Below are 144,179 nucleotides of genomic sequence, written 5' to 3' on the forward strand. Positions count from 1 at the left end.
AGATTAAACAGATTATTAAAGGAACGCATAGCCAAGTTAAACATTATTTTGAAAAAGGGATGGCTACATTGCCTGACCCTTTCATTGTATGTCTTGAGAAATTAGCCTGGTTCAGATCACCATCTAACTCCCCATGAGATGGTGACTGGACGCTGCATGAGAACTCCCCTTTAGCCTCCGGTTAAATCTGATGCCCACAGTGTAGCAAGGGTACTAGTAGACAAGATGCATGATTACCTAACAACAATGACAGCAAGTGTTTCTTTCATGTCTCAACAGCTAAAAAAATGAAGAGAGGGGTCAAAGAGAAGTGACAAAGACAATCAATCCATTGAAGTAGAAGATTTGTTGAAACAACCCAGCATATACCCAGGGGACCAGGTAATGGTACGAAAAATGTGTACGCACTTGAAGCACACCCCACTTTAAAGGTCTGTACGGGGAAGAAGAAGTCCTCAAAACAGCTGCCATATTAAAAGGAAGGCAAGCTTAGCTACATTTGCACGACATCAAGCCATGTAAAGGAGAAACTCTGACCCCTCCTGAAGATACTGAAGGTGAAGCAAGAGAAGAAGTTCTGCATATACAGACTCGATCGATGGCCAGGGGCAAATACAAGGAAAATGAAGAGCATGACAGCATTTGATAAGGAGTAAAAAGACTTGCAGTTATCCTAGAACTTTCTTTTTTGACAGGCCCATGGAACATTACATTGAACTATCAATAGTGATTACGGGAATATGTACAAGGATGTGCTCTAGCACCTTGAAGCATCTCTTGTGCTAGATGGAATTACCAATTAAGATCTCAGACCAAATAACTGGACAGAATCAAAGAATATGGCAAAGTACTGCTTTAGTCTCAATTTAATAAAATAGGTTATACTGATAAACATCGGACTGATGCTTGCCCACACACATACACAAACTTGATTACACAGAGGTCTTATACCCAATATACGTCATCTATGACATCATCCGACGTGGCAATCTGTAAAATCTATTGGCCAGAGGGATTGGTTAAGGGAACATATCTACTTAAAGAAAGTACACAGGTTTGTTCTTCATTGGCGGTCCCTTATCTGTAAGACACACTTTTAACTACCCCTAAATATGTATAATACTGATTATAGCAGACTAAATCGCAGTGTATTGGTCTATGCAACATTGTAAAGCAGGTTGCCCCACAGACCCACTGATTGGTTGGCATCCCACCCAACCTTGGACTTTTGGCTCGGCCTGCAGCACGTAAGGAAATCGAAACCCAGGTGCTTGAGTCACACCAGATTACTCCCCACTTTTCCAATTAGTCCGTCATCTCTCATCAGCTTGACCATAAGCCAAAGTTTCACATCTGTAGTTGACCTTGCTGTTGCTATCTGTTCTAGGACGTTCATGGAAGTATAAGCACATCATTTATTTTCAACCGCAGCTTAATGAATAGCCCTTGCTTTCAAATTCTGCATCACATGTGAGGAGACTGCAAATTTTACCATTTTGACCTACTATTTACTGCTATTTGATTAATTGTGATGGGTGTTATTGCTCCTTTGGTCTCTAGAGACTTGCTCACTCCATCTTGTATGAGTCTTATTCACTTGTTAATTTGCCAATACTTGGCTCTTGCACACGTTTTCTTCTCTGTAAATTGGAGAACAATGTGTCTCACGATCATGGCTTTAGACTGTCTGCCTCCCTTTGTGCTTTGCAGTTATTTCTTGAAATAGCATGCTTGATCAGAGGCCAACATAGACTCCTCTTCATTTACATACAAAGCTGGTTTCCAGCATCTCCTAACTCTTCACACTGGTCTGTTTCTGAGGTAGTTAGAAGGACTCTTTGCAGGAGCCGAAGTCCATTTTACTATTATGGCCTTCTTAGCCACATTATATATTCCTCTATACCAAGCTTCTATACGTCTCATTTACCTTGCATTGCTGCATATTTACACTTATTGATCCACAAGTTACGTTATCTTCTTTTTGAATACATGATTACTTTATTATTTTGTACATGTTTCTCTTGTCGCTTTAGTTACATCGTCATTCTTAGGTATTTTCATATTGTTTCAGTATGTCCTCGTATATCTTCTTTATGACATCACTCTGCCATCATCAGATGGCACTCATCCTGCCATGATGTTTAATGGTGCATGCAGACATCCATCCACTCTCTCAACGTGATGGTATATTTGGTATGGTTTTCTGAGTGCATAGCGTCTCAAGTATACTTGATGCGTTATAGTTACAACACAGGGGGTCCCACGTGCACCTCTTCTCCTGCTGTTCCAGTATGACATTAGTGAGGGGGGAGTTAAGGTACATGCATCTACCTGCTCCTCTACATTCCCCCCTTTCGGTCGAGTCCTCGACTACATCCTCCTCTTCAATCTCCATCCTCTTCTCTTCATACTGTTGTTTCTTTGTGATCCATATCTTTGTCACCCCCCTCAGGTGACCTCAATTTTTTACATCTTCATCCACACTCCAGGCATTTAGCAGCAATCCCCTGATGGTGGACAAAATATCCAGTGTCCTACCTATTTCTTATGATCCTTAGGGTAGAATAACTTCGTTCCTGGAGGTCCAAGGGTACTTTTCTTTATATTCTCATAGGTGCTTTCTTCATTCTGCATCTGTTCACCCATTCCAGCATCTATGTCAATCATGATCTTCATCCCAATAGGTTCCTTGGCTGTCTTCTAACATTGTCCCAAGATGATCATTATGAGACAAAATCCTAGCAGTACACTAGCACTGCTCCAAATAATTTGAAGGCATCTGCCAGCCAAGTTGGAATCCATGAAAACATAGACGAATACCAGCCATCATCCTCGGGCTCATCAACTTCATCCTTCATCTTCGTGTGCAGGGTTGACAACATTGGCCCTCATTCCGAGATTGGTGGTAGTCATGGCGCTATTTGTGCCATGACTGCCACCAATAATGGGTCCGGCACCTGTGTAGTTCAATGGGGATTTACCGGTGTAGTCCGACCTTTGCAGGAACAGTAAGTCCCCATTGAAAATGCCATTTCCCATTCCCATTTGAGCCCCCATAGGGTTCAATGGGAATGGGGAGGGCGCAAATAACGGGCTCGCGAATGGCAAGCCCGTTATTTGCGCCCTGGTCCCCTAACGGGACCCGTAAGGTATGTTTGGTCCAACCAAACCTACCTTACGGGTCCCGTTAAGGGACCTCGGAATCGGGCGGTAGGGGATTACCAGCAGCGGTCTCCTTACCGGTGCCTGGTATCCCCTACGGCCCGACTCGGAATGAGGCCCATTGTTATTACTTCTGTCAGAGTTCCATTGTCTTCATCATGGGCAGGTATAAATGTGCAGCAAGAAGGCCCGATATTTACCCACAATCCTCCTTCTATTGCTGTAATTACATCCAGGACATACCTGTTCTGGAGGGCCATGAGCCTAATTGCCCTCAATTCTTCTCTGATCACATTAAATCCTTTTATTGTTATTTCGATCATTTGCAGCAGCTCCCATCTGGTTATCTGTAACCATTTAGCATTCACTGCAGTCTGGATTCCTGGCAGGAATATTGAGGTAAATATCACTGCTGTTCTGCTGAACAACTTGTGCTCATCTGGAATGAATATCTAATAGGCTTCTATTGATTTTGATGAGAGGTAGTTATCTCTCGTCTGTCTGCTTTCCTGAAAGGATCATTTCTTCCTCAGGTGTGTGTCCATTTTTGGAAAGTCTGTAATCTGTAGGTCACTTTGCGGTAGCACCAAGGCTGGTATGCTTATCAGCACTAATGAACAAACTCCACCCCATTTTGGTGGCAACTTTATGTATGCTCCTGATCCACGTGCCCGATAATGATCCATTAGGACTGCTGTTCCTCCCCTCATGCCTGGTACATTAAAAACTGAGCCACACTAGTGATTCTCTCCAACTTTCTCTGTACCATTATTTCCGAAGCATAAGGACACATTCTTCAAGGGTAGTATCTGCAATGGTCCTCCCTCATCGTCAACCCATGTCAACAATCTTGCAATTTTAGGCTGTTGATCTTTTCATTCTTATTCTGCATTTGCCACAACTACTTCCCATTGTCTGGTTAATGCTGCTGCTTTAAAGACAACCAGTCCATCAGCCCATCCTTCAGGAGTAAGCACTGTTCCTTTGATTTGTAGTTAACCTCTTTCCCAACATTCTTGTATTTCCTTGCCATTTTGTATCCTTGCATTGTAACATCTTGCTTTCTTCAATCTTGATTCCTGCTCTGTTTCTGGCTTCTATTTAAATCCTGTACAGAATTGTCTTCGCTTTGAGATACCGCTTTATTCATCCACACTATGGATGGAGTTCTGCCTTGAAACTGTCCTCCTGTCCTCTTGTCAGGCAAAGTGCAAGATGTTTCAGGCAATGTGCCTCTTTCACTGATAATTGTGTTGCTATGAATATTTTAGAGGTTCCCAAAGCATAATATATATGGGAAAACACATAGCAGCTTTCATCTGACGTTCGTCTTCCCACATTTTTCATGTCTTGATACCATAGGTTATTTTTTTTAATGAGCCAAATTATCAAGATATGCATTAATAGCTTCATGATTTTCCCCAACATCCCGTTTAAATCGAACTATATGTCTAGTAAGTTTAGAAAAAATATTGTTTGTGATTCTAGCCGAAATAATAGTAACTGTCTCATTGTTCCCCATAATGTCTTCATTATTTTTCATAACTTTTCTGAATAACATAATCAGGAGGAAAACACATATCACAATATAAAATTATATCACAATTAGTATTCCATGAAAACCAATCAATTTTCTTGATGGAAATGAATATCTTATATTTTGAAACCTCCTCCTTTTGTTTTAATTCTAAATATGTAACTCTGTAATTCTTTATGAAGCACACTTTTTAGATCAAGAACTGCAAGATGATTGCAACAATTATTCTGAAAATAATGTAATTGTTCTTAGGATTCCTAAAGAAATCTTACTATATTCATGTATCTTCTCACTAAAGCTGGATAAAACTGCAATATGTAGGTAAAAACAGCAAGCAGAAATGGGTGTAATGTTATTGCAATCGGTAATATAAAGATGAAGTGTGCTTTTCCTCTTTTAACTTTCATATTTCTTTCTTCTGCTTGCTGACAGACCATTTCTTCTGCACATAGAGGAAAACAGGTTCAGTATTTCTCTGTACATTCTGGGGCTTACACTGTGGGCTTTGCAGCGCTCGCCTTACAAGCTGCCTTTGCTGGAGCACTTGCGGCCATCCCTTCCCCCTCGGAGCTGATTTCCTCTAGGTGTAGGAGAAACAGCCTGTCAGCAAGCAGTACAAAGACTTCAACCAGATCCAGATTCAGCTATGAATGGCCAACTTGTGAAAAGTACACATCACACTTTTCGCGATTTTGGTTACTGATCATCCTACTTCTAAGGTGACCATGGACATTGATTCCAGGAATGGTATGTAGGATATGATACATAATTCACCATGTTTGATACAGAACTTGGGACTTTGGTCATCCACATGAACTTGGTGATATAGAAACTCAGATTTCACGCTTTCAGTGATCTGCTGGCCCGAGAGGAATGTCTTGCATTGTATGCAGGAATCGGACAGAAACATATAGGGCAATGTGATTACAGGAATATGTACATAACTGTACTGAACCAGGAACGGAGTGATGCTTGTGTCTTGGGTATCATATTCAGCATGAACTAAGCCATGTATAACATATATCTAAGACATCCTAATACATTTTAATGTATGTCTCTTCTTATATATGTATATATTCATTTTTGAATTTTAAATTTGATTTTTGAATACAATTATTTCTATTTTTATAAATGAGAAAAAGTCCATTTTTTCAGGACATCTAATTTTCTTCACAAGAGAGGAAAAGCTGTTAGTGTGTAACTAGAGTGTGTATCTTTCCTTCATTGTATTAATATACTTGAATCTCTAAGCATCAGAGACTGTTAACCCCAAATCCCAGTATCCCCACTAGGTTAAAAGAAACTGGTTATACAAAGCAATCGTGTTATAAAAATGGTTATTACATTGCATGCTAGATCTTTGCTACTCTCACGCAAACTGCACGTTAGACCACACTACAAGCAAACATCCTTCTCTCCAACACAGTCCACCCTGAAGATAAATCAGAGGAGCACTAAATATCTTTCCGAAAAACTCACTCTCTATTAATGTTTGTAAACACGCATTGACAATCCAACAATTCTGGCTTTTGTGAATGCATGGAGCATGCATTTTCCAGGCTCGGCCATAATGATACTACCTAGTCATATGATGGCAACAGATGGAAAATGTTGTGATTACCTGGATATATGTTAGCAGTGCCTCACAGGTACATCTCTAATAGCTATACACAAGCCAAAACTGTTGGATTTGCCATTGCTTGTTTGTAGCAGGATCTCAGTGCAAGGAACAGATATGAATCAAGTGGCTTAACGCACACTTGGTTAAGACATTTTATTACATCATTATAAAATTTACAGCTGCAACAAAGCACTACATTTCAGCAGACCGCATAGAAATAACACTGGCAGTCCATGTTATTATTATTATTATTATTATTATTATTATTATTATTATTATTAATATGTTTTGAGGTTACCTATTGAAAGAGCTAGATCAAAGAGATTGTAGGAGGTTGTGATGTGGGCAGGGAGAAGCAGTTAGTGAGGTAGGAGTGGTTATAGGAGTTAAAATGGCAAAAATATTACATAATGACAGTACCATGCGGTTCTTCAACATTTAATTCACTCTTCAATGCTAAAACGCATGGTCTTCTGAATAGCTGAGCATCTCATTTCTTTAAAATGCCAAAATGAATTGTATTGTTCATAGCTACCACACAGCATTGTATTCAAAGGTCAAATTGCACTGCACTTTGCCTTTAAGGGAGAACACTTTCTCTAGATGCAGCATTTCTTCTTCCACTTAAACAAACGCAATTACTTCTTACCACCAAATATAATATTGTGTACATTTTACTTGTTTGCATACTATTCTAAACAATACTGCAGCGGCTTTTGCACATACTCATACATTTGCACTATAAATCGCAAACCTTTAAATTATCTCTTAATAAATGCCTTTGCATAATCATCATAGATTGCAGTTGTCCAACTCCAATCTGGAACACTTAAGAGAATGTGTTATCCATTAAGATGTCATGTGTTTAACCACTGGGGCTTGCACAGGAGGCTTAAGAGGTCATCTCGGCCATCAAACACCAACATCTCCATCGTTTTGGGGGTTAAACATGAGCCAGGTAGCTTTGGTGCTGATGACTCTTAACTGTGTTCTAGGTACAATCTAATATGAGTGTCATTGTCGTAGACGTGAAATGCGAAACCAGAGGTGGAGACTAACAATGCCAGTGAAAAATGGGTGGCATACAGGACCGCCAAAGACCCCACCATAGAGAGGGGTAGGATAGGAAAAGAAGAGAGTGAAACAAAGGAGCCCAACCAGTCCATGAGAGTAATCCCGAACCTACATGAAGGGAAAGCCACTGGTTGTTGGTGTTTTATTTATTTATTTATTTTACATTTTTAAAGCGCTCACACAGCCCACAGGCATCGAGGCGGTGTTACAGGAATTGTTTGTTTTTTGGATGCGTAATTGTTTTTTTTTGTCCTAGTTGCGTATTTATAACGCGCTTAAACACCCAGAGGTTTCTAAGCGCGGACCCGGGATCGAACCTGTGTAGGTTCGTGTCATCTCGCTTCCAAAGTGCACACGTTGCCGCTGAGCTATCCTCCCGGGACATCTCCTACCGGGTGTCAATTGCAACTGACATCCGTAACACCAAAGGGTGGCGCCCACCAGGATCTGCCACCTGACCTGGGACAGGTCACCACTCTAATGTGGCCTAGACTGATTGAAGCCACCTGGCTAGACTGAACCCAACATGAAAGGGCATTTATGTGCTCTACTCTAGCACATTCAATGTGGTGTTTGGTCTCAAACGGGGGCGCTGATCGTTGTTAATAAGGGGGTCACCACTACATACTTAGGAGCAGCTGGAAAAATGCCAGACCTGACCTTAAACGTTATCAGAACTTGTTAAAGGGGTGTAGTAATGGCTGCATGCAACTTCAACAATGTAGGAGAGCACGGACCCCTAATCCGAACAACCACTCTTGCCCAGAGAGGTTAATGTTTGGGAAAGAGAAGGAAACATGGGTTCACGCCAAGCCATTACACTGACAGCAAAGCTACAATAGTAGAAGATAACGCTTAAAGGGCTACCCTTGATTTATTCGTCTTTTGGTTAAAATGATGTGCCATCTACTCATAGAGATCAACAGCTGCTGGTTGGAGTAGAAGGTCAACCAAATTGCAAGAACCAGCAGCTTGTGCTATAGACTATTCAGGGAAACCCACAGTTTGCATTGTAACCTCTTGCCAGTAACAATGAGTAGCAGGCAGGAGTTCGGCATTCACTTCTTCCGTGTACATCCCAAGAAGATTCATCAATTATTTGTGAGCGCCCTTGAAAACCAATGAAGGGTTACTGAGTGCTCAGGGCAGGCAGTAAGTAGGCTATGCAAAGCGTGAACGCTCTATGCACTGCTCGCCCTGTTGGGGACATCTGTCACAATGCAGTCTGCTTTGGGAAAGCGAAAATGAGTATGGAAGCCCGCTGACCCTTGCAGGTGTACCCGTGCATGTGTAATTGTACGCAATGCAGAGTACCTACATGTACCATGGGACCTATCTGTACATGACATGCAGGGCAGGGTTTTGCGAGGGAGCTGTTCACCTCTATGTATTCAAAGTGATGTGATAAGGTTCGGCAAATTTAACATCAGGCCTTCAGGTGAAACATGCTCGCTCTTAAGGCTACTATCACAGATGGTACAATGCAATGCCTGATTTGATATGATTTCCATTAATACAAACCCCCTCTGGTTGCACCAGTCACCTGTGGAGTGACACGAAGATCAATACTCTGCTCAATGATATCCAAACTCTATAGAACCACTGAGGTTGCTTCACAAAGACCCTAATATCCCACATCACCAAAATGTTGACACTGCTTAGTTATGCCTCAAAGTGAACTCAACCTCAGACATTTTACACCTCAGGAAATGCCTCCCCTCAATCCAAGCTTGGAGGACAAGCCTCTATCTGAAACTCAATCACACCCAAACTGAGTTTGTACTACTAGGCCATCCATCTGACAAGGAGGCCATCCAAGGGTGGCCGAATGACACGCAACTCGATGGGTTCACAACACAGTTGGTCCCATATGCCATATCATGCAGGTTCATTATTAACAGCAGTCTCTCCTTCATGCAATAAATACATCAACAGAAAAGCCCAAACCACCTGGTATCAAATTGCATACCTCAGGAAGCTAAAACCTTGCCTCCCACCTGTGGATTTCAGAACCAAGGTCCAGGTGCTGGTCATTTTTTTGATTGATTGATTGTTTATTTGTAAAGCGCCTATACACAATGTGTTTCAAAGCGCTTTCACACCTTGCTGGAGGGAACTCCCTCCTCACCGGCATCCCACCCACAGACTTGGCCCCCTTAAGGAAGTAGAACACGCTGTTGCACTCCTCGTAACAGAGACTTAGAAATGTGACCACATCTCCCCTCATCCTAAAGGAATTACCCTGATACCTCATCCCAGCGGGGATACACTGCATAAATGGCTGCATCCCAAATGCAGCAACTACTGCATGAACACCAGCCTAGCTAGCCACACAACCCACAGGCTCAGTTGGGATGCATTCTTCTTGGAGCCAAACTATGATGAGACTCAAGACTGAACTGGGATGCAAAGAGAAAACCAGGAAACAGGACATTTTCTGCTATGCCCCAGGCTACTGGAACACCATCCCAATGGTGATCAGAGGTGCTCCAGTGCTCCTGTCATTCAGGAGGAACCCAAGACCCTGCTCTTCAGATAATAGCAAAGAGTATCTTAGTACATGCTACTCATAGGTACAAACTGCTACTGTAGTATGGCATATCCCAGCTACTATAGAGTGAACCTCCCCTTGCACTGACATTTGTTAACCCCAAATGACTTGTAGCATTCCATTGCTCCCTAACTTAATCTGTGCTACATAACCCCAAATGCAAATACAAGGCCACATCCCCTTAATAGAGAGGACATTATCGTATCACTTACCTTGTCATCAGAGAGGCCATATCTCACCCCCACTTACCCACCCCAAAAAATATGAAACTAAATTACACCATATGCAGTTTGTATAATCTAAAATGAATGTCATTAATGTAAGTCATGCAAAACACATACTTTATTACATTATACAATTGTAACCTTTTCTGGTGTCTTTTTGGGAGATGTGGTTGGCCGTGAGATTGGGCCCAAACACCTCAGAATTAACACCGCATCTGGCGAGTTCACAGTCATGGCGGTGGATTCAGGATGTGGAACCATGCCTTAAGCGTAACTATCAAAAGATGGAGGCTCCACCGAAGCAGGGCTGAGTGGATGCTAAACGAATTAGAAGCCTTCTGCTCGATGTGTGAACTCAACATCTGTCGCTGCGGCCAGCATTGAAAAAAAACCCTTTGGTATTTTTACAAAACTACATTTCATGTTAACATGTCAAAAGCTTAAAAAACACTGGGAACAATTTGCAGACATATAGCTATTTATTGCAGGATGCAAACAATTTGTGCAACTAATATGTAGGCCATGCAAGTGCTTTGTTCTCTCTAGAGATCATGAGTCAAATTGCCCAGACATTATATAAACATCTTATGAAATCATTATGAATGTATAATGACAGGGACGCTTTTTTAATAAGGAACAATGGATTGCTTGGAAAAATGATAGGCTTTTGGAAATCCAATGAACAGGCAGAGCACTATTAGTCACAATGGAGAACATCCCACTGAATAATTCTAACCTGCTGAGCGCAAGAAGCTTGGGGTTACAGATGTATTCCCTCTACTCCCCTGTAAAATGTTTGTTTGTGTGGTTGTTGCATACTTAAGATGTGCTAGTCTTCAGGTGATGAATCCATGCATATTAAAGCACTGTCCTATAAAACAATGAAATGTATGTATTGAGCAAAAGAACATTATTTTAATGTAATGGCTGCTTCCCCATAGTGCTTTGCTCTGTGGCTTTAAACTGTAGGTGAAATTGAAGGGATGACTACCAAGTGGCGCTGTTGACATGTGAGCCTGATTAACTGTAATGGCAAATTCTACACAGGCCATGTATATGGCCCGCTCTGAATTCTGTTGGCAAGTTTGGTGAAGTTTCGTCAAGGGGGGCAAAGTTAGAGGCTCCAAAAATTATAATTTTTTCCATAGACTGAATGGATGGATTTTCACCAAATTTGCAGCAGGAGTGGCGGCTTGGCCCCGAAAGCGTGCTTTTGTAAATTTGGTGGAAATCCGCCGAGTAGTTTTTTTTTAATGACCAAAAAGTAGGTCAAAAAGAATTAGTGATATCTGGCTCCGCAGACCCATTTCCCTGTTCGGGCCGCGGGCAGGCATACAGTTGGCCTAGAGGGTGACGTGATGTCCATGGACATCGGACGCACCTCCTCATTGGATGGTGAAAAGCGTGAGTGTGTCAGATTTTTGTAAACGCACGCCATGTTGGATTCGCAGACATCAACATTGCACTTGTCAAACTTATCAAACAATCTCTGGGGAGGTGAGGGGTGATGAGGATGGGATGGGATATGGCTATAAGAAGCCAAACAATGGGCATTTTTCACCCCCAAAGGCCGTGAACAGTCCGGATGCTCAGGGACAGTCCTGTGATGTTCGCGAACACTTCAAATGTTCAGGGGAATCTGTGCCTATTTCTGCATTACAGGGTTGGTGAAAAGCAATTCTTGGATGGCTTATAACTTTGGCGCCACTCAATGAAACTGCATGAAATTTCGGAAATGTATTCTAGACTTGATTCTTAATGGTTTGGGAAAGTGTGGAGCTGTTTTGTCAAGATGGAACAAATTTAGAGGGTGGGTCCCAAATTATTGTAAAGGCTGATAAATGGGGTGCCATCTGACGAATGGGCACAAATGTTTGCAAAACAATTTTAAATCTAGATATACATGCTTTTGTTAAAGTTTGGTGGGATTTTGTCAAGAGGGGGCTAAATTAGAGGGGGGGCTCAAAATGTTTAGATGGCTTATAACTTAGTTGCCATTTGACAAATGTGGTCAAATGTTTTCAGAAAGATTATAGACCCAACCTTCGATGTTTGTGTAAAGTCTGAATGGGTGTTGTCAAAGTTATATGACTATTGTATGTACATGCATTTTGACACTTTTGAACAAAAAAAACATGGGCTGATTTCAAGCAAACTCGTGCAAGGAGCATTGGCAAGGACCTGAAAGCGTGGTTTTGCAAATGTGCCCGTGTTTTATTTTTTGACAAGTGTCATAATGTAGGTACAAAAATAAATGTGATATACCTTTGGTGACTGAGGTATAGTCTGTGGCCATGGGCAGTGGCCAGATTTTCCAGGTCATGCTATAAGGTCATGACCCAGACAATCTGGCTACTGGCCATGACCGCGAGGGATGAAAAAAGGCCATGTCCACCTTGGACCGGCTATTTGGTAAAGTCATTTGAAAGTGGGACAGGTTGAAAGGGAAAAAAATGTTGTGGTAATATGGTCATAGGGTTCTGTCTTTGCCTTCTGCAGGCTGCCATGGAAAGGGAAGAGGGGCTCTGTACGAAGCCCCGCCTTGCCTTTCCAAGAATGCAAGCAATTTTTTAGCACCCCGGGTTCCCGCCACGGTGGTGGCGCGAGTTATGGTTGCTTCGCTTACCAAAACTGGTAAGTTTTTTCATTGAGTATATATATATATTTTTTTGCCAGGTAGAAGGCTTTTTCTATTGCATTTTTTAAAGCCACCATAATGTTAATGGTGTTTGGTAAAATTAAAGACATAGAAGTGAAGTGTTTCCGAATAATTTGGTTGTATTCTGTTTGCCACCAAGGGGCTGAATAGACATAGCAAAGGAAAAAGGCTGAAGTGAATGGAATCACGAAAATTTGCCTAAAACCCGTGTTCTGGTCACCACCTTACTTGAAAATGGCACCTTTACTTTTGAGTTCCCTCGTACAGCCCCATTTTGATTTGTGTGGCGTGCTGGGAAAAGCATTCTTGCAGTGAAGCATGCCGGAACTGTGATCTACCTGAGGTTCCAATGCCTGCCCAGCATGCATGTGGGGATCCCACTGATAACTACAACATGTGTATGCGCACACGATGGAGCTCAACATTGGCCACCTCCACTCCAAAAAGAGCGGCCGCCGTTGCATCATTGGTTTCCATGGATTAGGACTGGTTTCCAATGGCATAGAAAACACGGAAACATTCCATGGCAACCAACCTATTCAGGGAGAATCTGAATGGTGATCCCCTGCAGTCTGTTGATTTCCCACACTGCAGTGGATCAAAGTAACACAGTGGATGAGAATGCGGTGGTGGGGGAGCAGAGTACATCAGTGGAAAGATGTAGTGTCCAGATTCGTTCTGCCTCATTCAGAATGAGGGTCTTAGTCTGAATTTTCCATGATAAGAAAACGATGATAGTTGTAGGATGCACGTTTCTTGTGTATCCAGGATTCTGATTCCATATTCAGACCACAGCACGTTGCTTAGTTCTGTACAAACCGCCTAACCTCCTTTGGGTACACCTTTTAAATATGTGTAATGAAAATATTTAAGAACGTTTATAAAAACCTGTACATTGGGCCTGCTGTGTGTGCTTGTCATTGGTACTTGCTGTACAGGCCTACACACAATTCAATCTTTGCCACAACTATTTGCTGCCTCCGACATATTTACAGGCCGATTCATGGAATAATTAGCGCGGCGCAAGTGGCCAAAAACGTGCGATTCGCAGTGGAATAGCGAAAATCGCAGTGCAAGTGCGAAAATCGCACGAAAAGCAGCGCACATCGATTCATGGAAGGCCGTGCGCGAGAAAACCATCGGATGTGCGCTAAAAAAGTGCGCGGCGCACGTTGGCGCACAGGCCATCTAACGGCGTGCGCCAGGTCACAGCGAAAATCGCACAGGCCACAGCGAAAATCGTACATAGCGCACACAACAAAAGTAGGCGTAACACGGGGCGTAACACTCGGAATGGGGAACAACTTGCCAAAATGTGGGCGTCACGGGGGAAGTACAGGGTGCAAGTGCGCGGAACGCCCACACGCTCGCCTACAACCCGTATTCATGGAATCGAATAGGGCAAAAAAGCGCACGGTCAAACCAGCGCACAGGCACAAACACTACCGCCACAAGAAAGCAGGCGGTAGCGTCTCTGCGCCTGTAATAAATGTGCGCCAAAAGGTGCGCCAACAAATAGCACCTATATACAGCCATGATGAATGTCCTATACTGTGGCCCTCCAGGACAAATGACGTGCAAAGGGGTAAATAACGTGTGCGTGTATTCCGGGGTGCGCGGGAAGTCCCACACGCGATTTGGCAGGGTACGTGGATTTCAGGGGTGCGCGGGAAGTTCCACAGGCGTTTTGGCCGGATACGTGCGTGGTAATTTCCACACGCGATTTGTCTGGGTACGTGGATCTCAGGGGTGCGCGGGAAGTCACACACGCGATTTGGCAGGGTACGTGGATTTCAGGGGTGCGCGGGAAGTTCCACACGCGATTTGGCCGGGTACGTGCGCGGGAATTTCCACACACGATTTGTCTGGGTACGTGGATCTCAGGGGTGCGCGGGAAGTCTCACACGCGATTTGGCAGGGTACGTGGATTTCAGGGGTGCGCGGGAAGTTTCACACGCGATTTGGCCGGGTACGTGCGCGGGAATTTCCACACGCGATTTGTCTGGGTACGTGGATCTCAGGGGTGCGCGGGAAGTCTCACACGCGATTTGGCAGGGTACGTGGATTTCAGGGGTGCGCGGGACGTACCACACGCGATTTGGCCGGGTACGTGCGCGGCAATTTCCACACGCGACTTGGCTGGGTACGTGGATCTCAGGGGTGCACGGGAAGTCCCACACGCGATTTGGCAGGGTACGTGTGCGTGAATTTCCACACGCGATTTGGCTGGGTACGTGTCTGACAGGGGTACGCGGGAAATTCTACACGCGATTTGGCTGTGTGCTCCCAGGTATTCCCTGAACACCCTCCACGGCCCCTGCAGGCAGCCGACACCACAGGGGACTACCCTGCACACCTGCTCATGTCACCCAGCACCCCCACCCCCCAGCAGTGCAGGGGCAGCCTCCACCAGGCCCCCACTCATGTCCCCCACCACCCCCACCCCCCAGCATCCAGGGGCAGCCTCCACCAGGCCCCCACTCATGTCTCCCACCACCCCCACCCCCCAGCATCCAGGCGCAGCCTCCAACAGGCCCCCACTCATGTCCCCCTGCACCCCCACCCCCCAGCAGTGCAGGGGCACCCTCCACCAGGCCCCCACTCATGTCTCCCACCACCCCCACCCCCCAGCCACCAGGGGCAGCCTCCACCAGGCCCCCACTCATGTCTCCCACCACCCCCACCCCCCAGCAGTGCAGGGGCAGCCTCCACCAGGCCCCCACTCATGTCCCCTTGCACCCCCACCCCCCAGCATCCAGGGGCACCCTCCACCAGGCCCCCACTCATGTCCCCCTGCACCCCCACCCCCCAGCAGTGCAGGGGCACCCTCCACCAGGCCCCCACTCATGTCCCCCTGCACCCCCACCCCCCAGCATCCAGGGGCACCCTCCACCAGGCCCCCACTCATGTCCCCCTGCACCCCCACCCCCCAGCAGTGCAGGGGCACCCTCCACCAGGCCCCCACTCATGTCTCCCACCACCCCCACCCCCCAGCCACCAGGGGCAGTCTCCACCAGGCCCCCACTCATGTCCCCTTGCACCCCCACCCTCCAGCAGTCATGGGGCAGCCTCCACCAGGCCCCCACTCATGTCCCCTTGCACCCCCACCCCCCAGCAGTCATGGGGCACCCTCCACCAGGCCCCCACTCATGTCTACCACCACCACCACCCCCCAGCCACCATGGGCAGCCCCCACCAGGCCCCCACTCATGTCCAACTCATGTCTCCCACCACCCCCACCCCCCAGCAGTGCAGGGGCACCCTCCACCAGGCCCCCACTCATGTCCCCCTGCACCCCCACCGCCCAGCAGTGCAGGGGCACCCTCCACCAGGCCCCCACTCATGTCTCCCACCACCCCCACCCCCCAGCCACCAGGGGCAGCCTCCACCAGGCCCCCACTCATGTCTCCCACCACCCCCACCCCCCAGCAGTGCAGGGGCAGCCTCCACCAGGCCCCCACTCATGTCTCCCACCACCCCCACCCCCCAGCATCCAGGGGCACCCTCCACCAGGCCCCACTCATGTCCCCCTGCACCCCCACCCCCACCCCCCGCAGTGCAGGGGCACCCTCCACCAGGCCCCCACTCATGTCTCCCACCACCCCCACCCCCCAGCATCCAGGGGCACCCTTCACCAGGCCCCCACTCATGTCTCCCACCACCCCCACCACCCAGCATCCAGGGGCACCCTCCACCAGGCCCCCACTCATGTCTCCCACCCACCCCCACCCCCAGCAGTGTGGGGCACCCTCCACCAGGCTCCCACCCATGTCTACCACCACCCCCAGCCACCATGGGCAGCCCCCACCAGGCCCCCACTTATGTCCAACTCATGTCTCCCACCACCCCCACCCCCCAGCAGTGCAGGGGCACCCTCCACCAGGCCCCCACTCATGTCCCCCTGCACCCCCACCCCCCAGCATCCAGGGGCACCCTCCACCATGCCCCCACTCATGTCTCCCACCACCCCCACCCCCCAGCATCCAGGGGCACCCTCCACCAGGCCCCCACTCATGTCCCCCTGCACCCCCACCCCCCAGCATCCAGGGGCACCCTCCACCAGGCCCCCACTCATGTCCCCCTGCACCCCCACCCCCCAGCAGTGCAGGGGCACCCTCCACCAGGCCCCCACTCATGTCTCCCACCACCCCCACCCCCCAGCATCCAGGGGCAGCCTCCACCAGGCCCCCACTCATGTCTCCCACCACCCCCACCCCCCAGCATCCAGGGGCAGCCTCCACCAGGCCCCCACTCATGTCGCCCTGCACCCCCACCCCCCAGCAGTGCAGGGGCACCCTCCACCAGGCCCCCACTCATGTCTCCCACCACCCCCACCCCCCAGCCACCAGGGGCAGCCTCCACCAGGCCCCCACTCATGTCTCCCACCACCCCCACCCCCCAGCAGTGCAGGGGCAGCCTCCACCAGGCCCCCACTCATGTCTCTTACCACCCTCACCCCCCAGCATCCAGGGGCACCCTCCACCAGGCCCCCACTCATGTCCCCCTGCACCCCCACCCCCCAGCAGTGCAGGGGCACCCTCCACCAGGCCCCCACTCATGTCTCCCACCACCCCCACCCCCCAGCCACCAGGGGCAGCCTCCACCAGGCCCCCACTCATGTCTCCCACTACCCCCACCCCCCAGCAGTGCAGGGGCAGCCTCCACCAGGCCCCCACTCATGTCTCCCACCACCCCCACCCCCCAGCATCCAGGGGCACCCTCCACCAGGCCCCCACTCATGTCCCCCTGCACCCCCACCCCGCAGCAGTGCAGGGGCACCCTCCACCAGGCCCCCACTCATGTCTCCCACCACCCCCACCCCCCCAGCCACCAGGGGCAGCCTCCACCAGGCCCCCACTCATGTCTCCCACCACCCCCACCCCCCAGCATCCAGGGTCACCCTCCACCAGGCCCCCACTCATGTCTCCCACCACCCCCACCCCCCAGCAGTGCAGGGGCGCCCTCCACCAGGCCCCCACTCATGTCTCCCACCACCCCCAACCCCCAGCATTCAAGGGCACTCTTCACCAGGCCCCCACCCATGTCTCCCACCACCCCCACCCCTCACCCACCATGGGCAGCCTCCGCCAGGCCCCCACTCATGTCTCCCACCCACCCCCACCCCCCCAGCAGTGTGGGGCACCCTCCACCAGGCCCCCACTCATGTCTCCCACCACCCCCACCCCCCAGCCACCAGGGGCAGCCTCCACCAGGCCCCCACTCATGTCTCCCACCACCCCCACCTCCCAGCAGTGCAGGAGCAGCCTCCACCAGGCCCCCACTCATGTCTCCCACCACCCCCACCCCCCAGCATCCAGGGGCACCCTCCACCAGGCCCCCACTCATGTCTCCCACCACCCCCACCCCCCAGCATCCAGGGGCACCCTCCACCAGGCCTCCACCCATGTCTCCCACCACCCCCACCCCCCACCCACCATGGGCAGCCTCCGCCAGGCCCCCACTCATGTCTCCCACCCACCCCCACCCCCCCAGCAGTGTGGAGCACCCTCCACCAGGCTCCCACCCAAGTCTACAACCACCCCCACCCCCCACCCACCATGGGCAGCCCCCACTAGGCCCCCACTCATGTCCAACTCATGTCTCCCACCACCCCCACCCCCCAGCAGTGCAGGGGCACCCTCCACCAGGCCCCCACTCATGTCCCCCTGCACCCCCACCCCCCAGCATCCAGGGGCACCCTCCACCAGGCCCCCACTCATGTCTCCCACCACCCCCACCCCCCAGCATCCAGGGGCACCCTCCACCAGGCACCCACTCATGTCCCCCTGCACCCCCACCCCCCAGCAGTGCAGGGGCACCCTCCACCAGGCCCCCACTCATGTCTCCCACCACCCCCACCCCCCAGCCACCAGGGGCAGCCTCCACCAGGCCCCCACTCATGTCCCCTTGCACCCCCACCCCCCAGCAGTCATGGGGCAGCCTCCACCAGGCCCCCACTCATGTCCCCTTGCACCCCCACCCCCCAGCAGTGCAGGGGCACCCTCCACCAGGCCCCCACTCATGTCTCCCACCACCCCCACCCCCCAGCAGTGCAGGGGCAGCCTCCACCAGGCCCCCACTCATGTCTCCCACCACCCCCACAACCCCCAGCAGTGCAGGGGCAGCCTCCACCAGGCCCCCACTCATGTCCCCCACCACCCCCACCCCCCACATCCAGGGGCACCCTCCACCAGGCCCCCACTCATGTCTCCCACCACCCCCACCCCCCAGCAGTGCAGGGGCAGCCTCCACCAGGCCCCCACTCATGTCCCCTTGCACCCCCACCCCCCAGCATCCAGGGGCACCCTCCACCAGGCCCCCACTCATGTCCCCCTGCACCCCCACCCCCCAGCAGTGCAGGGGCACCCTCCACCAGGCCCCCACTCATGTCCCCCTGCACCCCCACCCCCCAGCATCCAAGGGCACCCTCCACCAGGCCCCCACTCATGTCCCCCTGCACCCCCACCCCCCAGCAGTGCAGGGGCACCCTCCACCAGGCCCCCACTCATGTCGGCCACCACCCCCACCCCCCTGCAGTGCAGGGGCACCCTCCACCAGGCCCCCACTCATGTCCCCCTGCACCCAGGTCCTCACAATCCCCAATCATGTGCGTTATGGTCAGCCTCCACAGCCAAAAAGCCCTACCAAGTACCCATTCACCCACATGGAAATGGAAATTACATGTTACACCCCCAATGTTCATAAAGCAAATGAACCCATGTCCGTCACACACAATGGTTGCAAATGAATGGGAAAACACCCAACATGACATGCATGAAACCAATGAGATGATACCACACAGTGAAGTATGAAAACAAAATTGTATTAAAAAAAATTGAATGCAAATGAAATGAAACAAACTACAATGGCAATGAAAAAAAGATAAGCTGCATGTCCGTCCAAAAAAATCAAAACTACAAATCCAAATCCAAAAAAATGTTGTTCAAAGTCACATTAACAATAAAATCAATCCGAGAGATAAAAATAAATGCAAAGGCCATTGCTCCATGGAGAATAAATCAAAAATAAAAAAATAAAACAATCCAATGAAGAACTATGTACAAAACATCCAAGGGTCCATGAGCCCAACTGAACAAAGGAAACCTACAAAAAACCCTAACTAAAATGCAACAATATACAAAAAGTGGAGCAGTGTCCGTCGACTCCAAATCATAAGAAGAAACAAATGAAACCTAAAACTAAAGAACTATATACAAAGGCGGCGGTCAAGCCTAGCGGCTCACTCCGTGGTGTTCCGGGCCAGGGCATCATCAAACTCCTCGTCTATGTCCCGGAGGCGGTCCTGTTCCATGGCCCCGAGGGTCCGCAGGGACGACGCCATCTGCTCCTCCAACCCCCTGCGGATTGCCTCGAGGCACTCGGCCCACCTCAGGGCCCTCCGCATGGAGTTCTCCGCCCTGACCATCGTGAGCCGCGCCTCTTCCGCCCGCCGCCGCTCCGCACCTATCTGCTGGCCCAACCGCAGTCACACGGAAGACACTTCCTGTCCTGGGTCCTCCTGCCCTCTGGCCGATGCCTGCCCCTCCGATGTTGATGGCCCCGAGCCATGATGCCTCCCACGTTGACTCTGCTGCTGCCTCCGACGCAAATGCCTCTGCCAGCACGACGGCATCCAGGCTGATGGAATCCACCAACGCCGTCGTGCACGTGCCCTGCCTGATGATGCCAGCACATCCTCCATCTGCTGGGGTACAGTTGCTGTGGTGTCCACCCCTGCTGGACCTCCGACTCCCGACTGTGGCAGGGATGGGATCCCCACCGAGCTGGCTGCATTGGTCAGGGCAGGTCCACAGGGGGCCCTGGTGGCATCTGGGCCGGAAGACGGCAAGGAGAACGACCGGCGTATAGCCTCCACAGAGGAGGAGAGGGCCGCCAGATTGGCCGACACATGCAGGAAACCCCCGAACATGGAAGATCCCAATTGGGCCACGTCGGCACGGTGCTCTTCGTGATGATGTGCGTGCTCCTCCCGGGAAGCACGCACGTCATCACGAATTGCACCCGCGCGCATCGCGACCCCAATCAGGACCTTCTCCATACGGACACGGGTCCCCTCGTCCGCAGGTGGAGGGGAGTCAGGTGACATGGACATCCCCTCTACCTGCGGACGGGCCTGGGACGGGGCATCCCTGCTGGTGCATGGTGGTGCACTCACAGGGTCAGGGACAGCGACATGCACAGGCCCCTCCACGGTGACCTGTGCTGCCTCCTGCCCCTGCCCCTGGACTGCACCACTTGCACCAGCAGGGATGCCCCCACCAGGCCCCATGTGTGCCTCAGTGGCGGCCTCCTCTGTGGAAACCACCAACCTGGATGGCTCCTCACCGTCTTCCGCCGTAGCAGGCCCCTGTGGGGGTTCACCCACCCCTTCCGCTGCAGCCGTGGGGGCATCCCCGCCACCTTGCTCCACAGCGCCGTCTCCACCCTCTTCTTCACTAGCCGCTGCGTAGAGGGAGACATAGAACACAAGCATCAGGGTACTGTTCAATGGTCCCCTAGACAGGAAGCAATAGCAGATGAGTACCACTGTCAAAGTACACTTCCATCATGTCCCTCCACAACACATGGGTCAGTCCAGGCAAAACACACACAGTAACAGGCATGGTGCATGCCATGGACATTTCCATACATGTCCAATGGACTCTTGAAACAGACAATGATATGGAACTCACATGCATCATGGGTCATGCCTATCACATGCACACACTTCACCTCAGTCACATCCATCTGGCCTCATACACCCCAAACACAGCGGATACAAGGGTAACTAGGCTGCATCAGTGAATCTGTGCATTGTCACACACATGTGTCATGCATCCATGGCATTCACAAGTCACAGACACGCAGGTCAGGCACACAGACATGGCTACCATATATGTACCTGGCATCAGCACCCATCCCTCACCCCCACCCATGTCCAGGAACAGAGACTGGCATGCTCTCATGTGTAAAATCTGCATAGGGCTCCCCATGTGGCATTTAAACACATGCAACAACCATGTGGTTCACACATCACTGGTCGCACATGCATTACCATGATGTCCCTGCACACATACATGCATACATGGCCTATGTCACACATACAGGCAAGTATCAGACAACCAGCACACCGCAACATGCCCTGTCTCACACAGCAATGCTTGGACACTTACCGCTCAACTCCAGACGGGTCTCCCTCTCAAGGATCTGGGCGTGGAGCGCTGGGCGTACACGTTCCAGGACCCTCATCTGGATGGAACTCATGCGGCCCCGGCCCCCCTCCACGAGGCGCCGGGCCTTCACGAGGGTCCTGGACCTCAAGTCCTCCCAGCGATTCTTGATCTTCTGGACGTCGCGGGTTGCCACCCCCTCCGCGTTGATGGCAACCACACAGTCGGCCCAGATCCTCTCCCGTCCTTCCTTGCTGGTGCGGGACGATCCAAAGAGGGCATCATACTGCCCCAGGACATGCTCCACCAGGACACCAACTTCGGTGGCAGTGAAGCTGGTGCCCCTCTGCCCCTCTGGCCTGGGGTTGCCACTGGTGCCAGATGTGGAAGTGCCCGGCATGGCAACCCCAGAGGCAGGAGTGGGTGGGCAACTGGGTCCTGGGGCTGGGCTGTGGAGCGATGTTATCCCAGTCGGGAGTCTTCAGTTCCAGCAGGGGTGGACACAGCAACTGGACCCCTGCAGATGGCTGATGTGCAGGCACCAAATGGCAGGGCACGGTGGCAGCAGGCAGGCAGGCAGGCAGGCAGCAGCAGCAGATGGCCCGTGGGAGGCTGCTCGGGGCACTGGGGGGCAGTAATTCGGCCTTCTGGGCAGGAGCGTGGTCTTCCGTGTGTTTTCGCGTGGCCAGCTTGATACGGAGTGATTTGGCACGTGAAAATCCTGCACGTCAGCGTGAAATTCGAGCAAAGGCCCTTAGCGCGTAAGCGCGTCAGCACGCATACGTGATTCTATTGGACCAAAGGCCCTCAGCGTGTAAGCGCGTCTGTGACGTGACCCGTACGGGTGTTTCCCTCATAGCACGTGATGACGGAGCACACGTGGAAAGACTGCACGTCAGAGTGTCATCGCGTGTAATTGGACAAAAGTGCGCGTACACACGATTGGCCTATGTACGTGTATTTCAGGGGTGCACGGGCACTTACACACGCGAGTACATCAGCGCACGTGTATACCGGGGTGCGCGGGAATTTCCACACGCTATTGGCCTGGGTACTGGATTTCAGGGGTGCGCGGGAAGTTTCACACGCTCGCCTACAACACGCGCAAAGAAACACGTACGCCAGTAGGAAGCAGGCATACGTCGACCCGCGACGCATAAATTTGCGCGCAAACAAAATAACAAGCTCAGACGCCAGGATGAATATACTGTTCCTAGCAGCAGTGGCCGTGGGCTACCAAAGGAGGAGGAGGAGGATAGTCAGGGCCAGAATATTCACACCCAGAACCAGCCTTTTCGGGATGCCTGATGACCAGGTGTATGGGAGGTACAGGTTTCCACCACACATAATACTGGACCTGATGAGTGAGTGGGAGGATGACCTCACATCACCCACCCTGTGCTCCCAAGCACTCAGCCCCCTGGAGAAGGTCCTCAATGTACTGCACTTCTTAGCCACTGGATCATTTCAGCAGACAAGTGCCTTAGTGGGTGGGGTGTCACAGGCCACGCAGTCACGCTGCCTACACCAGGTCTTGAACATCATCACTGCACGCCCATCAGTCCGCAGGCACATATACCTGCCCAGAACACCTGCAGAAAGGCATGCTGCCGCCCTGGATTTTTACGGTGTGGCACGATTCCCCAAAGTGCTAGGTGCCATCGACTGCACCCATGTGGCTCTACGTCCCCCCACGGCATCTGAGCACATCTATAGGAACCGCAAGCACTGGTATTCCATCAACGTGCAGGTAGTATGTAACGCCAAGGGAATCATCACCTCAGTATATGCCAACTATCCCGGGTCCACCCACGACAGCTTCATTTACCGAATGTCCACCCTAAGCCGGGACCTAGAAGCTGGGCGGCATGGCGATACATGGCTGATTGGTGAGTATGAATGCCACTGCACATGCATGCATGTCGGATACTGAGCAAGGTCACAACCCCACCAATGATACCAATCACCACCTCCACAGGGGACAGTGCCTACCCTCTCAGCCCCCACATGATGACGCCAATTCGGAACCCCACCACGCCACCCGAGGTAAGATATAACACAGCCCACATTGCAACCCGGGGCATAGTGGAGCGCACATTCGGAGTGCTTAAGTCACGCTTTCGCTCCCTTGACCGTTCTGGCGGGCAGCTGTTATACGCTCCCCCAGTAGTGTGCAGGATCATAGTGGCAGCATGTGTCCTGCACAACGTTGCAACACGCCGGGGCCTGGCTGTGGACATGGTGGTGGCCCCACATCCCCAACCACATGCACGGCCGCTGCACATGGGAGGGGAAAGGGCACGAGGGGAGGCAGCCCGTACACAGCTAGTGGCTAATTACTTCACCTAGAAATCACACCCCGGTGGAGTGCACACTGCCCTGGCACATACCATCTGACAATCAATGATGACTCAACCTGACACTGATCCTGAATGTCTGGAGAATCAACCGTCAAAACCATATCAGCCTGAGATTGTTCACCTGGAAGTGTTACAATGTGTGCATCCCTACCTACACAGACACCACCAATGCAGTTTTGTGAAAAAACACATTCAAGCAGCTAAAATGAATACCCACTTGCAAAATGCAACATGAGGACAGTGCCATGTCACCCAACCCATCCCCAGCACCGCCACACGACACACCGTGCCATGTCATGCTATGTGCAGGTAAACAAAGTAATCCCCACAACATGACACAAGTGTCACAATGTACAGTGTCCCTAATTGAAACTCGTGACACCTGAAATGCTCACAGGAATGCAGGACCAACAACACACTTGAGCAGGTATTTAGCAATAACACTTATCAGCCACTGACCCTCTAAACTACCATTAACATGACATTACGAATGTAAGGAATTAGTAGTCTCACCACCTGGAAATGCCTGCACTCCCACCACTTCCAACTGTACAGTGTTGCCGCCAAGTAGAGTTGTAGGTGCACTGCTGCCAACATGGACCCCATCTCCAAAGTAGAGGGCCTTGTGTAGACATGAGGAAAGGACCTGCAAATTAGGAGGTAGACACGGATGATGAGTTACACATCAATGCAACATGCAGTGTACAACACAACAGCAATATGCACTAGGAATGTATACACAGTATTGACTAGACTACCCACACATGTAGTGGGAGTCCAATGTCACCATGTACGTCAATGTCACTTGGGCACACCCTTTGCAAGCCCATGGAAACGGGAAGCAGGAGGGGTGTGTGTGACAAAAACCCAAGCATCTGAACCAAATACATGACAAGCCTGCATGTGGCCAGCCACAATGCAGTGTATGCCCACAGGAGCCACGGAAGGCAACACATTGTCCCAAAAATAAATAAATAAATAAATAAATAAATTGCCATTAATGGGCCCGGGGGGTTGGGGAGGCCACCCAGGAGGTCCGAGGACAGGGTGCACACCAAAACCCACCTGTGTGGATCTTGGGAAAAAAAAACACCTCCATGGGCTCATGGCCCACACGGCTACCCTATTGTGGGAGTATCACTGCTGTCGCTATTATCACCCTGTGCAGCTGCATCCGGAGGTGGTTGCACTATGGGAGGCAGCCCACGCAAGGCCCTAGTCTGTTCCTCCATGGCTGCAAGCATGCGGGTGTGGTAGGTCTCATTCTGGAGGATGAGTGTGCGGAGGTCCCCATGCAACAACTCACGGGATGCCCGGACCTCTGCCCTAGTTGCCTGCATCTCAGCTGAGAGCGTACGGGTGAGACGCTCAAGCTGCTGTTCTGTCCTTCAGTTTGTTGAAGCCTCAAGCTCAACAAGAGTCGTCCTGAGGTGAAGGAGCTCCTGCCTCAGGGCTTCCCTGTGGCCCTGGGACTCTATGGAGATGGCTTCCTGCAGAGTCGCCAGTGCCGCCCGCCTGTCCCTGTTGGACGCCAACATGTCCTCCCTGTGTGACTGGCAGATGGAGTCGGTTGCCTGCTGTAGTCGCTCCATCAGCCTTTCGGGGGGACAATGGAAGTGGCCACCCTATCCATGGCCTGAGCCATCATCTCTGATGATGCTGCCTGTTGGGTTGCCATACCGTAAATGGATTGCTCCCATGCGGTATTGCCAGGTGGCGTACGGCCACCACGTCGGCGGGCACCACACCTGTCTGGGGCAAGGCGAACTGCGCCTTGCTGTGCCGGCACTGCCTGAGGCTGCAGGACTGCATTCCCCCTCTGATCTGCTGGCCCAGGAACAGGATCAGATGTCGCGGAGTGTGACCCTGCATCCGTAACCACCAAAGGCGTAGCTGGCAACACTGACATCCCCATTGAGGGTTCTGACCCTGGTGCTAGTGGGTGGGACAGAACAGAATCCCTCCCAGGAACACTCACCTGCGACGGCACGTAGGTCTCATCATCCGAATCAACACCTGAGTACAGCTCGGGGGAGGTGCAGCCAGAGACACCCCTTGAGAGCACGACCTGCAGCAGTTGTGGGTTCTCACCCACCACCACACCACGTCCCTCACTGGTGGTCGGTCGGCCCTCGGACCCCTCCTGGGTCTGCACCATCTCCACAACCCCAGCAGTATCAGGTGCGTCTTCCCCTGCAAAGACATAAAAGAAAACAAATGGAAACAGGCATTAGCACCATGGCACACAATGAGGGCTGAGAAGCAAGAGAACCAGTACTTGATTGACACATGTCCCACATGACTAAAACCCTCCCATGCATGCACCCTCACTGCGTATGAAGGGCAGGCAAATGGCACACACTGATGACACCAAGATGGAAGATGAACACATTTTCTGCATGCTGCCTGGCAGTGGCATCACACATTGGCCTGTGATTGCCAGGTGAAATACACATGCCATCACACAGATGGCATGTACCATTGCTATTGAGTGAAGATGGAGAGGAGGGCAGCACTTATTCATTCAGTCCAGTTCCCGCATGTAATAGCTTTTCTAATTCAAACAGGTCTGATTTTTCACCTGGAGCTGCCAGTCCAAAATGGTCCGATTGCACAGGGACATGTGTGAACAAATGATATCCAGGTAACAAAGTCACTCCACTTTACCATAGCCGTGTCAGACATGTGACTACAGGACTGAGAAATGCCTAGTAAAAGTGGTGGAATGCAAACAATCTGCCTGAATGAACAGAGAAAAATAAGCAACAATGTTGTGGCAAGGTGACACTACAAGGGCAACTGGCGTGCTGTTGGCCTAGATGTCTACTGTTGGCAGAAGGGATACTGCTATGGCCAAATGCTGCTGCGCAGAATATATTGCATGAAGCACATGGGTGACCCAAACGACTCAGGCGCACACACCCTCACCTGGCACACAAACAGAAGCCCTCACACACACACCATGCACATGGATGACACACACATGCATGTGCACTCAGCGGACAATGCCTCATAATCAGGCAGATCTCCCACGCCTTGGATCTGTTCCTCCGTGACGTAGGTCCCAGCAACTGACTCATGTGGAGTGAGTTCCATGTCTTCTACTGGAGACCCACCTCCAGTCACTAGAGTTGCGGCATGACTTGAGGCCAGCTTATTCTTTGCCCTGCGCTTTAGGTCATTCCAGCGCTTATAGCAATCATTGGCTGTGCGCCTCACGATTCCAAGGGCACTTACGATGTCCGCAACGGTCTGCCAGTGTGCCTGGCGTTGTGCAGGTGTGGGCTTGGATCCTGCAACAATGACCATCTCGTTATCATGTGCGGACACATACTCGACAAGTGCCTTCAGTTCGGCATCCGTGAAGCTGGGCTTCCTCGACGGGCCGGACTGTGTAGCCGTGTCTGGGGCATCAGCCTGTGCCGGACGAGCACTCTTCCTCTTCCGCTTGGAAGGTGGTGGTGATCCTGAGTGTCCTGCGCCGCTCTGGACACTAGGGGCAGGAGCCCTGGTGGACTCTGTATCAGGAGTGTGGGATTGCACACTCAGCATGGGAGTTGGTGCAGGCATTGGCTCAAGTGTAATGGTGTCAGGGGGAATGTCAGCAGGATGGACTAGGACCGACACTGTCCTGGCTGGGTGTGTGAGAGCTGGGGTGGATGGAGCCGCAGCTGCCCCTGCAGCCTCTCCACCCTGTCTACTTGGGGCAGCAGATGACCTTGCTGCCCCTGATCCACGTGGCCTGATGACATCAACGTGCACCAGCGCACGTGTCATAGGCCTGCTGACCTGGAAGTCAGCCATGGAGTCAGCCAGGTCTGGTGCCACAATGGGCTGGTCCAACAAGGGCTGAGCATGGATGGTGTCAGCCACATCAGCCTCAACCATGGGGGGGGGGGATTATGGGCGCCCTTGACCGGTCCTCCACACATGGGGGTACAGGGTCACCCTGCAAGTAACGACCACGTCCCCTACCGGATCCACCACGGCCACCACTTGTGGCTCGTCCACCTTTGCCACCCTTACGGAATCCTCGCCTCCCAACCATGGCACTGATGTTAATGTGCGTATGGGAGTGGCTGTAAACTATTGTCCTGGGCAATTGGGGGTCAAAGGGGTTGGGTACCAGATGGTAATTGTACCCTAGTGCTCTAGCAAGGCTGAATGTGACCCCTGGGGAAAGATGACGGGTCACGCAACGCACAGGAAGCCCAAAAAAGGGAGATGACGTGCACGCAACCCCTCCTAGACCACGTGTGCGGAAAAAAAAACCTGCACTACGCTGTGGCACCCAGTAACACAAGAATGAACGTATGCGTGTCACACGCAGCCTAGAATGACCTCTGAAGGGGTAGGCTACACACGGGGCAAGCACAGATGTTAGATACGTGCGTGACTCACCGTCTGCCAGGAAAAAGAGCGTGAAAAAGAAGCGCGTTTGGTTGGCAACACCCCCGCCAAAAGAAGATTTGTACGCTGTCTGAGGAGACAGGACAACAGTAGAAGGGAACACTGTTTGAGGGAACAGGCCCAGGAAAACCAGAAAAAGAGAAAAAAGAGAAAAAGCTGTCAGAGGTAACAGGGAGTACGAACTTGAAACGCTGTGAAGTAAATCGCGTGTGAAACGACAAGAAGTACAGAATTCACCCACTCGCTCTCCACGAAAAGCACGTACAAGGAAATGGTGTTCTACACGTACCTTTTATGCAGGCCCACACGTCCAGCGTCACTTACGCCGCGTGTACACGCTAGGGCCATTTCCACCAATTTCACGCTTTGTCACTTCTGCGTGAAGGGCCATTTCCACCAATTACACGCTTTGTCACTTCCGCGTGTACGCGCTAAGGCCATTTCCACCAATTACACGCTTTGTCACTTCTATGTGTAGGCCCATTTCCACCAATTACACACTTTGTCACTTCCGCGTGTACGTGCTAAGGCCATTTCCACCAATTACACGCTTTGTCACTTCTGCGTGTAGGGCCATTTCCACCAATTACACGCTTTGTCACTTCCGCGTGTATGCGCTAAGGCCATTTCCACCAATTACACGCTTTGACACTCGGACGTGTCTTTCATTTTTTTAACACGCAACATTTCCAACGTGTGCCCTATTCAACGTGCACGTGACTTCATAGACGCGCATACGCTGGTGGCCTTTGGGCCAATGAATGTACAGTGTGCTGACGCGTTTACGCGCTAAGGGCCTTTCCTCGAATTACACGCAGACGTGTTGGATTTTCACGTGCAAAATCACTCCGTATCAAGCTGGCCACGCGTTCACACACGGAAGACCACGCTACTGCCAAGAAGGCCGAATTACTGCCCCCCAGAGCCCTGAGCACGCTCCCACCTGCCATCTGCTGCTGCCTGACTGCCTGCTGCCCACGTGCCCTGCCATTTGCTGCCTGCACATCAGCCAGGGGTGCTGTTGCTGTGACCACCCCTGCTGGAACCGAAGACTCCCGACTGCTTTTCCATCGCCCCACAGCCCAGCCCCAGGACCCAGTTGCCCACCCACTCCTGCCTCTGGGGTTGCCATGTCGGGCACTGCAACATCTGGCACCAGTGGCAACCCCCGGCCAAGGAGGCAGAGGGGCACCAGCTTCAGTGCCACCGAAGTTGGTGTCCTGGTGGAGCATGTCCTGGGGCAGTATGATGCCCTCTTCGGAAGGTTGCGCGCCGACAAGGAAGGAAGGACTCGGATCTGGATGGACATCGTGACTGCCATCAACGCGGAGGAGGTGGCAGTCCGCGACTACGAACGTGTCAGGAAGCTCTGGGAGGACTTCAGGTCCAGGACCTTCAACAAGGCCCGGCGCCTCCTGAAGGCAGCGGATGCTAACGGGCACCGGGGCCACTTGTCGGAAGATCAGATGAGGGTCCTGGAACGCATATCCCCAGCGCTCCACATCCAGGTCCTTGAGAAGCAGACCCGTCTGGAATCGAGCGGTAAGTGTACATGCATACTGATTGTAAGCTGTGCGTGTGGTGGTGTGCCAGGAGTGTGCAGGTTGAACATGTATTTTTATGTGGCCAAGTAGGGGGGGTGTACAGGGCCGTGAGGGTGACACATGCGAGGGGTCTCATGTGTGACACATGGATGGTGCTTGTGTGTGTGGGCTTGCATGGCACAGGATGTGGAGGAATGATTGTCAGGTGTGACATGGATGTCGATCAAAACACTGCGACAGTTGGCGGAGGTGTACACATGCATGCAAGTTTGGTGTTGTGTGTGCATGTGTAGTGTACTCCCTATGTTGCATGTAATGTGTGGATGACCTTTGGCTGCTCATGCTGTTGTATGTGAATGGATGGTGCTGGCTGTTGCAATATGGCTGTGGTATGGCTCATGTGTGCAAGTTGAAATGACATGTGTGTTGGGGATTGTGATGCCATGCCTGAGGTTTACCAATGCCACTCATGTATAACTGTCATGTGTGTATGAGTCCATTTTACAGTGCCCTGATGCCTGTGTTTTCTTTCTCCCTGTCTGCAGCGTCAACTGATGAAGAGGGCGGAGAAGGTGCTGTGGAGCACAGCGGCAGGGGTCGCACCACCAGCCGGAGACGCAAGGCCCGGATCCCCTCCCAGGTTGTGATCTCGTCGGGGAGTGAGGAGTCCGGTGCCGCGTCCCAGGCCGGAGCTGCCGAGGGGAGGTCCAAGAGGCGGAGGTTGGAGTTGGACTCCTCGGCAGCAGAAGGGGCAGCTGGGACCCCACAGGGCCCAACGGAGGAAGATGGCACGGAGTCATCCAGGTTGGTGGGGGGTTTGGTGGAGGAGGAGGCCGTGCAAGCGACAGTGGCGTGGTCTGGAGGTGGGGATTCCACTGGTGCTAGTGGTGCAGTGCAGGATCAGGGACAGGAGGCAGCACAGGCCGCCGCGGAGGTGCCTGTGTGCAATCCTGTCCCTGCTCCTGTCACTGCATCATCTTGCACCAGCGGGGATGCCTACCTCCAGACCTGTTCTCAGGGAGAGGATTGGCTTACAACACCTGGCCTTCCTCTCCCTGCGGATGTGGCTATCCTGCACCAGGTTGAGCCTGTCCAGGGTGGGGTGGCGTTGCGTCAACGGGCCATGCGAGCTGACCTGCAGTCTTTTCATGATGAGTCTGCACGTCTTCTCGCATGGCTCGTTGACCGCGTTGACCCACTGGGACAGCTCACCAGGGCTGGATTCCTCCGTTTCCTGGACCTTGTTCCGACCCCCTTCTCCACAGAACCCCCTATGCCCCAGTCGTCCTCCATGCCATCTTCCCACCCATGTGTCACCTGGGTGCCCTGTGGAGCTGCCTCCGACCGTGCGGCCAGGCTGGTGGACAACAGATCCCTGCCACAGTCGGGAGTCGGACGTCCAGCAGGGGTGGCCACATCAACGACTGCACCCCAGCTGGAGGAGTATGTGCAGGCACCATCTGACAGGGCACATGGACAGCAGCAGCTGCAGCAGCAGGAGGTGGGATCCACGATAGCTCGGGGCCTTCAACATCGGAGGGGCAGGCATCGGCCGGAGGGCAGGAGGACCCTGGACGGGAAGTGTCTTCCGTGTGGCAGCGGTTGGGCCACGCCATAGATGCGGAGCGGCGGCGGTCGGAGGAGGCGCGGCTCACGATGGTCAGGGCAGAGAACTCCATGCGGAGGGCCCTGAGGCAGGCCGAGTGCCTCGAGGCAATCCGCAGGGAGTTGGAGGTGAACATGTCGGCGTCCCTGCGGACCCTCGGGGCCATGGAACAGGACCGCCTCCGGGACATAGACGAGGAGTTCGATGATGCCCTGGCCCGGAACACCACTAAGTGAGCCGCTGGACTGGCCCGCCGCCATTGTATATAGTTATTTAGTGATAGGTTTCCTTTATAGTTTATTTTTATTTGGAGTCGACGGACACTGCTCCACCTTTTGTATATAGTTCCATTTTAGATAGGTTTTTTTTGTAGGTTTCATTTCTTCTCTTGGGATGATGGACCCTGAATACTTTGTACATAGTTGGACTTTGGATTTTTTACTATGAATATTTTTTCCCATGGAGCAATGGTTTTCTATTTCTTTTTTCCCTTCATTTCCTTTTCATGGACTTGAACTTTGGAAGATATTTTTTTGGATATTCATTTATTGATTTTAATTTGAAAAGGGACAGCCAGCTTAATTTTGTAATTATTTTACTTGTGTATCTTGGTTAATTTTGATTGCCATTGCTGTTGTTTTTAATACATTATTTGGATTTTTTCATTCTTCAATGTGTGGTTTCATCTCATTGTTTTCATGCATGTCATGATATGGGTTTTCAGGTTCACTTGCAACCATTGTGTGTGTGTGAGACACATGTGTTGATTTACATTGTTTCCATTGGAGTAGTATCATGGGCACATGTAATACTTGGTTGTGTCTTTGGGCTGTGGTGGCTGGCCATGAGGCACATGCTTGAGGATTGTCAGGGCCTGTGGGCAGGGGGACATGAGTGGGGGCCTGGCGGAGGCTGCCCATGGTGGCTGGGGGGTGGGGGTGGTGGGAGACATGGGTGGGGGCCTGGTGGAGGGTGCCCCTGCACTGCTGGGGGGTGGGGGTGGTGGGAGACATGAGTGGGGGCCTGGTGGAGGGTGCCCCTGCACTGCTGGGGGGTGGGGGTGGGTGGGAGACATGAGTGGGGGCCTGGTGGAGGCTGCCCATGGTGGCTGGGGGGTGGGGGTGGTGGGCGAGATGGGTGGGGGCCTGGTGGAGGGTGCCCCACACTGCTGGGGGGGTGGGGGTGGTGGGGGTGGTGGGAGACATGAGTGGGGGCCTGGCAGGGGCTGCCCATGGTGGGTGGGGGGTGGGGGTGGTGGGAGACATGGGTGGGGGCCTGGTGGAGGGTGCCCCACACTGCTGGGGGGGTGGGGGTGGTGGGAGACATGAGTGGGGGCCTGGTGGGGGCTGCCCATGGTGGCTGGGGGGTGGGGGGGTAGACACGGGTGGGAGCCTGGTGGAGGGTGCCCCTGCACTGCTGGGGGTGGGGGTGGGTGGGAGACATGAGTGGGGGCCTGGTGGAGAGTGCCCCACACTGCTGGGGGGGGGGGTGGGGGTGGTGGGAGACATGAGTGGGGGCCTGGCGGGGGCTGCCCATGGTGGCTGGGGGGTGGGGGGGTGGTAGACATGGGTGGGAGCCTGGTGGGGGCTGCCCCTGTACTGCTGGGGGGTAGGGGTGGGTGGGAGACATGAGTGGGGGCCTGGTGGGGGCTGCCCATGGTGGCTGGGGGGTGGGGGTGGTGGGAGACATGGGTGGGGGCCTGGTGGAGGGTGCCCCACACTGCTGGGGGGGGGGACGTGGGAGACATGAGTGGGGGCCTGGTGGAGGGTGCCCCTGCACTGCTGGGGGGTGGGGTGGTGGGAGACATGAGTGGGGGCCTGGTGGAGGGTGCCCCTGCACTGCTGGGGGGGTGGGGGTGGTGGGAGACATGAGTGGGGGCCTGGCGGAGGGTGCTCCTGGATGCTGGGGGGTGGGGGTGGTGGGAGACATGAGTGGGGGCCTGGTGGAGGGTGCCCCTGCACTGCTGGGGGGGTGGGGGTGGTGGGAGACATGAGTGGGTGCCTGGCGGGGGCTGCCCATGGTGGCTGGGGGGTGGGGGGGTAGACACGGGTGGGAGCCTGGTGGAGGGTGCCCCTGCACTGCTGGGGGTGGGGGTGGGTGGGAGACATGAGTGGGGGCCTGGTGGAGGGTGCCCCACACTGCTGGGGGAGTGGGGGTGGTGGGAGACATGAGTGGGGGCCTGGCGGGGGCTGCCCATGGTGGCTGGGGCGTGGGGGGGTGGTAGACATGGGTGGGAGCCTGGTGGGGGCTGCCCCTGCACTGCTGGGGGGTGGGGGTGGGTGGGAGACATGAGTGGGGGCCTGGTGGGGGCTGCCCATGGTGGCTGGGGGGTGGGGGTGGTGGTAGACATGGGTGGGAGCCTGGTGGAGGGTGCCCTGCACTGCTGGGGGGCGGGGGTGGTGGGAGACATGAGTGGGGGCCTGGCAGAGGCTGCCCATGGTGGCTGGGGGGTGGGGGTGGTGGTAGACATGGGTGGGGGCCTGGTGGAGGGTGCCCCACACTGCTGGGGGGGTGGGGGTGGTGGGAGACATGACTGGGGGCCTGGTGGAGGGTGCCCCTGCACTGCTGGGGGGGTGGAGGTGGTGGGAGACATGAGTGGGGGCCTGGTGGAGGGTGCCCCTGCACTGCTGGGGGGTGGGGGTGGTGGGAGACATGAGTGGGGGCCTGGCGGAGGGTGCCCCTGGATGCTGGGGGGTGGGGGTGGTGGGAGACATGAGTGGGGGCCTAGTGGAGGGTGCCCCTGCACTGCTGGGGGGGTGGGGGTGGTGGGAGACATAAGTGGGTGCCTGGCGGGGGCTGCCCATGGTGGCTGGGGGCTGGGGGGGGTAGACACGGGTGGGAGCCTGGTGGAGGGTGCCCCTGCACTGCTGGGGGGTGGGGGTGGGTGGGAGACATGAGTGGGGGCCTGGTGGAGGGTGCCCCACACTGCTGGGGGGGTGGGGGTGGTGGGAGACATGAGTGGGGGCCTGGCGGGGGCTGCCCATGGTGGCTGGGGGGTGGGGGGGTTTCAGACATGGGTGGGAGCCTGGTGGGGGCTGCCCCTGCACTGCTGGGGGGTGGGGGTGGGTGGGAGACATGAGTGGGGGCCTGGTGGTGGCTGCCCATGGTGGCTGGGGGGTGGGGGTGGTGGTAGACATGGGTGGGAGCCTGGTGGAGGGTGCCCCTGCACTGCTGGGGGGCGGGGGTGGTGGGAGACATGAGTGGGGGCCTGGCAGAGGCTGCCCATGGTGGCTGGGGGGTGGGGGTGGTGGGAGACATGGGTGGGGGCCTGGTGGAGGGTGCCCCACACTGCTGGGGAGGGTGGGGGTGGTGGGAGACATGAGTGGGGGCCTGGTGGAGGCTGCCCCACAGTGCTGGGGGGTGGGGGTGGGTGGGAGACATGAGTGGGGGCCTGGCGGAGGCTGCCCATGGTGGGTGGGGGGTGGGGGTGGTGGTAGACATGGGTGGGAGCCTGGTGGAGGGTGCTCCACACTGCTGGGGGGGTGGGGGTGGGTGGGAGACATGAGTGGGGGCCTGGCGGAGGCTGCCCATGGTGGCTGGGGGGTGGGGGTGGTGGGAGACATGGGTGGGGGCCTGGTGGAGGGTGCCCCACACTGCTGGGGGGGGGTGGGGGTGGTGGGAGACATGAGTGGGGGCCTGGCGGGGGCTGCCCATGGTGGGTGGGGGGTGGGGGTGGTGGGAGACATGGGTGGGGGCCTGGTGGAGGGTGCCCCTGCACTGCTGGGGGAGTGGGGGTGGTGGGAGACATGAGTGGGGGCCTGGTGGAGGGTGCCCCTGCGCTGCTGGGGGGGTGGGGGTGGTGGGAGACATGAGTGGGGGCCTGGCGGAGGGTGCCCCTCGATGCTGGGGGGTGGGGGTGGTGGGAGACATGAGTGGGGGCCTGGTGGAGGGTGCTCCTGCACTGCTTGGGAGACATGAGTGGGTGCCTGGCGGGGGCTGCCCATGGTGGCTGGGGGGTGGGGGGGTAGACACGGGTGGGAGCCTGGTGGAGGGTGCCCCTGCACTGCTGGGGGGTGGGGGTGGGTGGGAGACATGAGTGGGGGCCTGGTGGAGGGTGCCCCACACTGCTGGGGGGGGTGGGGGTGCTGGGAGACATGAGTGGGGGCCTGGCGGGGGCTGCCCATGGTGGCTGGGGGGCGGGGGGGTGGTAGACATGGGTGGGAGCCTGGTGGGGGCTGCCCCTGCACTGCTGGGGGGTGGGGGTGGGTGGGAGACATGAGTGGGGGCCTGGTGGGGGCTGCCCATGGTGGCTGGGGGGTGGGGGTGGTGGTAGACATGGGTGGGAGCCTGGTGGAGGGTGCCCCTGCACTGCTGGGGGGCGGGGTGGTGGGAGACATGAGTGGGGGCCTGGCGGAGGCTGCCCATGGTGGCTGGGGGGTGGGGGTGGTGGGAGACATGGGTGGGGGCCTGGTGGAGGGTGCCGCACACTGCTGGGGGGGGTGGGGGTGGTGGGAGACATGAGTGGGGGCCTGGCGGGGGCTGCCCATGGTGGGTGGGGGTGGGGGTGGTGGGAGACATGGGTGGGGGCCTGGTGGAGGGTGCCCCACACTGCTGGGGGGGTGGGGTGGTGGGAGACATGAGTGGGGGCTTGGTGGGGGCTGCCCATCGTGGCTGGGGGGTGGGGGGGTGGTAGACACGGGTGGGAGCCTGGTGGAGGGTGCCCCTGCACTGCTGGGGGTTAGGGGTGGGTGGGAGACATGGGTGGGGGCCTGGTGGGGGCTGCCCATGGTGGCTGGGGGGTGGGGGTGGTGGGAGACATGAGTGGGGGTCTGGTGGAGGCTGCCCCACAGTGCTGGGGGGTGGGGGTGGGTGGGAGACATGAGTGGGGGCCTGGCGGAGGCTGCCCATGGTGGGTGGGAGGTGGGGGTGGTGGTAGACATGGGTGGGAGCCTGGTGGAGGGTGCCCCACACTGCTGGGGGGGTGGGGGTGGGTGGGAGACATGAGTGGGGGCCTGGCGGAGGCTGCCCATGTTGGCTGGGGGGTGGGGGTGGTGGGAGACATGGGTGGGGGCCTGGTGGAGGGTGCCCCACACTGCTGGGGGGGGTGGTGGGAGACATGAGTGGGGGCCTGGCGGGGGCTGCCCATGGTGGGTGGGGGGTGGGGGTGGTGGGAGACATGGGTGGGGGTGTCACAGAAGAGCAGCATTTGGACATGCCTGGAGTGCTTAGGGCACTGATGAGTCAGCAATATTCTTTTCTTTCTCTTTTATTTTGGGGACTCAATCGGCCTCACTGCTTCAGTAGCTGAGGAGAAATGTGAGAGCCTGCAGGCTGCACAGCTGGAGGAACTCCATCCAGTGATCAAAGTGATCACTGCCAGAGCCCCTGGGTGACCAAAGGCATTTCCTCCTGCTGTACAAACTGTAGCACACCTTGCATCTGCTGAAATGAAAGCACGCTGCTTCATTGTATGTAAAGTGTGCCAGTGTGAGCAAATCTGAAGGGGGGGGGGGGGCCTTATCTCCATCCAACAGAATTTTAAAAATTCTATCATGTGTGATGTAGACTGACGTACTGTGGTGTGCTTAAGCAAATCTACACACACAATTGCCTATTATGGCCAAAAATGGAAAGAAAATACTAATAATAATTTCATCCCTTGTACAAAGTATCTAAATGTCCTTCTGGCGGAGGCACTGGAGATACAGCAAGCTGATGGACCCCAGGAATTCATTGTTTACAAAGAGTAGTGTAGATTTGAATTACTACAATCAAAACACACTGGGGCCTGCAAGCTTTATCTCGGCGCATCTCGATACAGCTGAACTTTTGAACGCTTAAATATTCACATTTTTCTCCCGTCTATTTAATGTTTCATATTTTATCATGTGATTTATTAAGGACTGCACATCCCATAATGCATTGGGCAGTGAAATGAAAGCCCATGATGATGAAGGACATGTGTCTCGTATTCCACACCTCACCAACAACACTGCTGAACTACAGTACAGTAATTATAAAGTAAATAATACGATGCAAAAATGATACTTTATACAACTGAGCAGAAGCGCCAAGCCTGTATAGCAGGACTCAGCCTAGTGCTCTAGAATATTGCACAGCACAGCATTGAACTAAGCTTTATGCACATGTCTCATAATCACAGCATTGGCAGTGCAGAGGTTTGAACAGTTGACTTGACAAATAAAAGCAGCCTTCGGTGTTGGGTTAGAGGGTCCCCCTATGGGCAGATTTAGATTTTCATGCCATCGGCCACCCTTGAGCTGTCTAGATGACCTATGGCAGTTCATTTTTGGTTTTCCCTCTTTTCCCTTCCAAGGGTCAGACCAGGCCCCAGTATTTTGTGCAGTCAGTTGTTGCCTGTATTGCCTCAGGGCTTGGTGTCCTTGTTGCAATGTGTTGCCTGCATGCTCTGGTAATATGGACTGGGCCACCCGGCTGATATGAAATAACGCGTTGACATCCTGCAGAGCATCCACTTCTGCCACTGGGCCCTCGTGCGTTGTTTCAGATCCCTGATTCTAGTACACCCGTTCTGCAAAGGCCCATTGCCACTAATTATTAAGTAGGTAAGCCTGGTTGGCTATACCCAACTAGGACCTTCATGAAAGACTTAAAAGCCTTGCAACTCTCTCCTCCTACTCCCCCATTCAAATTGCCCCTTTCCTTTGTGCATTACAACTTGTGAGCTACTTTGCTGTACTCTCCAATTTTCTGTTGCTGCCCATTGACAATATCATTAGCAAAGAGGTGAGTGCCAAGCTGTGAAAGCTTTTCAGCACATTACATAAATCCATCAATGGCTTGTAACTCTTAGAAATCGCCTCGCCCAGTCTGCCATCTAGTACCACACAGGGGGAATCACACTAATAGAAGAGGATAATTAATCAGCAGCAAGAGCAAGTGTTGTGGGGTGCTCTGGGGTGTTCAGCAGTAGACTGTAGAAGGTGGTGGTATTGCAATGTGTGTACTGTACTCTACATGTGTATGGGGCATTTAAAACCCCTTAAGTGCCAAAGACGAGTATGCTCGTCCTTTTTGCATAGATTTCCATAGTAACCTGGCACTTTAATGTCTTGTGTGGTATTGGCATAGTTCTTTAAACTACAGTAACATTACATCAGTACAGTTTTTTCACAATAGTAAGAACCAAAACATTTCTCAATCACAGTGTAATACATACAATATCAAACTGTTCAATCATCATTAAAAAGAACACACTATCAGATAATTCAACAAAATGCACAATGAAAGAAGGTGATTCCTGATTCTTCCTGCTTGCCTCAGTACAATAGCGACGACCACCCAATCAAAGGGCAGTCAGCCCTTAAAAGACAACATTGCCTAAAACTCTGTTCTTCTTAGCAATGCTGTCAGTATGTTTGACCTAATTTGAGCATCGGGTGGACAAAAATATAAAATGGAGGAGATCCTCAGATAACGCATCGCATAATTAGCAGTTTATGGGCCTCATTACACGGATGGCGGTAAGGATTTACCGGTAAAATACCGGTACCGGTAAATCCTTACCGCCTTTCTACAAGGTCCCTTTGCAGGTTGGGGGATTTAACGCCTGCTTTTTGCAGGCGTTAAAATCCAACCCGCTAAGGGACCTCGGAGCTAATTACGGCACCGCAAAATTGCGGTGCCGTAATTAGCGCCTTCCCCATTCCCATAGAGCCCTATGGGGCAGAAATGGGAATGGGGAAGGGCAATGGTGGAAGGGGGATTTACCGCCCCTCCAACCTTGGAATGGGGCGGTAAATCCCCTTTCCGCCAAGGCGGTGCCGTGTAATGAGGCCCTATGTCTGTTACCAATCCTGACCACGTGGCTGTATCCAATCTAAGGTGGATGCAATGAAACCTTGCTCTTGTGATGATGCATCTCTGGTGTTGGGAGTTGGTCCAGGTTAAATGATGCTTAATGGCATATGATGATAAAACAATCAATCCGCGATTTAAAGGTGTTCATGATTTTGCTCGACTCACGAAGATACTGTACACTAGTTGTTCTTTCCGATATCTTAAGGATAACTGTTTTAAATCAGAACGAAACCAAAAATGGTTACCTGCATTTATTTTGCAAAGAGGAGTCTTTCACATACAGAAGCCACATAATAGGAAGTGCATTGGGTGTACAGAAAACATCTTTGATAAAGTGGCGGGTTAATTCAGTTTTTTTATTGCCCCAGATACGTGGCCAATTAATGGCTGGTTCAATAAACAGATCATCTCCTAAAAAGTGAAGACCCAGTTCTAAGTGGACTGCAAAATCGGATGAAGCGCAAGGGAGGCCAAGGATTTCTTTTCATTAAATCTTTCTCTAGCATTTGCAGGGGTGTCGTTTTTGAGAAACCCCAAACGGAAGGCCCATATTTGGCTATCAGCTTGGGTTTGATGATGTGGACCTTCAAAATCATACTCAACGAATGGGCTTTGCACATCTCTATGAGTAAAAAAAAAACAGCCCCTAGAACTTGTTTCATTCTTTTCTCTTGTTTTAGGATATGGGGATAACCTGATAAACTTTGCGAAAAGGGTATACCTAAATAGTCCAAATCAGAGACCCAAGGTATTGGGCCTCATTATGAGTGCGGCGGTAAGGGGTTAATGGCACTGGTAAGGATGCCGGTGTCATTAACACCTTACCGCTGCATTCCGAGGTCCCTAAGCAGGTCCCACTAAGGCCGGCTGGTAAAACCAGCCGTCCATAGCAAGAGCCGCTAAGGGACCAGGGAGCTAATAACGGACCCGCTATTTGCGGGCCCGTTACTAGCTCCCTCCCCATTCCCATTGAACCCTATGGGGGCTCGAATGGGAATGGGGAAGGGTTTTTTGAATGGGGATTTACTGGGTCCTCCAAGGTTGGAATGACCGGGTAAGTCCCCATTCAGAGAACCTGGACACGACTTTGGAGGCAGCCATGGTGCTAATGGCATCATGGCTGCCTCCAAACTCGTAATGACCCCCATTGTATTGTTCTTACTTTTCATGGATTATATCTTAATGCAATGGCCCTCATTACGACCCTGGCGGAAATCGCGGTGCTAAATGCACCGCGGAGCACGGCGGAAAGCTGCCGATAGCGCCATGGAGGTTGGCGGATTTTCCGCCCCATGCCGACCTTGGCGGGGCGGTAAATCCCCATTCCCCATTTTACCCTTCCCCATTCCCATTTTTGCCCCATAGGGTATAATGGGAGTGGGGAAGGCGTTAATTGCGCCACCGCAAAATACGGTGGCGTAATTAACATCAAGGTCCCGTAGCGCCATGGATTTCTCCGCCCGGAAAAACCAGGCGGAAAACGTTCCATGGCGCTACGGGAACTCGTAGTAGGGCGGACGGGTCCGCCGCGAATAACGCTGGCGTAAACCCACTCCGCCAGGGTCGTAATGAGGGCCAATGTCTGCTGAATGGCAAACCAGGACAGCAGATTTTGCCTTCATTAACCTGCAGCCCAAGATCATTCATGAATACAGTATGAGTAGTATAATGACTGATTATAAGGCACAGGGTGCGGGCTATGAGTATCGTGTTGTCCACCTAGATCAATACGGGCAGAGACATATTCCCAATTTTAGGGACATCTGTGCTAATTTGTACAAGGGTGTCATAGAGTTTGTTAATATGAAGAGGAAACTATAATGGCACTAACATGCAACCATGTCATACTCGAAGATACACTGGGAAATATGCAGTGCAGTGGCCTTCCCCCCCAAACCAACCCCCGCTCTTAACACAAACTTTTGTTCCTTGATTTATAAGAACATTGATTACATCAGTCAGACAGTTTTATGACCTGAGAACTTGCCATAGTTTGGGTCTATTGACCTTATGAAAGGCAGTGCTCAGGTTCCTGAAGGCTAGGTTAACTGGGTTATGTTTAAGGAATAGGGAAAGTAAAGATTTAACGCTTGTTCGCAGATCCCCAGCCCAGAACGTAAACCAAACTAAAAGTTGGACAGAATGTGATTTACTTTGACCCAGGCTTCTATTTTCATAAGTAAGCCTCTCCCAAATATCTGAAAATGAGAATCGAGCAACGAAATTGGTCAGCAGACTGATGAAGAATCTTTGTTACCTTTTTAATTTATGGGATAAATTAACGCAAGTTTCCAGTTGTTTGGGAACTTGCCGGTCTTGATCATTTCATTTAATGAAAATTGTTAATATGGGAGCCAACAAATCCACAAAGTCACGAAAAAGATGTGCTGGGATGCCGTCCGGGACCAGGAACGATTGAATGCTTATGTTGTAAATGCCTCAGTCATTTCTACAATTGAAAATTCAAGGACAGAGATACTATTTTTATCTTGTCTCGTAGCATAGATTAAGTTGGAAGTATGAGAAAAAGAATCCTATGAGTTAGTAGGAACAGTCTCATTGTATAGACTAGAAAAATGATCCACCCACGACTGATCAACCATGCTGGTTTCAAGTCCAGTTAATTTGCACATGTATATAGGGCAATTAGATACCAAATCCCAAAGATTCCTGGTGTTATTAACAGCCAAACCTTCTTTTAGTGTCAGCCAGGTTAAATGATCCAATTGTAGTTTCAGGGTAGTAATTGTCTCCTTATAATTAGTATGTGCATCTATTACTTCTAGTCTAGGGGCATCAGGGTTTGTTAAAATCAACAATTGGTGGTTTGCAGTGCTACAGTCATTATTAAACCATCTAATCAGTTTTGCAGTGACTGAAAGGAATGGTGGTTTAAAAATACATCAGAAGTTAGACATCAATATATCATAGGCAGTCATTATCAGATAAACATCCGATTATGGTTCTAACAGCTGATTGATGTACAGTTATTGAATAACATTGATTATACTTTTGTGAAAAGCTGTGCTATTGAGGCCCATCTTAGTTTTTCTCTCCTAGTTGTGGGTTCCACGAACTCTAGTTGTGGAAATTGATTAGAAGGGGATAGGTAAGTGTAACATCTTAACTTCAATATAATAGGGTGATGATCACTAAATACATTTTCTTCAATAAAGACATTTTCTATAAAGGACCACTCTAATAACTATATACAAAAATAGTCGATGTTAGACTCTCCTTGGTGTCTTTTAAATTAGTATTTGCTGGGCTTGTCATTGGGTACTTGGCCATTAACTGAGAGAAACCCCCATTAATTTAGACCAGCCATAAAATATGAGGCCCTTGGAGCAAATGCGGGGTCATTCATGCAAGGTTGTGGAATACCCAGTACTGCATCTTCAGTTCATCAAACAACTTGGGCGATGGCCCATTGCTGATTTTTAAGTAAAAATCCCCTCGCAGGATTACTCATATGGAAAGTTTCCACTTGTTTACCACTAAGCCTTCCAAAAATGACTCAAAAATGATTAAACGAAATAAGCCTTTTGGATATTAATGGGTGTTGTAGAGAATATTTACAATAGTGAATTGTTCACATGCCAAGATTAGTTCTATTGCCTGTAGGCAAAACGCTTCGGGGACAGTGTAGATAGCAATGCCGGTAACGACCCCCAGACAGCATCATCGACCAATACGCACAGAACGGCTCCGCCCTCGGCAACCCCTAAATACCGTTAACGTTATTACCATAGTGCAAATAACGGGTGCGTTAATACCGGACCCGGAAGTAACGTCATCTCGCCGGAACGGGAAATGCCATGGCGGCCATCTTTAAAAACACAATCCATTGCCATCCTCCACCTACAGGACCCTCTACACCCCAACTCCCAGGCCACCAGGGACAACATGTCGAAGACCACCCGGAGAGGCACGGCCCGCCTGCGCAAACCACGTTTTACGGACGATGAGCTGAACATGTTGGCCGACACCCTTGTGGCAAATGTTGAAGTGATGTTCTGCAACGACCTCAGGCATCCAGCCCAGCTCAAGAAAAAGGCCATCTGGGAAGAAGTTGCCCAGAACGTAAGTGCAGTCGGCACCATCGCACGCACAGTGCGTGATTGCAAAAAACGTTGGGACGACCTCAGGCTGAGAATCCTGCACATATTGTCGGCTAATCGGAGCCAGGGGCTGGCAACAGGAGGAGGACCACACGCCCCACTGAAATTGGCCAGATGGGAGGAGACCTGCAGCTCAGTCATAAACGTGGAGTCCATCGAAGGAGTCGGTGAAGCAGAGTTTGGCGTGCCAACATCGGCAGATGAAGGTGAGTGTCCCTACTGAAACAGTAAAAATAATCAAAATCATCCTCCCCCAAATGTGGCTGCTACACCAGCCAACAAATGGGCCATCATGCACACCTACACATAACCATGTACACATTCTGGGTCTACCACCATCCCATCCCAATGCATGTTGCGGTCATACACGAATACACACACAAGACACATTTTATGGGCATGTGCCACCCAGAACGACCCTCCCAAAACACATCAATGTCCAACTGCACCCAACAATGCCTACATGTGGACACGACTACGCTATCAAAATCCACTCTTCAACATTGCATGTACACAGTCCCCTACAAATCCACGAATGCAACTGATCAGATGGCGCCACATGTCCAATGACTAATGCATGCACAATGCAAGCGGAACAATCACTAATGTCCTGCCACTCTCTGTCCCCCACAGGTACGGATGTTGACAGTGACGAAGCACAAGGGAGTGCACAATGCACAACACCAGCCAAAAGGCCTAGGAGGCAATCTGATGGCACAGGTCCATCAACCTCAAGTGGACGAAGGATGGGCCAAGTGGGAAGCGGGCCAAGAACTGGTGCAAAAACAGCACCACAGACAAGCACACAGGCTGAGCTGACACCTGCACCTGCATCCATGGTCACACCATCCACACTGGCTGAGGACACAGCAGGCATGGAGGAAGGCACACATTCTGCTGGTTCCAGCACCATTGGGGAGATGGCTGCATCGTCAGATCATAGTGTTGATGAGGTAGCTGAGCCGGACAATGAGGGCGATGCATGACTTGTCCACTCAGAGCCTGTAGTGCACACACCAAGCCCGCAGGCCACCCCACAGGACACACCTCAGCGGGACTCATCCGACCAGGGCAGCCATGGAGAGTGGTCTCCGGCCATGCACAGCCCCATGATTCATGCTGTGCCACCACATCACCCACCGACCACAACCCACACTGCCATGCGGGACCTTGAGGGACGTCTCTCCAGGATGGAGGCCCGGCAGGAGGCGATGCAAGGCTATGTGCAGCATTACCTTGCTGAAGGAGAGACAACACGCCGTATTAGCCAGAACAGCACTCCGGCCATTATCCAGGCCATTAACTCAAGTGCACAGCAAGTGCGTGATGGCTTCAATGCCTTGGGTCAGATGCTCACCAGGATTGCTGACCGCATGGACCAACGGCAAACCCTGCCCCTGGGATCACAACCATCTGGGTCATCCTCATCATCCACGCCAGCGAGCTCGAGGCAGACCAGCCCCGTGCGCATGTCCCTGCAGAGTTCCCGCCGCTCAGAGATCCAGCCCCCACCTCTGAAGGGGGCTGAACAGTAGCAGGGCCACCCTGCATGATCTCTTTGGGTATACATCCAGATACATGTCGTGCCATAGTTGACTTTGGGTGTTAGGGGGTGGGTGGAGGGTGGTGGTGGGTGTAGTGTGTAGTACTGGGGTGTTTGGGGGCATGGGAGTAGGGTGGGGGAGGTGGAGGGGTGGTGGGTGTAGTGTGTAGTACTGGGGTGTTTGGGGGCATGGGAGTAGGGTGGGGGAGGTGGAGGGGTGGTGGGGGCGTGGATTGTTGAATCATGTTGTACTTAATTTCTCACGAATACACCAGTTGTGTAACAAACATCACATGAGTGGACATTGCTGATTTTTTGTATGTCAATTTATTGCTTCATGGTGATTCGTGCACATGTGCCCACACAACCAGTGCCCACAGTACACAACACATGGCACCCTCTGCATCAAAGTACATCAGAATTATTGGTCTATGACCATTTTGCGCACTGCGCGACCCTCACGTGTTTCGCGCCCTGGCCTATGTCCTACTTCTACTCCTTCCTCTCCTTCTACTTCACCAGGAGGTGGCAGCTGCACATCAGGTGGCAGGGGTATGTTCCGCCGGATGCACATGTTATGCAGCATTGCACATGCCGTGATGATCTTGCCCACCTTCTCAGGCCCGTATATGAGTGCCCCTCCTGACCTGCTGATGCAGCGAAACCGTGCCTTCAAAAGGCCAAACGTCTGCTCAATGACCACACGTGTACGTGTATGTGCCCGATTGAAGTCCTCCTCGTGCCTGTTCTGCGGGTTCCTGGCAGGGGTGAGTAGCCACTGCTTCAGAAGATATCCAGCAACACCTACATAGGAGCAGACGGAGGTATGTGTGAGGATGAGGATCAGTTGACAGGTGTGCTCAGCCTGTACATCATTCAAGTTCATATGCATAATCTCGTCATTGGCAGCCACATCCACATGACTGTCAGCCCTGTACAGTGCATGCCAATTCATAGAGGGAGCCTTTTGTGACATACACAACCTAGGGTCCTAGGATTTTAAACCACCAGGCCACCCAATGTATGTCTTGGCTAGGGGCATTTTGCATGTAAATGTGAGGGCTGTGTGTCGGCGGATGACTTAAGAAACTTCCATTCCCCCAATCCATCTGCCCCCATGGCCCAGAGGGCATTCCCCTTGCATATGCATGTACCCCCACAATCCATCTGCCCCCATGGCCCAGAGGGCATTCCCCTTGCATATGCATGTACCCCCCCCAATCCATCTGCCCCCATGGCCCAGAGGGCATTCCCCTTGCATATGCATGTACCTCCCCCAATCCATCTGCCCCCATGGCCCAGAGGGCAGACTCACCCAACAGCCAGCTACTTCGTACAAAGTCTCCTTCCATGTAGCGGGGTAGTGAGGAGTTCCGCAGCACCGTGGCATCATGCTTGGATCCTGGGTATCTGGCACAGCAATGTGTTATTATCTGGCTGGCATCACACACCATCTGCACATTGATGGAATGTTATAGCTTCCGATTGCGGTACACCGCCTCCACTGCATGTGGGACTACCAACTCTACATGGGTACAGTCGAGGGCACTAATTACATTGGGCATGCCTGCCAGTGCATGGAATGCTATTTTGGTGGCATTTGCCTCCTGTGGTGTCCTTGGTAAGGATATGTAGGCACTTGCGTGCTTCGGTAGTGCATCGAGCACTTGGTTTAACACAACAGAGAAGCATGATTGAGACATGCCATGCATTTGGCCCACTGTGTGTTGGTAAGTGCCTGTGGCCAGGAAGTGGAGCACAGATGCCACCTTCAGCAAAGGGGGGATGGCTGTGCGGATGTTGATCAGGCTGACCAAGTCATCAGCCCTCATTACAACCCAGGAGTTAAGGGGTTAACGGCGCCGTAAAAGGTGGCGGCGCCGTTAAACCCTTAACGCCTGATTACGAGGTCCCTTTGCGGGTTGGAGACTTTAACGCCTGCTTTTTGCAGGCGTTAAAAACCAACCCGCAAAGGGACCTTGGTGCTAAGTACGGTGCCGCAATTTGCGGCACCGTACTTAGCGCCTTCCCCATTCCCATTGAGCCCTATGGGGCAAATATGGGAATGGGGAAGGGCCATGGCGGCATGGGGAATTACCGCCCCGCCAACCTCGGAATGGGGCAGTAATTACCCATTCTGCCATGGCAGAGTCGGTAAATTACCGGCATTGACCATGGTGCTATTAGCACCATGGTCCAACGCCAGGGTCCTGTATTAATTCCACTAGGTTGGTGATGGTGTCTCTGTCCAGGCGGTACAGAGTGTGGATCTGTGCTGGGGTTAAGTCAAATGGATTGGCCCTTATACGTGGGATTGTTGGCTATCTGCGAGGAGCGACTGCCTGCACTGATGGGATTTGTTGGGCATGTCTCACCCTCCTTCTCCTCCTGCGTCTCCTCTGTGTTTCCTGTTGTACTGCCTGCTCAAGGAGTAGCCGTGCAGGCATGTCCTCCAGGCCCAGTATGGCAAGTACAAGTGGTAGCATTTTGGCTTGGAAGGGGATGTGGTGTGTGGGTGTGCTCCTTTTGTGCTGACCCTGACTCCATTGCCTCCACCTGTGCTGATTGTGTGCACCTGTGGCACTTGGTTACACAGCAGTTTGCTGTTTACGGGTGGTCCGTGATACCGGTATTGCCGGCATCATGGTGGCCCTTCTTACCTGCATCTCGATGCCGGTATGTACTTGTACGTGTGACTCGTGGTGTCCCCTTCTTTACGGCATGCCTGTATTAAGGCCTACCCATCTGCGCGCGTGCCTGCATGCCGGTACGGTGGTGCACGGCCACAGCGGCTCCTTGACGACAGGGCTGGACTGCCCCACCGGGACACCGGGACATTCCCCGGTGGGCCTCGGGGCACAGGGCCTATTTGTTTAGCGCTGCCGCGGAACTATATATAAAGATAACGAAAACGTCAATCGGGTCCATCCAACCAGCCTGGGTGCTTCACTGTAAATTGGTGCCGCCGTCTGCCGCTGGCTGCAAAGGGCCGGGTTGGTCTGGGCGCGCCCCTGCGAATGAGGGGCCCGAAATGCACATGCCCTGCTCTGCTGCAGCAAGCTACTGCATGGTGTGTGATAATTATTCCCATTGCGCAGGTGAGGCTGCCAGGGCTGCGCACAGGCACACAGCGGCGGGTGCACTGACTGCCTGCTCCTGCTCTGAGTGAGTCAGTGCTTCTGGAGAGTCCACTGCGACGATTGGCAAATACAGTGAATACTGTGCAAGCTGCAACAACCGCCGGCCGCAGTATTACTAAAGTTCAGGTGCGTGCAGACTATTGATCGTGATAGATTGCTGCTTGGGGCGTGGGGGTGCCGCTCTGCCAGTGGACGGGTGGATGGGATGGGGGGGTCGGGGTTGGCTGCCGTGCTAAAATCGATACCGGGCCTAGCAAGCAATTTTTTTCTCTGGGGAGAGGGATTGTGTGCTTCGTGTTATGAGCCCCGATTCTGCGCCGGCTGTGAATAGAGGTGGATGGCTGACCCAAGCTGGACCCAGCATGAAAGTGCCTCCTTGCCAGCCTAATGCAATTACAACTGCGCTAATGGCCAGGGCTCTGCGCGGTGAGCAAGCTGCAGGCAGTGGACACCTTGGCTAGAAAAATATAACTCCGCCAATCGCAACTTATATTTGAATATAAAGTCTCACAATATTAGGCATTTTAAAGAATACGCATTTTACATCTTTAGCCAAGATTAGGATTTAGGAAGGCTGGCTAGACCCCGTAAGCAACTCAAGAGGGCAGGCATGTGGGCGGGTACTGCCGCCCCCTCTTCCCCAGCCAGCGGTGGGCCCATCCCAGAAGCAGTCAACAGGGTGCACGTGAGACAGCATCAGCAGGCAGTACCGGATAATGCTGTGGCTATGGGCATCAAAGACATACCACCGGGCCCAAGTGCAGCCTTCCCCAGAAGTGTTCAAGGCCCCCCACCAATGCTATAGTGTCCCGATTGCCTGCCCGTGGAAAGTGGGTAGATTATGACGTCTTTGCGGGCTACACAGTAACAGTGCATCACCCACAATGCCAACAGTGTGCATCCATCTCCATTGCAAAGACAAAGTAATGCTCACGAGATGCAAACAGACAGCGCAGTGCCCATGCGGCATGTGAGGTTGTTGTAGGGCCACTGGTATTTCTGTGTCCCTGATCCAAAAACAGCAAAGCATTACCCAAGACAAGTTAGACCTCCATGCTGACCTAGTGAGCCCCCTCATGAAGAGTTTGCCCCTCAGAGCCAGTCCCAAGTTTTAAACTTATTTAAAACATGCATTTTTTTATCCATATATGTTTAAAACATTCTTTAAATGCATTAATTTTGACAAATGTTATTCAACATTGTCTTGGGGGGATACTCTCCATCCCCTCATAGAAGCGCTGGGCTCATGTGCTGTGTTCGCTCCTTCAGTGAAATATGAGGCCCCTTTGGTAAAAATTTGGCGAAATATGGGGCCACTTTGAAAAAAACCTCCAGGGCCACTTTTGGTTCCCAGTCCAGCCCTGCTTGACGATGCCGTTAGCAACGGCATCTAGGGTCATGATACACCGGCCCGGTAATGGATGCCGGTATTGCCTTACTGGTGCCGTTCTTACCGGAGCGCCAACCTTGTGATGAGGGCCATAGTCATAATGGCCCCAGCCTTCTTCAGGGAGAACATTTGATGTGCAAAGCGATTATGCCACAACCCCCAATAACTCAGAATAATAATGGACAACAATCCAAAACATTCCCCATCGCCAGCATTCAAGGAGAGTAAGGGAATTTTCTGGGTCAGGATAACTCCTGAGTCTCTGGTCCTAAATCTTATCGAAATAGTAGAGGCACAGCTCAAGGGTTATTCGAAGTGTGTTCTCAAAACCATGATAAAGGCTAAATTGTTGGGTGGTATCACAAAGATTTGGTCAGAGCTACTTTCAAAAGAAATCTTCTAGATGGGAATTGCACATGTTAAATAGGCCCAACCAGTAGTCATTAAACAGTATGGGGCAGGAACAAATGTGTGATACTGTATCCCCATGAAAGCTTTAGAACTTTATAAATGTCATTCTTATCTACGCTCTTCCAAACGAATATTAAATAATAAATCACCAACAAAAAACGTTGTTAAAGGGACATTATGGTTAAGTTGCACTACTAAATAATTGTGAAATTCAATGGAAAAAGGTTGTTACAGGAACGATATAGTTACAGGTAAAAACGAAAAACCCTTCAAATTTGACAGTTATGGTAAGCTAAGCAACCATAACTCGTGCCACCAGTGTGCACTGCAAGGACTAACACCCATGACATCAAAGATGCCATCACAAATCTCATTGATGACATCACTGATGACATCACATGTGTGGCTCCCTGTTTTCTTCACTACCATAAGTAGGGCAGGTACTTTTCGTCACTAACAGTCAGGAACAAACAATTCAAAAGGTTCTATATTTGTGTACGGCACCCTTCTCATATGTTCTTCCACTACTTTCCTTACAGGTCACTAACATCATATGATACATATACATATACATATAGGGGAAGAGGAAAGCATAAAACACAGCACTGGTTTATGTGCATGAAGATAATCAGTTATGTTATGAACAGTTTCTGGCAATACTGCTCCTTTTTAGCTTTCTTTAATTCCCTTGTTTATGGTCATGTTTGTGTGCATTGTGGTGTCTTTATGGTTTGCGTGCAGTAGTGCAATTATGTAGTTATAAAGGCAATGGTAGCTACTTCTAACATGTTTCACAGTACCCGACACTCTAAAACTAATGCATTCATGATTTGACTGTGTAACGTGGAAAGATTTTGAAGGTTACACTTCCATGAGGCATGGTGCAGACAATGGCTACGTTTGCACATAAGTTCCTTCATGTACAGTGAAGAAGTGTGTAATACAATGGTGTTTGTAGAGCAATGCATTCCTCCATGACCTACTTCTCTCTAGTTCTTCCATTATTATTTGATAGTTTTCTCCCACCATTACAATAGCAATCCCTTGTGGAGGCTTCCTATTACAGCTAAATGCACATGTGATGTCATCAGTGATGTCATGAATGAGATTTGTGATGGCATCTTTTATGTCATGGGTGTTAGTCCTTGCAGTGCACACTGGTGTCACGAGTTATGGTTGCTTAGCTTACCATAACTGTCGAATTTCGTGGGGTTTTCGGTTTTAGGAAAGGAATGCGCTGTACAAAGAGATGTCTTTACATGTCGCAGAGCGTTTTCAAGAGAGTCACAGTGCAACACTTACTAGAAGAAAATATCACTGCTTGCAAGAAAGGCACCAAGGCAATTTAGATGGGGTGTGCAGAAGTCGAGATAGCTGGCACAGTAAAATGAACGTTGTAGCTAGGGAAAAGTATTCGTGCTGTGAAACATCATAATGCCATGGGCGATGTATCCCATTGGCACATGACAAAGAAATGCACAAATACGCTTATTTGCAATGTACCGCGCTGTTTCCATTGGCGGACCAAATAGAAAATGATACTGCCACATCGGTAGCTGCATACTGCGATAGAAAGTTATGCAAGAGATCGGTAGAAAGGCATGAACTGGGCAAGTGCCTCCTTCATCGCAAACAACACTGAAACTCATGTAAAATGCTGTGCAATGTTCCCTGCACAATGAACAATAATAATATCGTCATGATTGCGTATCATACACACAAACCAAAATCAGGCACTTCATTGTACCTAGTCCATAGCACTACACATGCATATAATAGATTAGTAAATGAGTAGCAAGTGCACAGTGTGTTGCATTCACTTTCACTGAATATAAGTCGGCAAACCCTAAAATCTGCATGCTGTGCCTCATAAAACACACAGCCATAATGCCACCATCTGCATTTCTGTGAACAAATACACAATGTAGCACCGTCGGTCCACACACACCACACCCACAAACTTTATTGCCCAATCTCGTAGCCTCTGCAAACCCATTTCTATGGGTGTCATCTGCAAAAGGGGCGTATGCACCAAATGCCGCCCTGCAGCTATTGTGATATTCATGGACTTTTCATGCAGCACTCACGCAGGAGTGGGGGAATAACTTTCTGTCAGGGTAGCGCATGTCATTGGTTGTGGTGGCTCTTAAAAGAACCTTTGTTTTTTTGTTTTTTTTTTTTTTATATATTTTTTAAAGGTGCCTCCCTAGAAACACTTTTTTTGCAGTTTTCATACGTGAATGTGTTTTTTCAACTTCAGCTCACATTCTTACAGTAGGGTCTTCAGTGCAGTCTGTAGATTGTGAATGAACATTTAATTAATAATAATAATAATTAGGCACTTATATAGCGCTACAAACCCTCAGGTATCTGAGCGCTACTTATTATTACCCACGGTGTGTGGTGCTCATTTATCGACCTCGGAAGGATTGTGCCACTTGACCGGCTAATTGCCACTGGCCGACAAAAACATGCCATTTCCCTTGAAAATGTGTATGTATCGTGAACCATTGTTCTCATTCTCACAGCACTCAAGAAGTCACACATGCTTCTGTTGATGAGACACCTTCCGACCTCTGGCTGCTGACAGGAAGCATAGGAATAATGCCATGCGATTCTCGGCAGCATACATGAGAAAAGCACCTTGGCAGTAGGAAAAATGTGCTGCACTGCTTTCATCAAAATCTTCAGTTGACTGAACGCATGGGAACAAGGCATGTTGCCTCCAAAGTGCACAATCACATGTACAGTTGCCGAAGAGGCCACGCGTTGACATTCTAGAAGCAGTCCACCCAAACAGCACGATTCCATACCACTCCACAAAACGTCCACTCCCTCCAACCACAACAAAAACTGTGTGTCTTGCTATGTTTGCCAGCCACAGTCTCCCTTTCCAGTGACGCACACCCAGAGCACCTGATTGGCCACAGTCCATAGTCACATTTCCATTGGCCAACATGGTGAGAAGGGCAAAATGTGGCAATTGCCTTTCCTCAATCGCCGCAAGGGAGGCGCCCCGGTGAAGCAGGAGGACTCCTTCTCCCTATTAGTGCTCTTTTCTGTAATGTACACCCTGACCACCTGACTGGCCAAAAGGGCATAGTCCCATGTCTATTGGCCAGCATGCTCTTAAACGCAGAATGTGGCACGTGCCTTTCTCCAAGTACTGCCAGGGCAGCGCCCCAGTGAAGCCGGACGAGTCCTTCTTCCTATTGGCACACTTTCCTCTGACGCACACCCTGAGCAGCACATGATCGGACAATCGCTACAGTCCCATTTCCATAGGCCAGCATGGTGAGGAGGATCGAATGTGGCACGTGCGGGTCCACAAGTACATTGAGGGCCGGTCCCCAGTGCAGCAGGAGTCCCTCTTCCTATTGCCGCACATCCTAAGCAACTCATTGGACAATCCCCACAGTTCCATTTTCGTGGTTGCCACCCACAAAATCCCTGCATGTGACTTTCGTGTTGCGTGAGGGCATGGGGGAATAACGTGCAACCAGGGCAGGGGGAGTTCATAGTAAGGGGCTGCTCTTAAAAGAGTCTGTTTTTTTTGTGTAGATCCTTTTCTTCTACGCACCTTAGTTCAGTAAACTCTTCACTGCATCCTGTAGACGAGCAAACAAACCTGTTTTCCCAATGGTGACAACAAAATGCCATTTTCTTGGAAATATTTGGCATTCCCACAAGTAATAAGGTCATTTTTGCAAAAGAACATTCCACGAGCGGACAAAAAAGTGTACATGCTTTTGTTGATGAGACACCTTCCTTCGTCTGGCTCGGAACAACATCCATGAGCAGTAGGCCATACTCTTTGCGGTATTATAGATGAGAAAAACAGCTTGGCTGTTGAAAAAAGCATCATCACAACATCCAGCAACCTCCTCAGTCTACGGATCAAATGTAAGCACGGCAGGTAACCCATATGCATGCCACTGTAATGAAGTACGCTAACATTTACTACTGGAAACGTGGGGAGGTCTTTGCAAAGTTCATGCATATGGAAGAAACGGCACTCATGCACAGCGTTGCACAATGCGTCCACTCCTTCCAAACCAAAATTGCTTTCAAAGTTTCTTTGCATAGCATAGTTGTGCAGATCTATTACAAAGAGATCACATACAGGCAACATAATACGTTTCGCCATGTCAGCCACCCTCAGTACGCAGAGTATAATGTGCAACCGTTTCACCTCCCCTTCCTGTTAACCACACCCACACTACCTGATTGGCTAATCCCCACACGACCATGGCAATTGGGCAAGGTGGTATAAAGGCCAGATTTTGCCGCGTGCACCTCCCAAAGAAGCGCGTGGGACGCACCCCTGTAAAACTGGAACAGTCCTTCTTCCCTTTGCACTATCTTGTCTGCAGCTCTACTTCATTAGGTTACTGGTAAATAGGCACACACGCATCCACCAATCGCATTAAAGCCTCCATCATCAAACACTGTCATTGCTGTACCGTTACACATTTACAGTACAAATGTCCTGCCATTCCAAAGCACATCCACTACAAAGTTCAATGAAAGTATGCACGATTTCTCCATCCACATACATCCACATAGCCACCCAGAATGTGGCACGTGCCATCCTGAAAGTACCGCCTAATCCACTACCTTTTTGTGACAGTGAATTGTTAAACAATATGGAACTGGGCAGGGGATTCAGTCTTCCAGCGTATATGTATAAAGTGTTTTTTATTCCGCTCTGTGTTGAAAAAAAGGAAGGAAAGAGGGGGGTGGGGTATTTATGTTGGTTCACAATAGCCTCAAAATCAGGCTACTTAAAGTCAAAACATCATCAGTCACGATGCAGAGGCCAAATGTCCATCTGAAGAGTGACCGAGTTACCTGATTCGTTCGCCCATGATGTATGGAAAGAAACACGCGAAAGAAAGAATTGCCGAAGTCCTCACTGCACCATCAAGATGTCAGAATTTGCAGACACAGCACTCTTCCTTCTACACTGGCCATATTTTGTGCGCCCATTAATTGATTTGATTCATAAAGTAGAATGTGCGGTAATATACAATTCTATTAAATAAAATTGTAAATTACCACAGTTGAAAGCTGGACAGAAAGAATTCCATTGGGTAACTGGAAAGTGTAGCACTTGGAGATCTGAGAGTTGATGGATGCAGGAGGAGCACCGGCCTACCCGGCCTAGTTCTCAACGGCTGAACGGCATCAACAACTATGCCTTGCATTCCCAAGTGCAGGGCTCCAGGTCCTTCCTGGAGCCCTGCCCCAAACAAGTGGGCAAGGTGGATAGCCAAATGTGGATGCAGGGCCGACCTGGCCTAGTTTTCATTCAACGGCTTCAATCTCGGCCATACATTCCCCAGCACAGGGCTCCAATCCAGATGGTCCTCGAGCCCTGCTGCCCTGGGGAATGAAGGCCTGGCTGCGCACAGTAACTGACAACTTCAAGAAAGAGAAGTTCACACACACACTTACCAGAGTCCAATCTGGCAAGGCAAGGCTGTGAACATAGGCCCTCTGCTGTTCTCACTCTACTACTCTTCAGTCAACTACCTCAACTCAGAGTTCAACACGAAGTGAGAATGTGGCTTCGTCACCACATGTGTGCGCCCATGGCCCCACCCACACTCATGAATGTCATTGGCTGGCAAACAGCCAATGACATTCAGCAAATTCAGTTGCTATGCAATGCTTACTGTAAAGGATCATATCCATCCATTGACACTGCGCTGTTTGCGCACAGATATATAATAGCAGGGCCACCCATCTAGCGCCCCACAAGCCTCCTAAATTATCTATGGGTTACATAAAGTGTGCAGAGCTATGAGCTCCATGCATTTTAAACTACAAAAAGTGCATAAAATGGGACACGCCCCTCTGTGAGACCTGTGACACTATGCAAATTCATTATTATTATTTTTTTACACACATTTGATTTGCCATCACACCGCGGCCCATGCTGCTCATAACAAAAAATGAATGATGCAGAGGAGTGAGCACTGTTCTCTGCACACACCCAGGGTGGTGGGTGGTGCCACCCACCCTAAGTAAGTGGCTGCCACTGCTAAAACACTTAGCTGTAAAAAGTATAAACCTCTGCTCCTGTATGTAAGTGGTGAAGCTGGTTCTGGTAAAACATTCTTAATTAAAATAATCAGCAACTTTCTGCAAAACTTAACATATAGCAACCTTTCAGCTGAAGTAACAGCTGCCACAGGTTTAGCTGCCTACAACATAGGTGGTGTAACTTTACACTGACTACTACTCCTCCCTGTAGAACACCTAAACAAATTAGAATAGTACAAATTGTCAGCAGAAGTTGCTACTGATGTACGCAGAATTCTAAAACAAATGAAAGTTCTCCTGATAGATGAGGTAAGCATAGTTTCCAACCTCATGTTGGCTTTAATTCATCTCAGAATGCAAGAAGTCCTTAAAACCAACTACAAAGAACTGTTTGGAGGAAAACATGTTATTGTTTTTCAAGCCCTCGTGCAGTTAACACCAGTGAAAGGGCAACCTATTTTCAAAACATTAGGACACAAAGAATGCTGCAATACCCTCGGCAGCATTGGAAATGTAAATCTCTGGCAACTCTACAGAGAAATATCTCAAAACATGTGCCAATCCGCAGACCTCACATAGGCTAACATTTTAAAAAGCATTGGAACTGGGCTGCTTACTAAAGATTCAAAATCCACCTTAAATAGTAGACTAGTCCATGAGCTATATGGACAAAACACCTGATGTCATGGAACAATTAACTCAACAACATCTAAAATGTATGGCTTTAATGCCGACCCTTGCAAGCTGTAGTCAATTCAACGAGACAATGTTAAAAAAAGAAATGCAACCCATACTGCATGTCAGCTCCACAGACAAACTAGAAGTGCACGGCATGACACTTCCTATGTGTCAACAAGCGACAGCACGACTAAATAGCTTAGAAAAATGTATCTCTTACACAGCTGGATTTCAGAAAATATTGACTTTGTGTCCAAACTGCAGAATCATTCTAAAACGTAACCCTGACGTAGATCAAGGTTTAGTCAAAGGAGCAATTGGTACAGTTGTTGGCTTCCAAACATCTACATGAAAACAACATTCAGTTTGTCAACATCCACTTTGACAAACTTGCGGAAGTTCAAGAAATTGGAGGGACAATAGGACGGTTCCTTCTCTTCAAAGACATGCACGTACGCAGAGAGCAATTTTCTATATATCTTGGATATGCTGTCACTATTCACAAATCACAAAGTCTAACCCCAGATCAAGCATTGATTGACATTGGCAGCACAGTCTTTAAATAAGGTATAAGTTACATAGCACTTTCACATCTGCTTACACTCAATGGTCTATTCCTAGTTAACTTTGATGCAAACAAAGTAAATGCTGACAATCCTTGCATCCTGGAATACAGGACTATGGGCACTATACACCCCCATTTAGATATGTACCCTATATCTAAAAAAAAACTTTTAAAAAACAAGTAATACAAACAGAAGCTATAGCAGATTTCCCAAAAATACCACCAAAATAACAAAGACCAAAGCCTGCATCAAACAATACAACCACAAAACTGTCTACTACATAATCAACTGCAGATCCATCACAAAAGAAACACACAAATCTCTCTTCTTCAGAAACATCTGAGAGCCCTTCAAATGATCCACAAACAGAACTCTCTGGTTCATTTCAATTCAGAAACACAACTGGAGTAAATCGTTATGCTAAAGTGTCAATGAATCTTCTCTTTCAATTGCCACCAATTGTTCACAACATTTACTTAAACGGCTCGGACCAGTTGTGTTTGCAAATACTCGTACTTCACAGAAATTCCACAAATAATCCTGACAACACATGCAGTCTCTCAGGTATAAGGCAAGAATTGGACTACTGCAGAAATGGTAAAATGTACCATAAACACACAAGAAGATCAACAAGAATTCCAATGTATTTTCTGCAAGTACTAGAAAATGAAAACATCCCTATAAATTAAATCTTCCAGATTTCATACACATAGAAACATACATGCACTCTTTGCAACCATGTTTCACAAGACCACATCCCTAATGAACGATTTTTATATGTATTCATACCAAATTCTAAATCCATTCCATTTCACCAGCTTCTGCAGAATGCAAATATTATGCCCTTTTTTCAATTCAGACAATCGTTCCACCATACAAATAAATTCACATAGCCAAAATGTCATACTAAGGCTTCTAAGGTACAATGCAGATGGTACCAAAAATAACTGTAAGCTTCAAAGCTTCACACACGGTCAAGAATCTCTTGGAAAGAAAACCTTCACAATAGTAGGTATAATATACCACACTGTTGCGACAACCACATCAGGGCACTACACTGCATGTGTCAAAAAATGAAGTGGTGGTTTCAACATAACAATACATCTGTTACTCCAAAACATAGGTTACCAGCAAATTTAACAAATGCCTATTTAATATTCCTACAACCCAAATTTAGCCACTAGACTATAGCACAATTAACAGTTAGAATATGCCAGCAGGTATCTACATCCATAATACTACAACGGCACTTTTGAAAGTCAACCTAGTTAGAATATGCCAACAGGTATATAACTACTTGAAAAACATCCCTTCATTGCAAAGAACTTCAAATAGCCCATCTCAATTCTTATTAGACAAAACATTTTCTAACATCTTCTTCAGGAGGAGAGGAATTCACTGATGGGCCCATAGGCCAGCACTCAATTGTAAGACAAGATAGCTGCACCATGTGAGGACAGGGGGTGCAGGATTCACTTACTCCGACACGACTCAATAATGAGGACTCAGTAAATTGGCAAAGGGAAGTCCATTTAATTACAAGTACATCAAACAGGGAAACAAATGGAAATCAGCAGCATTGCGATCACCTGTCTCGCTCCGACTTCCTCGAACTTCAGTTGAACAGCAATAGTTCTAGGCAAAACTCGTCATCACTGACGTCTAATTCTAAAAAACTCGACATGGAATACAATTGGTTCATGGGGCAGGCTGGTATGCTCTGAAGTTTGAGTCTTGTTATCGGACGCTCTCCTCCCTTTCTCTGGTTGACCTTGATTTCCTAGGCATGAGCCGCTCTTTGTTGAGTTTCGATTCCGCTCTTTCTCTTGCCTTTGGCTGGGTTACGAAGCTTGGCCTGTCAGGTACATTTCAGCCTGGATACATTTCTGCTTTTACAAAATGGAGTTGCACTTGTATAATGTGCCTTATTGAGGTAGATATATGGTTGGCGCTTGCCGCTCTAATCTTCTACTAAGCATTGCAAGCAGTATCGTTTCTTTTGCCTCTTGCGTTCCAAGCCTATTTACACACGTTTAACAGGTCGGTTGCTTCCATCTTGTCTCGTAGCAACATTTCCTCACGTTTTAACATTGTCTCTTCTCTGTGTCCATTACATTTATTTTCGTAGTTACTCGCACTGGCGTGCTATCTTTGATAGCCGCTTTTGTTCATTCACAAGTCTGTTCAAGCCATTGTGTCATTTCCACAGGCCTTCCCTTAGGGCTCTTTGGGTCTCTTCATGGACCGTCTGTAGGTACTCTTTGGTTCGTATCAGCGGCTGGTACGGCTGTCTGATAGGGTACCGTGCTGCCCAGGGTTGTCTGGTTATGGAGCTTCAACAGGTATGGATCTTCTGATGTATACTGGGCAGAGTCCCAGTGCAGCTCTTTGTTGGTTCATTTGCTCCTCATACATCACATACCTTGGCGAGTATGCTCCCGGTACCTCAAAATGAGGTGATGGGGTGCAGGCCATGTCTGGGACCTCCTCTACACTCCCCCCTCTGGTCGGTTCATCGACCATTTCTGCAACCTCTATTGCATTTATTTCTTTTGATTCTTCGGTGTCATGTTCATCGTCTTCAGGGTTTGTACATGATGGTTTGAATGTGTGAGCCTTTGGAGTCCATATTTTTATCACTCCTTTCAAACTCCCTGCGGTTTTCACATGTTCGTCTTTGTTCCATGTCATTAGCTGGCATTGTCCATTTGGGCTGCAGTAGATCCATTTTCCTACATAGCTTCTTCGTTTCTTAGGGGATGTGAACCTTGCTCCTTCAGGTGCAAATTTGCTGGCCTTGACAAAGTCTCTTATTTCTTCATCAGTCATGTCTCTGGGCTTCCACCCTGGCTCGACATCAACCATTATTTTCATCCCTATGGCTTTCTTTGCAGTTTTCTGGCACTGTGTAATGATTATCTTGATAACACAGAATCCTAGCAATACCATTGCTAGTAGAGCTCTCAGAAACTTGAATATATCTGCCATCCATTGTGGGACCCACGAGAATATGTCTCCAAACCAGCTGTCATCGTCCACTTCATCACCTTCGTCGATCATCTGGTTCTTTGCTGTGATCATGTCAAGCACATATCTGTTTTGGAGGGTCATCAGTCTGATTGCTCTCAGCACTTCTTTGATCACGTTGAATCCTTTTTTAGTGGTATTGATGGTCTGCAATAACTCCCATCTGGTTATCTGCAACCATTTAGCATTCACTCCAATTTGGATGTGTGGCAAGAGCATTGTGGTGAACGCTGTTGAGGTGAGGCTGAACAGCCTGTGTTCATATGGGATTGCCTGGAATGCCTCTTCTGATTTGGTAGAAAAGTAATTTTCTCTCTTCATTCTGGACATTAGTTCCCCAGACCTCCTTCTCCTTAGATGAGCATCTATCCAACTTCAGGTCATTCTTAGGGATCACCAGCGCGGGAACGTGGACGTTCACTATCGTGCATATACCTCCCCAGTTTTTCGGCAGTCTTATGTATGCCTTGGATCCACATGTCCAGTAATGGTCCATTAGGACTGCAGTTCCTTGTGTCATTCCTGGGGCTTCAAAGATTCGTCCGCAGTTTACATTCTCTCCCATCTTCCTCGTGCCATTACTTCTGAAGCATAGCTTTGGGCTTTCCAGTGGTACTATCTGCAGGGGTCCCCCTCTATCTTCGACCCATGTTAGTAACTTTACTAGCTTTGGCCATAGGGGTTTGCACAGTTTTTGAGAGTTTTCTATTGCTTTCCTGCAGGCTCCAAGGACCATCTAAGCTTGACAGATCACTACTCCTTCTTCCCATCCATTTGGAGAAACCACTGTTCCCCAGATCTGTATTTGGCCTCTGTTCTTCCAGATTTGTGCCTCTTCTGCAGTTTTTCCTTGAATGTTCAGTCTCGGGTTTATTTCCCATTTTATCCCTGATCCTTTGACGCCAGGGTTCTCGTATCTGATCACGTGATTCCTTGTGTGAGCCCTGTTTCTTGTCTTAATGTCCTAGACATAGCCGTCTTCGTCCGGGTAGTTCTTTTCGGTGGCCCATATCAACGAGGCGTCTCTCCCCCTCTGGTGTTGCACATTGCTACATGTGACATACAGTGTGCTGTCTGGACATCAATTTCTACAGCCACAAAGATCTTTGATTTTCCCATACTGTATGTTAGGAGTGCACAGACGAAGCATTCTCCTTCTGATTGCCTTTGTCCTACTTCCTTCATGTGCTGGTACCATAGGTTGTTTCCGAGATGGGCTGTGGTGTCCAGGTAATCGTTGAGCTCATTGTCCTCTCCGTACGGGCTTCTCTTGATTCTCAGCGTTTTTCTATAGTTTCTATGACTATGTCTCAATGCATCTGTGCTGCTTTTCCACTCTGTGCGTCTAGGTGCAGCAGGGTCCTTTTGCTGCATTGGTGTGGTAGGAAAAGGTTTTTCGTTTCCCTTCCTCTCCTCTTGTAGTTTTTCATTGAGGTTCTGTGGCTGCCATTGGCTCACCATCTCCTCAACGTGTGGCTGAGTTGTAGATCTGGTGCTTGTTTGCAGTGTTCGAGCTGACGTGCTTTTCGTTATAGTCTCTGCAGTTCTATGTTTCAGTTCCTCGTGCAGTTTCTTTGCTCTGACTATGAGTGGGAACAAATAATCTATCAGCGTTTGTGTTTTCTCTGTGAGTTCCTTTGTGGCTACTTCTGTTCTTTCGAGGGATTTTGCTATGCCCTCCCTCTTGGGTTTCTCACTTGACTTCTCTTGGTCACTTCCACTATTTTCTGGAACTGATTGCTCGGCAGGCTGCCTCCCCTTCTCTGCAGCCTTCGTTGGAGGCCCTGTAGCCATTGACACTTGCCCTTGTCTGTGTGCATCCTGTGTGTGGGTGTGTGCAGTGGTCAGTGCTGCGTTTTCATTAATTCCGTGCTGACCCTGTCTCCAGCTTTTCTCTTCATTTGTTACCTCAAATGTGTCTAAATTACTGCTAATTACATTTAATTTTAGTTTGTTACTTTTATCATAAGGTTTTCTTGGGACTGGAATGATTATATAGGGTCTGGGTGCTTTCATAGGCCCCAGACGTTCATCATCTGGTTGGTGCACTGAGATTGGGACACTTTGTGCACCAATAAAGAAAGCAGTTCTTATTGTTAATGACAGAAAAACAATAATAATAACTATGCATATACACATAATCGTTCGGAACAATAACTTGCAGCATTTTCTTCCAGGGAAGTGGGGGCGCCCTTCTGTTGGGGGTAAAACCAAGTTACTGTTCTGGGCCCCCATTTCGATTGAGTTCATAGTCAGTTATTTATTCCTTCTCTTGCTCTGGTCTCGTGGTTCGAGAGTTCATTACTATTAAGTGACGAGTGCTTTCCAAATGTCCCCACTCAGGTGAGTGACGACGGTAGTTTCTGGGTATTCAGCACAGTTCCTGTGCTAGACTATGGAAAAGGGTTAGGCTAGCAACTTTGGTACATCACATTCATTATGCATATCTATAATACGTAAGGTCCCAGTGCACTCTTCGAATTTGCTTTGGTCCTGAGGACATGCTGGAACTTGCTCAATGCGAAGGAATGAAGAGATGGAACTGTTAAAAATCACACAAAAATAAAATGTTGTAAAAATAAAAATAAAAATAAAAATAAGAAAGAGTAGAGGGAAAGTACGAAGAAAAAATAGGATGGTGTAGTTCTTGTCTTTGCTCTCCTCGATCTGTCCTGCGGCTGAGTGGTTGAAGAACTGTGTCTCTATCCTCGGTCTGTCCCACAGCGAAAGTCTTACTGGAATCTCCTAAGGTACTCTCGCTGGAAGTTGGATAGCTCCACCTGGAGAATTATGCCGTGGAGGAGTGTGCCCATGTGTGGGGCGTTGGACGGATCTCTAAGGAAGGTGATGACGTCAACATCTGCAGGCCTCCCCACCATTTCCGGATAGTCTGTGACTAGTCTAAGCAGGACGTTGTGTGCCAGCCGGGTGTCCTCGGGAAATATGGACATTTGTCCTGGTAATTAGCTTTTCTTTTGATTAGCACAGTCTTAACACTTTCCTGCTTCGTGGATTGCGACCACGTAATTTAGCTTGATCCACAATTGGTTCAGGTATTCATTGTTTCTAGGATCTCTGATGAATGTTAGGGTATCCGTGGTTCTCCCTACGAGTCCGCGGCATTCCTCTATGATGCAAAAGAAGAGCGTGTATGTCAGCTCATCAATGATCACTTGTGGTGGAAGCATCTGTGTCCTTATCACCGTACTCGGACAGTACAATGAAGGCTTCCGTGATGACAGTCAGTAGTTGCCAGATTATTTTCTTGTTGGCTGGATCTGATCTTGGACAAAGTCTGTGATACTGGTAACTCTCCCTACAAGCGATGGATATGTCTCTAGCACTAACTGAAAACAGGACAGCACATCTCTTGTAATATTCCTGTTGGAGGATGTCATACGTTCTGCAAAACAAAGTCTGGGTGTTGGTTGATTCAGGCGGCTGTGTGATGTTCTTAACTTTTGCTCTTAGTTCATCAAAGTCTTGTTTACTAATAATGCTTCAGGATACTGTGTTACACTCTGAGAGAATATTTTGTTTACAGTCTATCAGAGTCTTGAATCTTTGTACTACTTGGGCATGACGTGCTTTCAAAAGTTCATTTAATCAATCTTGTTGTGGCTTTGGATGTGCGATTCTCTTCTTCAACCTGCAATTAGAATGCACAGAGTGTTCGTTATGTCCTTATCCCCCTTTGCTTGGAGAAACTGTCCAGTTTTATGCCACAACTTGCATCCGGGTTCTTTGTCTTGCTTTTCCTGCTCATGCATCCTTCTTCCTCGTCATAGCTCTCGTCTGCATGTGCTGAGGTTCTTCCCCGTTGTCTGTGGTTTCTTCGTGGTTAAATACAGCTTGGGGGCTCTCTCCTATATAAGGTTTAATGTCATTTATGAAGATCCATGCCCTTCTGTCCTGGAGCTTGACGGCGGAAGGGGTGCAGTCTTCTATGAAGAAAAAGGGCCATTGAATCATGGCTCATCCCACCTCTTCCTGGTAAAATTCTTCACAAGCACGTTGTCACCAAGGATTACGAGGGGCGCATTTAGACCTAGTGCAGGGTCAGCTTCAGCACTTCCTGATGTGTTTTGTGCTGCACTGTCCCCTTTTCGCCGTCGCTGCAGCTGGCCTGAAATGACAGAGGCGCTGGATGTCATACAGTTAAGGTACTCCTGCATCTCTGTTCCCAGAACCTCTCTAGTTAGCTGGGCATCACATTTAGCTCTATCTCGGGGGTTAGGGGGGTCCTCATCCTTCTGCCTGTAACTATCTCGTGTGGCGTAAGATGATGGTCGGAGCCTGGCTGGTTCCAAAATGCATACAATGCCAGTGGTAGACAGTGCAGCCATCCCTTTTTTAATGTGAGCTTCAACTTGGCTATCCTCTCCTTTAACAGGCCGTTGAGCCGCTCATATCCCATTTCCCTCCGGGTGATACGCTGACGAGAACTTGTGCTTTATACCCAGTAATAACCTGATCTGTTCGAAAACTGCGTTAACAAAGTGAGCCCCATTGTCTGATCTCATTACTCCACACACCCCCCATCTGGGGAACACTTCCCTCACTAGAAATTTGGCAGCACAGGTAGCATCTGGGTGTGTACAGGGACCTGCTTCTATCCATCTAGAGAATGGACACACCACCACAATTAAATACCTGTACCCGTTGCACACTTCAATAATGTCGATGTAGTCGATATGCAAGTGCTGGAATGGTCCATTCGGCCGAGGGATAACTACTCTCACTACTTTTAATGTGTGCCCAGTGGTGAACTGTTGGCAGATAATGCAGTTCACCATGAAAAATGCAACATGCTCTGCTAAATTCGGTGTGAACCAGTCTTTTGCGAGCATTGAAGCAAGATTTTCTTTTGTCATATGTATAGGGTAGCGTAACTGCTCCAATGCTACTTTCAGTACGGCGACAGGCATTACCGGTTTACCAGTGCTGTCCTGCCTCCACAAACCATCAGAGGGGTTTAAGGAACACCCTCGGTACTTCCAGAAATTCTTCTCCTCCTGTGGCGCCTCCCCCTGAAGGTACATTAGATGAGTCTGCCCCATGTCACTCAAAGGGCTCTAGTGTGAATCATGCTGCCATCATACTCTCATGGGTACGTGCCACTTCCACGTCCATGATTGTTTTTTTTTTGGATGCCATACGTTTTGCTTCCGTGTGCGCTTCATGATTTCCATGTGACACAAAGTCTGTCCCCTTGGTGTGGGCGGCGCATTTCACAACCGCTATGCCCACTGGGAGCTGTAATGCTTTTATAAACCTGTAAAATAAGGCTGCGTGTTGCACATGTGTGCCGTCTGCTCGGAGGTAACCCCTCCTTTTCCAGCACGCTAGACCTGCATGTACTGTGTTTGAAACAAAGGGGTGGCATCCTGCCACATACATTTACATCAATTACCCTTTACATTTTTATTTGCTGCAAAGGTTATAACATTTCGCATGCTAAGTATCAAAGGAACTGTATACTCATGGTTAGTAGGGGTAAGAATACAAAAAGAATATCACAGGTGACTATTAGCTTATTTATTCAGCTGATGTCACAAAGGATATGGGTTCAATTTCCCATAGTGTTTAATAGTTTTTTTGGAACAACACTTGCCTAAAAATTGGCAGACATATTGAAAATAGAACAAATAGAGAGCAAACTGAAGCCACAATTCAAGTTCTTAAAACATAGTCATAGATTTGCTAATGCATGTACATACAAGCAGAGTAATTTTACAGCAATTATGGTAAAAAAAACATAGAACGTGAAACTGTAAATAGTGAACCGAAGTTTAGTCTTCACAAAAACATCCTGATAGTTGTTTCCAAGGTGTACTGGATATTTTGGGGAGGTAACCAAGTCTTTGGTCTACGTCTAGATATTGATCAGATGGTGTATGGGGACGGGCATGATTGGCCCTGGCGGAAAAATGGTCCTGTGACGTTTCGGCGTGGAACGCCTTCTTCAAGGGTCTTGACCCGGTCTCCCTGGATAAATAGAAGTGAATGATGGAGATCGACTTCCAATGTCGTTGTGGTAAACGGAACCTTGCAGCAAGTGTCTGAAGAGCAACGCTGTGCTCAGGGCATTTATCTGATCTTCTGGATGGATGTAGATCAGCAATGCGTGGGCTCGTGGGAATACTGTGGACCAGCAGCAAGAAGCTTGCAATGAAGGGGAGCTCCGCATTTTTAAACTGGTAGCAGCAGCGATACAGATGGTGCAAACACAAATGTGTGAATGCAGGACGTGCCGCTGGTGAGAAGTGGGGATGTAGAGGCGGTTGAGTCAGCTCTGCGGAGGCGAAATAATTCAGCGTCTGCTTGCCGTGTCAGCAGATACTGTGGACGTCACATAGGCGGATTCACTGTACACAGTTACTTCCTGGTCTGAATGATTCTCAATGGTGAGTATCAGTGCCAATAGTTCTGCATATTGCGCAGAATAGTGAGAGGGTATTCACGCACTGACGAGTACTTGGAACTCTCCATTTGCTAGGTGTTTTACCACGGCCATGCCTGTATATCTTTGTCCGTCTTCTTGATCAATTCTTGAAGAACTGTCAATGAACACGATTTCGCCACCTGCCAGGGCATATTCCTTTACGCTGGGGATTTCATAGAATTCCTCATAATTCACAAAGTATGTATAGGTTCTCCTTCTGTGACTGACTCAGCTATGAATGTAGCAGGGTTCACAGTTTTACATCGATGGGTTGGAGATAATCACCTCATAGGCAGATGCTCTCTGTGATGTCAGCGTGCCCTTTGGCTTCTCTAGTATGGCGAATAACGAGTGCTCGACGTACAATGTCATGGAGCACCCCGTCAAAACAGATGACGCCTTTTCAATGGCGAACGTGGCAGCAGCTAGATTTTGTTTGCATGGGAAGTGGCCCCTCATGACCGGGTCCAGACTCCCGTTGTAATATGCTCGGGGCTTGTACCCCAGCGAGGTTCGCTGCGCCAGCACTGCCGTCATAAAATTACCATTAGAGTGTGAGAACAGGTAGAATTCCTCTGCATAATTAGGAATCCCGAGAACTGGGGCTTTACAGATTGCCCCCTTAAATTCTGCAAACCTCTTCTCCATTGCCTCAGTCCATTCAATTTCGCCTTTTGTTGCCTGGGCTTTCTTCAAAGCCTGAAGCAGGGGCTTGGTATATGAGCTGTAGTTGAAAACCCATGCTCTGACATAATTGCGCAGGCCTAAGAAGCTTTGCATTTGTTTTATCGTGAGTGGTTTAGCCGTGTTCATGATAGCTTCATCCCTTTCTGGGATTACCTTTTTCCCTTCGTGTGAGATTAACTGGCCTATGTACAGCACCTCTCGCTAACAGTATTGTAACTTTTCCTTATCAACTTTGTATCCTTTCTCAGCCAGGATTGTCAGTAGCTGGATAGAGTCGCGCCTGCATTGTTCCTCAATGATGCTGCAGATCAGAATGTCATCCACATACTGCAAAACAACACTGTCTACAGCAATATTGTTTAGGTCCATCTGTAGGACTCTGTTGAAAATGGATGGAGACTCAATCTCGTGCTTTTCAGGCGCATTTGTCTGAAAGTAAATGACGTCAAATCTTGAGAGTCATGGTGCAACGGGATTGAGAAAAATGCATTTTTCAGGTCAATCACCGTGAAATATTTTGCCTCATTTGGTATGTTGCACAGAATTGTGGATGGATTAGGGACTAGAGGTAATTCGGATTCAACTATATCGTTTAATGCTCGTAAATCTTGGATTAAACGCCAAGATCTTCCTTTTGATTTCTTGACGGGGTAAATAACCGTGTTGCAAGGTGATTCTGACGTCAATAGGATGCCCTGCTCCATCATGGCGGAAATTGTCTTTGCGATCCCCTCATCTGCCTCTCTGGACATGGGATATTGTTGTGCTTGTGGTAAAATTGCTCCTGGTTTCAGTTTAATTTTTACTTCACCTGCCCCCTTCAGGAGGCCTACGTCATAGGGCCCTGTAGTCCATACCGCGTCAGGCACTTGGGCCATGTCGCCATCAAAGTATTCTGGACGTATCAGCGCCAACATCATTCTCTGTGGCACCTCCCGTTTGATCATTTTGACCCAAAATGTGAGACTTACTTCCACCCTCGTCTCTTCCAGGTCAGGGTGTTCTTCGAACAGATCGTTGTCGGTGACATCAGTCACTTGATGACCTTTTTCGATGGCAATAATAGCACACCATTGTCTGCCTTCGTCATCATATCCTTCTACCAATACCACTTTCCCTCGCACTGCGGCAGATTATATCATTAAGGGACATACTTGTCCCTCCTCTTCGTGCATAGGTATTCTGGGTCTGAATAAAAACTCATCAGGTCTCCTCATAGTTCTATCTGCAAGGCCTGGCAATCCCGCCATGAGCACCCGCACCCCATATGCGAAGACTTCTGGCTCTAACGGTATAGCTCTCATGGCTATACGTCCAGAGTATGCTCTGATCATTTCGCACACATTTGAATAACGCATTCCTGGAGTGGAGCACACTATACCATTCTCGGTAAATGAGATTGTCATATTCAACTTAGTCATTAAGTCCCGACCCAGGATGTTTACTTGGGTCTGACGTGAGTATAATAAGGGTACATTCATTTCGCGCTCTCCCACAGAGACTGGGAGTGCGTCTCTAAAGGGAACTCTACTGTGAGGTCCCGTGAAACTCTGAGTATCTATGGCCTCGCCGGACAGGGAAAACTTGCCTTCTCATATGCACGAGTGCATCGCACCCGTGTCAACTAAGAAGGAATATTCTTTATCCCCTATGACGACATTCACCCTAGGTTCCCTATTAGGGTCTGGTGTCACTGATATGATAGAACACATCACAGTCCCCTGTGAGCTGTCCTATTTCATATATAAATTCGGCCCACTGTACACTTGTTGATTTCCCCCAGCCCCAGGGTTGACCCCCCCCTCCGGAGCTAGTGCCCTGTGACATTTGCGGTGGTGCCTGCTGGGATTGTCCCTGCGGTACGTTCCCCATTGTGCGGGAGTTGAACCACTTTCTGTGCACCTTGCTGCAGGCCTGGCGCCTGCTGCTACACTGTGTGATTTTGTGCAGTGCCCTGCTGCGGGACGGAAGGCTGATTCACCATGCCAGCCCCCATCCCTTGGCTATTTTGCCACATGCCTTGGCTTCTGCACACGCGCGCCACATGTCCTGTCATTCCACACAGCCAACACACTGGCGGTGGTCGGGCCATCTGTCCATCTGGCATAGCTGGACCGCCCATCTGCGCATTCTGAAAGCCACTTTCATTATTCTGAAAGCCTCCTGGTTACCTCGAAACCCACCCTGATTACTCTGCCATCCTCTTCCTCCAAAACCCCTTCCCCTCGGGTAAAATCCCGCGCTGCCTTGGTTATCCTGCACTGGGTTAGTCGCCTGCTGTGCGCAGGGTTCAGCTGGGCTTGTCAGCATGGCTCCCTCGAGAGCATACTTTGAGAGTTTCTTTTGCACCAGCTTTGCCTCCTCACCCTTACGGGTTGCTTCCTTTTTCCGATTCTTTTCTTGCAGCAATCTACAGTAATGTGCAATTGTCAACTGTATTTCAGCCCATGGTTTAGCCTCTATTCCTATTCATTTCTTGAGCTGTTTTTGCACTGGCTCAGGCAACCCTTGGCATAATATATGGTAGAATACAGGGATAGATTTTGTCCAAGACTCATGCGTTTCGAGCACCCACGTGTCTTGAAAATTCTGGATATAAATCAACGGATCCTCTGACTCTTTCATTTTCCGAGTCATCATAGCCCCCATATCAGACGTGTCTGGATATAGCGTTCGCAGCGCTTTCCACACTGCTGCTCTACAGTTATTAAATGGCGCTCTGTCATGGGAGGTGTTAGTTAGGGTTACCCTAGGATAGCCTGCCCGTTTCCATACATCATCTGCTCTCTCACCAAGTATGGCAATTAGGAGACCCTTAATGTCCCCTATAGCTAGGGTAACACCCCCCGTCATTTTCTCTAAATCATGTATTCACTTCCCGGCTCCCGATGTCAGCATTGGAAGCTTATTTTTAAGTTTCTCGGTCCATGTGTGGCCATGGAATATATTGTGGTCTTGCTCCCCGCTTTTCTAGCAACGGGAATTGGAATGCGCAGTCTTCCTTTCCCTTCCCCATAGCTCCACTGTCTACCACTGGGGTGGCATTCCCGCCTTGCCGTCTTCCTGGCAAAGCCCTTAATCTGTCTGCATATGTAGGTGCTGACGCCCCCCTCTGACCGTGGGGTGTTCCTTCTTGTCGGCCGGACTGCGCGGCAGACTTCGGTGTCCTACTTGTGGACCCACTAGTGTCTGACCATCGTACCCCTTGGTCCCCTGGGAGCCGTTTTTCGCACCGTCTCCCTTCCTCGAGTGCCACATCCTTCATTTCCCCACCGGAGTCAGATCCTGAATACTCCCAGTTTACACAACTCCTTGCATCTTCTTCATTCTGCCCAATCTCCAGCCTGTCTAGGAACAGTCCCCTGCTCCCACTACTTCGAGTGACATCCAGAGTGTCATATAGCTGAGTGCTCTCCAAGCGCTCATCTTCCCTTCCCCCATCGGATATCTGCTCTAGCCCCATCTCATCATATATATTATCAATCGTTTCCCCGATGCTTCTGGTGTCGAAGTCATCTTCAATATTTGTCCCACTTATACCTTGCACCAAGTCGTGTGCAGGAAATAATTCTTCTATGTCTTCCCATTCTACAACAGGATTGGGTTTTTTAACTTCCCGCTCCAGATATTCAAGATCTGTGCCCTCTGTCTGCGCTTATGTTCCATTTCCTCATTTACTTCCTTGCGCTTCCTTGCTTCTTCTCTAGCCTTATCTGCTTCCTGCATTCTTTCATTTCTACGTTCCTTTGCCCTTCTAATTTCCTCCTCTTCTCGTCTCTTCGCTCTCTTCTCACGTACCCTTTGCTCTTCTTCCATCCTTTGCTTAGTCTGTCTGTATCGGTTGTAGGCTATCTCTTGTCTGCGATCGAGCTGTTTCTCTTGCTCTTCGCGATATAGTTGTTCTCGCCTTAGCCTATCTTTCTTTCTTGTCTTTTCATCCCTTACTTCCATCTCTTTCTCTCTCTCTCTCCTTTGAGTCTCATCAGACCTCTCCCTTGGCCTCAAATCATCACTTCCTTTTCCATCCAACTTCAGTAATATCTGCCCTCCCATCCATTCGTCTTTCCCGAATGCTATCTCATCAACTCTACCTTCATTTCCCTTATGTTTATTTCCCTCTTTCTCCTTATCTGGAGGTGCACAAGTCTGTGCCCAATCTTTTTCTTCATCTTCGCATCTCTCTTTGTCCTTTGAGTCGCGGAGGCAATATTGTTTTCCTGTTTCTTTCCCTTATTATCGTCACTACTGTACGTAGGCGACTCATATGCGGGGTTGCTATACCCCGTGGCTGCCTTAAGTTCTCTTAGTGGGTAAAGCCCCTCTGTTTTACTCCCTTCAATGACTGGCTCAGGTGGGGCTGGTGGCGCGGTAGGAGTCTCACCCCCCTCCGTACATACATTTAGTATCCAGTCTGTGGGTGGTTCTTCCACCTTCGTTTCTTCAAACATCTTGCACAATTCTAGAACAGCAAGACGTTTCTCTAGCTTCTTGCCTGTATATGTGGCGTGTAGGAAGGTCATCATATGCTGTAAAACAGCCTTAGAAAGGGACCCATTCTGTGGCAAAGGCATGAACATTTTGTGGGCGGTACCCTTAACCCACTCTGTGCTATACTTCTTGAGTTTTGGTGCATGCTTAGGTAGTTGCATGCACAGATGCACAAGTGGGGTGACCTCCTCCATTTTTGATTCCGCCACCAACAATGTTTATACAGTATTTTATCCTTCCAATAGTATGAGCAAGCACCAAACATGCAAGCTCCGATCCAATCTTTTCCTGCCAAAATGTTACTATCAATTAAGTCAAAACCATCAATTCATTAGCGATTCCCTCTCAGTTAGAGAATCGCGTAAAACCAAATTTAATTTCACACAATAATACAATTATTTTACATTCGACGTCCAACAAAACACATGTGACAGACACTTGACAGACTAGACAAACACCAGATGATCATACATATACCTGCCTTCTAATTAATACCCCGTCATGGAGTTTAAACGAACTCCTTTGATGCGTCTTTAAACATCACCGTAGTCTATTTGTCCCTTATATGGGCTATGAGTTCACGTTTCTTCAGACCGCTGTATTAAAGCGCAAGAATAAAGCGAATCCTTACGTTTTTATCTCAGGTGCCACCCTGGTAATCCTTCGCTTTTATCTCAGGTGTCCCCCTGGCACCCCTTGTTTTTCTCTCGGGCGTCCCCCGGTACCCCTTGTTTTTCTCTCGGGTGTCCCCCCGGGATCCACTCTTTATCTCTTATGCTCGAGTCATTACCCCCTATATATATATATATATATATACAGTCTTCTCTACTTCTGACTATTTTAATTTTTTCTCTGCCACCCACCGTTACCTTTCCCTTACTGGCTCTAATGCCTACACGACATTTGCCAAAGTAACGAGTTTGTTGTTTCACTCACCGATCGCATCTTTTCCTCTCTGGAACTTCGGGATCACCGCCCCTTCCTCTTCCAGCCTTTTAAGGTTTTTTCGTCCGATTGGCTGCCCATGGGAATGAGAAGGGTTATGCTTGGAAAGGCGGGTTCCTTCAGACCCACTGCAGATTTTTAATGGACTTACTCTATCATTGTCCACGGGCAGCTTCTCAGTCTACTTAGCCAGAATGGCGAAAGGACTCGTGATTTTTCCAAAGGGCCGGAGTTACTTCGTGCCGTCGGTCTAAGGTGTCTTAGTATTATATGATCAATAATTAATGGCCGAAACCATCCTCACGCTACCGAGCGTTCAGGAGGAGAGGAATTCACTGACGGGCCCATAGGTCAGCGCTCACCCTCTAGAACTTGTAAGACAAGATAGCTGCACCATGTGAGGACAGGGGGTGCAGGATTCACTTACTCCAACACGACTCAATAATGAGGACTCAGTAAATTGGCAAAGGGAAGTCCGTTTAATGACAAGTACATCAAACAGGGAAACAAATGGAAATCAGCAGAATTGTGATCACTTGTCTCGCTCCGACTTCCTCGAACTTCAGTTGAACAGCAATAGTTATAGGCAAAACTCGTCATCACTGACGTCTAATTCTAAAAAACTCGACATGTAACACAATTGGTTAGCAAAGGTAACTTAAGTATAGGTGCTATATCTGTATGTGACAATAGGGCATGCAGATTGGATAACTCTTATCGGGTGGGCGTCTACGCCCATCCCACTACATCACACGTGATTGACGTCACTACACGTACGACGTGTTATTGGTTCTACTATCTATAGGACTCCAGATACCTTGGTCCATTGTGATTGGGCAGGTTATACCCCTAGACATAAATCCCCATTTTAATTAGCGGCATGCAGAATGGACACCCATGTGCCTGGTGTCCCAAGTTTCACCCTGCCTCCCTTCCATCAATCAGTATCTTAGGGCTATGTGTCAATGGGCCTCATTCCGAGTACGGCGCTAACCAATGGCGCTATTAACGCCTTGGTTGACGCCGTACCCGGACCGGCAGCGCCTTGGTGGTTGGCGGAATTACCGCCCCATTCCAAGGTTGGCGGGGCGGTAATTCCCCAATCCCCATTTACCCTTCCCCATTCCCATTCTTGCCCCATAGGGCATAATGGGAGTGGGGAAGGCGTCAATTACGCCACCGTAAATTACGGTGGCGTAATTAACATCAAGGTCCCTTAGCGCCATGGTATTTAACGCCTGCTAAAAGCAGGTGTTAAAAGCACCATGGCGCTAAGGGAACTCGGAGTATGGCGGTAAGGGATTACCGCCACCGCTCTCGTTAGCGGTGGCCGCTATCCCTTACCGCCATACTCGGAATGAGGCCCAATTACTTGGCTGGGTATGGCCTCGAAACTGTAGCCTCTTATCAGGAAAAGTTATGGCATCCTCGGGTCCTGGATGACATCAGGCGGTGGTACTTCTTCGCGCCTGGCTGATCACGTGTTAGTTCACCATGAATCTGCTTCAGTTTCCAGCTTTTAGTGCATTTAATTTTGTTTCAGCTTCACCACCTGCATGGGCCTCCCTTATCTTGACCTTCATGGGGCAGGCTGGTATGCTCTGAAGTTTGAGTCTTGTTAACTGACGCTCTCCTCCCTTTCTCTGGTTGACCTCGATTTCCTAGGCATGAGCCGCTCTTTGTTGAGTCTCGATTCCACTCCTTCTCTTGCCTTTGGCTGGGTTACAAAACTTGGCTTGTCAGGCCTCTGGCAACCTAGGTACATTTCTGCTTTTACAAAATGGAGTCGCACTTGTATAATGTGACTTATTGAGGTAGATATATGGTTGACGCTTGCCGCTCTAATCTTCTAATAAGCATTGCAAGCAGTATCGTTTCTTTTGCCTCTTGCGTTCCAAGCCTATTTACACATGTTTAACAGGTTGGTTGCTTTCATCTTGTCTCGTAGCAACGTTGCCTCACGTTTGAACATCGTCTCTTCTCTGTGTCCATTACATTTATTTTCGTAGTTACTCGCACTGGCGTGCTATCTTTGATAGCCGCTTTTGTTCATTCACGAGTCTGTTCAAGCCCTTGTGTCATTTCCACTGGCCTTCCCTTAGGGCTCTTTGGGTCTCTTCATGGACCGTCTGTAGGTACTCTTCGTTTCGTATCAGCGGCTGGTACGGCTGTCTGGTAGGGTACCATGCTGCCCAGGATTGTCTGGTTATGGGCGCTTCAACAGGTATGGATCTTCTGATGTATACTGGGCAGAGTCCCAATGCAGCTCTTTGTTGGTTCATTTGCTCCTCATACGTCACATACCTTGGCGAGTACGCTCCTGGTACCTCGAAATGAGGGGATGGGGTGTAGGCCATGTCTGGGACCTCCTCTGCACTTTAATGTAGTTACAATACGCCAACAGGTATCTAACTAATTCGAGCTTTCCTTTAAGCACAACATACTTCAAACAAACATATTATCACCCTTACACTCACGTAACTGTAATATTTTTCTTTAATCCAGTACAGATTTTTTCCCAATGATTATGTAATGTCAATACAAAAGCAGTGTGTCATAAACCAATTTTGTACCAAACATACTACTTAGAATGTACTGTTTCTGAGGGTCTAAAAAAGAAAAAGTATATTTAAATGTGTATAGAACTACAGCTTTTGAACTTTCCTGCTTAACCAATTGTACTTGTTTTCCACAGAAAATAAACCAGAGATTGCAGCTTCATAATGCTACAACACTAAGTAACCACATTAGTTATCCTCAATTATACTACAATCATAAGTACCATATAAAATTCAATTATATCATTCCTCCATATTACAAACACTTTGTACTCCCACTACATTACCTCCAGTTACTATACACATAGTGCTATTAATGTAATTCTGGCCATATTCTTACTACATGACCTATAATTACTATACACATATTACTGCTGTGGTGGATGTGGCCAGTGCATATATTCTTGGGGAATATGTACCCCTCAATACAATTAACTATATAACAAGTACGTACCATACACCGTCAACCTATAAAACTCACTCTGACACCCTTGCAATTCAAAATTATGTCTGCGGACCCCTGAAATTGACTGCGGACTCGGCGGCATTTCCAAACTCTTTTTTCATCTATAAAAACACTTCCACATTACCTTCATGCCACTTCTCACCAATTTCTATGCTCTCCTCCAGCCATCAAATACCCCCAAATGTCTTTTCCAAGCTGTCTGTTGACGGCGCTCTCCAAAAATTACTGTGGTGTCCGCAGACAACTACGACACCTGCCTGGCCTTTTTCAACCTACAAAAACAGCCCCATATCATCTTTCTTCCACTCCCCCACTCTTCTCAGCCCCTCTTAACACTACCAAATGACCCAAAATGTGTTTTCCAGACTTTTCCCCCAGTGCGCTGTCAGCAGTCAGCTGAGGTCATCTGCGGATCCAACATGGAGGCTGTTTCTAAAAATCTGATGCTTTTCACCATCCAATCAGTGGGTGTGTCCCATGTCCGCAGACATCATGCTGTCCTCTGGACCAATTGGAGGCCTGTCCCCAGACCGAACAGGGAAGTGAGTCCGCAGAATGTACCCAGATATCACAAGGCTTTTGGAAATTACCCAGGTGTTCCCGTTGAAATATATGGAAATCACTACTAGGTAGAAACTCTTCTTTTGGAGAACAAAACACACGTTTGTATTACATTGTCACACAACCACGTGATTATAAAATAAAAATGGAAGATGAATCGACAAATTAATTTGAATTTACATTATGAGCCCCCTGAAGGCTTTTTATTTCTCTCATCTCAGACAGGCTCTCTTGCTTGTCTCTTTTCCCCAATCTTGCTTTTCTTCCTATGTGTTTGAACATAAATACCCAGCAAACTGCACCCAAGCATCATCATTGACAAAGCATGGACAGATATTGTGAAAGATTCCCTTCCCTTTCAAACTCGCACCCTGGCACCCCTGCTTGCTTTGCTGGTTTTAATTTGCTGTGTCATATGGGAATGTGTCAGCTATGAAGTAGCCCTCCCCTCAGGAATGAGGAAACACAATTAAACTGGAATATTCATTTTGTATAATTCTTTGTTTTGGCAGGCAATATTAGTGAGTCATTATATTCCGAATCTGGAGACACGATTTGTGTTCATTCCACTTCATTCATAATGGAGTTATTAAAATATGCAAATTATGCATGAATCGTACATTTTGATATATCATTTTATCTGTAATTGATTTTCCATTTTCTGATGAATTCAGGTTTAACTTTGGTCCGATTTCCTAATCTGTCAAAGAGTTTAGAAGTTATAACTTATAATAATGCTTTCCCACTTGTAATATTTGAAAACATCAGTGGTCGAAGTGAGCGGGAGCGGTCGGGAGCGGTGCTCCTCTACTTTGTTAAATTAAGTTTTACAGCTCCTATACTTTTATTTTAAAAAGAAACCGTTCCGGAACGGATTCGTTTTATAATAACAGTGTAGGAAGATGTTGAAACTTGCACTTTCAGTGCACTGCACTGAACATTCCCTTAAACAACAGGCCAATGTGTTTGGGGATTTGTATTGTTTGTCGGAGGGGGCAGGGCAATAGGGTTTGTGAGGAGCGGGGCAGGCCTGTAGGGAACATAGCTCCACTACTTCTTTTCTTACACTTCGACCACTGGAAAATATATTTTAAGTAGTCATTTGTTATACATTATCTGACTTGAATTTGATTTGTGTGTGGCCTGCCCCTGTCAACAGAAACCATCTGTTTGAGAAAGACATTCTGTTAAATAAAGGATATTTTAATGGGCTATTTTCCATTAACCAATGCTTAATGTATTCCAGGGTCAGGGGATATAAGCTTGTGTAGACATCTGCTTCTTAGAGGTTGCATGGAATGCTAACCAGACACTGGAATTGTTGCCTTTCATATTTGCCTCAACATTTAAGACAATGGATATGGGGCTTTTCAAGGCAAACTACTCACATTTAGAGGTACTTGTTAGTGATTAGAAACAATGCTGTTGTCTTACATATGGCTAGATGAGGCCAGTTGTCTTCTAATCATTGATGAAAGTTATGGATAATCAGTGTGGACATTCTCGTATTACAAAAGAGCAGACTTCTCTCCAAGTAGCCCCTTTCAGTTCAAACAAAGTTGAAAATTCACTTGGAGTTTGAGTGTCTATGGCATTTAACATAGGAAAAATATATAATTTAAAGAATTTCTAGTTGTAATGGCAATTTCATAATATGTAGGTCTGTCAATGGATACTATGGTTATGCCGTGATTCTTAATGCATAGTCTAACATGGAAAATTACTTAACATTATACCATTTTCCTAATGGAACACTACAACTCAAATGGAACAGTGTCTTATGTTTGTTGCCATATAGCAAGAAACTCCATAAAATCACATTATCCTTAGCACCTACAAACATAGCTTGTTTTCCTTTTAGAACAATGACTGTTGACTTTTGTTTTTGTTTGGTTTTGTCTTCTAAACGTAATTGGCCCTCATTACGACCCTGGTGGTAAGTAGCGGACATTACCGGCATGGCGCAAGTAACGTGTCCGTGCTGGCCAGATACCGCTAAAAGCGGCACATTACGACCTTGTAATTACCGCCATGGAGGTAACGTCCAAAAAATGCCACTTACCAGCATCGTATGCTGTGCAAATAGCACGTCCGTCACCCTAGCCATCGATATCAACGATCACCGCTAATAGCGGTGACCGCAAATAACGGAAACCGCTATTAGCGGTGACCGCAAATAAGCGGATCCGGAAGTTGCGTCACCGCACAGGAACGGGAAAGAGCACGGCGGCCATCTTCAAAAACACAATCCATTGCCATCCTCCTCAACTAGTGGACACCTGACCCCCACAACCACTACAAACCTTCACCTACAGCCATCAATCCTCACAATGCCTAAAGTTGTGAAAAAAAGTTGCGATCGACTGCGGCAGGAGCGCTTCTCTCGGGAGGAGCTTAACATGTTGGCAGAAACACTACAAGAACATGCCGACGTAGTGTTCTCGACCGAGATGACCAGACCGGCAATAGCACGTAAGAAGGCCATATGGGCCATGGTCGCACAGAGGATAAGTGCAGTTGGCACTACACCCCGCAATGCAAGACAGTGCAGGAAACGGTGGGATGACCTACGCCTCCGTGTAAGGAGTATACTTTCTGCAAACAGAAACCTGGCCATGGCAACTGGTGGAGGAGCACAGTCACCAATAAAAATGCAGCCGTGGGAGGAGATATGTGCTGCACTCATTGGCACAGAGTGCATAGAGGGGGTCGGAGACATGGAGCGGGGAGCCCCGACATCATGTGACGAAGGTAGGTGCTTTAAATCCAGCCATGCCAAACTCACTGAAGTCCAGATTCATGGGAAGTGCAATGATGCCTGATAGGGTCAAAACATCAGCAGAAGACTGCCTACAGGCAGTTCTGACCTCCACCTTGTACACATGCAGTATGCACACCCTTTCTGTAGGCACCCACATGCCTCCATGTTTCTACCACCTAAAAGTGAGACAACCTGTATGTCACTGCCTCCAATGTGCAACATCTAGCAATCAGTATGAATGCAGTCATCACAATGCCTGCTCAATGTCCGCAGACCCATCAATAACCCTTTCCCCCCTTTGCTCCACCACAGGCTCTCATTCGGACAGTGTCGAGGAAGACACTTCCACCACACCTTCCAAGAAGGCCAGGCCCAATGTCCCCACACACCAACCCTCCACCTCTGCTGGAAAAAGCAAAATCCCCCCGCAGCCGAAATCTACAACCACGACACAAGCCAGATGTGCACCAAGCCAAGCACCATGTTACCACCAGCAACAAATATCCAGCAAGTGGTGCCCACCGAAGGCACTGGGTCTGCCGGAAGCAGCACAATAGGCGAGACTGCTGCCACCGCAGCTGGCTCAAACGATGATGCAGGGGATGCTGATGTTGTTGTGGGTCCCCCCACTGCCCACCTTCATTCCCCCTGCCTTTCCCCATGCAGCCAGCATGATGAAGGCATACAGGGGCAATCCCCTGATGACTCTTGGCCAACCACTCCATGCCCAGTGGAAGATTTGCAGGAGGGGGGCAGCACATTCGACACGCCACTGGCATTATCCTTAGTCCAATAACACCAGGAGTCGATGGAACAAATCATCACGCGCCAACAACAACTGTCCTCACTCATGAATCAGCATGTGGCCGAATGTGGAAGTGCAAGGGTGGAAATGCAACAATGTGCAGAAACTGTGAAGGCAGCAATAGTATCCACCTCCAAGGATATCTGTGCAGAATTTGCCGTGGTGCAGCACGTGCTCTCGGACCTTGTTCAGTACTTGGGGGACATGCGTCCTTGCGAGCAGCCAAGTACCTCCTCGGCTGCCAGTTCTGCACCATCCAACCCCGTCCGCAGGTCGGCCAGGAACCTGCGGAGTACAGGCAGGGGTGCCCCGGGTACAGGGAGAGGGGGGTGCCAATAGAGTCCGCCCAGTGGAACAATTCCACATGATGCACTTGACCACAGGCATCCACGCACTTTTGTGGGGAGTTGAGGGGGGAGGGGGGATGGGGTGTGTTGGGGAGTTGAGGGGGGAGATTAGAGGGGGCATGGGGTGTGTTGGGGTGTTGAGGGGGGAGAGGGGATGTGGTGTGTTCATTCAAATCACAAAATCAATACACTTTTCAGTTATGCACAAATCACATGTGTGGACATTGCTCATTGTGTACGTGTGCTTTATTGGTGAACAGTCCACAGTGTGCATGTCCCAGACACACACAGTGCCCCAAGTGCCATCTCCATGTGACACCCACCGTCCATGTGTTCTAGAAGCATTGGTTAATGAGAGTCTGACGCATGGCACGTCCCTCCTGTGCATCGCTTCCTCCCTGAGGTGCTGCCCTATCCCCACCCTCCTCATCCTCATCGTCAGGTGGTTGCAGTTCAGCATCAGGGGACAGGGGCACATTCCGTCTGATGCACATATTGTGTAGCATTACACATGCCATGACGATCTTTGCCACCTTCTCATGGTGGTACAGGAGTGCCCCACCAGACCTGCTGAGGCAGCGAAACCGTGCCTTCAAGAGGCCAAATGTCTGCTCAATCACCACACAGGTTTGTGTATGTGCACGATTAAAGTCCTCTTCGTGCTGGTTCTGTGGGTTCCGGACTGGGGTAAGGAGCCACCTCTTCAAGGGATAGCCTCCATCACCTGTATGTGGGCAACAATGTATGTGTCAGTCAAGACATCAGATTTCAAATCATGTCGTGACACCATGGCATGCATTCATCTCTTACTTTGAACCCCATTTCCATGCACGAAGTATTCCTCTTTTGGACTGTTTTGCATGCCATCAACCAGTGTATGCAGGGGGGTCCAGTACCTTATGAGTGCCCATCCACTGTATTAGTACATGGAGGTTGTTTAGGTGATCTGGCCGATGTCCATGTGATTTCAATGCTCTCATCATGGCACCATTGCTGTCAGCCTCATGATGACCTCACTGAGCACTACAAATGTTGTTATTCAATTTATTTGGGCCTCTGTGTCAGTGTAGTGGTGTATTGATGTTTATGTCTGTCATGTGACTCCTTTGTGCGCAGTTATGGGGGACTGGCATTTCAGTTGATGGTGTTTGGTGCCGTGTATTGGCTGAAGTCATTGCATGCAGGTGCATTTCGTTGAGGTGGATGCGGTCTGATTTGGTGCAGTGCACATGCAGATGGTTGTGTCATGGTTGGGACACATCTTCATTCACATGGTAGGGCTGCTTACATCTGGCATTATGGGGTCAGGTGACAGCTAAAGTCTGGGCTGCTTTAGGGTATGAGCTGGCTCCATTACCTCTGGTACTCGCAGCCAGGTGAAGTATGCATCTCTCTCCCCCCACCCATGTCAGCCAGGTAAAGTATGCATCCCCCCCCCCCATGTCAGCCAGGTGAAGTATGCATCTCTCCGCCCCCATGTCAGCCAGGTAAAGTATGCATCTCTCCCCCCCCCATGTCAGCCAGGTGAAGTATGCATCTCTCCCCCCCCCATGTCAGCCAGGTAAAGTATGCATTTCTCTCCCACCCCATGTCAGCCAGGTGAAGTATGCATTGGTACGTCAATCACTTACCCACTTCTTCACATTTCCATGGCCATGACTTGAGACTCACCGAGTAGCCAGGATCTCGGCCTTGCATGTCGCTCCATGTAGCGTGGTATTGTGGAGTTACACAGGACCATTGAATCATGGGTTGATCCTGGGAATCGGGCACAACAATGTGTGATGATCTTGTTTGAGTCACATACTATTTGTACGTTGATTGAGTGGTATTGCTTACGGTTGCGGTACACTACCTCCATGGCATGTGGGACCACCAATTCCACATGGGTGCAGTCGATGGCACCAATGCAACCAGGTATGCCGGCCAGTGCATGGAAACCCACTTTGATGTTTGCGATCTCCTGGGCAGACCGTGGTAATGAAATGTGGTCGCCTGTGTGCTTGAGGAGGGCATTGAGCACTTGGTTCAGCGTACGTGAGAATAATGGTTGTGAAATGCCATGCAAGTGCCCACTGTGTGCTGGTAGGTGCCTGTGGCCAGGAAGTGGAGCACAGACAATACCTTCAGTAGGGGGGGGATGGCGGTGGGTGTTTCAATCATGCTGACGATGTCGTTGTGTATCATGTCCACGATGGTGGTGATGGTGTCGCGGTCCAAACGGTACAGGGTGTGGATCTGCTCAGCGGTGAGGTTGAATGGATTGGCTCTGATGCGTGGGATTGGGGGCTGCCTGCTTGGTGGCACTGGCTGTGCTGGTGAGGCTTGCTGGCCCTGCCTTGCCCTCCTTCTCCTCCTGCGTCTCCTCTGTGCTGCCTGTTGTTGTAGTTGTTGTTGTTGTTGTTGCTGTAGCACTTCCATTGCAATCAGGTCCTCCAGCCCCAACATTGCTAGTCGTATTGGAATCATTGTGGAGTGTGACTGGGTGTGGGAAGGGGTGGGGTGTGTTCCTTTTGTACTTGGCCAGTCTGTATTGCCTCCACCTGTGCTGATTGTGTGCACCTGTGGCAGCTGGGAACACTGCACATGGCCATTTACAGTTGGTCCGTGATGGCGGTATTAGCACCATGGCGGTAAAGTACTTTACGGCCTTCTCAAGGGCGTTAAGAGCATGTCTGCTTGACTCCTGATATTCCCCACTTTGCGCCATCCCGGTATTTACAGCATGGGAGGTCGCGTGCCTGCGCGCTTGGTGATGTTAGCGGCACCGTTAACTACGGCGCCGCTAATTGCACTTTCTCGGGTCATAATCGGACCTAGCGGTCGTAATGAGGGCCATTGTGTGTTATTACAATGGAAGTTGTCATTGTTACCTTAGGTCATTTAGTGGAAAGAATTACACTCAATTGAATAATATTCTACAATCCTGATCTGCCATCCTTTCACTGATTTGGGTGTTAGCTACCGTGTGTGGCCATGTATGAGGTTCAGGCCTGTTGGTGTATTGTTCCCATACACAGGTTGAAATGCTACTACTTTGACCTACATGCTAGTACCAAGGAAACATAAAAAGAGATACAACTATGCATGTAGCAGACTGAAATATAGACATCAGCTCTCTTACCAGTTGCTCCACATTTGCATCTCCCTTTGTGAAAGGTTTGTGCATGATTGTGTGCTCTAGCACTTTGAAGCATCTTCTATGCTCTAGATAGAATTACCAGTAAATATCTTAGACCAAATAACCAAACAGTTCGAAAGAAGATGGTAAAATGTTGCTTTAATCTCAAGGAAAGAAAGCAGGGAGATATAAAAGCTATCAAAATAGATCCATGTGTATTCACACTTTCCCTTGCTTGTACAGAGCTCATATACTTTTTCATATGTCATTTATGACATCATCCTATGAGGCGTTTGCAAAACCTATTAACAGGAGGGATTGGAATAGGGCAATATGTCTACTTATAGAATTATATAAAAGTTAATTTCTCATTGGCTGCCCTTGTCTGTAGGACACACCCTGAACTACTTCTAAATACGTAATATACTGTTTATAGCAGAGAATATAGCAGCAGATTGGTAAATGCAACATTGTATGTAAATGTGCGTTGCAGGCTTTGTGTTTGGTTGGCAACCCCATCCATCCTTGGACTTTTGGCTTGTTTTAGCAGCACGTGAGTGAAAACGAAACGTAGGTGTTTGAATCAATCGAACTGCTCCCCATTTTCCCAATTAGTCCATCGTACGTCATCGACCCGATCCTTAGCCAAGGTCTTCTGTTTGTAGTTAACCACAGAGTCTGCCCACTGTTCTGGAACATTCAAGGTAGTATGAGCACACCACTAGCTCCATCTGTTATAAGACCATGATTTTGCTCATTTCAGCCCCGCATTTACTACTGTTTGATTTTATTAAACAGGGTGGCTCAAATATTATACGGCACAAATTCTAAAAATGCATGTCCAGTTTAAATATAAGCAGGGTTTTGTTACCCTTTCTGGTGTTTAGAGACTTGCTCACTCCCACTCACATAGGCTTTTACCTTCGTGGTTGAACACTTGCTACCTGCAAATGCCCTTGTCTCTCCTAATCTTAGCAGAAATATGTCTTACAAATATGATCTGTACAGTCTACTCCCTTTGTGCCTTACACCCATCTCTCTAAATAGCCTCCTTGATCCCAGGTAAAGTACTCCCTTATTCTGCACATGAAAACAGTTTGATTCTTAACAAGGGCTATCGTACATTTTCTTCCACTGGCCATCCTAAACGTTATTTTTTTACCAAGCTTCTATGTACCTTTTGTACGTTGTTTTATAGCGTATTTACCGTTATTAGTCAGTATGTTACTTCATCTTCTTATATTCACGATTACTTTGTCTTTAGGTACATGTTTCTCTTAGTCTTTCAATTACATTGTCATTCTTAAGTATTTTCATAGAATTTTTGCATAGGTCCACACATCTTTATGACACCATTATGTTGTTGTGAGACTTTAGTTAAAGTTCATCCATATTACCCATAGCCTCATTCTGGCATCTTGACAGTGGAAATCCTTCCTGGTAGCATCCTTCCTCTGCCTCAACGTGAGGGTATATTCTAAATGCTGCCTGAGTGCATTTCGTCTTTCAAACACTTGCAGGTCTAAGAACCATTGCATGACTCGAGGGTTAGAATCTTTCCACTGGCTAATCAAAACTAGTGGAGAATGATCTGTGACGAGTGAGAGCTTCCTTCCTAGAAGGAAGTATCTAAGGTGGGTAATGGCCCACTTGATAGCAAGGGCCTCTAATTCCAGCACAGAGTAATTATTTTCACGTGGGAAGAGTTTGCGACTAGTAAATAAGATAGGATGTTCCAATCCATCGAAAATTTGTGACAACACTGCTCCTATCTCTGTAAGGGAGGCGTCTGTTAGTAATACATATTCCTTCGAGAAATCTACTACCTTAGGGTCAGGTTCTGGCACAGGGTTTGTTTAAGGTTGTTATAAAATACATCATCCTCGTCAGTCCAATGAATTTTCTGGGGTTCTGTGTTCTTTAATTTATCTGCCAGTCTAGCTGTCCTGTATGAGAAGTTAGGGATAACCCTATGATAATAACCGATTAACTCTAAGAATGTTCTGAGATCTCTTTTAGTTTTAGGCATAGGGGTATCTAGGATGGCCTTCACCTTCTCGCGTTGAGGTTGGACACTACCATTCTCTACAAAGAAGCTGAGGTATTTCACGGCTGATTGTGGCAGCCTGCACTTGGATGGATTGGCAGTTAGGCCAGCTTCTCTGGGGGCTCTCATATTCTCTCCATAAGTTGTTGGAAAGTGGCAGGTTCCTGTGTAGGCCAAAAGTGAGGACTTTAAACTGAAACAGTCCCAGGTGCGTCGAGAAAGCTGTCTTTTCCTTAACAGGTCCATGCACTGGGACCTGCCAGTAACCCTTGGTTAATTCTAGTATTGATAGAAAGGTGGCATTTTTGAGTTTATCAATCAAGTCATTGATGTGTGGCATGGGATAGGGATTGAAATCAGAGATGGCATTAACTTGGCAGAAGTCTATTCAAAACCTCCAGGAATGGTCAGGTTTTGTGACCAATACGATTGGGGAGGACCATGGGCTTGAAGAGGGTTTGATAATATTTGCACTTAACATTTTATTTCCTTCCTCAACCACTATCTATTTACGGGTTTTCGGGAGTCTATCTGGTTTTAGGTGGACTTCTTTTCCTTTGGGTGTTGTAATATGTCCCTTGTCCCGTTTTCCCTTTTTGTCCCCTGTGTTTATTTCACAGCACCCTGGTGCCAGTGGGCTCTGGTGCCCTACAAATAAACAAATACATAATAAAATATAGTGATAAGTGTGTTGCATTCTTTCTGGTTTCTCCGAGTATACCTCGGGAAATGCAACAACTAAATCATGTAAATCTTCTTGTTGTTGATCAGAGAGATCTTGAGGAATTAATTTAAAGTTATTTATTTTTTCTGGTACCAAACAGGATAGTATTGTGGCATTGGCAGCAAAAGGATTTTCCTTCCACACTTTTTAGAGATTTACATGGTATAGATAGGTCTTTTGTTTCCTGTCAGGTTGTGCTATCTTATAAGTACAGGTTCCTGTTCGTTCCAGTATTTCATTTGGCCCATGGCACTTAGAGATACGTTTGTTTTCCGAGGTAGGCAAAAGGACAAATACTTTTTGTCCTATGGTAAACAGTCTTAAGTTTACTCTTTTATCATAGGTGGACTTTCATTGCGCTTGGGCTTTTTCCATATGAGTATAGACTAGATTTCTAACAAGTTTCATATGCTCTTGAAATCTGGTAGCAGTTTGCCAAATGGGAATGGGTGCCTCTTCTCTTTCTTCCCACGTCTCCCGGAGCATGTCCGGGACATCTGTAGGTTCTCTACCATAAAGTAGTTCAAAAGGAGAGAATACAGTGGATGCCTAAGCGTCTTTTCTTACGGCAAATAGTGCCCAGGGGATCATATGGTCCCAGTCTTTCCTGTCCTACCTACCAACTTTCGCAGGATCTTTGTGAGTGTTTTGTTGAATCTTTCTACCAGTCCGTCTGTTTTGGAATGGTAAACTGAAGTTCTTAAGGTGGTGATATGGAACACCTCCTTGACTTCACCCATGAGCTTGCTCATGAAATTGGACCCTTGATCTGTCACGATTTCCTTAGGAAAATCAACTTCGGAAAAATATGGTAATACGTGTTTTAAAATATGCTAGGTGGGGTTGTTACGGAATGCCTCTGGGTATCTGGTGGCATAACTGACAATCACAAGGACATAATTGTTACCCAGTCTAGAGGCTTCCAAAGGTTCAATGATATCCATTCCAATCCTTGAGAAAGGGACTTATGTTATTGTTAAAGGATTCAGGGGGCAGGCAAGGGAATGTGAGTACTGGTTTTCTGACATATTTCACATGTCTGAATAACGTTTTTTATATCTGCATGGAAACCTGGCCAGTAAAACTTCCCACTAATATGTGACTGGTCTTAGATTGTCCTAAGTGTCCCTCTGTCAGATGAGAATATTCAATCTCTATTACGATCTTCCTGTTAGTTTGGGGGATTACTAACTGAGTTTTACTTAGGCCTTCTATGGATGTTTCATTTCTATACACTAATCCTTGCTTTAGGAAGAAAAAAGGACTTCCCTTCTCTACTCTCTCCCCTTCGGGAATTCCTTGCAAAAAAGCCTCAGCAAGGGTTGGATCATTTTGCTGGGTGAAGGCCTGGTCGGGAAAAATGGTAGGTTCTTCATCTTTTTTCTCTTCAGTTGTATATGGTGCATCAGCTTCCTCAAAGCCTAAGGTAGCTCTCTCAGTATCTTCTGGTTCACTCTCTCTAAAATGAGGAAATAGAGCCCTTTCTTTTGTTCCCACAATGAACTTGAAATGGAATTTCACCATGGTCCTGTAAGAGAACCTTTATGTCTCCCCGGAAGTCGGGATATATGACGCCTGCTAGGACATCTAGACCGAACGTCCTGGTCAGGCCAGATTTTGGGGCCAATCTTATATAACACCCAGGATGGGGTATCAAAACTAAGTCTGTGGGAATCATTCCTCTTTTCCCTGCAGGGATAGTAGCTTCTCTGTTGCTACAGATATCAAATCCTATTGATTCTTTCATGACTAAGCTTCTGGAATTTTAGGTTAGTGTTCCCCTATTTGTTTCAATGGAGTCACAGATCCCACCCTGACACCACATGTAAGTAAGGCATGGTATCAACAGTAAGACCAACACACGTGACGACAAGGGTGTTTAAGGAGTTAAGGAGCTCATAGAAGCAACAGTAAAGACAGACACAAGTGAATACAGTTTAAGGGTGTTTATTAAACTGTATGCAGGTTGGGAAAATGCCTAATCTAAACCTAAACCTAAGATGGGAGTAAGTGTTGACCATCAAATGAAAATAAGGCTGTCCTGGTGGCCTTGTGTCAAATTAAAAGGGCCTACACTAAGAAACCTATTGCAAAACCTTACAACTAATACAAAAAGGGTGTGGGATGGTTGTCAAGAAAATAAAGAAGTATTCTCAAATAATATGTCAGGATGTGGTAGCTTGGGTTTCCCTTCCTCATATTTTGAGCATGGGGTAAGGGGTGATCTTGGAGCACAGCACACACTCGAGCTTTCCCAGCACAAGTCGACAGTTCTGTTCCAGCCTATCAGGAGCCTCGATGGCCAAGTTTCTTTTCCCTTGAAATTCTCTTGCCTTCGAGGGCCTGGTCTATTCAAATAACAAAACAAAAGTTCCTTCAACAGAACGAAGGTTTATTTCTTGATTATGCTTAGGGTGAGGATTCCTTACCCCTTGGTCCCCCTCTTCCAGGCACTGACCCATCACAAATCGTATGCCATAAATCCATAACAGTTCCTTCTCTTAATGGACTTTGTGTGATGGCTTCACCCCTGGATCTCCCTCATTCGGGCTTGGATCCCTCTTGACTGTTGGCCTCCCTCCAACGGGTTCACTATGGCTTTCAACAAATCTTCCTTTATCTTTGGGTGATGGCTTCACCCCTGGATCTCCCTCACTCAGGCTTGGATCCTTCTTAATCAGCCTCCCTCTACCGGGTTCACTTTGGCTTTTCTAGTTACAAATCTTAATGTCTTTTTAAACAGTTCCTATGGACACCCCTTGGCCGAGTACACTTTTGTCAACACACTGTTTCTTGGGACTTTCTTTGTCAGCATCCCTCTTCCGGGTTCACTCTTGCCAACTTCACATTCAGATTTACTTTCAATGTTAGCAGGATTCACTTCCCTTGCTTTCTCGGGTGATGGGATTCACTTCACTTGCTTTCTTTATAGTGCTTAGGTCAAAGGCTTTCAACTGTTTTTCTTGACCCCCTGTAGGACCACTTTGACCTATCTTGTCGGCTCTCCTACGGCCTTCTGGTATCTGAAGTTTTACTCAGATGGGGATGTAGCAGGGTTTCTAGGAGTACCACCCATGTGGTGACGGTGCCCTTTTCAATCTTACAGTTCTTTGAACTTCTTTCATTCTGGCACTTTCATTCATTACAGCCTGGTTCTTATCGGTTCTCCCTTCGACTCACCGGCTGTGATGAACCATTTGGCTTTCCTCGTAACTGAAGACAAAGCCGGTACCACAGTAGCAGGAGCCTCCCTTGCTCCCGCTAATCAGTGTCGACACGCTCCGTGTACCGTTTACATCTGATGCAGCATACTTAGGCTTTTATCCTCGGTCTTACGATTATCTTTGCTGAGGTTTTCCGGGTCTGCATCTAGAAGGGCAAGGTTGTGTCTCTCCTTGTCATCCTCGCAATATTTGCTGCTTTTCTCCTCCTCTTGAACTGCCAGGCCTAATAGCTGCCTCATCGTGCGGTCTGTCTTGCTCGTACTGTGCTCTCTTGTTCCACCTTTGATCCTTGTGGGGAAAAGAAAGGGCCATAAGGTGTGTGTGATTTTGGTTGATTGCCTGACTCTGCCTGACTCTTGTGTTGGGACATGTCAGGTAAAAAGTTTTCACATACGTCTGTTGTCTTTGGTGTGAAAATGTGTTTCTGTTGGAAAAGGGAGGAGTTGGAGTGTCAAAGTATCCTACAAAGTACAATGGGGAAGGGGTGTTATAGGGAAGCACAACCCTCATTTCAGGAGGGTTGATGACTTTAGAAGGGGCAGATTGGTAAGGTTTGTTAAACAGACGGGAATGGCTGGGATCATTATCATGAGACCGATAGGGGGTTTTGTCAGAATGGTAGTGTCTGGTTATGGCAAAATGAGTGTTTGAAAAAGAATCTTCAGATCAACATGGAAAAGAAAGATCGGGAGTATTTGAGTATGTGACAGAAAGACAGGGATTCTGGGTGATGTAGTTTCCCACGGCACCGGGGTATGGGTCTTTATAGGGTTTGCAGATGACGGATTGTTTATTGGCTTCGGATAAAGATGATTTGTTGGGAGGGGGGGTTTTAGAATTGGAGTATTCTACAAAGGTCTCAAGGATCTCATCCTCCTCATTTTCTTCCCCGGTAATATACCATGTCTCAACTGGGGCATTTCTCAGAACATAACCCTGGGTTCCCCTATCCAGGTGATCCTCCCTTGCTCGTCCACCACCAGGGTTGGGATCTGAGAGTACCAGTCCTCCCATGGCCACCTGAATAAGGGATTCTCGAGGTCCTCTTGGGAGAATACCCTCAGGTTTCTTACAGGGGTTTTGTTGAACTTTCAAAGGGTTTAAAAAACACCTATCTAATCCTAAGACATACAGATGTGAGCAAGCTACGACCATCAAATAATAATAAAGCAGTCCTAGTGGTGTTTTGTCAAAATAAAATGGCCTATACTTATAAACCTATTGACAATCCTTACCTCTAAATAGAAATAGTGTGGGAAACAATGTTACTAAAAAGAAAGAAGTGTTCACAAAATTATATATCAGGATGTTCAGGCGGTTGGCCTCCCTTCTCCACGTTTTCAGCATAGAATAAGGCGGTACACTCAAGATTAGCACAGTCTCTGGCTTTCTCTAGCACGAGGATACAGTTCAATCATTAGCAACAGGTCCCTCTGTACCCAAGCCTCTTTGTCTTTCAAAGTTTCTTCATTTAGAGAGCCTGATGCAAAAAATAAATGATAAGTTATTGTCCTCTTTTAGACTTAATTCAATTAACAATGTTATTACCATCATGTATCCCCATTATAAAATTCACCTAATATTCCACTGATAATTGTTCAGTTGCAATAAATGAACTGTAATCCAATTATCAACAATGATCACACTGCATTGGTATGTGCATTTAAACCTAACCACCACTGGGCAAAAACTCACTATCAGGTGACTCACCTAATGTTGATTCTATGACAAAACTGGAGGCGAGCATTAAGCTTCATCTTCATTTATTCTACTCTTCAGCAGTTCAACAAAACACATATAACAACCATGAAAAGTGTTAGAACAAACTTTTCCCTTTTTCAAACTACAACACCCATGAGTCTCTGTAGTCCAGGCTCTTTCCACCAGTCACAACCCACTTCCTGTGCTTGGACTCCTCCTCTTCTTTTACTGCTCTTCAAGCAGATAAGTACTATTCCTTTCCTCTCCCTATGTCCGTGGCAAAGTGACTGAGTGAGAGGGAAAGTTTTTGGTTTAAGGAGAGAAATAATGCGCTGAGAGTGAAATCACTTTGGTGTGGACGTGAGAGAGATTACTTAAACATTTGTAATGAGGTCTTATTAGTTATTATCACAGGCGCGCGTTCGCGCACTAAATTAGACGTTTTAGTATTTACACGCCGCGAGGGATAGTCGCAGGATCCCGTGGAAAGTTTTCCTGGAGACGTAATTTCGGCCGCAAGGCTGACCGCCCCGTGTCGTATTCCCGACACCTTTGGGGTTTCAGTCAGCCTTGCAGGCAGCAGAGCTCTGGTCGCAGCTGCGCTCGCAAGGCAGCGACCCCCTCCCTTGGGAAGGAGGAGCCAGCGCCCGCGAGGTTCACAGCGTGCCGTGCCCGCAGCTTTCAGACTCGTAGCCCCCACCCGCGAGTGGGCGGAGCTAGCGCACAAAGCGCAGAGCTTTACGCTCCCACAGCATAGGCCCCACCCGTGGGTGGGTGGAGTTTAAACGCAAAGAGTCGCGTAGCACCGTCACAGAAGGTGCCGGCAATTTCACTGTACATTGCTGCCAAGCGCTCGTAGGAGTAGCGCAGTGGCTATACGGATTATAAACCGAATGTTGAGAAGATTACAGCGATCCCATGGTCGCGTGCGTCATGCTTATCTAAAGCACTGACCCTGCAGTTCAGCAGCCCCTCGAACTCAATGACATTGAAGGACTCGGGTCTGTGGACCCTAACACTGCCGAGGAGCAGTAGATTGAGGCAGTGAGTGTGAGGTCCCTCGCAGGAGCCGGAAGGCAAAGTACAGACAAAGGTGCAGCCACTGGAAATACATTAAAAAAAAGAAAATAACATCATAAGAGAGCAGTGGGCGTGCCGAGACACCTGATCAAGGTATTTTAGGCACACAGCACAGTAGAAGATGTCTGAATTTGAATGGAATGAGGAGGAGCAGTCCCATGACCTCGCTGCCAGCTTTCAGCAAGTGCTGGGTAGCTCTCTTATTGATGCAGTGGCAGAGGGGGTGAGACCCCTGCAGGAGAGGCTGGAGACATTGGAAGCTATGCTTTCACAGCTGAATAGCAGCACCAAAGTCGATAAGTGCACGCCCATGGAACCCTTGAAGGAGGGACATAAGGGGAGTAAGCTAGCCCTCAAGAGGAAAGCCTCTGACGACCCCCGTGGCTCATTGGAAGAGGTGATAGAAAAGGCCTCAGAGGTGCCTGACGCTTTTGCAAAGCTTAAAGAAGCTTATCTACAAAGGCAGGCAGTGCCAAACCTCACAACCCCCGCTCCAGGGGATGACAACATCGGAGATGACCCTGGCTCGGAAGAGGAGCTAGTAGAGGATCAGGCCTCATTTGAGGAAGAAGAGGCCGAGGAGGAGGACTGGGCTAGGCCCAGTGGGGTTAAGAGAGCAAAGAAGGAAAAACACCTCCTAGAAGCGCAGGATGATATGTTCGACCCGGACAGCATCCGCAATCCGAGGTCCACCGAGTGGCAACCATCCCCCGAGTAACTCAGTATATGGCGGCAAGACTATGCAAACCACTAGACAAGGAGGTGAGGCAGCGCCTACGGGCAGAGTGCCCGTGCCCAGACCTGCCAGAGAAGGTGGTGGAAGCCCCCGAGCTCGATCTGAAAATGCTGACCTTTGTGTCGAAAAAGAGCAAGGACCCCCACAAGGGCATCGATAGATCCTGGAAGAGCTGCCAGGAAAAAGTATTAGATTTGGCAGGACCTCTCGCCAAGATTATGGATCTCGCAGAACGGGCGAAGGACACAGGAGAAGAAGTTGACCCAGAAGCCCTCGCAGGGTGGGCTCAGAGAGCTGTCTGTTTTCTCGGAAACGTGAACTGTGCCATCGCGTCAGAAAGACGTAAGGGCCTATTACTCAAAATAGATTCAAAGCTTAGCGATTTATCATCGTATGAAGCGGGAGAAGGGGCCCAAGGCCTACTGTTCGGAGAGACCTTTGGGACGGAGATGGGCTGGTTTGTCGGCACTTACGCTTCCCTAGAAAAGGCGCAAGCATCAATCCTCAAAATATTCCCTAGTAGAGTTTTTGGAGGGACCGGCCGCTCCAGGGGTCGTGCAGCTGGTCGCAATCAAGGAGGGAGAAGACCCCAGAACCTCAGAGTGCAATACTGGGAGAACAAAAGTCAAGACTCCTTCTTCCCATCCAGAGGGAGGTTCCTGAGAGGCCGCCGGTCCAGAGGTTCAGGACGAGGTCAAGGATTCACACCAGGTGAGAGCGATTCACTATCCTCCAGTAGGGGGGAGGACACGGATATTTTTAGAGAATTGGCGCAAGCTTTCAAGCGATTATTGGATGTTGCAGACCATCAAGGGTCTACAGCTAGATTTTATAGAAGCCTCAGTGCAGCAGTGCAAGCCCCATGGGCAGAAATTAGCGCAAGCAGAACAAGTATGTCTGGACAACAAAATAGCGCAGCTAGCCATCAAGCAGGCAATAGAGAGAAGCGAGACAGCCCCAAAGCTTGTGTGCAATATGTTCCTGGTGCACAGGAAAGTGAAAGTTCGACCGGTTATAAACCTCAAGGAACTGAACAGCTGGATTATATATATCGACACTTCAAGATGGAGGGCGTCCAACAACTCAGAGACTCCTTAGAGAAGGAGAATGGCTGACACAGCTAGATCTGAAAGACGCCTACCTTACGGTTCCTGGTCTCGAGGAGTTCAGACCGTTCCTAGCTTTTCGCTGGCAGAGTCAATTCTGGCAATTCAAAACAATGCCATTCAGTCTTGCTTCCGCACCCTGGGCATTCACGAAGCTGATGAAGCCAGTAGCAGCAGCAATCAGGGAGAAGGGTGTCAGGTTGATTATTTACCTGGACGACCTCTTACTTCTGGCAGAGGATCGAGAGGTACTAGTGCACCAAACGAGATGGGTGCAAGACCTTCTGACCTCTCTAGGTTTCCTTGTGAATAAAGAGAAGTCGCATACCACACCAGCGCAAAGGCTGGACTTCCTGGGGTTTGTACTGGACACCAGGAAGGCGACAATGGAACTTCCAGCTCGGAAGGTGAGAGACATCAAGAGAGAGATCAGTGTATGTTTAGAGAAACAACAAGTATCTCTCAGAACATTAGTGAGGATAGTAGGACTGCTAGCAGCCTCTATCCAGGCCATATTTCCGGGCCCCTTGCACTACCGAGCGCTGCAGAGATAAAAGATAAAGCATCTGCAGCAAGGACTGAAATACCATCAGCAAGTACCTCTAGATCAAGATTCCATTACAGAACTAGAGTGGTGGTTAAAGAATATGGATGCTTGGAATGGGTGCACCATATTCAGGGACAAGCGACAAGCCAGATCTGATTATAGAATCAGACGCCAGCTGGAAGGGCTGGGGAGCCAGACGTGGGCATCTACAGATCGGAGGCAAGTGGAGCGAAGAGGAGCTTCGTCTGCACATAAACTGTCTGGAGCTTCTAGCAGGATCGTTCGCGATCAAAGCCTTTACAAAAGAAAGAGTAAAATCTTGTGTCCTGCTAAAGATGGACAACATATCGGCTGTGTGATACATCAACCAGTTAGGCGGGATGAGGTCCAAGATGCTGGCGGAGCTAGCAAAAGACCTGTGGCATTTCTGCCTACGATCAGGGACAACAGTGACAGCAGAGTACCTGCCAGGGACACTGAACGTTGTAGTGGATTGGAACTCTCGCTACCTGATGGACTCCAACGATTGGAGACTGGATCCAGCGGTGTTTCAGAGGCTGAACACGAGATGGGGGCCGTTGCAGATGGACCTTTTCGCTTCCCGGCTCAATGCTCAGAGGAGCCGCTACTACAGCTGGAGGCTGGATCCGGGAGCTCAAGGAACCGACGCGTTCCTTCAAGAGTGGACAGGAGGTCCGCACTACGCTTTTCCTCTCTTTGTGATGTTGAGCAGAGTGCTGGCGAAATGTCGGAAGGAGAGAGCGGAGTTGGTATTGGTGGCGCCGTTATGGAAGTCTCAAGTGTGGTTTCTCACTTTAATGGAGCTAGTGACGGACATCCCCAGAGTTCTCCCCGAAGGGGAGGGACTACTCACGGACCCAGCTGGGTCATGTCATCCTCCGAGAGTGAGAGGGACACTCCCGCTAGTCGCGTGCAGGATATCAGGAAGCGTTGGGCCCTGCCAGGAATTTCGGAACAGGCTGCACAGCTCATCGCTGAATCCTGGGCTCCACCCACTAGGAGGAGCTATGACGCAGCTTGGCCAAAATGGAGAAGCTGGTGTAAGAACAGAAGTGTTCATCCCGTTTCAGCACCTGTAGTGGAAATTCTGAACTTCCTAGTGAACCTATTGCAGAACGGGAAAGCTTTTCGTACGATAGGAGTGTACAGATCGGCAATTTCAGCTGGTCACATGCCAATAGATAGCGTCCCAGCAGGAGAACACCCTGCGGTGGTGAGGCTCATCAGAGGTGCGAGATTTAAAGTACCTCCAGAGCCCAGGTATAGGACAACCTGGGATGTAGCTACAGTATTACATTTACTATCAAGTTGGCCGGCGGATAGGTACCTATCACTCAAGCAATTATCAGGCAAGCTAGCTATGTTACTATGCCTAATTTCTTGCAAAAGAGTATTGGACGTGAGAGTACTAGAGATTAACAGACGTTCCTTCGGGCTGGAGGGAGTTACATTCTCCATAGTCAGAAGGACCAAGACGGGAACATCTATAGTGCATTATCCGTATTTCCCGAACAATTCAAAATGGTGCGTAGCACGATGCATTAAGGAGAATGAGAATAGAACCGCTGAGAATAGAGCAGCGAATACCACTCAGTTATTAATAGCGTGCAGAAAGCCCTATCATGCAGTTACATCAGCCACCATCGCAAGATGGGTTAAGGAGGTCATGCTGGCAGCAGGTGTGAATGTGGACACGTATGGAGCTCATTCAGTGAGGGGAGCAATGGCCTCATCAGCCGCGAGAGCGGGAGTGCCTTTGAGTGAGACAATGCTAGCCGCAGACTGGTCAAGCGAGCGAACGTTTAAAGAATTTTACTTTAAGCCAGCAGAGAGTTTAGCTAATACAGTGATGGGGAAGCTTTGAACAAGCATAATGCTCGCCTCCAGTCTTGTCATAAAAATAATGATTACCCCTGCGAGCATTAAATTCCCACCCAAGTTTCTGTACTGTGTATAAAATGTCATTGCATTATATGAACAAGTACTCTTCGTACACACCACCCTAATATCTCCTATTGTTGTTTTTATCGCATAGGAGAAGATCAGAAGAATAGCTCAAAGCAGTATCATAGCCGAGAGTGGCAGGAGACCGGGAGTGCACCGGCAGTTGAGTTTAAAGTTCAGGAGAACCTTCGCAACGTTGGCAAGGACTAGTTAAATACCATGAGAGACTGTCAGAGTGAGTAAAAGCAGAGGAGGAGTCCAAGCACAGGAAGTGGGTTGTGACTGGTGGAAAGAGCATGGACTACAGAGACTCATGGGTGTTGTAGTTTGAAAAAGGGAAAAGTTTGTTCTAACACTTTTCATGGTTGTTATATGTGTTTTGTTGAACTGCTGAAGAGTAGAATAAATGAAGATGAAGCATAATGCTCACCTCCTTAGTCTTTAATAGAATTAATACTCCCTGCGCATCTAGCAGGGGGAATCTTTATTGTCTCTAATTGTCAATGTTCAGCCATGTAAATCAACCCTGAGGGTCGAAACAAATGTCGGCTACACAATTAAACACTTGTACCCATTAAACCAATGACTTCCTATTCATTATTAGAGAGATATTTGCTCCATCTTCCTTCATCGTAGTACCTGGCGCGGGTGTGAAGGGATTCAAAGCCCAATTGTAACTTACTAGCACCGGACATTGGGTCACTGTCCTAAGTAAACCCCACTACACGCAGAAGGCTTTACCACAAGCACTAAATCGAGCGCAGAGTCCCAAGTTTCTAGTGCTCCAACCCACTCCATCAACTCTTTGTAAAGCCTGCAGTCAAAGATTTGAGTACATGACAGGCTTGTTTGTACATTCTTCCATAATGCTGGCCATCTGGTGGACTTTATTACCAAACTTGATGTCAAGATGTGACACTACTAAGTGCCTTCCAGCCTTTTGAGGTCCTGGGCCTAAACACAGACTCTCATTTAATGAGTTTAGTCCAGATACATATCTCTTCAGATAATCATGCATTTGGCATTGCTGGAATGTATACCATGGATTTGTAAACAGTACTCTCTTGAAATTAGCTCTCAATGGTTTACCATGAAGATGTTAACTGTATTATTCACTGTATAAAGCTTAACATGTAGCTATTACAATTATTTACAATGAACCTCTATTTGAGTCAATCACTGTATCACAATATTTTCTCAGACATATAACTGCTTGTATTCTAATTAAAATGCACTGAAATATCTTACAAGTTAGTGCTGGAATCCTTGGCTTTCTTTCACTCTGCTGGCCACTATTTATAGCTAGTAATGTTATTAGTGTTTGTTATTAGTAATGTTATTAGTGTTATTAGTGATTAGATGTAATGTTGCTTTACATTTTGCAAAGTCCACAACTCTTCATATGTAGAGTTGTGTACAGAAAATTGTTGCAATGTAGTAAGGTACAATGTATCCTGAATGGAGAAAGTTCCATTTTGATCTCGGGCTTTTAGCATTTCCTGTTGCCAATTCATAGTTGGTTAAAAGCCAGTCTTTGCGCCTTCTCACATTTTTGGACCTGCAGTTCCATGAGTGTTCATTTTATAGTGAAATCTGTGTCATGTGTTGGGTGCTGTCCGTTACCAGGGGCACCACCTATCTGCTTACTTTATTACTGCAATATTTGTGACCACAGTTGAACAAAGTCCACCACACTTGTAAGAAGCAGTGTAGCTTTTCATCATCTCAGGCTTTAGATTAGTATTTTTAGGTTCAAATGATCTCCACCATAGTCAACGAGGACAAAGATGTAGAAATGTGTAGCTTTAGATGGTCTTTGCAGTCCCAGGATATCTATCCCAATGTTTAAGAAGGGCACATCCTTAATGGGCGCTGGTTGCGGAGCCACCCTACGTCAGCCTAAGAATTTGTCTGGCAAAGAAAACATGTTTCACATAATTGTGTGACTTGTGCGTAGATCCTCGGCCAAAGAATTTACAAAGCACATTGTCCTGTGTCATGGTCAACCACTGATGACCTCTATTAAATTGCAATGGGCAAGTTCAAATACCGCTTTTCAAAACTGAGTGGGTCTTTCCAACTCCCTTTGTGTTTTTTTTTGTTTTTTTGACTTGAGTTAGCAGACCATGCTTCTCTATGAAGTATGGTCCATTTAGTTTCCTTCCTTCTTCTACTGAGATGACTTGCTGAAAGACTGAGCGCTGAGAAGGATCATTACACTGCACTATAGCAAACTGGAACATAGAAGAAGAGGGTCTGAGGGCTCCAGTCGTACGCCAGCAGCTATCCGTGGAGGAGAAGACCAAAAGCCCTTTTTTCTCTCTCACTCCCTTCCAAATCCAGGACCGATTGGAGTTCAAAGTATATCTCACAAACAATTCGGGCTGTAGCACACACTCAGTGTTTTTGTTTGTAAATCAGGCCCTAATTTGCACAACATGCACTGAGTCTGCGCTACTTAGTGCAGATTTAGTGCTTTTTTTTGTAAATTAGGCCCATTTAGCGTGGTGCAAAGAGTACTTTTGCAGGCCAAAGTCACTTTGCTCCACCATAAACCTTTTCTAAATTAGGCTCATTTAGAGCAGTACAAAGTGTACTTTTGCAATGCAAAGTCACTTTGCTCCATGCTAAACCTTTTGTAAATTAGGCCCTTGTGTGGGTTCCATGTAATAATGCCCCCGCAAAAATTTCTCCTGACAAAAATGTCGCTGCTTTTTGCGGAGACATTATTGCATTGAACATATGGGGGAGCCCCCACAACCACCGTTTTTTTTTCTCCATGGGGAGCAGGGGACATTTCCGCAACCCGTCCCCATATATAATATCACCATATATAATGTCGCCAACGACTTTTTCCCATGACATTATGTATGGGCACATTAATACCTGATACCCTGTCACTATATATAATGTCGCCAATGGCTTTTCCCCGCGACATTATGTATGGGGACATTATTTATGGGGACATTAATACCTGATACCCTTGTGTGGTTTTTGTGTTGTCAATGTCAGCAAACACCGCTACTTTTTTCTTTAAAAAAATAATGATATGCCCTTAAGTGCAGCATGTCAATTTCCCCCCACCTGGTGCAATGTTGCCCTGTGCAAGTTAGTGCAAAAAATCACAGAAATGCTATTTAGCAGAGCACTGTTAACTTGCACCACCCAATGTAGTTCATTAAATGTGGCCCCTGATCTAGTAATACTTTACAACAGAAGTTAGAAACACAACTGGATACAACCACTCTGAGAGTTATAAGTGGGGAAGCTAAACGAAAAAAAGGCTAAACTAAGAAGTAGCCATGCTGGGATTTAGGAATTGCTCGGAGGTAAATGATTTCAAACATGTGAAAGAACATAAATCCACGGACTTCCTTTTTGCTAGGCAGCCTTCTCAGTAACTATCCATCTGCTGTTAGGGCTTTTGATAATCCTGGTGCGCATGCGCAGCAGAAGAGGTTCCCTGCCTCCTGGGTGAAATAATTGGTCCCAAAGAGTTATGGCAAATCGTTTTTTTAGGTCTGACTGCCAGATCCCAGGGAGGATTCTGCACCGAATTCCATACATGAGTGCACTTGATTTATACTGGAAAGGAGAACTGTACAGCTCAGCTCCATGCCCTCTCTCCAAACAGACAAACGCCCCAGTTCCCCACAGTGTTTATTGGCCTAGGAAACACAGATTATGCTTAGATGGGATCAGAGTTATATAGACCGTACCTTCTTAAAATAAGACACCAGCTTAGAAGACACAAGACAAAACGGAAATCAGAAACACACAGCCAGTCTTTTTGTTTCTGTTTTTGATGAACTACAAGTGTTTGAATCCGAAAACGGCTAGATTGAGAAACGGCATGTCTGTGTTTTTTTCCTCAATCCAGCAGTGCTTAATTGCACATGGCACAGTTGCACGCGTAGGGGTTGAATTGCACTGGTTGACTTGCCACTTGTTAAGTGCCGTTTTTTGAAATGGGAAGTCAATTTCAGCTGACATCTACCACACTTTAAACAAGCATTGGCAATACCAACAGTTTTGCCTTTTGTGTAGGCATGGGGAAGGCATTTGCAGGCACTGCTGTCGTGGTATTAACTAGCCATCTGTGGTAGCTGCTGAAATATTCTGCGAATACCGGGGCATATAATAGTAGTGGCTGGCAAATACTTATTGTGACAAATCAACTTCTGGGTTACCAGTGGTTCACGGGTGAATATCGGTTTCTAAACCATCAATCAGTCACACACCTCTAGTTGCGTGGTCGTTACATTTATTAAAGACTGCTTTAAGAGAGGTCACGCGCTCCAAAAGACAGTTGTTACCAGAAAAGTAATCCACTGTGGCTTTTTACACACCTACCGACCAGATTGGTCCACCAGGACAGTCTCCCACTGTCCGACCATTCAACAAAGACAGACTCCATTCCCGCAGATAGCAAAGACACTGCCTGCCCTTGGCATTTGTAAGTTGATGAGGTATATCACAAAATTCAACCACATTTTTGTACACCGCACCCCCAGCTTTGTCCACACATTTTCAATCCAATCTCCACACATAATTATCGGGTTAGTAGCAGACAAATCCACGCAGTGTAACAACATTTGGTCATGGATGTCAAACATTTCTTCTGTGGCACTGGTGCCAGGAAGGTCGCAAATGTTTTACAATTAGCATGCACTGCTGTTCTACTCCCCCTATGCCACAGATCTCTACTGCCACAACATTGCCACCAGGAGAACTTGAGGAAAGCAAATTGGGGTTAAGATAATTTCTAACACCGCTCATGAGCCCACCCGCTGGGTGACCCACACTCCCGTTGGAGGCCTCTATTTGATTTATGGCATAGCCATCTACCTCAATATTGAACGTAACCCATGTCTCTTGTACTGCAAATATTTCATACCCTGTTAGTATTTCCTGGGACCCACCTGTATGTAACCAGTGATTGAACCCCCTGGTGTTCCATCTTAAGACTGCACACCTTCGCTGGTTAGGCCTAATTTTGGGGATGACTCTCTGCAGCCATTCCCAACCTTTGGTATCGTCATACGTTGCTCCCATATCTGGCACGGTTTTTACATTAGAGACTTTGTTAAAAAGTAGTGTTCTTTTACACTGCGGGCAATATGTTGACTGCTCTCCCTTTGTCAACTTTATGTCAAGCACAAATCCCAGATGTGTATGGGATACCTGATGCTGTCGAATTAATGCTGCAGTTTCAGGTAGACAGCAATGAATCCTTGTCACCATTCCTGGAAGGAAGCCTAGGGGTTCAATAAAATCAAAATCTCCTGAATTTAGAATCCTCAATGAAGGAACTTTGTCAAATAAAGCCATGAGGGATGAATGATTTAGATTTCAAGTCCCCCTGGCTTCTGTTGTCGGTCCTATTGTGAGAGCTTTGGGGTCAAGGTCCACAACTTTCACACTACTAATGGTGAGTTCTTGCTCACAATGTGAAAGGACAGAGGTCTCAAGAATTACATCTTCATCAGGGAACTTCTTGTCCCCAGAGAACTTTCTGTTTCCTCTCTTAGGGAGGGTCTGGCTGTGCTGTAGTGGTGGTTTGTTTGGGGTAATCCTCCCTTACTATCCAATTAGTTTAAGTCCCGACCTTCTGGGCAGACTTCCTCTCACGGCGAGCTGCTTGCTTCCGCTCCTTCATAGAATTCGTATTTGTGTCTGATCTAACTGTGGAGTTAAGAGGTTATATTTCCGGGGAAGCCGGCTGAGGAAGTCTCGTCTTTGTTGTCTTAAGCACCTTCACCGAGAGCCTCTTGGACAGCCTTTGTTGTTTTCGAGAAGGATAGTTTATCAGCGAGTTAGCTTTGCCTCATTGTTGGTATGTGGCTATCACCAGGAGGTTGGAGGGGCAGTGATAGATTAATGAGGTCGGCCAAGGAGGTGCCATGGGCAGCAACACGCTTTTGCTCAGGTATCATCTCATGCAGTTGAGAGATGGCATGCCCCTGCATTTCTAGATCCTCGTGCATTGTCCCACAAAGTTTCAACAATATCTTAATGGCAAATTGCAACACACCATTATTAGAATCATACTCAGAATTCTTGTGCAAGCTATGACTGTTAATAGAGTCTGATAGAGTAAAATCATTATTCATGTCGTAGAGCAGATTGGGGCTTGCTGACTGTCTCTGTTGAAAAGCAGTACCTGGTAAGGCAGCCTTGGTGCCCCCGTCTCTGATGGCCACTGGGGCCTCTTGGCTTCCTTCCCTATCCACTCCCTCAACAGTAGTCACTGTGAGGGCCTGGGTTCGAGGCTCACAGCATCTCTGGAGGCATGTGGGGCACTTCCCTGCAGTGCATAGTGCATCATCAGTAATGAATTGTCGACATTATGGACAGAGGTGCTCATGCTCCCTTGAGAGGTGCTTATAACCTCTTCAACAGTTGATAGTGGAGCAGGTTTGTCAAGGCAGTTCGTTTTTGCTGGAAAATATGCCGTCATAGTGCCTCTATGGTTATCGTTAGCCCCTGTAGTGGGAATGTTAGTAGCTTGACGGCTTCCCTCTTCAGTAGTAGTTTGCCCAGTTACTACCATGGTAGAGTTGATCAATATTTTTCAGATGGCAGCCCATAAGGTTTATTAGAATGAGTGGTGTGAGCTTTGGGGAAACTTTGTACTGTGCCTGGCATTGTGGTAAGGAAGGAGGTATGGGGGGATATGCTGAGATTTATATTGTAGTGCTATACAGCTGTCCTGGACTTTCAATGCGTGCAGCAAATAGAAATGTCTGTGTTTCTTCTCGCCTTATGTGGGAGAAGAGATAATAAGCCATGCAGCCCCCTCAGAGATGTCACCGGCCAATTCCTGAGATTGGTAGGCTCCCTCGGGCCTCAACGTCCCCAAAGCAGACCACAGGCAGACCACTTGCCTTCACCACTTTTAAAAACTGCGCTGCACTGCGCGCTGCACTGCGCGCTGCACAGGTGGTTTTGTAGGAATGGGTAGTAGCTCCTCCTCGGATGTGAGCAATGAACGAAACACTCAGCAGCAGTCCCACAGGCAGACCACTTGCCTTCACCACTTTCACGAACCATGCTGGGCTCTGCGCTGTGCTGGCTGTTTTTTAGGAATGAGTAGTAGCTTCCCCTCGAATGTGAGCAATGGACGAAAGACTCAGCAGCAGTCCCACAGGCAGATGACTTGCATTCACCACTTTCACGAACCGCCCACCTAACTGCCAAAACTAAACGCAACAGCTCAAACAATTGAACCAGGTGCAATTCACTTCCACCGTTCACAGTGTTTGCCCTGTTCAATTTACCACCACCATTGAAGCAAAATAACCAATTTAGCACTCAAGTATTAATTTGCATCACCCAGTGCCCTTTACATAATTTGCACCAGCATTTCAGATCCATATGTTGCAGAAATTTAGCTTAGGCTTGTTTACTATTCTGTGTTCGAAAATGGTTCTTACGGTTGGCAAAACGAAAAGCAGGATAGGATGAATGGAACACCTTCACACTTATGATATAGAGCAGTGTTGTCCCCACACTCCTGACATGTAGGTTAATAGTTACATTTTTTTAAATTATATCTCACAATATAGGCTTTGCCCTCATGTTGGAACCAACATCTCATTGCTGTTTCCTTATTCTAGAATTCTTTCCTCCCATCACTGACCTAGGGGCCAGTTTCTGTAACCTGCACTGATAAGATTACAATGCTAAATTCTATAAGACAATGGGCTTCATTACAAGTTTGCCGGTCCGCTAACTACGGTACCGGTAACCTTGCCAGTACCATAGTAACCGGACTGGCAAACTACGAGTTCTGCTCGTGGGTGCCTTTTCTCCCGCCAGGTCTGACCTGGCGGGTGGAACGGCACCCGCGAGCAGAGCATGCCAGATGCACCGGCACCGTTCTGAATGGTGCCGGTGCATCCGACCTCCCCATTCCCACATGGGGCTCAATGGGAATGGGAATGGGGATTAATGCATTCCGGCGCCCGCGAATGCGCAATTACCGGGTCCGGCTGGGCCTTAATGACTCAATAATTGCACATTCGTGGGTGCCGGAAAAAATTGCAAGTTTGGCGGCAGCCTGCCGGTTTAACCGGCAAGGCTACAGCCAAACTTGTAATGAGGCAAAATATGTCACATGTTTGTGGCAAATCACCCAAAGTGTCAAGTTCCACCTGCGATGAATGTTAATTTAATTATATATATATTCAGTGAAAAAACATTTAAAGGGAGGGCATGGTCAAGTTGCACTGATTAAAACCTAGGAAATTCATTGACTTTTTTTGTTAAAGGTATGTTATGGTTAAGTTGCACTAATAAAAACCTATGAAATTCATTGAAAATGCTTTATTAAAGGGCCATTATGATTCCAAGGTAAAATCGAAAAAACAAGGAAATTTGCCAGTTATAGTAAGCTATGCAAAATAAAAATTCAATTATGTCTATCTGGATTTCAAAGGTTTTGGGACCTCCCAATAAAGTTTCCCCCTTGATGAACATTGCAAAATAATTCAGAGGTGGCTGTATACTTTTTTTTGCAAAGTTTCATGAGGATTCGTCTCACAATGACAAACTTATAAGCTGCCCACAAACTGCTCTTCCTATAGGGTGAGCAACTTAACAATAACTACAGGGTCGCTACCACAGACCCTCTAATATATACATAGATTGTTGTCCAAAAGAAAGTTGATACCTTAGTTAGTCTAACAAAGGCATTTATTTAGCATATTTCCGAACTTCCGTGGGATTCCTCCACTTCCTCAGGCAGAAATGGAATGGTACAAGCAAACTGAATTGTATAAATATCATAGTGTTAAGTTGAGTATCAAGTACAATAGAATATCCTGCAAACATAATTGTACTTACGTCCCTCACCCCCGCCCCCAGAATGGGAATTTTGGAAAAAATCCGTAACAAAATAAAGAAGTTATTCAGAAAGACAGAAAACACAGTTTCAGGCTAGTCTCCATTCATTTTCCCACAGAGGAAAAAGTCACATTGTTGCTCAAGCGCACAGTGAAAACCGCTGGATGGAAATGGACCAGGTACGAAACAACTTAAGTGTGGACAACTTGAGCACGAAGCGTTGACTCGATTTCTGTGGGGGTCTGGGGTAATTGTGATTGCGTCTAGTAGTTTTTTAAATATTTGATGGAGAAGGGGGAGCTTTCTTTTCCCAAAATGATAGTGATATCTCCCATGGTGCTCTGCAGCAGAGAGGCTGCCAGGATTTTCAGAAATGAAAAAGCTGCAATTTTTCCCCAGCATTCAGCATTCTATTGCTAATAACCTTTGTGCAGTTTTCTTAAAATCAGTAGTGCGAAAAACCACTGGGCATATTTGGATCAAATAAAAACAACTTGGACACAAAGCGTTGACTTACATTTCTTGACTTGTTTGGGGTAAATCCATCCAGTAGTTTTTAATATATTTGAAAGAGAATGGGTGCCCCCTGCTACTTAAAACCTTTATATCAGCATTGGTGCCTTCTACAGCAAAGAGGCTGAGCGAGGCTAAAAACCTTTGACTTGCTGACTGGATTTGGATTCTGTTTTCTAAACCAAGGGACTATCAAAGCCCCCACCCAAACTGGAAATAATGCGAACAATTTCTCAAAAAATGAAAGGTTAGTAAGAATGGTGTGTGAATAGCCAAAGGCTATGGCCACCTAATTTCGTCCAAAAGAAACATTTTTTGTGGGATTGTGGGAACATGTACAGTGGGAACATGTACCGGGCCATGGCTAGTGGCCCGGTTGTGTTTTAAAATATACAGTGGGCACAGCCAAAGGCATTGTGGGATGTATTTACCCATGCATCCGAGCCCTACCTCAAAACTGTGCAGTACTGACATGGAAAACATCATAATGGCCAGAGCTCCCCAGAAAATGCACAGGAAAATCCCATTTTGCCTATATTGTTCAGAGGGGCAATGCTGGTTGCCAAAAGCAAACCCATAACTGTTGGGAATTCATTTTTCTTGAATGTCAAATATGGCAAAATCATGGGCACAGAATTACTTTACTGCAGAAACACACCAATGCCATGTCCTGAACATGGACAATATACTCCATGTAATATCACTTGCTGAAATGAATCAATCTAAAAAAAATCCCAAGGAGGGATGCAGTAACCGCAAAATCCTGAGGGTGGCGCTGGCGGTCTAAACTCTGACAGGAGAGCTGTCTTGCAAAACTGTCTAGTGCAAAGAAAGGGGTCTTATTCCATTAAAAGTTCAAAGGGGTTGCCTGTCCTGAGAACTCTTGACACTTCAGAACTCAACACAAGAAGCCAGGAAATCACAGGGTTCTGTTAATTAAATGCAAAGTGGCTCCCTGGCCTCCTGATGTCAGCTTCCCATAGACCACACAATGGCCCCTCTCCTCTGAAAGGAATATGTTGATTTTTACTGTTTTACTGTCAACAAAGGCCTGCCTGCCCAGAGGATGCATGTGACTGACCCACCCAAGTCTTGGAGGCGGACTCCAACACTCTGAGGACTGAATTGAAAGTAAAATATATATTTTACAAAAACACTGATAACTCTTTGTAATCAAATGACAGAAATGTATAACTTTGAGAGACTTAATTTAAAAAATGTACCTTTAATTCAAGCCCAAACTCCAAATTGTGGGATATTCTGGGACAAAACCCTGCTGTTTATTAATATTACAGACTCCCTGTTTCAGCTAGACAAACGAAAATGCATTGGTATGTGGGTAGATATGTGAGGAACAGTTGTATAAAATTTAATGAAGATCCAATGTTGTTTAGCACATTAAAAAGTGCTAAAAGTTGCCATTTTTGAATGCAAGCTCTTAGAAACAGCAGATTTGGGACAGAGTATACCTCATGTGATATGTGACATGGGTATGTAATTTCAAACAACTGTGTAACTGTGAAATATGTATTTTGATCATATATAGATTTGGGTGCACAGATGACAGGGGAGTTTTTTCAAGAGATCATAAATGGCTGACATCACTCTGACACAACTTAGCTCCCCCAATCAGGGGAGAAATGAAAGCTGGACCAAAGACAAGTGAGAGGGGCAAGTTTAGTTATGACCAACACACACACCCACTTGCAGAACATATAAATGGACCACTGAAACTTAGGTAGAGACAGTCATTTCCATCTGCAGCGGGACGCTCTGCCGGAAAAATCCATACTTACCTCCATCAACCCTCAAGGAGCCAACACTTAGACTCCAAGATAAACAGAGACTACAGAACCTTAACCAAAAAGGCCACTGCCAGCAAGAGTATTTGTCAACAGGCCTGAAAATCTTTTTGCAACTGAACTCTTCAGACAGCCGGCTGACGCCGTCTGAATTTTGCCAAGAACTTTTGCAAGAACCCGGTGACAGAAATATCCAAAGAGAAGGCAGGACCCGACCCAGAGAACCGGTGCCTAGCAGAGACCAGGCCATTGTATCCAGAGTGCTGACCCCGATGCTGTGAGCAGTTCCAGAGGCCAGGCGCTGTGAGCGGAACTCGGGAAGACCTGACCAGACTGAAGTCCGTGACCAAGTCGCTTTCCGGTTCAAAATCTCTTGTGAGTACTCAGCAAAACTCAGAACACATCTCTTAGTTAAAATCATATAATTCAATCCATTTTTAATCTAAGTAGAACTGCAGCTTAGCAATTGTGTTATTCTGCCATCATTTTTAAAGCTGAAAAAGTGTTGCGTTTAAAATTTGCAAAACCAAAAACGACCTTCACTAAATCGCTCATATCTCCGCGACCGTTTGTCTTAGAGACTTGCAGTAACTTTCATCTGAAAGCTTAGAATCTTAGCTTTTAATCGCACCAAGAACCACATTCCTACCCCTTATAGTTTTACCGCAATCGCGGAACACGCATTCGCGAATTTTGCCGCGATTTGCAATTTCTTCACGTGTAAAAAGCTGCTGCTGCTTGCCTTCCATTTGCCAGAAATTCGTTTCACCTGCTAATCCTCCCTGAATCATTGCTAGTGTGAGCCTGGACTAATATTAACTAGATACCACTCACCCTGAACTTCTAGAGGGAATTAAAAGCAAATTTAGCATATTTTTCACTCCATTGCCAGCACATATAAAAGCATTTTGCCTGTGTTTTAAACTTCTGTAGTCTAAGCTTGCCGGGGTGAACTGAATCACATTTGATTGCATTTCTGAGAACTGTGTGCCTTCCTTCTATTTCCTTGCATTGCATAAAAGGGGGGGTGAATTGTCCAAGAAAGTGATTACATTGTCTTTTGCTGAAATCCTATCAAGTTATTTTCTGTACTGCATTTCATTCCACATTGCATCCATTGGAAACCATAAAAGTATTGTTGCTATCTTATCCATTTCATGTCAACTCCTTAGTGATTATAAAGCAGTGTGCTAGTGCCAGATTCTCCGTTGTTAATCTTTATCATACCAGATTTAGTGTGATATCCAATTATTAATTTATTATAAAGCGTGATATAGATATATATTGCTTTACTTCTCAAATAAACCTTTTAACTTGCAAAACAGAACTACTTCTTGGCTCAGTGGGGTCAGGAGGATTCCAAGAGAGGGGTGTTATATAGGGGTAGTCATCCAGAACGCATGAACTGGACATAAAGATATATCAATAAGGGTTTTCATTCAGTATTCTAGACTAGGCGTTGACTTAGCTGTAGTGCGGGATTGAATCCTCTTACAAATTGGGGGCTCGTAGCCGGGATTCTGGGTTAGAATACCACTTGTGCAGCTTAATACAGTGTGCTAACTGACGGGATACATACATCCAGTCGGATCACCACGCTGCATTACGCTGTGAAGCATTCCTCAAAAGGGACACTCCAAGAAAAGTTCTGTTCTGCAAAAATAAAATACTAACTTCTGTAAGTCAGGACAGAGACCAATCTCTAGAATGACGACCTTGGTAGATATGAAAATAGCCAGAGAGCACTTCTTACATAAACTATTTGTGAGAGGTGAATGGGCTGAGCAGGGCCAGGAGGCCTGGTTGCAGGCCATCACGCGACAGGCCACTGAAACAGGGTCAGACTTATGGAGAGATCAGGGTCCATTACATGTGGCCCTGAGTGAACTATATATGGCTCCTAAGGCCAAAGATGAACACGACAAGATTGTTAGGATAGCGGCATATTTATATTTATATATGGGAGCCATACAGAATAAATGTGCTGAAGGCCATGATCTGGCAAAAAGGCAACAGATGGCGTTAGAGAAGGCCCAATCTGATCTGGACTCTTCTGAGCAAAGGCTGCACAGAAGCCAGGAGTCAGAAAATGAGACCAGACAGTACATCACTAAAATAAAGGAGGATATGGATGTGCTGCAAAAGGAAAAGTCAGAACAGGATACCAGATTTCGGGCCTTGCAGAATGAACACCAAGAAGGTTTGGACTCCCTACTGCAAAGCCAGAAAAAGCTGGAGCAACAACTGGACTTCAACAGGGTATGTGCTGAGCAGGTAGTCACCCTGCAAGGCCACCTAGATAGGGAAAAGGCAGAAAGCAATAAACTGATTCTGAAAGACCTGGATACCAAGGCAGAGTTTGATGAAGAGCGCCGGAAAGCTGGTGCCCTTCAAAGGCAGAGGGACGACCTGGCAGCACAGATGCAGGCTCTCAGTCAGGAAAGAGACACTTTAGGCCAGGAAGTCTGCCACTTAAAAAAGGAAATTAAAGAAAATCACCTGGCCCTCCAGGGGCTGGGTGACCTCCAAAAAGAAAACCAGAACTTGGTAGAGCACACCAGAAGGGTGGAAGATGCTCTGGCAAGAAAGGAGCAGGCCGGTAGGGATGGGACTCAGGAGGTAAACCTCCTGCAGCAAAGACTGGCCCAATTCTCCAGGACCAACCAGGAAGCACAGAGGGAAAATGAGGCCCTCTGTCAACACAATGATAGGCTCCAACAACAGGTAGCGATGCAGGAGAGACTGATAGAGTCTAGTAAGGCCTTGACTGAGGAACTGAAAGCACAAATGCAGGCTCTTGCATTGCAACAGGGAGCAGGGGCGGATAGAGATGAGGTCCGCTGGGAAAGAGAGACTCCTGACCATAACCTCAGGAGCCCTAACACCAGGGGCCTTCATCTCTCCCAGTCCCTGGACTCTACCACCCCCATGTCCCCTGGCGCACATGAGCACAGGGCCACAGGGATGGCAGATTACTATCCAGCTAAAAGTATGGGGCTCATAGGCCAGTACCACTCAGGAATGGAGGGGTGGGCATCCGGGTATGGGCACCCAAGTACAGTACAGTTCAGTGGGGAACCCCAGGAGAGTAGGCCCATTAAGGGCATCCTGAAAACCTCTGCCCAGTTAGGTCAGTGGAGGGGGTACCCATCAAATCCTGGCAGCAAGGAGGAATCTGAAGACTCCTCTGAACTGCGCAGGACACAGGAGACCAGGTCCCCACATTCTGCCAGCCATTCCCAGGCTCGCAGAATCCGGGAAAACCTGGAAGAGCAGACAGGAACCTCTGGGAGCAGTGCCTCTGAGTCAGAGGATGAATGGACAAGGGTTACCCGAACCAAAAAGGCCAATAAGGCAAAAAGGGCCTTGCTTAAGGACCCCTTAAAGCAGATTAAGGCGATCAGGAGCGTCATCACGCCTTACCATAAGAACGCTAAGTATTCTGTTTGGGAGCACTTAGAGTTGTTTGAGCAAATGATGGAGACTTTCCATTTGAAGGACAGCCAAAGCTGTATTCAATATGTAAAGTGGACCTTCTCCCCGGAATACTCCAGTTTCTTTGCGGGGCTGGAGGACCAAAATCATTTAAGATGGTCCACCTATAAGGCGGCCATCTTGAAACATTTTTCCATTCATAGAAATCCTCAAGAGGCTCGCAAGGCAGCCTACAATTTGCAATGTGGGGAGGATCAGGCCCCACAAGAATTTGTGCAAGAACTGAAACGTGCTTTTGCGCAGACCACCAGAAGGGTGCGCACAGACAGTAGAGAATTCATAAATACATTTTTTCATGCCTTGCCCAAATACATAATGACCCAGCTCGTGAGGGATTTTCACGAGAAAAGATCTTTAGACTGGGTCCTTGAACAGGCTACCCGGATCTATGAGGTGCAGAAACCGGTAGATAGCAAAAATAATGCTCAGAAAAACCCCAAAGCCAACAGCACCCCTGCTGCTGCCAAGGTGGCAGAGGTAAAGGTCACCCCCGTTTTAGAGTTGGAGATGGGGGGGCCTAAAAACCTACCTGCACCTAATAATGCTAGGCCCAGAAGGTCCTCGGGCCAGTCACAGACAGGGAGCCAGGGAGGCAGCCCCACAAATGGGGTCCCTCGCTCTCCTGATTATGTAAGTCCCCGTTACAAGGGAAATCGACCCATCCTGGGTTATGTGTGGACTCCTCCAGCCCAAGGGGGGGGATCCAGCCAAGCACCTAACCCAGGGAACTTCCCTCCCAACTTCCCACAGGAGGGCAGAAATTCTCCAAATCCTGGGCAGAACTTTTTCCCCAGGTATCCAACCAATTTCCAACCCCAAAATCATCCATCCTTCTTTCCCCAATTCCCTGAGCCCAGACAACCTAATCCGGGAGAGGGGAGGCCAAGGGTGGAGGGGTACCCAAATCTTCCCACCCGGGGTACTACCAGAGAAGGGATAGCTACCCTTCCCGGGATCAGCCCAGGGGAGAAAACAGGGCCCCGTATCAGCCTGAGCGGGTTTCCCAGTTAGAGCGCCAGGTTCAAAACATGGCGCGGGATCTGGGTCACATACTGAGGGCTCAGCAGAACCCTCAGATCGGCATGCCGGCGCAGAACGCACCCAACTCTGGACCTGGTGCTCCAGAACAATGACGGGGGCAGCACCCCGATAACACACCGGTTCCCAGGGAGGAGGCACAAGGGGAAGGGGGGTGTAAAGCCTTGGAGGAAGCTTCCTTCCTCACTTGTAAACAGCCCCTGGAAACCCAGGAACCGGAAACAAAATCTCTTGCCCCTGAAAGTCTGCCTCCTAAGGAGCAGAGGGGTGGTAGGAGAAACAAAAGACCCAAACAGACACAGTTTGAGGAGGAGGTACAGATCTTCCAATTTGAGGGAGAGGGATCCTCAGAGGATCCTGGGAAAAGGATCTTCTCCTTCAGAGAGGGGGGAACTCCTCCCAAAGAAAAATGGGTCCCTAGGGATGCAAATCCAGACTGGGGAGATGGGGAGACTGAGCTACCGCCGCCCACCATCTCATCCCAGAACCAACAGCAAGAAAATCCCCTGGTTCAAACCCATCCTGGTGACTGCCTCCAAAAAGGGGGGGGCGGCCCAGAACCGGAGCCAGGGGAACCCACAATGGCTCTGATCTCCAGTTGCCAAATTTTTCTTTCAGATTCCCAAGGCTCTCCACAGAATTCTGCCCAAATCTCTTCGCTAGCGATGTCCAAAACCATAAAGTTAGCCCACCAGTTGTCCAAAAATGTGCATTATCTGTGCCCCCTTGAGGAGAAGGAGGGAAGATATTATGCCCCGGTACAAGTACAGGGGCAGGGTACAATCTTGGCACTGGTGGACACTGGATCTCAAGCTACCCTTCTGTCCAGAAGGGCCTTTGATGAACTGAATGCAGGAAGGGGAGAGAATTACCAAATTCCTCTCACCCCTCTTCCTGGACAACTGCAGAACTTTGACGGGAAGGAAATTCCCGTTGAGGGGACTGCAGACTTGGACATTAAGATCGGGCGACACAAGGTGAAACACCCGGTCATAGTTGTGACTCCAGAGGGCACCCCTTGTTTACTAGGGAATTACCTCCTGAGAAGGTTGTCACCCCTAATAGATTGCGTAAACAAGGTCCTCTGGACCCAGACTAGCCGACCAATAAAATTAAAACAGAGTGTCAACCATGTTAGTTTAAACGGCACCTGCCACATGGTTGAACAAAAATCTGACCAAGTAGAATTTCACTTCCAGAATAGCCAAATTCCAGACGTGACAGTAATAGCAGTAGGACAAGAGACTGGTGGTGGAGGGTCCTCTCTATTTCTGAAAATCAACCTTCCTTCCAGTCTAAAGTGGTACTCCACGCTGGAAGGAAACACTCTGAGATTCTATACTAATCCACAATCAGAAACTCCCACTCCTATAGTCCAGAAAGATGTGAAATCAGCTCAAAGCCTGGCTGATATTCAGCAAATTGGAGAGCAGTTGTTCATCCCTGTTCAGTTAAATGATGGGAAGGACTATGTTCTCGCTCGAGTGTGTGTGAACAACGGTAAGAGCTTCATCAGCGAAGCCATGTTTCGCCAACTCCCAAAAGATCCAGCCATTCCCACCTTCAAACTGATAGACAAATGGGAAATGGACCTGGAAGCACCCAATTCAAAACATCTCCTGCCAAGCAGGTGTATGCTCAAAATCTCCATTGGCAACAAGAGCATAGTCCATAATTGTTGGGTCGTGCGAGACGTCACTGCCGCCTTTTACTTAGGCAGTGACATTCTCAATCGCTTTGCCATTAGTTTGGACCTAATAAACTTCAAAGCTTGGTCCCGATTAGCGGATAATCCCATGGGCTTTGATGATCCAGAAAAAGCATTTAGGTCAGCTCAATTGCTACCTTATGCAGTTGAAATTCAGATCAAAGAGGAAGTCACCATCCCAGAAAGGACTCGACAATTCTCCCTGGAAGTGAAAGTTAAAAGAGGACAACATTTGAAAAACCCTGATGCTTACATACATCTAAACGCTTCTCTCCAACAGCAAGGGTTGGGGGTAAACCCAACTCCATTAGTCAACATAGAACATGACACCATTCCAATAGAGGTGGATAACAGCGACTTAAAGAGTATTACTCTAGCCGCAGGCACCATTATTGGAATGGCGGTTGATGACCGACATTTTTCCATAGATTTAGGAAATGAACTGTTAGGGCCAATCCCCAAGGACTGCTTTGACAGTGACAGTGATGACAATACAACACCAGACAGGATTTTTACCCGGCATGGGGGGAACTTCCTGGTGTACACTTCCTGCCCCTATGGTAAGGAAGATGTGACTTGTGACTTCAGGAGGGAGGAGGTGATTTTCCAAGTCCATGAGGGCTGCCTTTTCCACCTGAAGCCTCCAGTCCAAATCAGCACTCTGACCAGGGACTTCTCCACCCAGCTGGAGGAGGCCGCTGAGATAGCCAAACCAGAAGTCTTTCCAGGCTTCAGGCAGATGGTGGAAGAGAGAGTCAACCTAGCTGATGCCTGTGTGACTCTGGAACAAAAGCAAAAGTTGAAACAAGTTTTCTTGGATTTCCAAGATCTCTTTGCGGTAGACTCATATGACTGCGGTCGCACCGACATACACACAACAACAATCCCTACGGACCCTGGCATGACTCCAGTGTTTGTGAAGCAATATCGTTTGCCTCTCGCATCCATGGAGTCACTTACTGAAATAATTAAGAACCTTGAGTCCAGGGGAATAATCCGTCCAGTCCACAGCACCTTCAATAATCCGGTGCTGGGAATATTGAAGCCAAACGGCCAGTGGAGACTCTGTGCTGACCTCAGGGAGCTCAACAAACGGGTCCATACTTCCCGATGGCCTCTGCCCTACATTGACCAAGGGCTGGCCCAGATCCAGGGGTCACAGGTATTCACTGCAATAGACCTGACCAATGGATACTGGACTGTGCCGGTCAGTAGGGAGGACCAATACAAGCTGGCTTTTACCTTTGGGGGCCAGCAATACACATGGACCCGGACTCCCTTCGGATACCTCAACTCCGGCAATGAATTCAACATTTTCCTACATAAGGCCATGCCCGACCTGGGTGCGAGGGGTAACCTGGCTTATGTAGACGATGTCCTCATCAAAAGTTCATCTGTGGAGGAACACATAGCGGAGATCCGTTATGTTCTGACGCAGTTGAGGGCCGCCGGAGCAAAACTTTCCTTTCAGAAAGCACAGTGGTGTAGAACCCGTGTTAATTTCTTGGGGCATGAGATTACTCCTCAGGGTCTCTGTCCCCAGGAAAAGAAAGTGGAAGCACTTCAGAAACTGAAAGACCCCACAACTCTGCGAGAACTAAGGAGCCTCCTTGGACTGACTAATTACAGCAGAAAGTTCATTGAGGGCTACGCAGAGATTACCAGACCCCTGATTCATCTCCTGAAGGGGGGGGTCAAGTGGGAATGGGGTCCAGAACAATCCGAGGCAGTAAGACAACTCAAAAGAAGCCTCTCACAAGCGCCTTGCCTAGCTTACCCTGTCAGAAACAAGGAGTTCTTCCTGGAGACGGGGTTCTCTAATACGTGCTTGACGGCAGTATTATACCAAAAGCATGACAAGGTCAATAAAGTAATCTCTTATGCGAGCAAAACTTTATCCTCTGTGGAAGAAAAATTCAACGATTGTGAGAAGGCACTCCTGGCAACGGTGTGGGCATTGAAGAATTACCGCCCGTTTATCCAGGGGGAACACATCATAGTGAAGACTCCACACCAGCCTCTGCAATATCTCCAAAGTGACAGAATCCGGGCCGGAAATGTGAGTAATTCCCGAATTACTTCCTGGATTCTGTCAATGCAAGGCTTTCCTGTGGAGGTCAGATATGGCCAAAACAAGAAGAGTCCCCTCGCGCAAGGTCTGGCTGACTTGCATGATTGTGCCAGAGAAAACTGTCTCGAGGACGAAAGTCTAAAAATCAAGGACAACATGGAGGCATACCTTAATTCCCCACACAAAGTCTTTGAAGAAGACAAGTGTGAGGGAATGCCCACTGTCTATGTGGATGGATGCTCTTACCATGTTGACAACAACGGGGAGAAAGAACTGGTGGCTGGCGTAGGGAATGCATGGGTGAATGAGTCCCCAGAACCCTCCGCTGGATACAAAATTGGTCCCCGAAGTAGTCAGGTGGCAGAATTGATGGCTGTGCATCAGGCCATCCTCACTGCTGTCCAGCATCAACTCCGCGAACTGGTCATAATCACAGATTCGGATTATGTACGGAACGGGTTCGTGGAGCACCTGGTTAATTGGAAAACCAGAGGCATGTTATGTGCTAACAATAAACCCTTGAAACATGGGAAGTTGATCCAAAACATTGATGATCTGGTCACCTCGAATGAGATGACCATCTATTGGAAAAAGATCAAGGGTCATTCCAAAGTAGAGGGACCAGACAAAACTGGAAATGACTTAGCTGATCAGCTGGCCAAAACTGGGGCCATCCAAGGGGATCTAATTGAGATTGAGTCCCTGTTGGGGGAAATCCAGGTCACTGCTATCACTAGGTCCCAGACAAATGCTCACAACGACCTTTCAATTGCACAATGGAGTAAGGAGACCCCTGATACTGATTTGATTACCGCTCAGAAGGGGGATCCAATTATTGGTAAATTTTACCAGCACCTTGAGGACCCTGAGAACTTTCCCCTGACGGATACCGATTACATTGGGAAAGAGGACCTAAGAGTGTTGATGAAATGTCCAAAAATGTTCCGAATCCAAGACGGTTTGCTGGTAAGGAAATCCAAAGCTGGCCACGATCAGTGGGTGGTTCCTACCTCATTCCGAAGCCTGATGTTAAGTCACGCCCATGATGCGGCCACCGCCGGTCATAGGGGGTTTCACACAACATTGGAAATCTTAAGAGAGGTTGCATACTGGCCACACATGGGGCAGGACCTCGACCAATACTTGAAGGGGTGTCTTGTGTGTGCACAATTTCAGCCATCATCCCTCACGCACCGTGCGCCTCTCCAAAAGAGGGGGATGACCCTGCCATGGTCAGATTTACAAATCGACTTTGTAGGCCCCGTGATTCGCTCTGCTAGGGGGAATAAGTACATGTTGACCGTCACATGCTTGTTCACCAAGTGGGTGGAATGTCTCCCAGCCCCAAACTGCAAGGCAGAAACGGCAGCTGCCTTGATGATTAACCACATCTTTTCCCGTTTTGGTCTACCTCAAAGGATTGAGTCAGACAGAGGTAGCCACTTCACCAGTGAAGTAATGACAAAGATGTGGGAGATACTGGGGGTCAAAAGGAAGTTGCATATTGCTTACAGGCCAGCTTCTTCTGGGGCAGTAGAGAGATATAACCGGACAATTGTGAGCATATTAAAGAAGTTTGTGGCAGATTCTGGGCCAAGTTGGGATATCCGATTACCTCTGGTCCTAATGGCCATCAGATCTACCCCTTCTTCTGCAACCAAAATGTCACCATTTGAGTTGATGACTGGGCGCAAGATGGTGCTTCCTCAGCATTTGCTCTACAGGACCCAAGAGCAGACACTGATAAATGCCTCCACAACTCATGAGTATGTGGAGAATTTAAGGAAACACCTCCAACATGCTTTTGCTTACGCTCAGCGGAATCTAGAAAGATCGGCTGATAGCATGAAGACCCATTATGACCTGAAAACTTCCAGGAAGGAATATCAGGTGGGGGACCGGGTCTATCTATACAACTTCCAAAGAAACCAGGCAAAACAGCGGAAATTTTTGCCTACGTGGAAGGGACCCTTTGAGATCATCGACAAAATCTCCCCTGTGGCCTACAAAATCCACATCCCCAAAGGTCCTTTGGCAGCGGGGGAAGACAAGTGGGTCCACATAAACCAGTTGAAATGTTGCCATCCCAGGCACACTTTGCAACAACTGGAGGAATCCTCTGGAATCCTAGCGGGTACTGTCTCAGACTAATTCAGTTCCAACCATAAAACATACCACATCTAGTCTCTAAAATATTGAGATTTGCATGAAACTGTCTCTTAGTTATACTGTTTTTTTTTTCAAAATAAGAATGTAATGTTTCGTTATGATGAAATGCATATGCTGCCCCACTATCTCAACAGTGGTGGAAAGACGTCTATGAGTAGGTATTGCCGCTCTTCCTTTGTCGTCCTAGGAGAAAGAAAACCTGGAGACGGGCCAAGGAGGACGATCCGGAGACCGGGAGCAGAGATGCAATGGGCCAGTGTACCGCCCAATATTCCGATCAGGACCGGCAAGTAGAACCGATCGATCCGACCGGATGAAGGAAGAGATGCTGAACTGGCCATCTACCGGAAGAAGATGAGAACTACATCCCAGATCTTGCGGGTCCCACCAGTGAAGGATCAGATGGCCACCGCAAGAAGGGGGGCTTGTGGGATGTATTTACCCATGCATCCGAGCCCTACCTCAAAACTGTGCAGTACTGACATGGAAAACATCATAATGGCCAGAGCTCCCCAGAAAATGCACAGGAAAATCCCATTTTGCCTATATTGTTCAGAGGGGCAATGCTGGTTGCCAAAAGCAAACCCATAACTGTTGGGAATTCATTTTTCTTGAATGTCAAATATGGCAAAATCATGGGCACAGAATTACTTTACTGCAGAAACACACCAATGCCATGTCCTGAACATGGACAATATACTCCATGTAATATCACTTGCTGAAATGAATCAATCTAAAAAAAATCCCAAGGAGGGATGCAGTAACCGCAAAATCCTGAGGGTGGCGCTGGCGGTCTAAACTCTGACAGGAGAGCTGTCTTGCAAAACTGTCTAGTGCAAAGAAAGGGGTCTTATTCCATTAAAAGTTCAAAGGGGTTGCCTGTCCTGAGAACTCTTGACACTTCAGAACTCAACACAAGAAGCCAGGAAATCACAGGGTTCTGTTAATTAAATGCAAAGTGGCTCCCTGGCCTCCTGATGTCAGCTTCCCAGAGACCACACAATGGCCCCTCTCCTCTGAAAGGAATATGTTGATTTTTACTGTTTTACTGTCAACAAAGGCCTGCCTGCCCAGAGGATGCATGTGACTGACCCACCCAAGTCTTGGAGGCGGACTCCAACACTCTGAGGACTGAATTGAAAGTAAAATATATATTTTACAAAAACACTGATAACTCTTTGTAATCAAATGACAGAAATGTATAACTTTGAGAGACTTAATTTAAAAAATGTACCTTTAATTCAAGCCCAAACTCCAAATTGTGGGATATTCTGGGACAAAACCCTGCTGTTTATTAATATTACAGACTCCCTGTTTCAGCTAGACAAACGAAAATACATTGGTATGTGGGTAGATATGTGAGGAACAGTTGTATAAAATTTAATGAAGATCCAATGTTGTTTAGCACATTAAAAAGTGCTAAAAGTTGCCATTTTTGAATGCAAGCTCTTAGAAACAGCAGATTTGGGACAGAGTATACCTCATGTGATATGTGACATGGGTATGTAATTTCAAACAACTGTGTAACTGTGAAATATGTATTTTGATCATATATAGATTTGGGTGCACAGATGACAGGGGAGTTTTTTCAAGAGATCATAAATGGCTGACATCACTCTGACACAACTTAGCTCCCCCAATCAGGGGAGAAATGAAAGCTGGACCAATGACAAGTGAGAGGGGCAAGTTTAGTTATGACCAACACACACACCCACTTGCAGAACATATAAATGGACCACTGAAACTTAGGTAGAGACAGTCATTTCCATCTGCAGCGGGACGCTCTGCCGGAAAAATCCATACTTACCTCCATCAACCCTCAAGGAGCCAACACTTAGACTCCAAGATAAACAGAGACTACAGAACCTTAACCAAAAAGGCCACTGCCAGCAAGAGTATTTGTCAACAGGCCTGAAAATCTTTTTGCAACTGAACTCTTCAGACAGCCGGCTGACGCCGTCTGAATTTTGCCAAGAACTTTTGCAAGAACCCGGTGACAGAAATATCCAAAGAGAAGGCAGGACCCGACCCAGAGAACCGGTGCCTAGCAGAGACCAGGCCATTGTATCCAGAGTGCTGACCCCGATGCTGTGAGCAGTTCCAGAGGCCAGGCGCTGTGAGCGGAACTCGGGAAGACCTGACCAGACTGAAGTCCGTGACCAAGTCGCTTTCCGGTTCAAAATCTCTTGTGAGTACTCAGCAAAACTCAGAACACATCTCTTAGTTAAAATCATATAATTCAATCCATTTTTAATCTAAGTAGAACTGCAGCTTAGCAATTGTGTTATTCTGCCATCATTTTTAAAGCTGAAAAAGTGTTGCGTTTAAAATTTGCAAAACCAAAAACGACCTTCACTAAATCGCTCATATCTCCGCGACCGTTTGTCTTAGAGACTTGCAGTAACTTTCATCTGAAAGCTTAGAATCTTAGCTTTTAATCGCACCAAGAACCACATTCCTACCCCTTATAGTTTTACCGCAATCGCGGAACACGCATTCGCAAATTTTGCCGCGATTTGCAATTTCTTCACGTGTAAAAAGCTGCTGCTGCTTGCCTTCCATTTGCCAGAAATTCGTTTCACCTGCTAATCATCCCTGAATCATTGCTAGTGTGAGCCTGGACTAATATTAACTAGATACCACTCACCCTGAACTTCTAGAGGGAATTAAAAGCAAATTTAGCATATTTTTCACTCCATTGCCAGCACATATAAAAGCATTTTGCCTGTGTTTTAAACTTCTGTAGTCTAAGCTTGCCGGGGTGAACTGAATCACATTTGATTGCATTTCTGAGAACTGTGTGCCTTCCTTCTATTTCCTTGCATTGCATAAAAGGGGGGGTGAATTGTCCAAGAAAGTGATTACATTGTCTTTTGCTGAAATCCTATCAAGTTATTTTCTGTACTGCATTTCATTCCACATTGCATCCATTGGAAACCATAAAAGTATTGTTGCTATCTTATCCATTTCATGTCAACTCCTTAGTGATTATAAAGAAGTGTGCTAGTGCCAGATTCTCCGTTGTTAATCTTTATCATACCAGATTTAGTGTGATATCCAATTATTAATTTATTATAAAGCGTGATATAGATATATATTGCTTTACTTCTCAAATAAACCTTTTATCTTGCAAAACAGAACTACTTCTTGGCTCAGTGGGGTCAGGAGGATTCCAAGAGAGGGGTGTTATATAGGGGTAGTCATCCAGAACGCATGAACTGGACATAAAGATATATCAATAAGGGTTTTCATTCAGTATTCTAGACTAGGCGTTGACTTAGCTGTAGTGCGGGATTGAATCCTCTTACAGCATGTATAATGACATGTATAGTGCCCACGGGCAGAGGGTGCAAAATAAATCTACTGGGGGAACATGCACTGTGGACGCAGTCGAAGGCCATGGATAGTTGATAGTCCGATCCATAAAAGCCTCCTCAAGACAGGTCCATCCCTGCTCCTACAAAACAATTAAAGACCACATCGATACCCTTGCTCCTGCCCTTGCCGACTTCTGCAACCTCTCCTTTGCCACTGGATTTTTCCCCTCCCCTCTGAAGCACTCCCTTGTGCACCTTTTCCCCAAGAAACCCATAGCTGATCCCTCTTGTCTGGCTAACTATCGCCCAATTTCCATCACTCCCTTTCTGGGTAAACTCCTGGAAAAGCTTGCCATCTCTCAGCTTAACCTTCATTCTGACTCGGGTGGCTCTCTCCATGACCATCAATTTGGCTTCAGAGCTGCCAGAAGTACGGAAACTGCTCTCCTGAACATCCGTGAAGAACTGCTCTCCAACCTTGACTCTGACATTCCCTCTGTCCTCATCCTACTTGATCTCTCCTCGGCTTTTGACAAGGTCAACCATACTACCCTGCTAAATCATCTCTGTGACAACCTGGGTATCACTGATCAGGCTCTGGCCTGGCTGACCTCTTTTCTCTCTGATCGACCCTCCCAGGTACAACTTGGGTCCTTCCTATCCTCTATCTCACCCTGGCTCTTCAATCAATACCTGGCAACTCTCACCTACTGCATTTCCATTTTCTGCTCAAATTTCCAGTGCTATGCTGATGACACTCAACTTTTTTTCAGGCTTCCCTCGGCCACCTCCTCCCCTTCCCTCATCTCTGACTGCCTAATCGGCATTCAAAATTGGTGTGCCGCAAATGATCTTTCTTTAAACGCCAACAAGACTGAGATCCTCCTCATTGGTACAGCCCCTCCATCCTTTACCCTCACCCTCTGGCCGGCCTCCCTTGGCCCTCCTCCTACCCCTACCAGCGAAGCTAAGAACCTCGGGGTCATCTTTGACTCCACACTCTGCTTCTCCGCACACATCTCTGATGTCTCCAAAAAGTCAAACCTCCTACTGCACCTCCTTAAAGGCACTCTTCCTTTCCTCTCCTTCCCTCAAAAGCTCCTTGTCTCCCAAGCTCTGATTCTCTCTGGGTTGTACTACTGTAACAGCCTCTTTCTAAATCTACCTGCCTCCACTCTTCGCCCTTTACAACTAATCCAGAACAGGACTGCAAGACTTGTCTTTGGCCTTAAGCCCTGGGATCGTATCTCTCCAGCTCTGAAATCCCTTCATTGGCTCACTGTGTTTGCAAGGATTACATTTAAAACCCTTTGCATTGTCCACAAGGCTTTGTGGGACCTGGGTCCAAATGGCCTTCAACTATCCCTCCACAAATACCTCCCCTCTAGAGCCCTTCACTCCTCTACCTCCAACTCCCTCAGGGCCAGTCCTTTTTCAAAGAAATTAGCTGGTGGTAGATCTTTGTCTTCTGCGGGGGCCTCCCTCTGGAACTGCCTACCTGCCACCGTGAAACTTGAGGAGAACCACCTATGGTTCCGGAAGCTCCTCAAGACCCTCCTCTTCGTCTCTGCCTTTGCCCCTCTTCTCCCCTGCTGATCTGCTTTCTCTCTCAGCAATGCTGCACCTGGCCACCCTATGCCCTTCAGGCCCAGGTACCTGCTCACCCTGCCACCCTCCTGCACTGCCCCCTGGCCACTCCTTGCACTGGAGCCTGTATCTGTACCCATACAGGCCCCCTACTCTTTTTCCGCACTTATCAGATTCTCCCTATCTGACTAACCTTGCACTTGGCCACGCACAGGCTGCACCACCAATGTTTTTGGATCACATTATTTATATATTTATTTACTTATTATTTATCTTATCCTCTCTTATGCTCTGCACTTTCCAATTTCTCCCCCTCCCATGCACTTTCCCCCTTTTCCTTTTCCCATGCACTTACACGTTCTCAATGTCACTGGGCCTAGTAAGATCGTTGTTTCTGTTCTCTCCCCTGTTCCCCTCCTTTTGCCTGCTCGCGCTCTGAAACACCTGTGTACGAGCGCGATATAAATAAAATATCATATCATATCATAGTGGCCCGTAAAAAACTATGGTATAAATAAAACCTTGAAATTCACGGAAAAAAGTTTACTTAAAGTTCAGTCAAGTTGACCAGATTTAACGCAACAAAACCCTTGCTTAACTGGTGCGTTCTCATTGGAAAGCCCATGAGCACATACTTACTATGAGAGAAGGGATTCACAATGACATACAAAATGATGTTATGAGGACATGGCATTATGGGGGACATCCACTGAATTTAAGGGTTTTGATGGGTTAAATCATGTCAGTTTAACTGCATTTTAACTAAAACTTTTTCAGTGAAGAATTTGTACTACCGGACTACTCATTTTCTTTAAAAAAAAAACACACATATTTGTCTGCTAGTATTATTTACCCTCACCATCTGCAGTTTCCCACTGTAGAAATTAGCCCCAAATGACACAGAAATGCAGTTTAGCCTTATAGTTTTAGTGTGCCCCACCCAGTGCAGTTTAGTATTTACGGTTTCACACAGGGCACCACTGCTTAAAGCTCATTGTATAGTCACAATCAAGCCTAACGCAGACGCAAAGACAATCCAATCAAATGCGCGACTTTGGTAATTAACTTTGAAGTTAACAATACACACAATCTGGCAAATTGGTAAACTAATCTAGTCCCCTTGGAGTGTGACTGTGAAGTCATGAATGAAATACCAGTGCCTGAGGGTAGAGTGCAGCTCCGTTTTGCATAATTCTGTTTGCTTAATTTAGCAGGAAATACATTTAGACCGGTTTGAGCATTGAACTCCCAAGGATTCACGCCAAGAGCTTGCAAGCCCAGTGGCCTTGTGTATCGCTGCAACATGCATGGGGGAGAAATCGTTTCACCTTATACTGTTCCCGAGTGAAAGGCCCTGGCAAGGACAGGACCTGGGAAACTGAAGTTAGTCTTTCCCAAAGTCCCAAAGTCTCTTGATGAAATGTATCCCTTTTTTTATTGCTTCCACTTGCAGGTAATAAAATCCCCGGCACGGTGCTTGTCATTTCAGCTGCGTGTCGATTTTCAGGAAACCCAGTGGTAAACTCGTCAGTTAGCGCATTCCATCCAGCAGCAAGCGTCGGCTAACGCAATGCAATGCTAATGGGAGTCCATTGTCTGCTGTCAGGAGGTGGCTGCTGGGCTGAGTTCTCCCTGCTACGCGAGGACAGAAAGATGCACACGTTGGGAATAGTGAACACACACATTGAAGACATGCCAACTTGTAATAAATCAAGATGTACAGTGAATAAAGGACTAGCGGACACTCGTATACCAAGTGTGGGGCTACCTCGAATGTTGTCAACATTACTGGATGAACTATTATGTGTCTGAGTGGGGTTGCCTGGTCTGTATTATTTTATGTATGTTTAATAGATGTGGAATACTGAATGTTGTTAGTGCTCTAGTGTAGAAGAGAAGATATCACTAGTTATGCGATTTTGTGAATTGTGTGGGTGTCTCTACCTATATGTTGTCAGATGCATTGGACACTTATAGAATTACTTTATTAGATATCAGGCACTTTTGTTTAACCATTTTTATATAAAACATATTTTTTTTCAAACTGTTGTATGTTGAATTATTCTTGCAAAGTTTGGAATGTTAGCTAATCCAACATATTTCTAGCACCTTTAAAGTGTCATTGGGTTCTCCCTACAGCAGGCAGCAGTCAGTATTATGTGATGCTAGATACGCCCCTAGCTATTACAAAAACAATGGGCCTCCTTCTAAGTAATCTTACCCGCACCGTTGTTTCCGGACTGACATACTACAGGTCTGCCTGCCGGAGCCACCGTGCACGACAGGTCTGACCCTGCCGGAGCCACCGTGCACGACAGGCCTGCCTGCCGGAGCCACCGTGCACAACAGGTCTGACCCTGCCGGGCACAGCGGCCACGGTTGGCAGACCGTCACGGAAGCACCAGCACCATTAGCAGCGGTGCTGGTGGTTCCGTGGTCCCCACTCCCATCATAGAGTCCTATTGGATTATATGGGAATGTGGAAAAACATTTTACCGGCCCCTGACTTTCCGCGCTGCCTGGAGTCAGGTGCCGGTAAATTATTCCCAGTCCGCCGGCAAACCGCCGGCAGCACCAGCAGGGTCACCGCCGGGCTCGGAATGAGGCCCAATGTTATATTTTATAGTTGCTAGGTGTGCATAGAAAATCATTCTTTTTGGTGAAAAGACAAAATGGGCCTTCTTACAAGAATAGTGGTGCGAGCAAGAATGGTGGTAAAATGCTGATAACAGAATTACCGCCACTTTACAGCCACCTTCCCACACTGCCGAACTGTGAGTTTGGAGGTGAAGTGGAGCATTTGCCTAAAGCATATAGCAAATGGTAAATCCTCAACTTCATCTCTAAAAATCAGCGAAATGACTGCAGCAGAATTCCCGCTCACTACACATCTGCAGAAATCCCCCTGGAACTCCAAAAATGGGGATTAACACAGTGTTATCAGAAAATCCAACAGACTGAGTGGCGGTAACAGTAACGCAGTTTGGCTATAATTCCTCACCACATAATCCCAGAAATACTTAGGCCCAGTATGTGGTACTGGCTGTGCCAAGCGAATCATGCACCCATCTAGCTCTTTCTCTCTCTCTCTCGCTTTGCAGAAGAGAGTTGCATTGTCAGGTGCGCGTTTGCTACAGCTAACCCTGTTGTGTCTGACAGCAGTGTGCAGAGAGGAAAAAACAGATATCTTGAAGGGGGTGTTGCATTTTGTCAAAGGTAAATGTAGAATGGGAGCAGCAGAGACAGAGGCATCCCACGAGGTGGGGACTGGACTGATATTTTGAGACGTACATTGTTATTGCATGTCTCCTGTAGAAATGTCTCCATCGCACTGAGGGCTCATTGTCCACATGGGGAAGTGGTGAAGGGGATGCGGATAACGTCTGCACGTGGTGCTGGGGTTCTGACAGCCCTTGTAAGAATCTAGAGGCCCAGGGTCCAGATGCATGTGTTGTTTTCTACTTCTTTTGAATTATTTCTGAATGTGCATACTGTAAAAAATGAGCACGTTTAACAGTACTAACAACCAAATAGGTGTCAGCATGCAAAATTAAACATTGCTTTGCTGCTAACAGAAAAAAAAAAGATCATTAGTTTTAATCCGAACGTGACACCTTCCATGAAGTAGGAACATTTTGGGAGACAAAATGGAGTATATTCCCAGCTAAAGAATGAATTAAAAAAGAACATTATTTGATTTTACAAACATTGTAAACAGGTTCTTTTTAAATTGGTATAATGCTTATGTCTAATGCTCACTTCAGTCTATTTTGTAGTCATGATAAGAATGCTATACTTGTTTTACTGATCAAAGCACATTATCAGAATTTAGTTTACAGACACATCCGTACCAGATATCATTGCAGCCTTTGGGCCTCATCACGAGTTGGGCAGTATCCCGACTGGGATACCGCCCAACTTTATTTGCGTTTGCGCCACCCGTCCAGCGGTATTACCGCCGGATCACGGGTTGGGTGCTAAACATTACTCCCCATTCCACATTGGGTTCATTGGACCTAATGGGGATTTTTGGTGCAATTACTGTGTGGTAATACAGCCGGTGGTAATTGTGCCAAAAATGGGAATTTTTCGGGCATATTTACCCCCAGCTGTGAGCTGGGGGTGAAGACGCCAGACATTTGAGATTGGGCCTTAACCCCGTTACCGCCGCATTTAAGGGCTACTGCCCAACACGTGAATAAGCCCTTTGCCAGCTACTTATGCAATTATCCACGCTGATCGAGCTGCTAGCCACCCTGGTGGAAAAGTAGCTCTTCTATTAAAATAGCACTTACAATGTTCTGGTATTTCACGTTCCTTTCATTCTAATTTTAAATTTGAACACTTATTGGCCCGGATTTCCATTTCACCTATACAAAGGACTTATCATTTAATTGTGTACCGTCCTCCAAGGTCTTATTCCTCATTTGTAGAAGCTTTTGCTGACCAGTCGCAGACGTACAGCTGAAGTATACTTCCCTTTATATTGTTGGGGATTTTAACCATGGTTTGGTGATTCCTCTGATCCTCATGTCTCTAAATTAACTAATCTACTTAGAGATCTCCACTTGTTTCAATGGGTGAATTGCCCTACACACACCAGGGGTCATACTCTGGATGTAATACTTGCTGCCTCTGACACAATGAGAGTTAATTTGTGTCTGCCAGTTATTTTACCTAACTTAGTGACTAGACCACCAGTTACACACTACCGTTCATTGGAACAGGTGGATTCTGCCACTCTCATCAGTCAGATTAAGGCTTTAGGTAAACAGTCCTATAGTCCTCTCTGACTACTGTCTCTGACCCTTTAGCTGTTCTCCAAGATGCCTTTACTTTTATTGCTGATGATCTCGCACCTCTCAAATCCAGTAACGCATCACAGAAACAATCTGTGCCCTGGTTAACGGGTATGCAGTGATTTTGAAGAATTGAAAACGAAGAATGAAATTTCAACTAATCAAAAAACAACGAGAAAATATAGAATAAAATATATATATATATATATATATATATATATATATATATATATATATATATATATGTGTGTGTGTGTGTGGGTGGGGTAAGGAGCTAAATCTGGCTGGTGGAAAGGGGGTTTAAGAAAAAAAATAAATGTCATATTTCCTCATTGTTTTGGATTCGATAAAAATGGATTCTTCATTTATTAGTTTGTTAAAATCACATGTAACCGGTTTGCAGAGTGATTGGGGGTAATTCATAGAATTAAGCACACAAGTGGCGCACGCGGCTGGCGCACAGTGTGCACGTGAGATAGTCTGCGCCAGCCGCATGCGCCAAAATCCATTTCGGCGCACAGCGTATTCATGGATTTTAGCCACCAAAAGCAGCCGCGGCGCAGAGTGGCGCAGCGACCCTGCAGCAGTGCCAGTAACGCCCCCAAGAACGCCCCTCGCGCAAGGAAAAGCCATAAAAATCCCCAATCCAGCGCAAAGGGCTGCGCTAACCCTGGACCAGTATACAGGGCCGCCACACAGCACACGGCAAGCGGGGAACGTGTATTCCTGGGGTTCGCAGGAAGTTTCACCCGCGATTTCAGCAGGGTACGTGTATTCCTGGGGTGTGGGGAAGTCTAACACGCAATTTCTGCAGGGTACGTGTATTTCTGGGGTGCAGGGAAGTTTAACACGCGATTTCAGCAGGGTACGTGTATTTCTGGGGTACGCGGGAAGTTCCACACGCGATTGCAGCAGGGTACGTGTATTTCTGGGGTGCGGGCAAGTTTAACACGCAATTTCAGCAGGGTTCGTGTATTCCTGGGGTGCGGGGAATCCTAACACGCGATTTCAGCAGGGTATGTGTATTTCTGGGGTGCGCAGAAAGTTCCACACGCGATTGCAGCAGGGTACGTGTATTTCTGCGGTGCGGGCAAGTTTAATACGCGATTTCAGCAGGGTACGTGTATTCCTGGGGTGCGGGGAAGTCTAACACGCAATTTCAGCAGGGTACGCGTATTTCTGGGGTGCGGGCAAGTTTAACACGCAATTTCAGCAGGGTTCGTGTATTCCTGGGGTGCGGGGAATCCTAACACGCGATTTCAGCAGGGTATGTGTATTTCTGGGGTGCGGGGAAGTTTAACACGCGATTTCATCAGGGTACGTGTATTTCTGGGGTGCGCGGGAAGTTCCACACGCAATTGCAGCAGGGTACGTGTATTTCTGGGGTGCGGGCAAGTTTAACACGCGATTTCAGCAGGGTACGTGTATTCCTGGGGTGCGGGGAAGTCTAACACGCCATTTCAGCAGGGTATGTGTATTTCTGGGGTGCGCAGAAAGTTCCACACGCGATTGCAGCAGGGTACGTGTATTTCTGCGGTGCGGGCAAGTTTAATACGCGATTTCAGCAGGGTACGTGTATTCCTGGGGTGCGGGGAAGTCTAACACGCAATTTCAGCAGGGTACGCGTATTTCTGGGGTGCGGGGAAGTTTAACACGCGATTTCAGCAGGGTACGTGTATTTCTGGGGTGCGCGGGAAGTTCCACACGGGATTGCACCAGGGTATGTGTATTTCTGGGGTGCGGGCAAGTTTAACACGCAATTTCAGCAGGGTACGTGTATTACAGGGATGCGGGGAAGTTTAACACGCGATTTCAGCAGGGTACGTGTATTTCTGGGGTGCGCGGGAAGTTCCACATGCGATTTCAGCAGGGTACGTGTATTTCTGGGGTGCGGGCAAGTTTAACACGCGATTTCAGCAGGGTACGTGTATTCCTGGGGTGCGGGGAAGTCTAACACGCCATTTCAGCAGGGTATGTGTATTTCTGGGGTGCGCAGAAAGTTCCACACGCGATTGCAGCAGGGTACGTGTATTTCTGCGGTGCGGGCAAGTTTAATACGCGATTTCAGCAGGGTACGTGTATTCCTGGGGTGCGGGGAAGTCTAACACGCAATTTCAGCAGGGTACGCGTATTTCTGGGGTGCGGGGAAGTTTAACACGCGATTTCAGCAGGGTACGTGTATTTCTGGGGTGCGCGGGAAGTTCCACACGGGATTGCACCAGGGTATGTGTATTTCTGGGGTGCGGGCAAGTTTAACACGCAATTTCAGCAGGGTACGTGTATTACAGGGATGCGGGGAAGTTTAACACGCGATTTCAGCAGGGTACGTGTATTTCTGGGGTGCGCGGGAAGTTCCACATGCGATTTCAGCAGGGTACATGTATTTCTGGGGTGCGGGCAAGTTTAACACGCGATTTCAGCAGGGTACGTGTATTCCTGGGGTGCGGGGAAGTTTTACACGCGATTTCAGCAGGGTACGTGTATTTCTGGGGTGCGGGCAAGTTTAACACGCGATTTCAGCAGGGTACATGTATTCCTGGGGTGCGCGGAAGTTTAACAGGCAATTTCAGCAGGGTACGTGTATTTCTGGGGTACGGGGAAGTGTAACACGCGATTTCAGCAGGGTACGTGTATTCCTGGGGTGCGGGCAAGTTTAACACGCGATTTCAGCAGGGTACGTGTATTCCTGGGGTGCGGGCAAGTTTAACACGCGATTTCAGCAGGGTAAGTGTATTTCTTGGTTGCGGGGAAGTTCCACACGCGATAGGCCCTGTGCGAGTGGGGTACGTGTATTTCGGGGGTGCAGGGGATTCCTACACGTGAATTGGCAGTGTGGGTCCTCCTAGGTGTTCCCTCTACACCCTCCACAGCCCCTGCAGGCAGACCACACCACAGGGGACTACCCTGCACCCCTGGGCATGTCCCGCAGGCAGCCCATCCACCATGGGCATGCCCCCCCAGCCAAGCCACATGTCACCTTGCACTAGTGCTCACCAACGCATTACCCCCTTGCACCCCCACCCCCCAGCTGTGCAGGGCACCTGCCTGCAGGCTCCCACTCATGTTCCCCAGCACCCCCACCCCCCAGCAGTCAGGGGCACCTGCCTGCAGGCCCCCAGTCATGTCCCCTTGCACCCCCACCCCCCAGCAGTGTGGGGCACCTGCCAGCAGGCCCACACTCATGTCCCACTCATGTCCTCCTGCACCCCCACCCCCCAGCAGTGCAGAGCACCTGCCAGCAGGCCCCCACTCATGTCCCCTTGCACACACACCCACCAGCAGTGTGGGGCACCTGCCAACAGGCCCCCACTCATGTCCCCTTGCACCCCCAGCACTGAGGGGCACCTGCCAGCAGGCCCCCACTCATATCCCCTTGCACCCCCAGCACTGAGGGGCACCTGCCAGCAGGCCCCCACTCATGTCCCCTTGCACACCCACCCCCAGCACTGAGGGGCACCTGCCAGCAGGACCCCACTCATGTCCCCTTGCACACCCACCCCCCAGCAGTGCGGGGCACCTGCCAGCAGGCACCCACTCATGTCCCACCAATGTCCCCTTGCACCCCCACCCCCAGCAGTGCAGGGTACCTGCCAGCAGGCCCCCACTCATGTCCCCTTGCACCCCCACCCCCCAGCAGTGCAGGGTACCTGCCAGTAGGCCCCCACTAATGTTCCACTCATGTCCCCTTGCACCACCACCCCCCAGCAGTGCAGGGTACCTGCCAGCAGGCCCCCACTCATGTCCCCTTGCACCCCCACCCCCCAGCAGTGCAAGGTACCTGCCAGCAGGCCCCCACTCATGTCCCACTCATGTCCCCTTGAACCCCCACCCCCCAGCAGTGCAGGGTACCTTCCAGCAGGCCCCCACTCATGTCCCCTTGCACCCCCACCCCCAGCAGTGCAGGGTACCTGCCAGCAGGCCCCCACTCATGTCCCCTTGCACCCCCACCCCCCAAGCAGTGCAGGGCACCTGCCAGCAGGCCCCGACACATGTCCCCCAGCCAACACGTCATCACAATCTAGATCCCTGGCCCTTATGGGCAGCCTCCACATGCCAAACACCCACCCAAGTATTGCATCCACCCACATAGAAATGCCAATTACATGATACAACCCCAATGGCAAGTATCTAAATGAACACATGTCCGTCACACACACAATGGGTGCAAGTGAATGTCAAAACCCATCTCACGACATGCATGAAACCAATGAGATAATACCACACATCGAAGTTTGAAGAAAAAAATGTATTAAAAGCAACATGAATGGAATTAAAATCAAACAAACGACAATGGAAATTAAAAAAGAAAAGCTGCATGTCTGTAAAATAATGAAAAACAACAAATCATAATCCAAAGGAAAGGTGTCCAAAGTTACAGTTCCAAAAATGAAATCCAAGGGAAAAACATTGCTCCATGGGGAAATCCAAACAAAAAAGTAGAATCCAACAGTTAACTATATACAGATGAACAATCCAGGGTCCATGATCCCAACTGAAGAAATGAAACCTATCAAAAACTCCTACCTAATAAAAAAAACTATATACAAAAATGTGGTCCATTGTCCAAAAGGTCCAAAATAAAGAAAAAAACAAAGGAAACCTAACACTATCCAACTATTTACAAGGGCAGCGGGCAAGTCCAACGGCTCACATGTTGATGTCCCGGGCCAGGGCATCATCGAACTCCTGCTCGATGTCCCGGAGGCGGTCCTCTTCCATGGCCCCGAGGGTTCGCAGGGACGATGACATCTGGAACTCCAGGACCCTGAGAATGGCCTCGAGGCACTCGGCCCGCCTCAGGTCCCTACGCATGGAGTTCTCCACCATGACCATCGTGAGCCGTGCCTCTTCCGCCCGCTGCCGCTCCGCATCTATCGCATGGCCCAACCGCTGCCACACGGAAGACACTTCCCATCCAGGGTCCTCCTGCCCTCCGGCCGATGCCTGCCCCTCCGATGATGAAGGCCCCGAGCCATCATGGCTCCCACCTTGTTGCTGCTGCTGCTGTGCCGCTGCCTGTGCCCTGGCTCCTGCTGCCTGCACATCCTCCTCCAGCTGGGGTGCAGTTGTTGAGGTGGCCACCCCTGCTGGACGTCCGACTCCCGACTGTGGCAGGGATCTGTTGTCAACCAGCCTGGCCGCAGGGTCCGAGGCAGCTCCACAGGACACCCAGGTGATACATGGGTGGGAAGTTGGCATGGAGGACGACTGGGGCATAGGGAGTTCAATTGAGGAGGGGGTTGGAACAAGGTCCAGGAAACGGAGGAATCTGGCCCTGGTGAGCTGACCCAGTGGGTCACCGCGGTCAACGAGCCATGCGAGAAGATGTGCAGTCTCCTCATGAAAAGACTGCAGGTCACCTCACATGGCACGTTGACGCAACGCCACCCCACCCAGGACAGGCTCAACCCGGTGCCGGATAGACACATCCGCAGGGAGAGGAAGGCCAGTTGGTGTAAGCCAATCCCTGTCAGGGCTGGGGCGGGTCTGGGGGTAAATGCCTTTATGGTCAGCCTGGGGGGCAGACAAGCAACCAGAAAGCACTCTACCAAGTACTCCAGGCGTGTTCTCCACCCTTTTTGTAGGACCGTGGTCCAGGGATGGAGAACAGCCCGGGACCTACATTTGCCAGCAGGCCGCTCGCCGCTTGGGCCTGCTCGGGGGAAGATTGCCACGCCCCCGACCGCGCCCGCATCAGCGCACATGCGTGAGCCGCGCCCGTGGGGAGCCGCTCGCAATCCTAACCGGCGTCCTGGAAAGACGTGTTCACAGGAGCTCCGGAGGCAAGCTTACGCGGGGCGATTCCGCCCGACGCCTGCAAACCCCAGGCCCCGCGTACAAGTCTGAGATAAGTACAAATACTTACCTTGCGCTTCTCACCAGTAATACCCGAGAGGGGGGCCACGCAGTAGAAGCGGCTCAGAAACCCACCAGCCCACAGCGAGCCGGAGCGCAAAACTCTTGAAGGGAACGCTAAGAGTTATAACGTCCCTAACCACGCATGAGACTCGAACTAACAAGGCCCGCATGTTTTAATGTGAAAGTATAGTCGCATGACTCCGGAGCGGCGATTCTCGCCGTGCAGAGTACCCAAAAGCCACTAACCAATCACGCGCACAGCGCGCACTGGTATTGACTCTAATTTTGCTCTTGCAGAGAGACTGGAAATCCAGGAGAAGTTCGTGGCCAATCAACACGAAAAGGCCAGAATAGCTGTGGACTCAGGAAGAAACCGAAGCTAAGTACATTATTGCTTTGGGGCAATTCCCATTGGTACTGCATGAAGTGAATGCAGGTTTGGGTGGGAAGTTGGGCAATTGCTATAGATGCTGCATGAAGTAATGCAGGTTTGGAATTCCGCATGCCGCAATGTGGGGGCTAATCTAAGCTGTACCTAAGTTAATGTATGTTTACATGTGATGTCCTGGTGAGGGGCTCCAGTACAAAAGCCCGAGGTGAACTCAAGCATTCAGTGAAGGAGTGAGTGGTGAGAGCAGGAGTGCATGGGCGGCGAATTCATGGAACAGGAGCCGAGGAGCATGTGACCCTGACATTCCCCCTTCCCATCCAGAACCTCTACCTAACCCCTTTTCCGGTGTTCCTAACTTCCTTACCTATCCAACCAACGGACCCTAACCCTCTTTCCCCGAAGGGTCAAGGTTGCCTGTGCTGTCTATCTCCAGGTACTGCGACCTAACGGGGAAGGAGGCGTTTTAGCTGCGTTTGTGCTGCCTCTGCGCCTGGAAGAAGCAAGTTCTGACAATCCCCTCCCTGAGAACGGGTCTGGACGTAGGCATCCCTGCTGGTGCAAGATGATGCAGTGACAGGATCAGGGACAGGATTGCACACAGGCACCTCCGCGGCGGCCTGTGCTGCTTCCTGTCCCTGGTCCTGCACTGCACCACTAGCACCAGTGGAATCCCCACCTCCAGACCCCATCTCTGTCCCTTGCACGGCCTCCTCCTCCACCAAACCCCCCACCAACCTGGATGACTCCATGCCATCTTCCTCCGTTGGGCCCTGTGGGGTCTCAGCTGCCCCTCGGCCTCTTGGACCTCCCCTGGGCAGCTGCGGCCTGGGACGTGGCACCAGACTCCTCACTCCCCGGCGAGATGACAACCTGGGAGGGGAGCCGGGCCTTGCGTCTCCGGCTGGCGGTGCGATCCCTGCCGCTGTGCTCCACAGCACCTTCTCCACCCTCTTCATCAGTTCACGCTGTAGACAGGGAGAAATAAAACACAGGCATCAGGGCACTGTACAATGGACTCATACACACATGACAGTTGTACATGAGTGGCATTGTCAAACTTCAGACATGGCATCACAATCCCCAACACACATGTCATTTCGACTCACACACATGAGCTATTCCACAGCCATATCGCAACAGCCAGCACCATCCATACACATACAACAGCATGAGCAGCCAAAGGTGAGCCAGACACCATATGAAACACAGGGAGTGCACTACACATGCACACACGCCACCACACTTACATGCATGTGTACACCTCCGCCAACTGTCGCAGTGTTGAGATCGGCATCCATGTCACATCTGCCAATCAGTCTTCCACATATCAGTGTCACATGCATCCATGTTGCATCACTGTTACACCCTTGTCAAATACACACACATGCACATGTACACGGTGCAGATACATGCAGCTGGAACCAACACCCATGTGTGACACCACAACCATGCCAATTGGCATACACAGTAATCCAAACATGTGTGCTCACACATCTGCATTTGGCTTGCATGCTTACCCACACATACACCATCCATGTGTCTCACACATGAAAGGACTTGCATGTGTCAGCCTCACAGCCCTGTAAATACACATCCATACATGGCCCTAGAAAACCACATGTACAACCTGCACACTACTGGCACACCACCACACGCGCAGCTTCCAATCAGTATGCATGTACCCTTACCGCTCAACTCCAGACGGGTCTGCCTCTCAAGGACCTGGACGTGGAGCGCTGGGCATATGCGTTGCAGGACCCTCATCTGATGTTCCGACAGGTGGCCCCGGTGCCACTTAGCATCCGCTGCCTTCAAGAGGCGCCGGGCCTTGTTGAGGGTCCTGGACCTGAAGTCCTCCCAGCGCTTCTTGACATGTTGGAAGTCGCGGACTGCCACCCCCTCTGCGTTGATGGCAGTCACAATGTCCGTCCAGATCCGAGTCCGTCCTTCCTTGTTGGCGCATCTTGTTCTGAAGAGGGCATCATACTGCCCCAGGACTTGCTCCACCAGGACACCAACTTTGCTGGCAGTGAAGCTGGTGGCCCTCTGCCTCTCTGGCTGGGGGTTGCCAGTGGTGCCAGATGGTGTAGTGCCCGACATGGCAACCCCAGAGGCAGGTGTGGGTGGGCAACTGGGTCCTGGGGCTGGGCTGTGGAGCAATGGTATCCCAGTCGGGAGTCTTCAGTTCCAGCAGGGGTGGTCACAGCAACTGCACCCCTGGCTGATGTGAAGGCAGCAAACAGCAGGGCACGTGGGCAGCAGGCAGTCAGGCAGCAGCAGATGGCAGGTGGGAGTGTGCTCGGGGCTCTGGGGGGCAGTGATTCAGCCTTTTGGGCAGGAGCGTGGTCTTCCGTGTGTTTTTGCGTGGCCAGCTTGATACGGAGTGATTTGGCATGTGAAAAATGTGCACCTCAGCGTGTGATTTGAGGAAAGGCCCCTAGCGCGTCAGCACTCGTACACGCTTTCATTGGACCAAAGGCCCTTCAAGCGTAAGCGCCTCTGTGACGTGATGCGCGCGGGCGTGCACGGGCGTTTCCCTCGTGACATTAGCATAGTGGTTCAGCGCACGTGAAAAAACTGCACTTCCGCGTGTGAATGCGTGTAATCCGAGGAAAGGGCCCATGCGCGTAAGTGACGTGACGCGCGCGGGCGTTTCCCTCAGCACGGGTTAAAGGTGAGCGGGGGAAGCAGTTCGCTGTACGTGCCTTTCGTGGAGACCGACGTGTGTTGCTGCTTCCTGTAGTTTCGCACGCCATCACAACTTCACAGCTATCAAGGACGTATCTCTTCTTTTGGCGGGGGTATTGGCTACGCGTGTTTTTCTGCATCGCGCTAGTCAGACGGTGAGTCGCACACGCTATTTTTCCCACTGCGGGTGCCCCTGTGTATCGCACCCATTTTCAAGGTCATAGTAGCCTGCGTGTCCCACGCGTGCGCGTTATTCGTGTTACTGGGTGCCACTGCGTACTGTGGGAGGTTGATTCCACGCACGTAGGCTGCAGGGTTGCGTGCACGGTTTTACTGCAGTTTTGGGGTGCCTGAGCATTGCGTGACCCGTCACTACATCACCGGGGTCACATACAGCCTTGCAGGTGCAGGGGGGCTGTTAACATCTTGCTTCCCAACCCCTTCACCCCAATTGCCCAGGTCAATTGTGCTGTACACCTCCCATTGGCACTACTCCATCTGTGCTGGCACTACTACATCTGTGCCATGGTTGGGAGGCCAGCAAAGGTGAGGGGCGCCTCAGCTGGGCGTACTCCTCGTGGCGGGCGTGGTCGGGGACGTGGCCGTGGTGACCAGGGAGTAGGGGGACTCCAGGGTGTCCAGGGCGGCCACAGAGGGGGAAGAGGCAGGGGTGCGCCACTTGAGCACAATGTTGTGCCATGTGTCGGTGCAGTCATGCCACCACCCCCTGTGGTTCCGGGAGATGCAGCATCTGCATCTGGCACTGGCGCCCGTGTGACCCGGCAGTCCGTTCCATTGATTGCCACGGGCCCAAGGGTAGTGGTAGCTGCAGGTGCAGCTGTGGACACCGCCACCCAGGCTCAGGGTCTGCCAGCGCAGGCTGCGTTGGCACTTGAGGAGCCCTTGGAAGATTTCCAACAGGCCAGGAGGGAAACCGTAGGGGCATGCAGGGCTGCTCTGACCAAGACACGTGTCCCTGGGGCAGTTATGTCATCTGCTGCCCCGAACAGCCGGGTGTTGGCAAGTGCAGGGGCAGATGCACCCAACAACACCCCGGTTGTGAGTCTGCCAACCAGGACTGTTGCGGTCAATGACCCTGCCACAGCGGATGTTGCTGCGCAGGGTCCATTAGAGGGCACCCAGCTGCCACTGACACAAGTAAGACCTTTGGTCGTCCCTCCATCTGCCACTCCCTTGGCTCAATCCACCGAACCCACTGGCCATACTGGTCAGGGCGGCATTAGCCAGCCAGGGTCTGCGCCACAGTCCAAGAGGAGGAAGGTTGCACCTGCAGCACAGGCTGGGACCCCACACACAGCCACAACCTCCTGCACGTCGAGGAAGAAGCCTTTCTGCAAGCAGGAACTGGACTTCCTCGTGGACTACGTGCGGAACCACAGCCGTGGCATGCTAGTGGGTGCCAAAATTCAGACTACGGCTGCCCACCGTGACACCCACTGGAAGCAAGTTGCGGAACATGTCAGTTCATTCGGCCATGAGGTGCGCACGGCGCAAGAGTGCAAAAAGCGCTGGAATGACCTCAAACGCAGCGCTAAGGCTAAGCGTGCCTCAAATTACAACTTGACTCTGGTGACTGGCGGTGGGCCTGCACCAGAGGAGGAAGAGCTCACTCCGCATGAGTCACTCGTTGCGGAGTTCATACCACCTGAATCGGTCGAAGGAGTGGGAGAGATGCTGGACTTTGATGCCCAGTCCAGTGAGTGTTGATGCATGTTTGTTGAGGACGTGTGTGTTTTACTTGTGGGATGTGTTGTGCATGATTGCCACTACATGTGACGTGTACATGGTTCTGATGTGCAAGTAATGCAATGCTTCCGTGATGCATGTCTGCTCTGCTGGATGGTGGACATGTGGAGCAGACGGACACTGTCCGCATCACCACTATTGCACCCTACTCACATGCTGGTTACCAGTATACCCCTCCGGTCCATGTTCCAGCTCACTGGCCCTTCTGCATGTGGCGTGGGGTGACCTTCCTCTCAGCCCAGGCACAATGTCATAGCATGACTGACGTGCATGTGTCCTCTGCCTGCATGCGGGTACTCCATGTAGGCATGCTCCCTTGCCCCTCCTACGCCACTCTGCTCCCCAGTTCCACCTTTGCACTGGTCTGCTTCAATCTTGCCATTGGGTACTTTCCTGTTCATGCGTCCTGTGTACATGCTAACTTCCAGCGGACAATCTGCCAGACATATGCTGTGTGGTACAGCCTTAGTACTTGATGCAGGGTATCTCACTTGTACTGTGCATAGGTCAGATGCCCCGCAGGGACATGAGTGCCCATTCATGCTCCATGTGCATTGCACGCATGCCCCTATGTATCCTTGGATGATCACTGTAATACAAGTCCTGGGTGACATACATTGCATGGCATCTCATCAGCCTTCCCATGTCAACTGTGGCTCAGTACTGCGTTGCACACATGTTTAGGGTCTGACAATCTGTGTGGGTCACAGGCCTCAGCCTGTTTAATGGCCAATGACTCTGTCCGACTGTTGTAGTGTCTTCTTCACACGTGGGCGGCCTCCAGAGTTTTCATCATGTGTCCTGCTTACTGTCCCATCATCATTTGCAGTGTTGTCACTTGAATCACATTAAGATGTTGATGCCAGTCAACACTGCCTGTCAATACACAGGTCTATGGTCAGCCTTTTGATACCATGCTAGGCATCCCTGCTTTTGCACTTGGGTGGAGGGGTGCTTTGCTTGTAGATATGCTACCCATTGAATGCACATTGCACGTGATGCCTGAATTTGACCTTGCACTGCCTTCACATTTCCTGACACACATCATAAAGTCCTTGTACATGTAGGTAGTGAGTGGTATAAACATTTGCTGCACTGCATAGACCCACTTCTATGCAAACTGCCACCTTTCAACAGGTCTGATCACAGAAGCAATTCAAAGTTGACCCAGCATGCATGCCAGGTTCTATTTTGTGTGTCACATGTCTGCCTGATGTGTTTGTTGTCGGTGTGTGTGTGTTTTGTGTGCTTCTGACATGTGTAGTGACCTTTTTTCTCTATATTTTTCAGATGATGACGCAATGGAGCCGGAGGATGGTGTTGTCATGCCAGACACAGGGTTGTTACCACTACATCAACTCGGCACAAGTGGGGGTCGTGGGGTGGTAGGCCACGAAAACCCCCAAGTGCTACAGTCCATCTTGTCTCTGGCTGCCTATGAGTCCAGCCCTGATGACGACTCTGACGTCCATGTCGAGTTGGATGAGCATCAAGTCCATGTGTCAGGGGTGAGTGATTCTGATGTGGACACTCCTCTGTCCGCAACACCTGCACTGAGGGGTCAGACAGTCTTGGTACCTCCGCCCGTGGTGGATCGTGACGCAGGGTCACCCTCCACACCAGTCACTGATGTGCCTGGGACATCACGTCGACGGGGGCATGTAGTCGTGCAGCCGCGGCCGGTGCCAACACAGCGAGGACACCCATTCCTTGGGTCCCGCAGGGGTCAAACCCAGCAACACGGTCGCCGCGCACAACCGCAGTATACTGAGTGGGAGCAAGACATGACTGCCAATTCAGAACGGCAGGGGGCAGCAATGGAGAACATCGCTGAGAGCATGGAGCATGTGGCCCGATCTGTGCTCCCCCTGCTAGGCAGGTGCTTCTCCAGCAGCAGGCGGCACGGTCCACGGCTCGCTCGCTCAGGCTGGGCATGGCGGCCTCAGACAGGGCACGCCAGGCTGAAATGTCGTCTCTGTGTCAAGCAATTGCTGCTCACGCAGAGGCGCACATGGATGCCCTGAGGGAGGAGTATGCTTCCCTCAAATCCACTCTGGGTGTCCTTCTGATATCCCAGAGGCAGCGGGCAGAGGAGAGGTTTGCACAGCTTGAGCGTACCATCTCGGCTGAGCTACAGGCTTGCGGGAGGTGCAGCGGTTGTCCAGCCAGGCCTTGCAGGAGGAACTCTGTGTTACACGTGCTACCTTGCAAGAGGAAGCATGTGTATCACGTGAGGTTCTGCATGCAGACCTACGTCACATCGCTACACAGAACCAGGCTCACCCGTCCGGCAGACTTGCTGCCGTCGAGGGGCAAGCTGCGGCTAGGCGTGGCCAGGCTACTGTGCCACGTCCTCCTTTCCAGGATGAGCCAGACTCGGATGACCATCTATCTCCCACATAGGTCGGGCTGTGCAGGCGTTGAGCCCATGGAGGTTTTTTTTTTGGCTCAGCATCATCGCACGTGGGTGTTGAGCAGCACCCTGTACCTCCCCCATCCTGGGTGCCTCCCCCCCCGGGTCGTATGTGGCCATTTTTGATTTTTCTTTTAGTTTAGTTAGTTAAGTTTCTGTTTGATAGTTAGTTTAATTAGGTAATGTAGGTTTTTCATAGTTAGTGTAATTAGTTAATATAGTTTAAAATTGCTTGTCTATTGTGCTTTCATGTGACGGTGCGGTGCTTTGTGGCTTTTGAAAGCATCCACTATCTGTTCCAGCTGGGCCCTTCAGGCTTGTCTTGTGTATGTGTTTGCTGCTTGGGGTCCTTGACTCACATATGCCACTCCTGCTTCCCTTATCCATGGGCTCACAAGGATGGTTCGGTGTAACAGCCTATTACACAAGGGCTTTGGACTGTCATATCTGTGGCATGTCTGGTGCTGTGTAACTTGTGTTGACACCCCTAGTGGGGATGATTGCGGTGTTATTGACCACTGTTCTGCTTTTGCTAGATGGGGTGTTTCATGATTAATGTGTACATTCATTGCTATGCATTGTGTAGTACGTTTCTTATCTTTACTGTACACGTGCTTGTTGCAATTCATGCCGTAGATAGTGTGTTCCACACTTTGGATGTGAAAGACGGACTGATGGTGTGATTTCTGATGTACGTCTCTGACATGATCCAGAAATGAGATGCCTGAAGAGACACACACAGATGACTCTAAAGCATTAATCATGTGTTTCATGCCCTTTCTGCAGGGGGATGAGCCTCCAGACCACCTTTGCCAGTGAACATGGCCCATTGGACGTCTGGATTCTGGACACATTTGTTGGTGCCCACATGCACATGTGTGTGCAAGCAGAGGCACAGGGATTTCAGACATACATCCTAGAACTGCAGACGTGTTTCAAGGGACTCCAGGCAAGGTGAGCAGCACAGGGGGGCTACAACACAGCAAAGCTTCCACCAGGCCAGTTGCCCATGCAGGCTTAGTAGCAGCACTGACGGTGAGCTTGGACGAATATTGGTGTTGAAGCGCACAATACAGCTCAGATGTGTTGGTGGACTGATGGCTAGTTGATTGTAAGGTTGTCTGGGGCACCTGCAGGGGCAGTGGCACATACCCTCCAGTCCACCATGGGCCATTGAGGCACTTGTATCACCCATGTAGCCTTCCGAGACATGGAAAGGAGAAGCTCTCAGGGACATACAGCAAGGGACAGACTCGGGTACAGTGCATTTCATTTCCATGTACATTTTGAAACATGCACTGCCTATTTTTTTCTGGTCATGGTGGGACACGACTTTTTCTGAAGTCATACCTTGCTATATGCATCTGTCTGCTTACCCAGGGAACATTGCATGTTGTGTGAATCGTGACACATTGGTGTTCCATTTGCCACGCACCCACCGGCGCCTGACTTACTGCATTGACTGTGTATGAACCATCACACGGGGAATGTTACGCATCCGTACGAAGCATCCACACCAGATTGTCTGTTTGTAGAGTAGTTTGTTGCTATGGGGCATATTTGGTCGTGTGTTTGTGTGTTATGGGCATGCACAGATTATTAACTGTGGCTCTCTTTGCAGCATTGAAGTGCTCCTGTAACCAGACCTGAGAGTGCGCAGGCAGGAGGCCAGCACTCAAAACCAGAGCTGAGTGTCTTGTTGTTTTTCTTTCAAACTGCTCTACATAGGCTTGCTGGGGGGTGCACTGATGCATGGATGAATGTGTAATTCAATTTGGTATGTTTTTTTTTCCCTAATCACCCCGAGTCCAATCCAATTCTAAACCCTGTACCCTCTACCCGGTGTTCCTACTTCCCGTACCTATCCAACCAACGTTCCCTAACCCCCTTTTCCCGCTGGGGTTGCGGATGCCTGTGTAAGCCCCAAGCTTGCAGGCGCCAAAACCCTAGAGGGGGTGGTTGGTTCGTGCCACTCCTGCGCCTAGACTCCGGAAGGCCCTGACAATGATGTACAAGTTTGTTATGATTGTGTATGTGTTAATGCAAGTCCTACATTTTAGTGCATTCCCTACTTTCACGTGTCATTCCTACTCCCCTCTCCTGCCCCTCATTCCAGTTATCCAGTATGGCAACGGCTGTCCCGACTGCATATCTCTGACCCTCCTTCCCCACCAGGGTCTCAGAGGCCTGTGTGAGTTTGACCTTGCAGGCACCCAGGCCACGGTGGGGGTGGTTGGTTCGTGCCACTCCTGCGCCTGTACACGGGAGCTGTGACAGTACACATCCATTCGTGGTGCATCATTCTATGTTATGTACCACACATGGTTCACATCCTGTTGTGACATTGTTTTACTGTGCTACCTTGGTTGTTACATCATTGTGGTAGTACTTTGCCTTTGTGAGGTACTGCTACTTCAAGTCATCTACTGGAGGCTGTGCTGGTTCGTTTTTCTGCCTTGGATTTTGTGTCTTTGCAAATGAAGGTGGACTCTGAGGGTGCAGGCAACTTTTAACACACAAGGTGGGAGATGGTGACGAAGGGGAAGGGTGATCCTGTGGCCAGGTGAAATTGAGGGTTGAAGGCTCCATGACCCAGGTGCAGTTGTTCAGTGGGTCATGGTCATTTGTGAGGGAGGGGGGGGGTGTTTTGTTGTTGATAGTTGCCTTGCCCTGCAGTGTGATGGGAACCCTGACATTGTAACTGTGGTATCCTATGTACATGATGTGTTCTGCTGATCAATGCATGTTCATGTGTTGTGTTTACTTTTCAGGTATGA

This window comes from Ambystoma mexicanum, chromosome 7p (assembly GCF_040938575.1).
Source record: "Ambystoma mexicanum isolate Mex_15411 chromosome 7p, UKY_AmexF1_1, whole genome shotgun sequence".
Lineage (NCBI taxonomy): Eukaryota > Metazoa > Chordata > Amphibia > Caudata > Ambystomatidae > Ambystoma > Ambystoma mexicanum.